At 45.3% G+C, this 128,641-nt stretch overlaps 1 protein-coding gene and 2 pseudogenes across 1 annotated transcript; 2 read left to right on the top strand and 1 right to left on the bottom strand.

Annotated features, from left to right (window-relative positions):
* Window positions 1-16,743: 16,743 nt before the first annotated feature.
* On the bottom strand, window positions 16,744-64,341 carry MYEF2 (myelin expression factor 2). The gene is made up of 18 exons (XM_068275429.1): window positions 64,116-64,341; window positions 53,721-53,917; window positions 52,680-52,732; window positions 51,921-51,928; window positions 51,738-51,831; window positions 49,297-49,488; window positions 37,297-37,450; window positions 32,858-32,907; window positions 32,712-32,772; window positions 30,726-30,830; window positions 28,371-28,412; window positions 28,199-28,267; window positions 27,875-27,979; window positions 27,696-27,794; window positions 23,167-23,238; window positions 22,898-23,091; window positions 22,761-22,812; window positions 16,744-17,134 (listed from the first exon to the last, which is right to left on the bottom strand). Exons 1-18 carry the CDS (start codon window positions 64,229-64,231, stop codon window positions 16,971-16,973), a joined length of 1,827 nt encoding a protein of 608 aa, XP_068131530.1. The 5' UTR covers window positions 64,232-64,341; the 3' UTR covers window positions 16,744-16,970.
* Window positions 64,342-72,121: 7,780 nt separating this feature from the next.
* Window positions 72,122-72,238, top strand: LOC137564531 (U2 spliceosomal RNA; annotated as a pseudogene).
* A 203-nt stretch (window positions 72,239-72,441) lies between these two features.
* On the top strand, window positions 72,442-73,863 carry LOC137562254 (zinc finger CCHC domain-containing protein 3-like; annotated as a pseudogene).
* Window positions 73,864-128,641: the final 54,778 nt, after the last annotated feature.

Raw genomic sequence — 128,641 nt, 5'->3', positions numbered from 1 at the left:
TTCTGATTTATGGATCTGCCTTGGACTTACTCTACTCATGAATAAAGAGGGCACAGATTGGAAACAACCCAGAGTCTGCTAATTGCATTAGAAGGCATATATCATTATTGTGCCTTAGCACAGATCTTTGCTTATTGAATGATCCTCCTTTCTCATTCAGGCAAACCAATTTCTTTGAAGTCTAATGCTGGGAATAGACGGTTCGTTTCTGGCGCTCGATTCTCCTCTCGATATTTTTTTTGCCGCTCGATTCTGCAGTGGATTCTGTTCTCTTCCACTAATTTTTCTTTTTTTTTTCCATTCACTTCTATCAGAAATCGAGCGGCGAAAGGATTTAAAGGGAGATCAAACATGTCGGCAATTATCTATCGAACCATCTAATCACCTCAAAAAGGAACCGTCTATTCCCAGCATAAAGCCTGGTACACACCATGCAATTTCCCATCAGATGGGTTGAATAGATAATTTCGGGCAGGTCTGATCTGATTTCCAATCGTTTTTCTGATTGATTTTGCATACAAGTGATCAGATAATCAATCAGAAAAACAACCGGAAATCTGATCGGATCTGTCGGAAATTATCTATCAACCCACCTATCTGATGGGAAATTGCATGTTGTGTACCAGGCATAAATCCTTGTACACAAGATGGATAATCCTTGGTCAAGACCATAGTTTTGGGCCATCTGTGGCTGGATAGTGTAATTGTTAAGGAGGAATGCCTCTGACACAGGAGACCTGGGTTCAAATCTCGGCTCTGCCTGTTCAGTAAGCCAGTACCTATTCAGTAAGGAGTTGTTGGGCAAGACTCTCTAACACTGCTACTACCTACTGAGTGCACTCTAGTGGCTGCCTCTCAAGCACTTTGCGTCTAACAGGAGAAAAGCGCCATACAAATGTTGTAATTATCTTAGCTGAGAATCAAGTGTTCCATAGCCAAATACCGTGTCTGTACAGTGCTCATTGCTAGAACTGTTGCCCTAATGATCAATTAACATTGAGGTTGTAATTTATTTTGTTTCAAAGTGCACTCCTCTTAGCAGGATCTACAATTATTAAAACAAGCTGAGAAAATCTTACATCAATAAAAAGTCAATGAAATTACATTAATCCACTTATGACTGGTTTGCTACACCCGCAAAAGAACCAACTTTACTAGAAAATTATAAAATACTAGGTGACCTATAAGCCTGTTTAAAAACGGCTCTAGGTCTGTGTCGAATCCCCATCCCCCCTCTCCTCCACTCCCCTCCCACCTCCCCTCTCCTCCCACTCTCAGCCACAGTGTCACCGCGCATGCGCGCACCCGCCGCCGCGCGTGCACCCGCTGCCGCACTCGCCGCACGCTTGGCTCCCTGGTCCCACGCTATCACTGTGTAGTGTTGTCCGTGCTGCGCAGTGCACACATGCGCACAACGGTTCTATATGGACAACGCTACACAGGGACAGCGCACGGACACAGGGGTGTTATTATAGAGGATATGTATTGTGTTAGCGCTCAAAAGTCAGTTAACCGCATCAAAATCATCAATATTATGACTTCCAGTACACTTAGTCAGGTTTGGTTACCAATGCACAGTTCAATAATATGTCCACAACTTCTATAACCTTCCACTCCGATACCTTCTTCTTGTCTCTCCCATCTAGACCTGAAACAGAGGCAGGCTAAAACTCCTAGTGCGCCATATCTGAATGCTGTCACCGTGCCTCCAATGCCTCTCCCTTCGTATGCAACGAGACGTGCAAATATGGGTTCACACACCGCCACCAGTACTCCTATAGGTGCAATGTCTGCTCACCAGATGACCCTGCAGAATGTATGACCGCTTCATGCGCTCATACATAAGATCCCTTTCAACTCTCATGTGGCTAAACAGGAATATCCTCCTCCAAGCAGGTCTACATAAACTTGGAATAGGACACAGTATGGCATAAAAGCTTTTATTACACCAATAACGCATACTACGGCACTTACGTAGTTATGTCTTTTTTCAACCCACATATTTCCATCGAGTTCAACCAGAACTTATGAAGTAAAAAAGCACTAGGGATAAAATGTTAATGTCTGTACGACAATGCCTTTCATGCTCTGCCCAACGTGTCTTATTAGGGACTCCTGTTGAGACGGAAGATGAAATACGTTCGGCAGAACTTGAGAAGCGGTGGCGTGGAGTCCTATAGGAATACTGGTGCCAGTGTGTGTTAACACATATTTGCATTGCACATTGCATGTGAAGGGAGAGGCATTGGAGGTAGGGTGACAGCATTTAGATATAAGGATAACGTGTTAGAGACCATATGCAAATCACTTTTTCTCCTAGGTGATATTTTAACACCTTATCAGAGTACATTTGAAATCGGCGCCGGTAGACTTGGGCGCAGGACACAGCGGTATATGGCTGATCCTGCTTCTGCACAAGTCCGGGCCGATTTAATTACTATTCCTCCTCCAGGCCGACATGGATAGTGGGGGAATGAAATAATTCGGCTTCCAGCGATTGCTGGAGGCCGAATTATTATGTTTTAAGCAACCTCGGCTCCGTCTTCTGACGGAGCCGACGTTACTCACTGAGCGCTTCAATAGGAATGATTCCTATTAAAGTCTATGGAGGCGCCGGCTGCGCCCAAATCTAGCAGCGCTGTAAAGCACTGCTCCGCCTTATCAATAAAATGCCTTTTAAGCTACCAGCAAGCAAGTACTTAGAATAATTTTGACAGTTCTTCCTCTACCTTTTAGTACTTTTTTTTTAATTGCAGAGTGCTAAAAAGTTGATTGAAACAAAAGATGAAAAAATATCTCCTAGGTCCCCGAGTATAGGTTAGTTGGTAGGTGCCTCCAGTATAGGCACAGCGGCAGGGGGAGCGGGTATACCGTAGTTACAACTCACCATCCACGATCCCCTGCAGCCTCTATCTCCTTCCTGTCCCAGGGGTTCGTTGCACTGGTAACCGCTCCCCCTGTGATGACATGGGGTCACGTCATCACAGGGAGGCGCTGTTAACGCGATGGACGCCTGGGAGAGGAAGAAGATAGGGGATGCATGTGTGCAGGGATCATGGCAGGTGAGTTTTAACTATGCTATGCCAGCTCCCCCCGCCGCTGTGACCACCCTCCTGCCGCTCAATCCGACGCCCCGGGTGATTGCACTATTTGCACGCCCATAGAAATGGGGCTGTTTATAGAACATAGTAGACATAGATAGTATTGAACTGTGTAGTGATAACAGAATGTGAATAGTGGACTGGAAGTCGCAATACTGATCATTTTGATGCAGGTACCTGACTGCGTGTAATACAATACATATATAACATTAAGGTTGAACATTATTGAAGGTGTGTGTGCAAGCCTTGAACACAAAATTGTACTTAAGGCAAACCTCGGGTCAAAAAAACAGATACTTACCTAAGAAGAGGGAAGCATCTGGATCCTGCAGACACTTCCCATGCTGTCCTCCAGGCCACCATTGACGTTCGTAGACCCCCAAAAGAAATCCAATGAGATTGACAGATTTCTAATCTCAACCATGCTCTTCATGCACTAGCACGCCTATAATGCACCTGCACGAGTACAGCCGCACCTGTGTAGTAAGCTGGATCCTCCAATGCACATGCAGCTCCATGCTACTGCCCAGACATGCATGTGTGAAGAGGAGGGAAATCTTCAGGAGGGTCCCAGGCAGCCCTGGTGGTAGGGAGGATGGTTTGAGAAGCCTCTGGATCCAGATGCTTCCCCCTTATTGAGTAAGGCCACATACACACATCAGACCATAGTCTTTTGAAAATGAAAGATCACAGACCAATCTTACCACCCTTCTAGTATGAGAGCCATACCTTCACAGTCTTTTCTATGGAGCTGAACTCCCCATCAGATAGAAATCTTTGCAAGATGCTGCACACACAGATGCTGTAAACATGCAAAAGATCTGTTCCTGCAAAAGATCTGTTCCTGCAAAAGATCCGTTCCTGCAAAATGCATTCATAGTCTATATCTGCAGATCATCATACACACCTTGTTTAACTGGCATTCATCTGCAGATCAGACAATCATCTGCAGATCTGAAAATCCATCCTGGTGGATCTGATCTGCAGATGAATGTCTGTTAAACAAGGTGTGTATGAGGATCTGCAGATATCATAGACTATGAATGCATTTTGCAGGAACAGATCTTTTGCAGATACTGATCTTTTGAATGTCTTCAGCATCTGTGTGTGCAGCATCTTGCAAAGATTTCTGTCTGATGGGGAGTTCAGCTCCATAGAATAGACTGTGCAGGTATAGCTCTCATACTACATGGAAGGGGGTCAAATTTGGTCTGTGATCTTTCATTTTCCAAAGACTATGGTCTGATGTGTGTATGAGCCTTAGAGACACTGAAGCGAAAAAAAAAATATGATATAGTGAATTGGTTGTGTACTATGAATAATTACTAGAAGATTAGCAGCAAAGAAAATATTCTCATACTTTTATTTTCAGGTATATAGTGTTTTTTCTAACATTGCATCATTCTATAATATGTGCACATTACACAACACTCAGCATTCAAAATGAGTCTTTCAGAGCAGTCTGTGAAGTAATGACCTCTCCTCTAGCAGAGAAAAAGTAAATAGTCCAGGAACAGTTGAGATAATAAAAGTCAGATAACAGCCCTCTCCACGACTAACTTAGTCGGAGAGCTTAATGGCTTGTTTGCATAGAGATAACAACTGGAGTTTCTCAACTCTTCCTGTACTGGAAACAATTACACTGATGTATCTGATCTTAATGTTTTATTTCTTAGCTGTGCTACACATACAAATCATAATATCACCATTTTATTTTCGCTTCAGTGTCTCTTTAAGTGTCTCTTGTTTGATCCTACATTTGCCTCACTTTAATTATGGAATGCAAATAACCCACCCCAGTTTCAGTTTCTCCTTCTTGTTCTTTAGGAACAGGATGTGAAAACTTTGTTTAATCACAGAAAGATTGATGGTTAGTGGAAGATCAGATCCTCCTCAATACTTTCTGATAAGGCACTTTGAAACATTGGCCTTCCTAAATCAATGAATGAGTTTTTATAAGTGTATTATACAGCTTCCTGCATTGTATGTTATTTTTATTGACTTATACTATATACTTTGGACTAGGTAATGCAAGCTTTTTTTGACAGATTTTTGTTTTGTGAATAGCAATGAGTATTTTCCTTTCTAAATTGATAATTGTGGCATTATTTCAGTGTAGGAGTGACTGATAGAAAATGTTGTCAAGCGGTCATATAAATGTTCTATACTTTTGGTATTTTGATGCAAATTATCAGCAATCAAAATTACAATTTTCCTAAAATGAATGTATAACTATAGTTATGGTAAGACAACCAAGAGAATCTAAAAAGTCCTCTGCTGATGCACTGTATTTGCTGCCTATTCTAACCTGACACTAAAGAGAAACCAAGGACTGAACTTCATTCCAGTCAGTAGCAATACTCCCTTCTCCCGGGGGTTCTCCCCAAGCTCTTTTAAAAGTTAAGTTAAAATCCACAAAATATTTAATTCTGTAGCAAGTTGCCAAGTTAGTTATGGAGAGGTTGAGACACACAATGTGTCCATACACCTGTCAATCTGCCACCAGATCAACCATCAGATATTCTTCTCAGATAGAATCTTATCAGAGTATTTTGCCTGTAGACAAATTTCTAAAATTGCATTGGAGGTACTGTCAGAAACATCTTGCTTCCTTATGAGGGTTGCCCTCTGATCCTCCCTAAAAGTACCACTTCTGCCATCTTAGAGGGGACAGGAAGGGTGGCAAGCCTCCTGCCCCCTCAAATACTAGGGGCACACCAACTACTTTACAAAACTGTGCCGGAATTGGGAAGTGAACTGAAAGTGGACAATCTGCAAAAGGCCCCTTTAATAGATCTCAGGCACATAGTCCTTTCACCATTCGAAATATTGGAGAGGAAAGGAAGAATGCTACTTGCCTAGAATGACTCCACACACCTTTCCAAACACCAATGGAATCAGGCAGAAGATAAGAGCAATATCACTATCTAAAAGCATATCTGGAAGCTCAGTGTGTACTCATCTGAATGCCATAGGGTCCAGACAAAACAGAATAGGGAGAGCCACAAGACCATATGAAGAGCTTGCAGCAGCACTGGTCTACCAAAGATTTATTATGTACTGTAAATCCAGAGGTAAGCCCAATCTACACGATACAATTCTTTGTCCGATTTGATTACGATTCTATTTACGATCCGATTAAATACGACATGTCCGATCGGTATTCGATTTGCAATGGCTAATCGAATTGAATCGAATCCCGATCGGACATGTCGGATTTAATCAGATCATAAATAGAATCATAATCGAATCGCACAAAGAATCGTATTGTGTAGATTGGGCTTAACACTGTTAATTGAACCTTTTTCCTTTTCAAGAGTATAGGAGACAATCTGAGTAACACCAGGCTCAGAAAGTAAGTGCAAAGGTCCTACTTTCCTGGGTGAGAGCAATGTAACTAAAGGGTCAGAAAGTGGAAGGTATCTTGAATGCTTTTCTGACGTGAGTTTCCTCTGAGGGGAAGCAGTGTTCTTTTTAAATTGCCACCCTGGAAGATATTGTACTTAAAGCGGACCCAAACCAAAAAAATTTTTTTTTATTCAAAATATTTAGTTGCACCACTCTGACACATACAAAGATAAATAAACACTCCTTTAAGGCTATGACCATTTCAGTGTATGCTTTTCACCACTAGGGTTATACAGGTGGCAGCCATTACTTCTGAGCTTAGGAGGTTTTAGATCATGGGTGTGTTTGTCATCAGCTACCCTCCCTCACATGGGCGTAGTCTATGAAATCTCACACAAGCTAAGATCACCTCCCCTGTGACATCATCAGTAGCAGCCTGTGTTTTGTTTTATCTCCTCCACCAGTTTGCTGGAAAAATCCCGGCAATTTGAAAGGAAGGAAGGGGTTTCTCCAATAAATGTAAAATATTTTATATTTGTCATCATGCAGCTGAAAAAAGGCTGCTATTTATCATAATTTAGAAAATAGATTTTATTTCTGAAATCTTGTATTTTTAATTTGGGTCCACTTTAAATGTTATAAAAAACAAAAACCTAATCAATAGTTCTCATTGGCACCATCTTCTGCAGCACTGTACAAACACATAGCTGCATGATACAAGACATAATAAACATGTCACAATAACTTTTAGTGTCTGACAAAACATACACCAATTACAATTAAGCAAGGCATAACTCTAGCAAGTTTACAATCTACGGACAGCTTTATATATATTCAACAGATCAGTATCTGCAAAATATTGTGTGTATATATTGAAGTGGGCTGGCCTCCTCTGGTGACTTATTTATTGTATTTATAAAGCGCCAACATGGTGATTTCCTCTCTTTGTGATTGATTGGAGGGGAGGTCTGGCCGACACAGCCATAAGTATTCTCTCCACTGTATTAAAATAAACCATGTGGGGTCGGGTTGAATTTAGCAATAGGCCAGCAACGTAGTCAAAGCAGTTTGAAACGCAAGTATTGTATGCGTAATATAGATAATAAAGTCAAACCAAGGTCGTATACAAAAAAAAGTTGAATACTTACCTAGGTGCATAGTTCAGAGGCTTCCCATTTCCTCCCTGACCACACCTTTGCCATGCACGGACCCTCTGAACATATCCGCTAAGAGCTTGTCAGATGTTTTCGTGGCAGTGCAGCCGTACTGTGCCTGAGCAGTAAGCCGAAGCCACTCATCCACAGGTACTACTGTGGAGGCGCAGGGGCAGCATGGTTGCGCTTGTGCATTGTGGGATTTGTAGCCAAATAAGAGAAATGAAAAGAGGCAGACAACACAGAATGTGGAACTAAGCTCATTACACAGTAGGGATGATCCATGAGATGCAAATGTATGCAGTTTAAAACTGATTGGGACTGAGAAACATCAGTGTTCTCCTAAATAAAAAAGTTATGACTTCATTCCCCCCCCCCCCCCCCAACAACTCAACCTCCAAGACCCTGTGAACACTGACTTTTGGTGCTTAGCCCTGTCCCTCAGATGAGAGTTGTGGCCCCCTTACAGACAAGTGCTGTATCAGATAGAAGCAGCACAACACATCTTATGAAGTGGATGGGGGTCTAAACACCATAGGTGGAAACATGAGGTCAGAGGGTGAGTAAAAAAAAAACAAACCCACAAACCTGTAAAGTCATATTAGTCTTTAAGAGAACACAGTACTTCTGTCAATTTTAGGCTGTAAACAAACCTACCATGGAGAATAGATAGTGGGACAGTCAGAGTTCCCAGAAAGGGTGGCACAGACCTTCAAAAGATCCTAGACATTCAGTATTAGGTAATGCAGTAAATGTATGCTTGCACAGTATTTTAAGTGGTTTTTTTTTGTTGTTTTTTTGAAGAGCTACATTGTAATATAAATGGCTTTGTTTACCTGACCAATTCGGGAATAGGAACGATCTTTTTACAAGACTTCTGCTTTCAGTCTACTGCAGAGATGAACAAAGGAATGTAATTACAGTAATAAGCCAACTCAGTTCACTTCCGCCATCCATTAATGAACTACCTTGCAGGGGATGGCAGATGCTGCCTTGTTTGATGCCTTCATCTTCACTTTGGAAATTGAGCAAAAGAAGCCCATCAACACCAATAGATCAAGATCTACTCCTTCCACTGATTGCCATTTCCTTGGCCGTTCTGTTCAGCATTTGATCATTTTAGTAAAATCAGGCAGATTTGGAACATGCATATACTCAGACAGTTTGACCTACACACTTATTACAGGTCACACTAAATGATGACTAATAAGAATTAAACAGGGCAGCAACAGAACACAATCGTAACCAATTTATTTCATGACACATTCACTTAAATAGCCCAATTAGAGGAGCAAAAGCCAGGGAAAAGGTCATTAAATAAGAGAAGTGTTTTAAATGCTTATTTGTGGATGTACACGCTCATTCAAAAGGTTGCGACACCTATAAGAAAAAAAAGTTAAGGAACCGCAGCAGGAAATGCAACAAATCAAAGTTTGTGGCCCATATTCAATCAACTTTTCTCCCAGCAGATACATTTTCATTTCAACTACACAATAACTTATCCAGCATTTGAAAAGGTACTAAAAGCACAGGTAACTCGATTGGATCGCCTTTATGCTGAAATAATGAAATAAGTATTCAGGTAGTCCAGACAGACTTGAGTCAGAGCAAATAATCTGCATATTTGTTCTGTCTATGGCTAAAACATATTAGTCACAGGATAAGGACAGCCAGGCAACTTGCATTGCCGTGCACCCCGCCACTCATGCAGCAACTAAATAGTGACCAACTGCTGCCATTCATAAAATGTGTGGGTTGGGGGGGGTTTCTAAAACTTCCTATATTTTTTTACCCCCTGTAGTGAATGAACTCCTAGCTGATTAACCCCTCTGTCATCTATAATTGACATGTGTATGTACAGTGCCCAGCACACAAATAACTATGCTGTGTACCGTTTTTTTCTTTCTCTGCCTGAAAGAGTTAATCAGGTATGTAAGGGGCAGTTCCTGTCCGAGTCAGGACTGGATCAGACTACAGTGTAGAAATTCCAACTATAACAAACACAGCAAACAAAAACCATATATTGCACTTTTCTCCTGGCGGACCCAAAGCGCCAGAGCTGCAGCCACTAGGGTGTTAGAGAGACTTGCCCAAGGTCTCCTACTGAATAGATGCTGGCTTACTGAACAGGCAGAGACAAGATTCATACCCAAGTCGTTTGTGTCAGAGGCAGAGCCCTAAACCATTACACTATCCAGCCTGTAAAACACTGTAAGGCCCAGTGCACACCAAAACCGCTAGCAGATCCTCAAAATGCCAGGTTTTTTGGAACAGATTTCAGAGCGATACTAGGCATGTTCAGACGTTTTCTAAACATGCCTAGCATTTTCTGGAGCATTTCTGTGTAGCAGATTTTATATTGTTACAGTAAAGCTGTTACTGAACAGCTTCTGTAACAAAAACGCCTGTAAAACCACTCTGATCTAGCGGGTTTTTTTTTAGAGCGGTTTGAGCTTTTCCTATTCTTTACATTGAGGCAGAAACGCTTCTGCAAACCACAAAAGTGCTGCAGGACCCACGTTTGCGGTTTGCTAAAAACTGCAAACCGCCGGTGTGCACCAGCCCATTGAAATACATTAGCCAAGCGTTTTCCAAGGCGGAAGCGGTTTGCAGATCACTTCAAAAACCACTCTGTGTGCACCAGGCCTAAAACAGTATAAAACGCTTTGCTAGCAGAAAATGGCTTCTGAAAGCAGGAAAGATTAAAAACTTAAAACAGATTGAAATATAAAATAAAAATGGAATGTCTTCATTCATTTTTAGGAGGAGGATAGATACAATTGTTTGTTTCAGTTTATCGTCACCTTGGGTGTCCTTTAAGATTCACAGACACCTGCAATAGCTGCAACACATAGGGATGGATGTGATTACTAGGATGACAGCTCAGGGACCCAACACTGTATAATTGCATTACTATGTTGCCTAGCAAAGGAAACATACAACACTGGGGTCTCCGGACTGCACCCTAGCGATCACATGTAATCGTAACAGATGCACAGGCTGGTGACAATGGCAAGCTAGTGGTGAAATATGGCATATGTATGGTATGGTTTTAACCAGGACAAGCCACAGTGTATTTTGAGGGGTTTTAAACTATAGCACTTATGTGAAAATGAAGGGTGAAACTCATACATGACACCATAGTAAGCATACAAAAACAGGAAAAAAAAATCCAAGCACCATCAGTGTCCACACCATATTCCAGGTTCGTCATGCTAACAGCAAGAAAAGTTAACAGAGGAGTGTGTGTCGGACAAGATGGTTTGGTAGAGTACATACTACATAGTCACCTCCTACATAGGCTTCTGTGAGGAGCTGTGCATCCCCAAAAAGACTTTCGAGGTCTACCCTAACAACAAGCCCTGGTTCAACGGCAAGCTACGCCGGCTCCGCAAAGCCAAGGAAGCAGCACACAAGTCCGGCACACCAGAGGAATTCAAGACAGCCAGATACACCCTTAAACGGGCACTCAGCGCCGCTAAAAAGGGACTACTCCAACAAGCTGCGTCTCAGTCTCAGGTCCAACAACTCACGAGAAGTCTGGAACGGCCTCAGGGCTGTCACAAATCTCAAACCGCCTCCCCAACACGCGCCCCCAAGCCTCGAACTAGCGGAAAAACTCAATGAGTTTTATTGCAGGTTTGAACACAAACCTAACCATCCTGGGGTACAGGCGTCCACTCCAGCCTGCCTCCCACACCCACCTCTAAATTGGTCCAGGGATTCTCAGTGCCAGTGGCAGCCCAAGAGGCTGATGTACTTAGGCAGCTCCAAAAGCTGAACCCCACGAAGGCCCCTGGCCCGGACGGAGTGTCTTCTACATGTTTGAGAACCTGTGCCAGTCAGCTGGCCCCTGTCCTCACCTCCATATTTCATAAATCCCTGACGGAGGGCAAAGTTCCCTCCTGCCTCAAGAGGTCTACCATCATACCAATCCCCAAAAAAACAGGCATCACAGACCTCAACAACTACAGACCTGTTGCCCTAACTTCAACTGTCATGAAGATCTTTGAAAAACTGGTCCTCACCCATCTGAAGGGTGCCACGGACGCTCTCCTAGATCTACTCCAATTTGCATACAGAGCCAACAGATCCACAGAGGATGCCATCAACATTAGCCTGTCCTCCATCATGAAACATCTAGACAGGCCGGACACCTACGCTAGAATCCTCTTCCTGGACTTTAGCTCTGCCTTCAATACTATCTGTCCAAAAATTCTGTATGACAACCTAGTGCAACTTGGAGTTAACCACACTCTGCACGTGGATCAAGGACTTCCTCACCAACAGGAAGCAACTAGTAAGGCTCGGCAGCTGTTCCTCCCAGGAGAAAACCACAAACACGGGCGCTCCCCAAGGATGTGTTCTGTCCCCGATTCTGTTCTCTCTGTACACAAACAGCTGCGTCTCAACCACAGGCTGCGTCAAGGTTATTAAATTTGCAGACGACACCATCATCCTTGGCCTCATCAGCGGTGGGGATGAACACACCTACCGGAGCAAGATTAAGCGTATCTGCAACTGGTGCAAGAGCAACAAGCTTGTCCTAAACACTGCAAAGACTGTTGAGATGATTGTAGACTTCAGGAAGCGCCCTCCACCTCTCAATCCTGTCCTCATCGAAGGCTCTGAAGTTGCCAAAGTATCTAGCATTCATTTTTTGGGCACAACTATCACCAACGACTTGAGATGGGGAGAAAACATCACCAAATGTCAAAAGAAAGCCCAGCAACAGCTGTTCTTCCTGAGACAACTGAAGAAGTTCGGCATGCCCCAGGAGCTGATGACAAGCTTCTACACGGCTACAGTCAAGTATATCCTCTGCTCCTCTATCATCGTATGGTATGCAGGCGCTACCGCAAGCGACAAGTACAAACTGCAAAGGGTGATCGAGGCTGCGGAGAGAATCATTGGGACACCCCTGCCACCCCTAGACCTCCACGCATCCAGGCTACGATCTAGGGCAAACAGGATTGCAGAAGACCCCCTCCACCCCGGTAGTCGCTTCTTCATCCGCATGTGCTCAGGCCGCCGCTACAGAACTATTCCCACCAAAACCTCCAGGCACAGGAACTCTTTCCCCCCAAGCGGTGCGCCTCCTAAACTAGTGCCCCTTACGCTGCAAGTCCACCCAGCATGGCCCCCCAGTCATCCTGCAGAACTGCCACTAGGCCCTTATATCCGCAGGTTATGTTTTGTTTTTATTCTGTCTGTTTTATGCACCTTTTGCACAATGCCAGTTATGTTCACTGTTGTAAACCTTAGTTTTGCACTAAGCCTTACGCCTGTGTACCACAAATAATTCTGAGTGTGGCCTCCGCCGCACCTGGCGAAATAAATCTAATTCTGATTGTTAGGTTGTAAAAAAACAAAAACCTCCATAAAGTCCAACCACAAAATAAAAATTAGAAACACCATCCTGAGCCTGCACATAATTGCAGTCGATACAAGAAAAATGTGAAAAACCTTCCAAGGCCTGGGCCAATTTAGCCTTAAAGGGAACCTTAACAGAATGATATGGACGTTTCCTTTTAAACCATACCAATTGCTCGTCAGTCCTCCTGATCTCTGGCTGCAGTAGTGGCTGAATCACACATCTGAAACAACCATGCAGCTAATCCAGTCTGACTTCAGTCAAGAGCACCTGATCTGCATGCTTGTTGAGGGGCCGTGGCTAAAAATATTAGACGCAGAATATGCAGGAAACTGGTATTATTTTAAAAGGAAAAAAATCAGATCTTTTTCAGTTTAGGTTCCCTTTAAAGCAGGTATGTCAAACCGGTCCTACGAGGGCCGAGATCCTCACACATTTTTGATACAGCTCAAATGAATTGAGTCTGAATCAGGAAAGGTGTGGTCCATCAGGTAGACCACATTCCTCTCTTTCTCAGTCCATCCTAAACACTGGCATGGATCTGGCCCTCCAGGCCTGGAGTTGGACACGTGCTTTAAAGCCCCATCTACACGATACGATTCTTTGTACGATTCAATTAAGATTCTATTTACGATCCGATTAAATCCAACATGTCCGATTGGGATTCGATTCAATTCGATTTGCCATTGTTTTGCAATGGCATATAGAATTGAATCGAATCCTGATCGGACATGTCGGATTTAATCGGATCGTAGATAGAATCGTAATTGAATCGTATTGTGTAGATTGGGCTTTAAGGGAATGTCCGGGTAAATGTAAACACACACCTTACCCGCGGCTTCCTCCAGCCCCTTGCAGCAAACATGTCCCACACCACAGCTCCACTCTCAGCCACCGGCCTGGGGTTCCTGCGGGTGCAGAGGACAACCTCACGAGGCCACTGGAAATCAAGTCCATGTTGTCCAGAGACTACTGTACAGGCGCAGAACTATTGCGCCTGCACAGTACACTCCGGACAACATGGACATGATTGACAGCGGCAGCCTCTGCAACGGAGGGGACTGGGAGCCAGCGGCTGAGAGCGTATGCAGGGTGGGACAGGTCGGCTGCAGAGGGCTGGAGGAAACCCCAGGATTTTTTGTTTACTTGGACAATCCCTTTAAAAATGCGAAACATTACTCCAAAACTCCAGATGGCAGTCAGATAAATCCCTGGATCAACTCTTCTGGGTATTACCCAATTATAGTCATGGATGCCCTTCAATGCAAGGAAAGAATCCAAGCCCTCTTTAAATGCAGATAGTTTGCCATAACTACTTCGAGGTAAGATATTACAGATTTCCACTCACTGTGAAGGTACCCTTTCTAAATAGATTGCAAAAAAAGCTTTTTTCCTCCACACGCAAATCATGTCCCCTTGTCCATTGTACAACCCTAGGAACAAAAAGCTCGTCTGCCAAGATTTTGTATTGCCCTCTGATGTATTTATAGATGTTAATCAGGCCACCCATCGTCCCCTTCCCCCCCCCCCCCCCCTAACTAAATAAGCCTAGTTTGTCCAACCTTTCTTTAGTACAGAACTCTTCCATTCCTGTGAGTAATTTAGTTGCCAGTCTTTGTACCTGTTCCAGGTCAATGTCCTTTCTATAGTGTGGTGCCCAAAACTGTATCCTATACACCAGATGTGGCCTTACAAGTGATTTATACAGAGGGAGTAGTATACTAGCATCTCAAGATATTACTATATTATTAGTATTATGATTGTTTCATGCCTGGCAGATACTTAATTGCGTGCAATCTGGGTACAGCGGCTAGTGACTGTGGGGCTGATGGCTTTACCATTTAGCTCTGGCCCTCACCAGCATTCATACCAGCACCAACCTTTTTGAGATGAGCACAATAAGCGCAGTACTCAATGGGTCAATTAAAACAAGAGAAGTAAATGCACATTTTTATGGTACTTTTATGCAAATATATGCAACCAACAAATGCCCCAGCAGCATTGTAATGGTCCACGTCCAAGTTGCATAAACTCTGCATCAACTCAGGATTATCTTTCAACTCATGGACCATTCCTCAACATTAGCAAGGCTGCTTATCGCCCTTTGTTTTCCTGTCCCTACCTTAGATCTGCTGAAAGGCAGTGATAACTAACTGTGCACCTGAAGATTTGGGTTTCTAATTTCCCTCTAGATGTAAGCAGTGAAGGCCCATTCACACCAGAAAGTAGCAAGCACTACTATCTTTACAGCGATTAGCACGGGGGAGGGGGCGGGGGGTTGGGGGAAATCACTGGACACCATCGAGATTCCCAACAATTGCAGTGTACCGTGATGGCTTGAGAAGCGCAGCAAAATGCTGCATGCAACGAGTTTGCCACCAATCACGAAACGCCAGTGATAGTCATCATTGCACTAGCGCTTTGGTCGATTAGCGGGAATCACCCGCTAATCGCCCTAGTATGAATGGGCCCTTACACCAAGATCAATATAAATGAAACTTCAGACAGAATAAAGATTTTTAGCTGAGAATGTTACAATGAGAATGTGTGCACTGTTGCTTAGGCTACAAGGAGCAGTGTTCTCCCCAGGCCCTTTTAGCCGGGTCCCCACCCGGCTAATTTTGGTGAGCACCCTGCTGTCATTAGCTTGCCTCCTCCTATACGGTAAACAGAGACGTACCATTCCTGTATTCTCCAGTGTCACCCATCCAGCTATTTTTTTCATGCCACTCGGCTGGAAAAAAAATTCTGGGGAGAACACTCAGGAGCCCAATTTGGATATTTTGGAATGCCTAGCAGATCATGGCTCACAACAGAATAAAAACGTAAACATTTCCTAAAAGTTACAAATGAAAAATAAAATAAAAATGGGAATTCAAGTGTAAAGCCAGCTCTTAAGAGACACTGAAGCGAAAAAAATATACGATATAAAGATTTGTATGTGTAGTACAGCTCAGAAATAAAACAGGAGCAGAGACAGAAGTCTAATATTGTTTCCAGTGCAGGAAGAGTGAAGAAACTACAGTCATCTATGCAGAAAAGCCATTGAGCTCCACGACTTTCAAAGTCTCAGAGAGAGCTCTGAGTTCTGAAGGGTGTTATCTGAGCTGTCAGGCAAGGATGTTCTTTCTCTGCCAGAGGACAGGTTAATAGTTCACAGACTGCTCTGTAAAAAACATTTAGAATTCTGAGTGTTGTGTAAACTGCACATATTAGAGAATGATGCAATGAAAACACTATATAAAACTGAAAATAAAATATGAAAAATTTGTATTTGCTGCTAAACTTCTAGTAATTATCCATACTACACAACCAATTCATTTTATAATAGTTTTCGCTTCAGTGTCTTTAAGCTTACTTAAAAAGTACCCCCGAACACTTTGTTTTAAAAAAATAGAACAAAATAATTTTAATAGTTATTTTTTGAGAGTAGGAGGATGGTGCTTTGACATAGGTCACAGCAATATCCTCCCTCCAGCATCCCCCCTCGATTATGGGTGGGGACAAAGTGTCAACAGTTCTTCCTCCTCTCTGCCTGTCCTTAGCCCTGCCTCCTCCACTCACCACTTATAGTTACAGATGTGTTACAGCACACAGTGCGCAGGAGAGCTGCGTTGTGTGTGGGCGTGTGAAATTGAGGTCGGACCGATATAGTGTACTAATGTATAAAATGTAGGTGAGAGCCACAAAGATAATTGTACCTGGAGACCAGCTGTAATACATTCTCACAACAATACAGCATTAACAACCCATCACAGAGTAAGACTAGCTGTGAGAAATTGGCTTTATTAAAAACAGTATGTCAATTCATTTAAACTGAATGACTAGACATGGTGTTTAAAAACCAAAATGATATACAACAAAAAACATTAAACACCACACTAATAAAGTCTTAAAACTAAAAAGAAAGCCTTTACAGCTCTATTGTTTCACCGTTACAATTTTACCAAAAGACTGCACAAATGTGGGAATGTCACTAAATAAAATAAGGAATTATGCATTGCGATCTAAGCGGACATCAATTTCTCTGCCATTGATTTTTATGCCGTTCATTAATCTGCACGCCTTCTCCGCCGTCTCCGGTGCATCAAATCGCACAGTTCCACAGCCTTTAGATTTTCCATTTTCTGTTTTTATCTCAGCAAACATTACTCGGCCTATAAGAAACAGAATGTCAATGGCAATACTAAAATGTCCTCTACAGTTAGCCATACAACTCAAACACTGACAGCACTGACTTCCACTATTTAGGGTAAGGCATGAGTTAATCTGTCACCATTAAAAACACTTACATAACGTTTGCCTGATCAAGTTTTCATAAGCCTCAGGGTCCTTTTACACTTAAAGGGGAACTGAAGAGAGAGGTATATGGAGGCTGTCATGTTTATTTCCTTATAGACAATACCAGTTGCCTGGCAGCCCTGCTGATCCTCTGCCTCTAATACTATTAGCCATAGCCCCTGAACAAGCATGCAGCAGATCAGGTGTTTCAGTGGTTCAGACTTATAAGTCTGATCTGACAAGACTAGCTGCATGCTTGTTTCTGGTTTTAATCAGATACTACTGCAGAGAAATAGATCAGCAGGGCCGCCAGGTAACTGGTATTGATTAAAAGGAAATAAACATGACAGCCTCCATATACCTCTCTCTTCAGTTCCCCTTTAATCAGTTGCTCTTAGTTATAACTGAAAGAAAACTGATTTTCAAAGTAATGCCCATGTTTTCCTATGGCCTCTTTTACACTTAAAGAGAACCAGAGCTAAAGAAAATAATTCTATACACACCTGGGGCTTCCTCCAGCCCCATACACGCTGATCGATCCCACGCCGCCATCCACCGCTGCCCGCATCTACGAGAACCGGCTCCCCGCTCTTCCGTCAGTCGGAACCAGTTTGTGCATCTCTGCAGATACGCACTTCTCCAGCGTAGCCAGGCTCCGATGACGCAAGTGACGGGAGCCGGTTCTCGTAGATGCGGGCAGCGGTGGATGGCGGCGTGGGATCGATCGGCGCTTATGGGGCTGGAGGAAGCCCCAGGTATGTATAGAATCTTTACTTTAGCTCTGGTTCCCTTTAACACGTTTTAACTGAAATCTTCTTCCCAATGCACTGCTATGGGAAAAACGCATACCAACGGATTACGTTTAAACGGGGCCTCAGGCCCCTTTTACACTTAATCAGTTGGTATGCGTTAGTACGCGTTTTTTTCCATAGCAGTGCATTGGGAAGAAGATTTCAGTTAAAACGCGTTGTGTGAAAGGTGCTATAGGAAAACATGGGACTTAGTTTGAAAATCAGTTTTCTTTCAGTTTTAACTGAGAGCAACTGATTAAGTGTAAAAGGAGCCTCAGGGTTTTCAGATTCCTGTACAATACTGAAACTTAGGGCCCGTTTCAACTAGGACCAAGTCTGCATTTCCCCGCAGGTGAGTTGCACGGGGAAACGCTGCCTATGCCTGCAACGGTTTTGCCGTCAGAGTCCCACTGCGGTGCAATTCTGGATGACCTGCTGCAGTTTTTTGCAGCACACACACGAATCTAAGTGATTTGGATGCGATCATCAACTTTGGATTTTAAAAGGCAGCCAAAATGTTAAACAATACAAAAAAAAAAAAAAAAAAAAGTGCCCCTTTCTTCCTGTACATCCATTGTGTAGAACCAATGTTTGAAATGAGTAGTTTGAGCACAGTGTGGATCACAGGTATTCACTTCACTGTAAACAGCAGGTAATTTTTTTTTTTTTTTTTTTTTTTAGTATTTATATAGCACAGGCATCTTCCACAGCACTGTACAGAGTGTACTGTACTGCCACTTAACTGTCCCTAGGAGGAGCTCAATCTAATCCCTACCATAATCATGTCTATATCGTGTATGTATCATAGTCTAGGGCCAATTTAGGGGGAAACCAATTCACTTCTGTGTTTTGGGGATGTGGGAGGAAACCGAACTGCCCTCTTTCACAAACTTCCCAATTCCCCCCCCCCCCCCACCCCACAAATCCCAGACTGGCAGTGACCTACTTCAGCTAATTTAAGGAGGCAAAGCTGACCTGCAACCCTACTGCAGCCACACCTACCAAGTGTCTGACAGCTGCCCACACCCCAATGACATGGAAGCCATCAACGCATGATCAGCAAGAAACCGGAACTGTTGGGGAGGATAGACAAATCAGGAAGACTCCAGGTTGCCTGTGTTGAAGAGCTTCACAAATGTAATGTATTGGTGTTTTCTTTGCACAATATCAGGATTTCCAGCGTGAAGCTGATACTTAAAGTGGACCCAAATTAAAAATACAAGATTTCAGAAATAAAATCTATTTTCTAAATTATAATAATAAATAGCAGCCTTTTTTCAGCTGCATGATGACAAATATAAAATATTTTACATTTATTGGAGGAACCCCTCCCTTCCTTTCAAATTGCCGGCATTTTTCCGGCAAACTGGTGGAGTAGATGGTGTCCGGCAATGGAGGAATTGCTAATGGCTGCCCCCAGTATAACCCTAGCTATGAAAAGAGAAGGGTGAAAAGCATGCACTGAAATGCTCATAGGTTTAAAGGAGTGTTTATTTATCTTTGTATGGAGTCAGAGTGGTGCAACTACCGTATTTTTCGGAATATAAGACGCACTTTTTCTTCCCCAAAACTAGGGGGAAAAAGTGGGTGCGTCTTATATTCTAAAGGTACGGTATTTGGGCCCCAAAACATACTTACCGGTTCCTGCAGCCGCGATCCTGTCCTCCTCCGTCTGACTGCCGCCATCCAAGGGTCATCCGAGGGTCCCAGCTGTGGTCATCTGAGGGTCCCAGCCATCCCATCCAGAATCCCGGCTCTTCAGTGTCCCAGTCGCCAGATCGTCTTCACTGCAGACAGCAGCCATGCGGTAATCACGCGCTGCTGCCTCGCCGACACCCTCCATGGTAACGGCGTCCTCTTCCTAGTTACGGTGCCCCCTTCTGTGTGACGAGCGGCGCATGTGCGCCGGGTCACGCATGACTTCAGGCGCACGTGCGCCGGGGTCACGCATGACGTCAGGCGCACATGCGCTGCTCGTCACACAGAAGGGGGCACCGTAACTAGGAAGAGGACGCCGTTACCATGGAGGATGTCGGCGAGGCAGCAGCGCGTGATTACCGCATGGCTGCTGTCTGCAGTGAAGACGATCTGGCGACTGGGACACTGAAGAGCCGGGATTCTGGATGGGATGGCTGGGACCCTCAGATGACCACAGTTGGGACCCTCAGATGACCCTTGGAAGTCGGCAGTCAGGCGGAGGAGGACAGGATCGCGGCAGCAGGATCAGGTGAGATGCTGCAGGGGCAAAGTGTAGTGTAGTTTGTGTTGGGTGCAGGATTTAGTTAGTGTAGTGTAGTAGTGTAGTGTAGTGTAGTTTGGGTTTCTACAGGGGTTACTTAGTGAAGTGTAGTGTAGTTTGGGTTGGCTGCAGGGGTTAGTTCGTGTAGTGTAGTTGGTGGGGGCAGCAGGGGTAAGTGAAGTGTAGTGTAGCAGGATTTAGTGTAGATGAGCAGTTCAGCTTAGATAGAGACAGTTTTGGGGGGTTTAAAGGTCCATAAGACACCCCTGCAACATAGACGCACCTAGGTTTAGTTTTTTTTTTTCCTGATTTTTGCCTTCTAAATCTAGGTGCGTCTTATATTCCACAAAATACGGTACATATTTTGAATAAAAAAATGTTTGGTTTGGGTCCGCTTTAAGAGAGGAACCTAGTGAATATTAAGTTTTGTTTTTTTAATTACCATCAGGGCTGGCTCACATGGGCTCCTGGTGGCATCTCATTAAATTTACTGCAAGCGTGCAGAAAAGCATTTATCATCATTTGTGGATTTCCACCCCCGCAGGGAGAGACAGACGCAGCAGTAAGTGATCCTGGAAGCAGTATGTTGCTTCTAGGGTCTGCTAAAACAATGGGAAAATTAGGATAAAAAGAGTGGGGTTTGCGCAAACGATGGCGATTCCCATTCACTTGAATACTGGAGCTAAAAATGTTATTTTGTTGTAATAAAATAAGGAATCCTTGTCCGTTTATCCTCAAGGGAGGCAAGTCCACCAAACTTCCCCCTTTTAAACTGTTTTTACCCTACATTGGCACCTTTGTTCAAAGCTTTTGTATCTAGTCTAGTCCACCCCAGGTGGGGGGTATAACCCCCATCTTTCCTATCTACAGAGAGCGACTTATGCTGGGGATACACGGTACGTTTCTGTACCGTGTATCGACCAGCTGATCCGATCGATCAAGCTGCTCGACTTCCGCCCGCTCGATCCCCGCTGGCGAACAATGGCAGGGAATCGAGCGCTGATAAGGAAGCGCAGGCAAGGACGAGCTGCAATCGATCCGCGTGGACGCGGCTGGGGTCGATCCGGCGGCTAATCGGCCGCCAGATCAACACGTGTATTTTAGGCATTATACATGAGTGGGGTCAGGTCATCATTCTCCCCACCTGCTGTTAAAGTGGTTACCTGGCTGGTAACCCATATTTGTGAGTATATACACTATCGTTTGATCCTTATTTGTTGATTACTAATCTACTACACTATATTGGGCTCTCGGTCTTCTTTACGAGCACTTAAAGAGGAACTGTAATAAAGAAAAGTGCTTATGGGGGTACTTACCTCAGGAGGGAGAAGCTTCCCCCTTTCTCCTGTGCAGCACTAATCCAGCGCTAGCTCCCCCGAGCTGGAGACGGCAAAATTCACGCGAAATCCAGCGCAGGTGTAGTACCATGTTCCCCCTCAGGCTCTGGTGGAAACAGCAAGCCGGATTGGGTCCGCTCCACTGCACAGGTGTCTTGCGAGTGATTGGGCTGGGTGTTTCCACTGGAGCCAGAGGGGGAAGTAGCTGGTACTACGCTGGATCTCCGAGGTAATTATCACTGTATGCTGCAGGCGCTATTGTGCCTGCACGCTCAGCGGATTTTCAGGGGGTGTAAGCGTTGGATCGGGGCTACACAGGACGACGGGGGAAGCCTCAGAATCCAGAGCCCACAGGGGCACTTTTTTTCCTTGCGTGTTCACTTTAAACAACATTCGCAGCAGCCAGCGGTAAACATTGTGTGAGTGCCTGTGTGAACAGGCCCTAAATGTGCACATCCTATGAATATCTATATTGCTTCCTGAACCAAGTCATGCAGCTTGGGATGTCCATTGCTGATCCACTTGTACACCTACTAACAGCCTTGGCTGTCAGTGATCTTTTGACTAAAAGGGTACCTAAGATGAATGAAAATAAGTTTATACATACCTGGGGCTTCCTCCGGCTGATCGGTCCCTCACAGTCGTCCTCCGCTATGGGTCCCAGTAATTCATCAGTCAGCACAGGTGCAGTCTTGGCCGAGTTCTATGCCTGCACAATACTACTACGCAGAACTAACCCGGCAGAACAACCGCAATAAGGGCGCGCACGCAGCCACGCATGTGCACTACGGCCCAACTTCCAAAATTACCGGGACCCATATCAAAGGATCAAGGAGGCAGAGGATGACGGCGAGAGACTGATCAGCCTAAAGGGGGCTGGTGGAAGCCCCAGGTATGTATACATTTTTCATTTTCATTCCTCTCAGGTTTACTGTAATAATTTCAGTCACTGGAAGAGACATGCAGACAAAAACAAACAACTGCTAATCTTCATTCTTATGTATGCCAGATGCCACAACAATTTTCTCCATACTGCTCTAACTAGAGGGCTCTGCTAATAGGAGCTATACAATTATTGCTGATTGCAGCGATGAATCTGCAATCTAGGAAGTCTAAATTCAAGTACGAAACTTACCACATTGACTGAATTTTTCTTTTAGTTTTTGCCAAGTCAAGTCAAAGGGGAGCTAAAAGTACAAACACAAAAAACACAATCAGAATAAAGACCGTAGCAAATCATTTTCTGAAAAATGTGAAAAGTGCAATTCTTACATTTCTAACAAATATCTGACATCCTTTGTTCCTTTGATCTCTCAAGTTGCCTCCTAATGGAGCGGAACCAAATCCTCCAAACCCTCTATCCATGTCTATTGGCCGGTCTAGGCCTCCAATACGGTCAAAGGTGGAGCTCATTCTGTCCATACCGAGGCCCATATTCATGCTATTCACAGCACTCATTCCAGCACCTAAGATAGAAATTAAAATAAAATATGCAAGCTTTGGCCAATGGACCAGAATGTATCAAAAATGCCACTACTTACTCATTCCAGATCCTAAAGGACCAAGTGAGGAGGAACCCATGCCACCAAAACTTCCAACCATGGCGGCACTGCCTATTTACAATTGGATAAAAGTGATTAACTGCACTATTCATCTTCAAGGTCTATTTAATACTGTACAGACTTTCAAAAGCCTAATGTTTTTTAAAGCAATCAGCTTACAAACAATAGCTTAACAAGAATCTAAAAAGTTTTAGAGTTTAACCACTTCAGGATTCTGCGTACGCTTAACTACGCCCCTGAATCCTGAAGTGGTTTCCATGGAAACGGCCGCTCATGTCAGTTCACGGAGGGTGTCTCCGTGAGCACCCTGCGAGCCGCCGATCGCAGCTCGCAGGGTAAATGTAAACACACGGGGAAGATCTTCACCGGTGTTTACATGTAAACGGCGCTGCTGCGCAGCAGCGCCGTGGCAGAGATCGGCGATCCCCGGCCTCTGATTGGCCGGGGACCGCCGGCACCTGATAGGCTGAAGCCTATCCTATCCGGCGCAGGACGGCTTTCCGTCCTGCGCCGCACACAGGGGACGGGAGAGGGAGGGAAGGAGGCAGAGGGAGGACTAGTGCTGCGGAGGGGGGCTTTGAGGAGCCCCCCCCCCGCTAGGCACAGCAGCGCGGCGGCGATCAGACCCCCCCAGCAGGACATCCCCCTAGTGGGGAAAAAAGGGGGGAGGTCTGATCGCCCTGCCTGATTTCTGATCTGTGCTGCGGGCTGAAGAGCCCCCGCAGCACAGATCAGCCAAACCACCCGGTATCCGGAAGTGGTTAATGCTAGGTACGCACACACCATACAATTTTCTGGTAGAGTAGCCTGCCAGATCGACTATTTCCAACATGTCCGATCTGAATTTTTCGATTTTTTTTTTTTAATGTTTTTTCTATTGCAAAATCAATCGAAATTCAGATCGATGGAAATAATCGATCTGGCAGGTAAATCTGCCAGAAAATTGTATGGTGAGTACTCAGCATAAAACCAAACTACACAAGATTTTCAAGCTCTGTCACTTGGTAAACATGGTCACATTTGATCTAAACTGAACTATTGTAATATTGTCTAATATAACATTGATTCAACTGTTTTATCAAATTGAAAATGCCAAACTGAAACTTGCATAGGCACCACAAGTCCGGGCAAGTAAGAAAAAATCTTTATGTACACTGAGGGGTCACTAATCTACTCACACACATTTCAATGGCCATACTGATTAGATAAGAGATTACTTTTTTTTTTTTTTTTTACAAATTCATGAAGGCAGTGATCAAAAAGATATAATCACCACTTTAAAAAAAGGGACCACACAATAAAGGTGGCCATACACTGGCCCGATTCGCGGCCGTTGCGACAGCAGATTTGATCCTGGGATCGAATCTGCTGCCAATCGTTCGCGGTAAACGCACCCGCCGATCCGATTTCCTCCCGAAATCGGATTGGTCCGTCGATCTACCCTCGATCGCCCGCGGGTAGGGAGCGCGTCGCTACATTACTCCGTGACCAGGAAGTTCAAATAGAGGGCGCTCTATTTGAACTTCTTGGTCACGGAGTGACACAGGAAGCGCCGGGATGGAGCCGGAACAGAGCCGTGCAGCGCGGAGAAGATGCCCGGGAGCCAGCATCAGGTAATGTATACAAGGGGACGGGACAGGCGGCAGGAGTAGCTCAACAGATTGTGATCGGTTTCAGGCTGAAATCGATTCACAATCTGTTTGCAGTAAAGGCAGCCATACGATCCCTCTCTGATCAGATTCGATCAGATAGGGATCTGTCAGCTGGTCGATCTAATGGCAAATCGACCAGTGTATGGCTACCTTAGGAATTTGCAATTCGCTATACTGAAGTAGCAATTAACATTGCCACCACTTTATAGACTGCTGAACCGCCTTTACCATCAGCTCAATAGCATGCTGGCAAGGTTGTTACCTTTAGGAGCGTACACACACACTACTAAATACAACAACGGGTCCACCGGACCCTCCCGCTGGGTGGTCTTTAGCAGACAGTATGTGCATGTGTACGCGCCGTCTGTGGACTGATAAGGCTGATTCTGAACGATCCACTCAGCGGGAGGGTCCGACGGACCAGTCGTTGCATTTAGTAGTGTGTGTGTACGCACCTTTGGATGTAGGATTTGAACCTTTGACCAGTGTTCAAATACCAGCTCAAGTCAGTACATATAAGCAGAAGGATTCTTTTGGCAGTAGTTCTGCCCCTGCGCAGTACACTGCGGACAACGTGGACTTGATTGACAGCGGCACAGGCGGGGACGACCTCAAGGTCGGCCCATGCACCGGCAGGGACTCTGGGACGGCGGCTGGGAGCAGAGCTGCGGCGTGGGACATGTTGGCTGCAAGAGGCAGGAGGAAGCCCCGGGTAAGTAGCTCATGGGGCGGAATTCACGCTCCTGCCTTTGGGAGCATCCTGCACTCAAGGTTTGGGTTAGTCTCCCTTTAATCCCCCACAAGCTATTATACCCTTACCACCATTTAACCTGCCAGCACTCTTCCCATTCATTTGGCCATAACGTTATCACTGCTTATCACACTTTAATTTTTTTTATTTATTTTAAACACAAATGACGACTTGTGACAAGCTCCCTGTACTGCCTGAAGTAGCAGGATATAACCTGTGAAACTCGTAGCAATATTTTGCAGGTTTTTGTTTAAACCAAAATTTTACAGTTAGGCATCTTTCACAGTGGGACGTTGCATTTGATGTGACGTTAAAGTTGCACAACATGCCCCTAACGCAGCGCATGTAGGTTATGAAATTGGACGTTATTTTGCACTGCGTTGTGTCTCTTGATGCGCCGTTTTCATCGCATACTGATGGAACGAAAACGACGCATGCGTTACATTTAAAACAAAAAAAAAAAAACATTGAGCACGCGCAACACACAATGCAGCAAATTTATTGCTAAACGCACAGCATGCAGCACTTTCTAAATATTGCTACACGTTACACACAACGCAACGTGTGCACTGTGAATGTCGCACAGACTTTGTATTGCTGTGCGTTAGTCAGCGTTATAAATTTTTATAACGTGCGATTTTAACGTCCCACTGTGAAAGAGGCCTTAAAATAGACTCAAGCCCATCTGTGCTTCCATCCCCTACACCCGTGTGCCGCAAGACCGCCTCTGGTATGTATCGCCGCCAGGGCTGTGGTGTAGGAGTCGGGAGGAATTTTGGGTACCCGAAGTTTGAGTCAGTGATTTCATAAACTGAGTCGTCGGATGATTTTTGTACAAAATCCACAGCCCTGGTAAGTATTAGACTAAGGAGTCAGTCATTTTGGGTACCCGGAGTTTTCATAAACGGAGGCGTGAGTTGGAAGATTTTTGTACAGACTCCACAGCCCTGGTCGCCGCCCGCTCTGTCTCCCTCCCACGCTGCTCTGCCTCCGCTCCATGCAGTTAAAGCAGGGCTACAAGAAAATGGCCACTGATGTCCACAAATGGAGTGGAGGCAGAGCAGCGAAGTCGAGGAAGCTGGTGGGTGACCTGCGGCTGCCACCTGCACATTGTACTGGGTGCACCTGGCTTCCTATCTATACTGGGTGAACCTATGCTTGGCTACCTACTAAGGGCACCTACATACCTATACTGAGGGCACCTACACCTACTTCCTACACTGGGGGGCGCCTATACTTGGCTAACCAACTACTTATACTGATTCCGAGGGGGGAGGTTTTGTTTACGGAGGGTGGACCACACAGGTGGGCACAATGCACTGGGGACACAAACTGGGGGGAAAACATCTACAAGACGCTCCTGGAATATGGATACCAGGTTTATTTTTTTCGTTTTTTGCCTTCTAAACCTGGGTGCGTCTTCTATTCGAGCGTCTTATATGGTGAAAAATATGTTATTTAGCTCAATTACATAAATTTACAGCATGTAAAAAAAAAAAAAAAAAAAAATTATAGCTCATGCTGTGTTTCAAAGTTAGTAACTAGTACACATAATAAAGCTCAGAAAGTGAACCAATAGTGGCAACAGATTGTTTTAGACATCTGTTTTCAGGGCAGGAGTGTAAGACTGATTTTTATGAAACTGCTGGTGCTTATAAAGAGTCCCGAATATGGTCTAAAAATTTGTGTGCCCAACCTGCGCCCGATCTGCTGAGTGGAGTGTCATAACACAACAGTGTGTTTGAAGACGTGCGTGCATGTCAATGCTACTGGACCTAATGTATAACTAATGACAGGGTCACCTACTGTGCTGCTTGAGAATGTAATCTGCACCCCTTAGTGTATACTGCTGTGAAACATGGCTTTGAGTAGAACAATAAAATAAAGAGACCATGGATTGTGCTTTAACTTTTAAGCGTTCACATCAATATGTCAAGAACAGATTCTTTGCTCCAAGCAAGGCCTCCAGATTGTTAAGAACTTCACTCAGATGAAAGTAATGTGCTGCTTAGAGAGCTGGTCATACCATCTACAGCTTTAAACCAACAAATCACATCTACTGAGTGGCAAATATTAGACTTAAGTTTTATTTACTGGCAACTTACTCATTCCTCCAAAAGAATCTCCAAAGCCACGACTTAATCCAAGCTCACTGCGACCAAATTCTCTTTCCATGCTACTTCCCATTCCTCCTCTATACATGTCTAAAGCAAAGGACAGGAGGCATTAGAGAACAGCACATTTGTTATAGTAGACCCATGCAATATGTCTCTTCCCAGCTTACCTCCCATGCTGCTTGCCATGCTTCCCATGCTCGCCATGCTGCTCGACATGCCTCCACTCATGCCAGAGCCTAAACTGCCTCTGAAGTCATCCACACCACCCATTCCTACACAAAAAGGAACATTGAGCAATATGAAAAAAAAAGAGCCAAGTATGAGGTTTATCCACACAGTGACAGGTAAATTGAGTGAGTGGAGTGAGTGAGTCATCAGCTAGAAACAAAATAATTTGTTTGCACACAAACATTAAAATGAAATTGCAAAATATACGGCTGAAAGGTAGCTCACTACAGCAGGTGTAAACAGTAAGACAGCAGTCATCATACCTGTCATTCGGCTCACTCCACTAAAGCCAGACATGCTACTTAGTCCATCCATGCCACCAAATCCACTTCCTGAAACAATACCAAGAAAAGAAAAAAAAAATTATATGATTGGCAAAATGTAGTTGCAGCCTTGATTCAGACAGAAGATTCCAGAACATAACAGCAACCTCACCTCCCATCCTGCTCATTCCACCAAAGCCAGGGCCATCCATGCCTTCAAATGAAAAGAAAACAAATTATCCAGCATTCGACTTAATGCAGTCTTCCTGAACTACAAATCAAAGTTGCAGGTCTTTTATTTGGCCCTCTCCACTATCAAACAACTCCTCCTCTGCTCTCAGCTCTTAGGCTTCCAGCACTCATCCATCAACCTTTTGCCACTGTTAATTTCAAGAGCCTACCTAACCCCCCCCCCCCCCCAATAGACAATTTGTCTGCCCAAGACCTTACCAACCAACCAAGTCAAAAAGAAAATGATCATCCGATAGGAAATCCGTCTTCATACTACCTCCTTGACCCCTCTCTACCCTCCCACCACTCCCATCTATCCTTTCCTCTCTTCCCGTTGCTCCACCACAGTAGATGAGGTTGCCAATTTCATCTTAGCCGGCCACTACCTCCCTGCCCAACCCCTGCCCCATCAGAAGCACACACCCCCCAGCACTAAACACACTGTTCAACCTCTCCACTGGAGTTTTCTACTGACTTCAAGCAACTATCATTCACCTATTACTATTATAAATTGTCACTTAACCATCTTAGCGGTATGGACGAGCTCAGCTGCTGGGCCGATTTTGCTCAAATAAAGAGCAGCACACGCAGCCGGCACTTTGCCAGCCGCGTGTGCTGCCCGATCGCCGCCGCGAGCAGCGGCGAAAGAGGGTCCCCCCAGCCGCCTGAGCCCTGCGCAGCCGGAACAAATAGTTCCGGCCAGCGCTAAGGGCTGGATCGGAGGCGGCTGACGTCAGGACGTCGGCTGACGTCCATGACGTCACTCCGCTCGTCGCCATGGCGACAGGAGAAGCCAAACACGGAAGGCTGCTCATTGCGGCCTTCCGTGTTACTTCTGGCCGCCAGAGGCGATCGGAAGAACGCCTCCGGAGCGCCATCTAGTGGGCTTTCATGCAGCCAACTTTCAGTTGGCTGCATGAAATAGTTTTTTTTTTTATTTAAAAAAAACCCTCCCGCAGCCGCCCTGGCGATCTTAATAGAACGCCAGGATGGTTAATACCCGGTTCACACTGCTAGAGCTTTTTAAGCACTGGTGATTTGAAAAGCTCTTGCAGTGCTATGGGTGATTTTTATAAAAAAATCACATCGCTCAAAAGAACACATAGCATTACATTAGCTTTTAAAATCACAAGTGCTTGGGAAAAGCTCTTGCAGTGTGAACCAGACCTTAATCAGTCCCTGTCACCCCATATTTCTTTCTTATGCATGACTGTGCAATTTTTGACTTAAGTACCTTATTCATGCCCATTCAGTATAGATTCTGCCCCGCCTACTCCCACAGAGATAGCATTCACTGAGGTCACCAATGACCTTATCTTAGCCAAATCAAACAACTATTCCATCCTTCTGCTGGACCTCTCCACTGCCTTCAACACAGTCAACCATTCCCTCCTGCTCCCAACCCTGGTATCCACAACTAAGCCCTGACCTGGTTCTCTTCCTACCTCTCTAGCTGCTCCTTTCAGACCTCCTTTAACAGATCCTCCTCATTCTCCACCCAGCTCACTATTGATGTCCCCCAGGGCTTGGTCTTCAACTCCCTACACTTCCTCCCTGGGCAAATTCAACTGGTTTCAACTACCTCTATGCGCCCATACCAAAATCTACCTCCAGAATACTGATAGCAATCTCTCCTTCCCCTGCATTTTGGATAAAATCTCCACTAGTCTAATCTCTACCTGGATGTCCAGTTTTTGAAACCTGAAAAAAAAAAAAATTGAACATGATCTTTCCACCCAGTATAAGTCTCCTCAACATCTATGAACACCATGTCATCGGCTCTGGCCCTCAAACTCGCAGCCTCCTGGTCCATGCTCTGGGTCTGCTCCAGTCTAGACCACTGTAATGCTATACTTTAACTTCAAGACCATACTCCCCAGTCCCTGCAATCTTATGAAGGCAGCTGCCAGGCTGACTCTACCCACAACTCTTCAGCTGCCACTCTTCACTGGCTCCCTCCCCTTCAGGATTAAATGAAACTGCTCTGCCTGGCATACAAAATCCATGCACCATACCCCCACCCTTCATACATCTCTGATCTCATCCACCTACTACCCGTACCTGCTCTCTCCACCCCTCGCATCAGCAGCTCATCACTCACAAGGCTCCAGAACTCCTCCAGAGCAGCCTCTACTCTATGGACCTCCCATTGTTGAACGCTATAATGCCTATGTGTAACATTGTTTATTGTAATATCTCCCCTATCTATTGTACAGCCCTGCGTAATATGTTTGCACTTTATAAATTAAGTTTAATTAGAAAAACAATTAGTAGACAAACACGTGCTTCTACTTGCCTGATGGACCTATGTTGCCCATACCACCACCACCCATTCCAATTTGAGTTGCATTAATTGGCTGTCCTCCCGGTCCAAGACCCATTCCAATTCCTCCTAGTCCACCTGGTTTTAAAAAAAGAAAATAGGTTAAAAATAAAATATATTGTGCATAATACTTGCCAGCTTGCCTAATGATTCTGTACTGCACAGCACTCAAATTCTCCTTGTGTCATAAGAAATGAGAATGGATAGACTTGTGCCTATTAATGCTTCCGTCCAGATCTACTCGAACATTAGACGAGCAAAGTTTAGTCCCATCCACTACAAAAGCAGGTTACTCTTTAAACTTTACTAGAACAAGTAATATGAATTAATTTAATTTTCTCCAGTAATGTGCCAGTAGATATGCCAAGAGTAAAACAGTCTACAGTATATTAACTGGTTATTTCTCTAAAATAGTTCAGGTGACGGCTTTGGGCTACATAGTAAATTAAGGATTGAAAAGTGATCATGAACAATCCACTTATCCCCCCACAATTACACTGTTTTGCACCAACTATTTTAAACACCAACATAGTAAACGGCATTAGGGCATTTTCAGATGCAATCAGCATGCGCGATGACACTTCTCGGCGTGAAAAAGGGGGTGGGGGGCACGACAGGAATTCCACTAGATATGGGAAATTGCATCGCAAATCTCATAGTACTGGTTTTCGTATGTGATTTGTATGTACTCCTACTGACATGACAAAAAGTTTTATATTTTACATTAAAACAGGCTCTGTATAAAAAAAAAAAAAAAAAAAAAAAAAAAGGGTTGAATGCAAAATTTGTGTAATCCTCTATGAACAAAGGACCATGTGCATCTCAGTGATCATCCCTATTCTTATTAGTACATTGCACTGCCTAGTTCTTCAGCTCCAGCACAACACAAGCAAATTACACAGTGAACAAGATAGTGACCTAAATAGAGCATTTATCCTATATAATAAAACCCCTTTGTCCCTGCGTCATCCTCCTGTCCCTGTGTGTTCTAGCTACTGTGCATGTGCAGCCGTTGGGAATGGAGGAAGGGGTGGGGCAGACATGCACATTGGTGTGTTCAAAAACATGTGGTGGTCATAGGAAGGGGGGGGGGGGGGCATGGTTGTGAAGGACAAGAGCCCGTTATATTAACAAGCTTGGTCCTACTAGTAAAGTCCCTCCACACAAAGTAAATTTTTTTATTGGCCAAAACCTTTGTTATACCCACTTATTTTAAAAGTGCATATTGTGGCAGCACTGCTTCAGTTGGGCGCCGATATAAGTAAAATATTGGCTTACATGGCACCTTACTCTGATTAAGATGCCTAATCTTAACCGCTCCGAGGTACCTAACCCTAAAGCGGACCTGAACTCAGAACTTCCTCTCTGCTCTAAAAGATACGCAACAGCATAACCTTTAAAGAAAAACATTTTTTGTTACTGCCGATACAAATTCTAAAATAAATCGGCAGTGTTTCTACTTCATGTTTTCATGGAAGCAGACATACTAACATCCTGTGCTTTCAAATTAGTTTACCTGCTGTGACAGTCAGCTGACAGGGAAGAAACCAAATTACAATTTGAGATAAGACACAGATGAGGGGGAATTAGACAGGCTAAACTCTCTAAATTACACACACGGTGCATTTTCTCTCTTTTCCTTCTGTCCTGTGCAAGAGTTCAGGCCCACTTTAAAATCCCTAACTAATTCAAACCTTAGGGTCCCAACCCTAATTACTTTCAAGTGCGTAAATTACCGATAGTAGTAGCTGATAGTTTAGGATCATCTACCACAATTAAATTCTATGTAGTAGCCTACCAGCTACTACTCGCATCGGATAATTGCTGATAATATTGGCGTCTATGAGATGGCCTGTCGGTAGTGGAGCCCAAAACACCTGATCCACATTTTACGTTACTAGAATATTTTTTTCCTATAGGACAATCTGTTAATACAACACTTGAGTTCATGTTACTTACGGGGTAACTGAGGTGGTTTTTCAATTGGAAGAAAATCATCTGGAGGTAGAGATTTGTCATCCTGCAACAGCAAAAATGATGTAAGCATAATGCTTGCCAACTGGTAAGAGCTATGAAGTCTTAAGGTCAAAATAAAGTTTACTTACCATTTTCACATGCATCGGTCTATCAAACAAGAACTGCCCATTGAACATTGCTGGAAGAAAACGCTGTTAAGGAATATCAAGTTTATAAGTGGCATTTTCTTGTATTTACTCAGGAAGGTAGTTATCCAGCACCTCAAAAGAACAGACCATGGCTTCAATTCATCAAGCATTACCGCATTCGGTAATGCTGAAAACCGCTGACTTAACGAAGCACTTTAGAAAATGTTAATTCATCAAAGCTGTTACCGAATGAGAAGCTGAAATGACACAGCAATGAGATAAATTACCGACATGTGCTCAACAAATGTTAATTCATCAAGGTTCCCACATTCGCTAACACATTCGGTGTTTATCTCAAGCTCTCCCCTGTCATTACAGGCTTCGAAAGCCTTCTGTGTGAATGTTTTCATGATTAGCAGGAGCAGGCAGCCAATAGAAACAGCCCCTGTTCTCCTGCAAGTGCCGCTGATAGGTCACACAGGCTTCTCCACACAAGCTTTCAGACCCCCCAAGCAGTGAGCAGAGAGAACGGGTCAAAATATATCCCCAGATTCCCTTCGGTGGTGTAACCCTTTCAGGCCCTGTTTGATAATGCAAAGATGCTGGTGGTGAAATCACCAAGCATGGCATTTGTAATGTCTCCAGGAAGTTCATCTACGTTGTGGCAAATAAATAAAATGTTAAGAAAGACTGATCGACAGATTCAGAGCAGCAGAGGCAGTATAAATAACAGTAACTATAACACCTTTACATGTAAAGGGATGTCTGGATGCCTTCTATTGTTATCAGCTTGTAACAACACACGGACATTCCAAGCTGCTCTGCACCACTCTGCTGTTATCGAACAGCCTTTGATGAATTGAAGCCTAGTAGTTCGGTAACTTAACGAACCTCTACCACACATGGGAAAATATTGATGAATTAGCACAGTGAAGTGTAAAATACCGAATGCGGTATTTTAAGGACTGGGGTTTTGTTATCGAACACCCTTTGATGAATTGAAGCCCATGCCAGCTTTGTACTGGATGTATTAAAGACAAAACGTGCAAGAAAGGCAAACGTGCAATAAATGAAATACTTACCTAGCCTCTGGATCCTCCACAGGCTTCTCATGCGGTACTCTGCCCAAGACCTTCCTTAAAGAGAGCCTGAGATGAGAGGGATATGGAGGCTGAAATGTTTGTATCATTTTAATTAATGCACATTGCCTGGCTGTCCTGCTGATCCTCTGCCTTTAAGCCATAGACCTTGAACCAGCATGCAGATCAGAGGTCAATGACAAATCTGACAAATTAGTTACATGCTTGTTTTAGGTGTGCGATTTAGACCCCACTGACCAGAAAGATCAGCAGCATTGCCAAGCAACTGGTATGGTTTAAAAATAAATATGGCAGCATCCATATGGCTCTCACCTCTGGTTCCTTTTAACATTGGGTTACGCTCCTCTTCTAGCACAACCATGGGCATGCTGCATCCGCGCCTGCACAATAGCAAAGTGAAGCTCATGCACGATTAGCTCTGGCATAATGCGCAGGTACAGCTGTACTAGCTCAGTACAGACCCACTAGTGCCTGAAGAGGAGCAAAGCCCTGAGGTTCCTACCAACAAGCCTTTGTTATCTTTGAAGGTACAGGCTAAGCAATGTGGGACCGTGTAGGAAGCCTCTATAGGACCCAGAGGTCTTTTTTGTACCAAAATGTTCGCTAAATACACTTTAAAGAGGTACACTGATTTCATTACAGCAGTCTGGCCTCCCACAGTGCAACAAACATGCAACCATTTCTCAGATGGAATGACCTAGACCAGGGGTGCCCATTAGGTAGAACGCGAAGGACTTCATGGTAGATCCTGACCACACTACATTTTGCATTCTGTATACACAATTGTGCTTCTAATATTGTACATAGGTAGATCATTTTGACTTGCTAATTGTTAAAGTAGCTCATAAGCGAAAAAGTGTGGGCACTTCAGACCTGGACAAACAAGCTATCAGCAGGTTATTTATTGCAGAAAAACAAACTGTTAATAACCCGTAATTTTGTGTGAATACTTTCCAATCAAGTTTTATGCTTTCAAATACCGGCAAGTGTCAGGATTTCCGAGGAAATGATGTAACCACGTCACATAAATCCCGACAATCAGGATCAGTGTGAAGCCTCAGGGCAGTGCACACAGCTAGTAACAGACGGAGGGAGCATGGACACTAGTAACAACTCAACATTTCTCCGCAAGCACAACTCTGCGCAGGGACTTGGCAAGCAGCAGCATCTGGCTGAAGGGACAACTAAAGTAAGAGGTATATGGAGGCTGCCATATTTATTACCTTTTAAACAATACCAGCTGCCTGGCAGCCCTGCTGGTCTATTTGGCTGCAATAGTGACTGAATCACACCAGAAACAAGCATGCAGATAATCTTGTCAGATCTGACAATGTCAGAAACACCTGATCCTCTGCATGCATGTTCAGGGTCTATGGCTAGAAGTATTAGAAGCAAAGGATCGACAGGGCTGCCAGGCAACTGGTATTGCTTAAAAGGAAATAAATATGTCAGCCTTCATATACAGTTGTGTTCAAAATTATTCAACCCCCACTCAAATTTAGTGTTTAGGCCAGTTTGACATTGCTTTTTATCATTTCAGTCATCTTGTTTACAATTAAATCAAATCAGTCACATTCTTAGGCTTGTGCGCTGCAACTCCTTTAAATCCCACCAGAGGGTCTCAAGCTTCAGCGTGTGCAAGGTACCATGAATGCTCTTCAGTACCAGGAAATGTGATGCAGTCCATCACAAACCTGAGGCTTGGGAGACGTTGGACCTTTTAACAGGACAATGATCCGAAGCATACCTCCAAGTCCACTAGAGCATGGTTGCAGATTAAAGGCTGGAACATTTAGGAGTGGCCATTGCAGTCACCAGACTTAAATCCAATTGAGAACCTCTGGTGGGACTTAAAGGGATACTGTAGGGGGGGGGGGGGGGGGGGGGGTTCGGGGGAAAATGAGTTGAAGTTACCCGGGGCTTCTAAAGGTCCCCCGCAGACATCCTGTGCCCGCGCAGCCACTCACCGATGCTCCGGCCCCGCCTCCAGTTCACTTCTGGAATTTCTGACTTTAAAGTCAGAAAACCACTGCGCCTGCATTGCCGTGTCCTCGCTCCCGCTGATGTCACCAGGAGTGTATTGCACAAGTCCAGTATGGTCTTTGGTCTGCGCAGTATGCTCCTGGTGCCATCAGCGGGAGCGAGGACACGGCAATGCAGGCGCAGTGGTTTTTTGACTTTAAAGTCAGAAATTCCAGAAGTGAACTGGAGGCGGGGCCGGAGCATCGGTGAGTGGCTGCGCGGGCACAGGATGTCTGCGGGGGACCATTAGAAGCCCCGGGTAACTTCAACTCATTTTCCCCCGACCCCCCTACAGTATCCCTTTAAAGCAGTTGCAGCGCGCAAGCCTAAGAATGTGACTGAACTGGAGGCTTTTGCCCATGAAGAATGGGCTAAGATACCCGTAGATCGCTGCAAGACACTTGTGTCAAGCTATGCTTCACGTTTAAAAGATGGTATAACTGGAAAAAGTTGTTGTACGAAGTACTAAGAATGAACGTCACTTGGGGTTGAAGAAAAAAAAAAAAAAAAAAAAAAAATGATAATGACGTGAGCACAGAAAATACATTTGTGGTCATTTCATTATAAAATGTTATATTTGTCTGACTTACAAGTGCCTCTAATTTAATTGTAAACAAGATGACTGAAATGATCAAAATCAATGTCAAACTGGCAAAAACACTCAATTTCAGAAATATGTTGCATGTACAACCCAGCCAAGACAACCTGACGAGATCACTATATGCCTGCTAATTTGAGGACAAATTACATTTTTAATAATATGATCAAGTCAGGGGACAGCGTTAGAACTACTTAATTTTAAAACAATTGAAAGGAGCAACTGTCCTATTTAAAATACAAAGTAGGACAGGAAGCAGCATGGCAGCTGGTAATGTGGAGCGATCTGGATGGAGCCCTTCATTTGGCTGATACCGAAACTTGTTACACCAAATGTACCGCTTTGCCATGGACAAGAATGATTTCCACAGAAATCTTCTAGTGAACTTTGGACTATTTGGCATTGGCGTTTGGGTGGTTAGAAACATGATTGACATTGACTTAACGCCTCAGCCAGGTGTATAGAGAATGTGAGTCCTGATGAGGTATGAACTTGCATTATCCACTGCCACATGTGCTGTTACAAATGCTGGACAGAGAATGGACAAATCCTGGAGCTGGCAAAGTGGGACTTAGCTGAAGACTTACCACATAATTAACTGAACTCAATTTCCATAAATACACTTTACACACACACACACACAAAAAAAAAAAAAAAAAAAAAGGAGTACACACAAAACACAAATGCAACATTTTAAATGCAGAATTTTAAAAGGATACAAATTGCTTGTACTGCTTCTATAGCCTGTTCAAAGGTAACCGTTCCCATTCCACGGCTTTTTCCATCTTTATCTTCTTTAATGTCTGCCCTCTTTACAATTCCAGCAATGCTGAACACTTCTTTTAGCTTCTTCCACCCAACTTTAAAATCAAGCTAGAAAAATATAAAAAAATGACAAAGTCAATACAAAAAAGTAAAAATATAATAGTCAATTTTATCAACAACCTTTGTCACCAAGCTCCACTTGTAAATGAAATTTTGATATAAAATGAAAACAAAATACAGATTGTTTCAACTGCCTGTGTCACCAGACAAATAAAAATGCAGCCATGGTAGATTTTAGGGCTTGCTCTAACAGGTTACTAACCTAAAAAACAAACTTCCAAATAAAAAAAACTTCTGGCAAGATAGTCAGGCGGCCAGGCTGAGCAACCTGGGAAAAAAGATAAAAATTCCTTAACGTGTACAAGGAAGTGTGCTTAAAGGGACTCCGAGCAGTGCAGTAACTATGGAAAGATGCATACCATTTTGAAGCTCTCGTGGCTGCCGCAATTTCGATCACAAAAATAACGAAAACTAAAAGGCGTAGGACGGCGGTTTAAATATCATTGGAAAATGGTATGCATCTTTCCGTAGTTACTTGTATTACGCAGGACGACACTTTCCCCAGTGTCCGCGGCTCCATTCAGCCCAATGCAATGAAATACAAGGAACCCAGGGGGATATAATTACAAACATCATGCTGGTAGGTGTGAGGATATAATTAATCAGTTGTGGGTTTGCTTAAAGGCATACCCACAGGCACTGCTCGGAGTCCCTTTAACAGTGTGACATACTATATTGGTTACACAAGTCTACCCACGAAGACTGCACAAGACGGACAAGGCTATTCTGATATACCTGACAAGTAGATGCAAGTGCAAATCCACAGGTACACTACACTTTCAGGAGTCACCTGACTGTCATACTCAGGCTATTACTTGGACATATCCACTCAGAAAAATCCATAAACATTGATCTACCTACATGACTTGAATTGTTCCCTAAATAGTGTAATACCGTATTTGTCGGACCACAAGACGCACCTAGGTTTAGAGGACAAAAAAAAATAAAAATAGAAAAAAAAATATACTAAACCTTGTGCATCCATGGTGCAAGTGCATCTTATAGACCCCGCCCCCCCTAAATTTATTATGCATCTCTTGTATCCCTCTGTACATTTTGTGTCCTCCTTTGTCATGCGAGGGCTCGTCAAGGAGTGACCCATGATTGGCATTGGTGGAGGGTAGCAGTGTACTGCCAATTAACCAATAAAATGTTGAGTGCCGAACATGCACCTTTGATTAGAAAAGTCAGGTTGAGCCATGGGTGGAGTTAAGACATCTGACACACACACACACACACACACTACATGCTGCATATGAATGGGACAGAACATTTAAGGACACATCAGTGTCCACACACTATGTACATACATCACACACAGGGAGATACCATGTGATATCTTTGACACCGCAATCATAGATAAACCCAGAGCGATTGTGGACATAGCACATAAGTAAAACTTGCTGCTGGCCGCGTCAATCAAACTCAGTTCCCTCCACAATTGGCTGAGGTGCTGTACAGGGAGAGAGTCTTAGCAGGTGATTGGTTGACCAGTGAAAGTGCTGCTGCAGCCTGCTTTAGAAGTGCCTGCTTTTTCCTGCTCTTAGCTCCGCTAGCTTATGTCCATCCACGAAACGAGTCTCTCTCCTCGCCACCTCTGTCATATCTTGCCGCTTTATGTGCCTGCTGGGTGCTATTGTGCATTAAAGTCCTTGGAGCCCGATTGCAGCTGTGATGGGGATAGATTACATTCAGGGCAGCATCGATAGCAGCATTGCAGTGACGGCAGCTAGATTGGCCCTCTCTTCCACGCCGATTATAATCCGCATGGCAGATAGATCGTCCCTCTTCTCCACGCTGAATTAAATCCACGTGCTGCTGGTTTGCTCGTTGATCGGAAGTGCTGGCCCCAGAGGCGGGACCATGGCTCGTCATTGTGGGCAATCACAGCATGCCTTTTGCTCAGGAAGTGCTGGGATTGGCCGCAATGTGGTCCCGCCTCCGGGGCCAGCGCTTCCAATCAACGAGCAGACCAGCAGCACGTGTATTTAATTCAGTGTGGAGAAGAGGGACGACAATATAGCTGCCGCCACCACAATGCTGCTGCTATTGATGCTGCCCTGAATGTAAATCTATCCCCATCCCAGCTCCAATCTCCATGGACTTTCATACACAATAGCACCCAGCAGGCACATAAAGCGGCAAGACATGACAGGTGGCGAGGGGAGAGAGACGCTCGTTGCGTGGATGGACACAAGATAGCAAAGGTAAAAGCAGGAAAAAGCAAGCACTTCTAAAGCAGGCTGCAGCAGCGCTGTCACCAGTTTACCTGACAAGAATCTATTGGCGCTGGTCTGATTAAAGCTATTGCCGCTGGTCAAAATTTTAGTATTCGTACCATAAGACACATTGACTTTCTCCCCACTTTTGGGGGAGAAAAAGTGTGTCTTATGGTCCGAAAAATACGGTATACTTTACCATGTCAACTTTTTGGTTTATGCCAAGCTATATTTAGGTTTGTCATGTTTAACCACTTCAGCCTTCAATTGTTTTCACTTTATGCATCCGAGCAATGTTCACCTCCCATTCATTAGACTATAACTTTATCACTGCTTATCACAATGAACTGATCTATATCTTGTTTTTTCCGCCACCAATTAGGCTGCATTTCCACTTGTGCGGTGCGAATCGTCGCGGTAAAAATTTGCATGCGGATGCGAATTTCGCATGCGGATGCGAATTTCGCATGCGGGTCTATGCAAATTTCCATGCGAATTTGCATGGATGACGATGTTTGCGAATTTAACCATGGCAGTGCTGGTGTGCTTTTCCATTGTTTCTATGCGAATTTGCATGCAAATTCGCATACCCAAACCTCATGCGAATTTCCAATTAAAAGAGACACTGAAGCGGAAAAAAAAAATATATGATATAATGAATTGGTTGTGTACTATGAATAATTACTAGAAGATTAGCAGCAAAGAAAATATTCCCATATTTTTATTTTCAGGTATATAGTGTGTTTTCTAACATTGCATCATTCTCTAATATGTGCAGATTACACAACACTCAGCATTCAAAATGATTTCTTCAGAGCAGTCTGAACTAATGACCTCTCCTCTGGCAGATAAAAAGAAAACTGTTCACTTACAGTTGAGATAATAAAAGTCAGAAGACCGCCCTCTCCACGGCTTTGAAAGTCGTGGAGATTAATGGCTTTTTTGCATAGAGATAACTGGAGTTTAACTCTTCCTGTACTGGAAACAATTATACTGATGTATCTGATCTTAATGTTTTATTTCTTAGCTGTGCTACACATACAAATCATATCATAATTTCTTTTCGCTTTAGTGTCTCTTTATATACATTGTATGCGATTCGCATAGCGGTATGCGATATGCGAATTCTGATGGCTCTGCCATGCGAATTTTTTCTGCACAGAAAAACGCAAAGGAATCCTGACAAGTGGAAACAGTCCCATTCGCTTGTATTGCTATGCGAATCATGCGAAAAACGCATGCCAATTCGCGATAGTGGAAATGGGCCCTAAGGCTTTCTTTGGGTGCTACATTTTGCTAAGAGCTACTTTACTGTAAATGCATTTTAACAGTAAGAATAAGAAAAATTTTTTTGTTATTTCTCAGTTTTTATGCCATTATAGTTTTAAAATACCACATGCCTCCATAATTAAAACCCACTTATTGTATTTGTCTAATAGTCCCAGGTATTACACAGTTTAAATTATGTCCCTATCACAATGTAGGGCGACAATATTTGGAAATAAAAAAGTGCATTTTTTTTCCATTTTGCATCCATTGCTATTTACAAGCTTATAATAAATAAAAATATTTCATCTTTACATGAATATTTAAAAAGTTTAGACCCTTAGGTAAATATTTACGCGTTTTTGTTTTTTTATTGTAATGTTTTTCTTTTGTTTGTACTATTAAACATTGTATTTGGGTATTTTTGGGAGGGTGGTATGTAAATAGTATTTTTTTATGTAAATGTGTTCATTGTTTTACATGTGGATGTAGTTTTACTTTGAGTTTGTTTACATGATGTCACTCTAAGCGTAACAAGTACGCTTAGAGAGACGTAGGGGAACGTAAGAGGCAGAAAAAGTAAGGCTTCAGAGAGAAGCGGTCGCTTTTTCTGCCGGAGAAAGGAATCCTTGATCGGGCACCACGTCCCGATTCATTGATTCCTGGGCTAACAATCCACGGCCGGGAGCTCACATGGCCTTCTGGACGTAGCCTTTACGTCCAGAAGGCTTAAATGGTTAAAGGGGAAGCCCAACAGAATAAGGTAACAAAAAAATCATATATTGATTGCTCAGGGGAACGGAAAAAAAAATACCCAGTTAGGCCTAGTGCACACCGAGCGGTTTTTGGAGCGATCCGCCGGCCGCATCCACCTGGAAAAACGCTTGTCTAATGTATTGCAATGGGATAGTGCACACCGGCGGTTTGAGGTTTTTGCCAAGCCGCAAACGCGCCTCCTGCTGTGCGTTTGCGGATTTCAGAAGGGTTTCGTCCTCAAAGTATAGGAAAAACGCAAACCGCTCTGAAAAACGCTACTTCAGAGCGGTTTGCCAGGCATTTGTTACAGAAGCTGTTCAGTAACAGCTTTTACTGTAACAATATGTGTAATCTGCTACACAAAAAACGCACCCAAAACCGCTAGGTATGTTTAGAAAACGTCTCTAAACATACCTAGAATCGCTCTGAAATCAGCTCCCAAAAACGCTAGCGTATTGCGGATCTGCTAGCGGTTTTGGTGTGCACTGGGCCTAACTGCATTAGTGAAGATAAATGACGAGGGCATTTTACGCATATATTTAAATAAAAACAAAAAAAAAAAAACTGGGGTAAATTTGGAAGTCAGGTAAAGCGGCTAATAGATTATCAGTGCTAATAGAATATTGGCAATACTACTGAAGACCCACCAACAGAACATGTTTTTCAGGAAACCACACACATTCACAGGCGAAGTAATTCGTGTCTCAGCAGAGCTGATTAGCTACCCCTGTGGATTTCCCAAAAACCATGTACTGTTGGGCCTTGAAGACAGGGGTTGGTTGAACACTTCCCCTACGCTTAAAGAAACTCTGTAACAAAATTTTCAGCCTTAGTTCTTCTATCCTATAAGTTCCTTTGCCTGTTCTAATGTGCTCTGGCTTACTGCAGCCTTTCCTAACTGCACAGTGGCTGTGTTATCTCTGTTATATGATCTAATCTGTTTGGCTCTGTTGGGCTAAGGCTGGAATGTGCAGGGCTGCTTGTGATTGGATAGAAGTGATACACACCCTCTGCAGGCCCCCTGCAGGCTCTGTATGACTCACACACTCTGCTTATGTGAGCCTATCACAAGCTGGTTAGTTTGTAAACACTGCCTAAAACTGTTAATTACAAGTCAGGATTGCAGCAGAGAGTGGCAGAAACAGCACAGAGGGGCCCAGGAGAATATAATGAATAGAATGGTATGCTTTTTGCTGTAAAAATTTTAGAGTACAGATTATCTTTAACACTACCTGTCCTTGCAATGTAATTTGGGCTGTGGCTAGATCAGACGTCCAAATTATACATATGGTGGCGGCGAAAATCCCCCCCCCCCCCCCGATACGGCAGCGATGTAAATATTTACCTCCTCGACTCCAGCGCAGGCGGAGGGGCGAAAGTAGCCGATCTCCATCGCGCCGCTCTACTGCACAGACGCAAGTCTCCTGCGCAGTAGAGCGGACCCGACGGAGATCGGCTATTTTCGCCTATCTCCGTGCAGAGCGCCGCAAAAGTGCCCCACGCTGGAGCCACGAGAGGTAAATAAGCGCTTATCAAGCTTGCCAAGGGAGGATTCCGGGACTCTTCGGGGGAGCCAGCGCTGGACTGCCTGCAGCTACAAGAGTGGGGGAAACCTCATTGGGACCATGAGGCCTCCCCCTCCTTAGGTGAGTACTCCTGAGGGAAACTTTTTGTTACAGGGTCTCTAAGTAAAATAGAGGTGCTAAAGGCATGGCCCAGCTGTAATATTAATTAACCCTTTGCACACCTGCAAATACTCACTGCAGACCAACCAACCAGGAACCACCGCTATCCCTACATCCAAGTTAAAAAGCAGAGGCCGTTACTCTCAGCCTTCAAGTCGCGGCGGGAACCGCTCCTTCTAGACGGGAAGAAAATAATGATCTTCAATGATTATTCTGCCGACGTTACCAAGCGCCGCCAAGCTTTTAATGAGGTCTGCTCCGAACTGGTGAAAAAGAAAGTCAAATTTGCACTGATGTACCCAGCAACCTTGAAAGTAACGGCCAAAGATGGGGAGGTTTACATCTTCAAAAAGCCCTCAGACGCCAAAAAGTTCCTCTCACATCCATCTGCGTTTAAAAGCCCGGCCAAAGAATCTGCCCACCAACCTACGGAGGATCCGGGACCAAACAATTAAGAAGAGACTGTCCGGGCGGCTGTAAGTTTGGTAATGATCCTTAGCTGGGGACTGCCATTATTCCTTTTGTTTTTTTTTCTTTAACAATAACTGCATGGCTGCCCATATACATTAAGCGATAGTTTTAATGGAGACCAGCGAAGTCGGGGGAACAGGAGAGAAGATTCACTGAGGGATAGAGATGGTGGAAGTGACATGCGGGGAAGAAGTGAAGTCCGATACAGGAGGGGAGAAGAGTTGGAAATTGAGCTCAAGGGGAAAGTTTGATATCTGTTCACGGAACACAGGGTTAAGGGGTATAGTATGGGGGGGGAGGGTTTTCTGCTTGGTCACTCCTGGCTTCAAGTTATCATATGTGGATGCTGTGTGTTTGTTTAACTATCAAAGGAAACTCTGATCGCCGAGCCCATCGTCCTCGCACGGGGCGCCTAATACACGACCGATATCTAGATGACACTTAAGGTTGTGTCATGGAATGTGAAGGGCCTGCGATCCCCATCAAAGAGATCGCAGGTCCTGCGCCATCTAAAGAAACTGCACGCGGATGTGGCGATATTGCAGGAAACACCTCAAACTGGGGGAGGTAAAACTAATGCGGAAAAGCTGGGTAGCTGAGGCGTACGAATCTCCGGCACCGAACCGCAAAGCAGGAGTCTTGACTCTTATTAGTAAGACGGCTCGAGCGAAATCAGAGTTTCTTTGGTCAGATGAAGAGGGGAGATGTTTAGGAATAAAGCTTTCCATGCCAGGAGACACGGTTACAATCTTTAATATATACGGCCCAAATTTAGGCACGAGCCAGTTCTTGCAGGGCCTACAATGGCAGTTAACAAAAGCGATGCCCAACAATCTCATAATAGGAGGGGACTGGAACACAGTAATGCATACAGATGAGGATAGATCAGGAGGAAACCATGCTAGACACCACCCAGGGTATAGAGTAACCCCTCTAGCCAAATTCCAAACCACAATGCAGCTGACTGACACGTGGAGATATACACATCCATATGATCGGGAATACTCATTCCACTCGGCAGTGCATGGGACCTTCTCCCGTCTAGATTATGTCTTTGTGAACGAGCGCCTAATAAATAGAATAAAGGAGGCTGAAATTGGGGATATAGTGATCTCTGATCACGCCCCGGCAATCTTGGACATACAGGAAATGACCCAGAAGGGCACTGACATAATCTGGAGGCTTCCATCCTTCCTTCACGGCGATGAAGGATTCCATGCGCTGCTTAAGGGATGGTGGTTCGAATACAGCGAAGACAACAAAGATCATAAGGCAACCCCCCTTCTCTTTTGGGACACTGCTAAGGCAGTCCTAAGAGGCCGCATAATGGCATATGTGAGTGCAAAAAAAAAGGAAACATCTAAGAAATACATGGAGGCAACTCTGCGGGTCAGAGAGGCCTTTAGGAAATACAAGCTATCCCCAAATACACAGACAAAAACTGACTGGCTTTCGGCTAAAGCAAACTCAGACAAATGGTTTAAGGACAAAGAAGCGATGTCCAGATCATACACAGAGTTGAAATATCATAAACATGGCAGTAAGGCAGGGCGCATTCTAGCTTTTATGGCGCGGGGTCATTATGCACCTACAGAAATACATGCCATCAGGGACGAGGGAGGAAGCCTGATATACTATCCGAAACAAGTAAACGAGCGATTCAGACGATTTTATGAGGCACTATATGCTGACGCTGGGGAAGTAGACGCTGAGGGCATTCAAAATATCTTGGGGAGGATAAAATTACCTAAACTTACTCAGGAAGAGGTAGAAGGCCTTAATGCAGATATCACTGAGGGGGAAATTAAAGCAACCATAAAGAACTTAGCCAACCATAAAGCACCAGGCCCAGATGGGCTCCCAGGGGAGTTCTACAAAATTATGCGCGACGAGATATCCCCAATACTTCAAAGGGTATACAGCACGACACTAAAGGGCAAAGGTTTCCTGGGAACAGGAAACGAAGCCTACATTAAATTACTTCTCAAGGCGGGGAAGGATCCACAAAACCCAGGATCCTACCGCCCAGTTTCCTTAATCAATCAGGACACAAAGTTGCTCTCTAAAATAATGGCTGACAGGTTAGCAGAAATCATGCCTAAACTAATTAGTGGGGAGCAAGTAGGCTTTATCAGAGGGAGAGCAGCAGTCACCAACATTAGAAAAGTACTTCTAGTACTTGAACAAGTTAAAGCATACCCTAAAATGCACAAAAATTGTGCCCTGGTAACTTTCGACGCAGAAAAAGCGTTTGACGCTGTTAGATGGAGCTGGATTGAGGCAGTCCTCCTTAAAATGGGATTTCAGGGGTCATTCCTCACTATGTTTCAATCCATGTACAAATCTCCTCAAGCTCGGATATTCACGCAGGGCTTCCTCTCTCGCCCCCTCTTACTGCACAGAGGCACTAGACAGGGGTGCCCCTTGTCACCCCTTCTGTTCAATATCTCCCTGGAACCCATGGCTAGGCTCTTACATAACAACCTGGATGGCATACGCTTAGGTGATAGGAGAGTAGTGCAGGCCCTATTTGCAGATGACCTCCTACTCTTCCTTTCAGATCCAATTCAGCAATTACCAAGAGCTTTAGAAATTATGGAGGAAGTAGGTCGCCACTCAGGATTTAAAATTAATGCAGCCAAATCCGAACTGCTAATGCTCTCCAAATTCGCAGACCATGAATCTGTTAAAGGGCTAGGACTGCAAGTTGCAAAAGAAAAAATTAAGTACCTAGGGATAGACATAGGCAGAGACCCGAATTCCCTGTACACACGTAACTTCTCCCCGCTTATTAAATCCATAATTGACCAAATCCAAGGCTGGAAGGAAATCCCATTAGGGGTTACTGGAAGAGCAGCGCTAATTAAAATGATTAGCTTTGGGAGATTGCTATACCCTATGCAGGTCATTCCTCTCCTGCTAAAGCACAAAGATATCAGAGCCTTAAACACTACATTCACTAAATTCCTGTGGAGGGGTAAACGCACTCGCATATGCCTGACAAGACTACAACTCCCGAAAGAGATGGGGGGCATGAGCTTTCCAAACATCAGAAAATATAATTTAGCATGCATGTTCCGCCATGTCAGAGACTGGATTGCCAATACAGGCCACTTTTCAAACATAGAGTTAGAAAGCCAGGTAGCGGAACCGTGGGAGCTTACCGGCCTATTGCACACAGGATGGTCCTCCCTACCACTCCGTCTTAAGTATAATGTGATTTATAGAGACACCCTTCTAACTTGGAGGGAAATACGTAAGCTATTTCATCTCCCCTGGAAGATTTCGAAATATATGCCCCTTGGAGGAAATCCGGGCTTTAAACCGGGCTCCCTTCATGAACATTATACAGTTTGGGCAGAAAAAGGGGTCACCAAATTGGGCAACCTACTGGATCTCCGGGAGCATAGGCTCTTGACCCTGAGAGAGTTATCCCAAAACTATGGTATACCAAAATCAGATTTTCTTATTTACAACCAAATCCGGTCATACGTTAGGGCTAACTTGCAAAGCATAGCCTCAATAGCAGAAATTCTACCATTTGATCTTTTCCTAAAGCCAAGGGGAGAGAGGCTATCCCTCTCGGAGATCCAAAAATCTATTGCAGCAATAGGGATGGAAGAGAAGGCAGTTCATAACATGAGCAGCTGGACAAGAACATTCCAGATCCCAAACTTAGAAAAAATTATACTGGAGGGCAATAACTTGGTGAGAAAAGTAATAGTAAGCGAAAAATGGAGGGAATCCCACCTGTTACTGATCAACAAGGCTAAATACGCCTTTAATATAATCTATAAGACACCGAGACCAGGGTATCTGAACCATTGCCCCAAGTGTGGCCACCCCCAAGCCAATATGGTCCATTGCATATGGGACTGCCCCTCAATCCAAGCTTTCTGGGACACAGTATGTACATTTGCAGGCAAAATGGGTAAAAGTACCATAATTAAGGAACCGATGCTCCTCCTATTCAATGCTACTCCTGTGGAGAACGGATCAGCTCAACCTGCGAAGCTGCAGGACATTATACATATAACAATGTTGGCAGCAAGGAAAACGATCTTTAATAGGTGGATATATCCTACACCTCCCACACTTTGGGACGTTACTGAGGAACTAAGGCATCTAATGCTTATGGAAAAACTGGACGCAACAATGAACTTGGATAAAGGAACAAAAAAATTCTTCAACAGATGGAAGCCCTTCTTGTTGCATACAATGTCAGACCCAGACCTACATCATCTAATGCAACCCTTCAGATATACCTCATGGTATGCTAAAGCAGACCTATTGGGCTCTCTAGGCAGACTAAAAGTTCGGGCTTGAGGCACCTTCAACGTACTTGACCATGAAAGACCTTATTAGCAGATACTAGGACTTACGCAATTAGACTTTAAACATATCAAGCAGGAGTGACCAAGGGGTGGGCAGAGGGGGGGAGGGGTGGGGGGAGGAGGGATGGTTTCCAGATGTAACACCTACATGTCTCATATGATACCTTCATTTGGAAAGGTCGTTTCAGCTGTTATGGTTTATTGGAAAATGTAATAAAACACTTGTGAAAAAAAAAAAAAAAAGCAGAGGCCTCCGTAAGAAAAGGGGAAAAAAATTGCATGATTTTGCAGCCCTCTATGCCACGCAGAGGCTTCCCTGGGTTTGTATATGTCCAAATCCCGACCCTATAACATTCAACTATACAGTGCATCAAAATATTAGAAGCACATAATGTTAATCTGTCACTTTTTTTTTCTGAAAAACTGAAAAGCCACAACCCCACCGCACAAATTTTTTGAATACATCTCAGGGCTCGTTTCCACTATTGCAGGCGAATTCTGCAGCTCTTGAGTTTTTTCACCGCTGAAAAAAAAAAAACGCATCTCAACAACGCTACAGTGGAAACAGGCCCATCCACTTGCATTACATGTGCGAATCTGCATGCGTCCGATTCGCAATAGTGGAAACGAGCCCGTAACCTTTTGAGGACCACAGGCTTACACCCCCCCACCTTGTGACCAGGCCATTACCGTACCTTGTGGCCAGGCAATCACCTCTCATAGGCATCAGCCTATTAGTGGGATTAGGCTGTGTGCCACTCCTGGGGACAGCTGGGTGAAAACTGTCCACTGTACAGCATTGCGCTAGATCGCAGATGCACAAATAACAATACAGTTGTTTCTTAACAGCTTGTCAGCTCTGATCTCAGCTGCCAGGCTGTTCACTGATGTCACTGCAGGAAATGCACACGTTCCCTGCTAATCTATGCCTCCAGGACGTGACGCTATCTGGCGTTAGGCGGTGCTCCCACCAGCATTAGGCGTCTGGCAGTGGGTTAAAGTGAGTGAGTGAGTGAGTGAGTGTGTGAGTGTGTGAGTGAGTGTGTGGAGAAGGGGGCGGCAGACAAAAAAAAACAAACAAAAAACCATTTAAAGCAACTTACATTTGCAACAAAAACTGTTGTTCCAAGTCTGCCACCTCTAAGAGCACTGATTATCTCTGGTGGTATATTGGGATTATTAACAATTGAAGGTGGAAGGTTTAATATAGCAGGCCCCATGTCAGGGTTATGACCCCCAGGAAACTGCCCTCCTGTACGCTGCAGAACTCTTCGAGCATGTTCTCCCTCTGGATCCTGTCAAAGACATACAAATATGTTAATCATGAACATATACATACATACCCTTGTACTGCTGCAATGTCAAAGAAGAACTATAACATCAGTACTCCTCTACCTAGCAGGAGGTAAGCAAGAGTGTTCAATTTGCAGTTTAATCCTACTTTTGGATGCAACTTTGCAAACCTGTGTAAGGAGGTCCACTCGTGGGAAGATTGGCAACTGTCTTAAGCAGGGGTCCCCAAACAATTTGGGTCGAAGGGCGAGTCAACGTACTTCAGACTGCTGGGGGGGCTGGAGTATACATAAAACAATGTAGAAGTCTTTGCGGACCAGACAGTGAAGCATACCCAGGTCCACTGATGTGGAATTTGATTGTAAACCAGTGAATGACTGCTTTCTGGCTTCCATGTGGATGGGTGGTGCCAGCGCTGCTATTTTATATGCGGACCACCAATATTTCAACATGTAGCTGACCGCATCTATAGGTAATGCAATTTGTGTGTGTGTGGGGGGGAGGGGGGGGGGGGCGGTAAAAAAGCCTCAGGGGGCCACAATCGGCCCGCGGTCCTTAGTTTGAGGACCACTGGTCTTAAAAAGAGAACCCGAGCTGGGTTTGAAGAATGTGATCTGAATACAGAGGCTGGATCTGCCTATACAGCCCAGCCTCTGTTGGTATTCCAAACCCCCCTAATGTCCCCCTGCACTCTGAAATCAGACAGATCACAGCCGCGCTGTGTGGCTGTGTTTACATCTGTAGTGTCAGTCTCGGCTGCTCCCCCACCTCCTGCAGAGCTCCGGTCCCTGCCCCCCTCCTTTCCCTCTAATCAGCGAGGAGGGAAGGGAGGCAGGCGGGGACCGGAGTTCTGCAAGAGGTGGGGAGAGCAGCAGACTGACACTATAGAGAAAAAACACAGCTGCTGTGACACGCTGTGTGTCGACAGCACGGCTGTGATTTATCAGGGATTGCAGAGTGCAGGGGGACCTTAGGGGGGTTTGGAATACCAACAGAAGCCGGGCTGTATAGGCAGATCCAGGCTCACTATGCAGATCACATTGTTCAAACCCAGCTCGGGTTCTCTTTAGGTGTTCTTAAACTTGTGAACAATCTTTATTACATTAAACCCATACCAGACAGATGCGCAGCAACAGTTACTTCTTTAAGATCACTGCCGATGTCTTTCCTCCTTACCATTGACATTAACACATCTGAATGCTCCAGACCAGCAAAATACCAAACTGCCTGCTTTTATTGAGGTGGTCCCACTTGCGGTTGATAAATCAAGTGCATTTGACAGCAGCATCTAGCATAAGTACCCTTTTACTTCCAATGGAAATGGTGAAGGAGCATTTTATTTTTCACACATTACTTCTTTATTGGAAACATACTTAAATAATGACGGTGGAAGACCTGCTGAAGACCAGATTATGTATAATGTCTTGGTACGCATCCCTAGAGGTTGCCATTTCTTCACTGGGGATTGTAAAGATAAACACAAATTTTGCTGACTCCAGCAATTGCCAGTGGTTCCCCTATCTGCTCTGTATTCCATCCAGTTCCCAATCAGGTTGTTCACCATGGTAAAGCTTCCCTTCAGTGCAGATTGACTGGATCACTAACCTAAGCTTTCCATGTTGGTCTCTACTGGTTTGCACTTTCATCCTGTCTTACTTGAAAACACTGTTTACAGCACTTTTTTATAGATCTCGGGGTGTTTTTGTTTTTTTTGTTTTTTTGCAGTTGCACCTTTTTCAATCCCTACTGAGCATTACTTAAAACTCATCTTACCACATCAATTGGTTTCCAATTAACCTTTACACTGTTTGCATTTACTGTATATAAAATACCTGTCTTTTTCAATCAATATCTGACTGCTTCATCTTGGTTTTATGGAATCAATACATGTAACTTTAATGAATTAAGCATTCCTCATTAGCAACTTCAGTATTTTTGGAACCCCCATATTTTAATTCCATTTGGCAGGACAAAGCTGGTCCGTTATAAACAGACGGATGTGAACGGATCGGGTAAACTGAACTTTTTTTTTTAAGACAGAGTGAACAGAGCCTAATTTTTTATTTTGTGTTTAATGTATATCAGTTTACAATATTGTGGCACCTTGTGTGTAAATCCTGTTTGGTATGGATTCTTATGCACTGAGCTGTTTTTTCCCCCTCTTCCCCTGTATATTATTTTGGTTAATCTTTTACAGGACTAGCGTCCAGCTCTGGATCCCTAACTGAAGTAGCACGCAGTCAATACTTACCGCTTTGATGTTAAGGGGTCGTCCATTTAGGTCATGCTTGTTCATAACTTCCAAGGCCTTCTGCACAAACTCATTGTCTTTAAATTCCACCACACTGCAATAGAAAAGGCCAAAATAAGATATTGACTACACTAAGCACGTACCAGTGTAAAAACTGAATGGACGATATGAAGAAACACTTACCCACAGCCCTATAAGCCACATCACCACATGGGGAGAAAATTCAAAAAAATAAAATTGAAAAAACAAATTAGTATGAACCTACAACAAATTACTGGATAGCTCAGACAAATTCACAATGAAATATTTAGCAATCAAAAAAGGAAAGCATCCTAAAAGTCAGATTAGAAAATGGAATATTCTACTGTCTAAAATGGCCAGCCATACAGTAAAAGGACAACTTTTTCGCCCAAAAAAGGCATTTTTATATATTAAGTTCCATAAAACAAAACCATGATGCAAATTAGACTTCCATCACCATGTCCAATAACTCATTTGTCTCATCAGAAAAATAATGGAAGCCTTAACAAGATAATTCATTTTCAAGTAATGGGTCTAATTCAATGATTCAAAACGTTTACAGCACTGACAGTGGAGCAGCCCTGCAAGCCACAACAGGCATTTCAAAAAATATATTCGAGACAAATTCAGTACAATCCAAGGAACACTGTCAGATGTGCCAGTGAAGTGTATTCAAAACCTGACTGACGTCTGCATTGAGCTTTTAGCAGCAAACTTACAAGAATTGAGCAAGCAAACGTTTGGAAATGCAGTTAAGTCACTTTCAACCTCATAATTTGGATGAATAATATAGTGTGACCTTTAGAGCATTCAGACTGCAGTGTAAGAAAATGAAACTTACTTTTCAAATACTTGTACAGTAATACAGAAAACCACTGAGGCACTTTACACCTCTAGCAGATGGTAGCCCACGGCACTTACCCTTGATTTTCCTTCAGCATCCTTAAAGAGCTCCACGTATGTAACCTCACCAACTACATAAGACATACAAAGGGAAAATACCAAGAGACAAAGCATTTAACACCAGTATCTTTTACTGTGCCCTGTGCACAGGTCTACAAAACAAAATGACCTATAATTCACCAACAATCAAACACAGAACCAACATAGCGCCTTTCATTGACTACATCATTTTGCTCATTTTCAGGACTGTGAAGCAGCCACGTTGTCAAGAGCAATACCCTATACCATTTGCACCTTAATGCCAGATGTAGCATTTGGATAGGATATAGTTGAACACATTCAGATATGGAACTAGTACCTTGATCAACTAGTTCAAAATTAAACATAGCAATAAAAAAAGTGACCATCCAGCTCACAACAACTGTTTTAAGGTGACTTTCTACCTGAATGTCTTCAAGAGTAAAATTGTCTTAAGATCCAAATGAACAAGTCAATGGATTTCACAATTGACTACAATCAAAGAAATGCAGTGAATAAAACCAAATAGTCATGTCACCTTACAACAGAGGCACCAAGGAAAATTACTGATATTACAGTGTTAAAACACACTACCATGAAGCCAAGTTGTGTATTTTAGAGACTTTAGCTATTTCCAAAAGAAAACCTTGTAGGTTCCCAGCCCAATTTTTGTATCATTGGATGTTAAGCCAATTTCACAAATACAACAGGCACTATACAAAAACTGCAAGACAGTCTTTGCCATTGAACAAGTCACCAACATTATCTCCTGCAATATTAATCTGTTGTGCAAACAAGCACTCACTGCTTTGAAACAGCAGTTTTAGGACCATACATCTCAGAGCTGGCTATTAGCCTGTAATACAACACAGTACAGCTGCACTAAACAGCATGCAGACACTTCCCTGATTATCAGACAAAATGATAATGTACAGGATTTTACCTGAGACAACCCATGTGTCTGTAGTAAAATGAATTTCAAAATGGTTGGGGGATACTAAATAAGTTCTCTTCTGGGAAACTACAGCAGCCTACACTTACCTTTCTCCCTCATGAGGTCTTTGATAGCTTGCCACTTCATATCATATGGAATGTTGCTGATAAACACCCTATTTCGGCTTTGGCCCTTCTTTTCCCCGGGTCCTTTCTCTTTTCCGTAAGGATGGAATCTGCTTGCCTTTCTGTTTCCAGACTTCTCTTTGAGTGAGGATTTGTCTTCTTTTGATTCATCATGGTCCCTGTGCAACAGATACATTGGTATACAACTTTCACACAGGTCCAAAGTATACTAGTATAAGAAATGCAGTGAAAACATGCAAAAATGGAGGACGAGGCAACAGGGAAAGCAAGACCACAAATGGGGGTATGTGGATCCAGCATGCAGGGCTGTGGAGTCGGTACAAAAATTTTCCGACTCCGACGTTTATGAAACCACGACTCAGACTTCAACTCCAACTCCGGGTACTCAATATGGCTCTGACTCCTTAGTCTAATACTTAACAGGGCTGTGGATTTTGTACAAAAATCATCCGACTCCGGTTGATGAAATCAACGACTCCGACTCCCGGTGCCCAAAATTGCCCCGACTCAGACTCCTCGATTCCAACTCCACAGCCCTGCCAGCATGAACATGGTAGCTTTGCCTTGGGGTGTGATTTAATCATTGATAAATTGCCCACGCCTTCTCATAAATTTTGGAGTTAATTGTCTAATTACTTTTGCTCCCTTTAAACCAAAAGGTAGTACATTTTGAAGCGCTGTTATTCCTAAATCCTTCCATAGTTGGTTATAGGTACCCTCAAAGCAAGGCTATGTTCACATTTGACAGTGCAGCAAACCGGCACAATTTCTCCCATGTGATTATTTTTGGACATTATGGACAATACGCAATACACTTTCTCATAAGTTTTCTCCTAGGAGATTATTTTTCAACTTCTCTTTGAAACAACTTTTCAGCATTTTACAATTGAAAAGTGAATATTTTCTCAAAAAAACATTTATTGATGTGTGTGAAAACCTCACCTTAGAGAAAACTCAGGAGAAAAAAAGTTAAAGCATACCAGAGTTGAACAGTTTACTAAAAATGGGGAGCAGGCAGGTATATTAGGTGCAGTCCACATGCCCACGGCTTCCATATGCTCTAATTCCTCCGTGGCAGCTGAGCCCAGGTCGCCGAAGTCAGGCTGTATTGTGCACAGCCGGGAGCACTCTGTGCATGCACATGATGGCATAGCTAGTATAGTTTAGGGCAGGGGTCCCCAACCACCGCGCCGCGGCCCACTGCCGGTCCCTCATCCCAACCCCCCCCCCCCCCCCTCCTGTTATCTTAAAGGATACCCGAACTGTCATGTGACATGATGAGATAGAGGTGTATGTACAGTGCCTAGCACACAAATAACTATGCCGTGTTCCTTTTTTTATTTCTCTGCCTGAAAGAGTTAAATATAAGGTATGCAAGTGGCTGACTCAGTCAGGAAGTGACTACAGTGTGACCCTCACTGATAAGAAATTCGAACTATAAAACACTTTCCTAGCAGAAAATGGCTTCTGAGAGCATGAAAGAGGTTAAAAAAAAGGGAATTTCTTATCAGTGAGGGTCACACTGTAGTCACTTCCTGTCTGAGTCAGGACTGCGTCAGCCACTTACATACCTGATATTTAACTCTTTCAGGCAGAGAAAGAAAAAAAAAGGAACACAGCATAGTTATTTGTGTGCTAGGCACTGTACATACACGTCTATCTCATTATGTCACATGTCACCTCGGGTATCCTTTAAGAGCGGGCGGCCGCTTGTTCTCAGATTTCCCCGTGGCAGCATCTCGTATTACAGCAGCGAGTCTTGCGGCTGCTGTAAGGAGGGAAGGAAGCAGGGCAGCAGTTCCCATGGTAACGGCGATATATCGCCGCTACAGGAGGCCTCCCCTCCTTACAACCGCCACGCTGTTGTAATACGAGATGCTGCTAAGAGGAGAGATGCTACGGGGGAATCCAAGAGAACAAGCGGCCGCCGCCCCTATACTGGGGCAACTATGCTAGCTATGCCACCGCAACCCAACCCCCCCCCCCTTCCCCGGTAACCGGCTGCGCACGACACTGTCCACTAGGGAAAATTTGGTCAGAAAGTGGTCCCCGGTCCGGAAAAGGTTGGGGACCCCTGGTTTAGGGGATCCAGTGGAAAACTTCATAGAGAAAAGTTCTCCAATCACAGCACCATCTAGAGCACAAAGCGATGTGGGCGTAGTTTACTACTACCCATCTTAAATCTAGGAGTACAAGAGGGTGCCATCCTCCCAACCATATTAGCTGAATTTCCCTACAAGGTTTCCTGCCAGGTCCCCTAAAGTAAACTAGCACCAAAGGGAGAGAGGCTGTAAAGATGAAGAGGGCCCCGGCCGGGTCATAGAGGATCGGGGAAATCTCCAAAGCATGGAGCGTATACCTACTGACTTATTTCAAAGTTCAATTCTTTTTTCCCCCTACAGTAGTCCATTAACCTCCTTGGCGGTATGGACGAGTTCAGCTTGTTCATAACCGCCGCAGGGCACCACTCAGGCCCTGGTGGGCCGATTTTCTTAAATTTTTTTTTTTGAACACGCAGCTAGCACTTTGCTAGCTGTGTGTTGGGGACGATCGCTGCCGATGCGCCGCGTAACAGGGCCCCGAGACCCCGTGCGCAGCCTGGCCAATCAGTGCCAGGCAGCGCTGAGGGGTGGTTCGGGACTCCGTGACGTCACTCCGTTCGTCGCCACGGCGACGGGGGAATCCCTAAAGGAAATCCTGTTCAGAACGGGATTTCCTGGTGGGTTTGATTGCCGGCGGCGATCGTAAGGGTGGGAGGGATTCTGCAGGGAGGGGGGAATCATGTAGCTAGCACTAGGCTAGCTACATGATATAAAAAGAAGAAAAAAAATCAAATACTGCTGTGCAGCCACCCTGGCAATCTTAATAGAACGCCAGGGTGGTTAAAGGGATACTTAAGCCATTGATAAAAAAAAAAAAAAAAAAAAAAAAAAAAAAAAAAAAAAAAAAAAAAAAATTATATATAATATATAGTTTCGTTTCGTCGACAGGCTTACTGCACAGGCCTGGCCACACGTCTCCTTCACGGTCCCTTCCCCAATAGCGCCCTGCACAGGATGCTATCGCAGACGGGAATGCAAAAAAGGCTACGTGTGGCCAAGCCTGTCTGCGGAACGAAACTAGCTGGCGGCGGGGGGCCAGAGGATCCGTGAGTGACTGTGAGGGCACGGGATGGGTGCAGGGGGCTGGTAGAAGCCCCAGGTGAGTAAACATGTTTTTTTTATCAATGGCTTAAGTATCTCTTTAAATGAATGGGAATGTTTTACACACACACACACACACACACACACACACACACACACACACACACACACACACACACACACACACACACACACACACACACACACACACACACACACACACACACACACACACTTACAATTCTATTCTGATAATTTTGCAAAGCATGATCAGTTTTCATACGGTTTAAATCAGTGGTCCTCAAACTAAGGCCCACGGGACGAATACGGCCGAGGCTTTTTCACTGGCCCCCCAAACATCAAATGTATAACCAGGGGCATAACTAGAGATCCCCAGGCCCCCCTGCAAAAAAAATCCGGCCCCCCCAGGGCCCGCTCGGACTTTTGGGGGGTAGGAGGGGGTCGCAGCATAAGAGGAGAGCGTGGCCGCAGATCGGTGGGGAGGGGGGGGGGGGACATTCCCCCCCCCCCTCACCTTGGGCTCTCCTCTCAACGCTCCCCTCCTGCAATCTTTAGTGACAGCGGGCAGCAGCAGCGGCGACGGCGGCAAGATAACACATTCCTCCTTCGCCCCGGAGGTCTCCAATCAAGTAAGTGCTTCATGTCACTTCCTGTGTAAACAGGAAGTGACATGAAGCTCTTAGACATCGGAGACCTCCGGGGCGAAGGAGGTGTGTGTTATCCTGCCGCCGCTGTCACTAAAGATTGACGGAGGGGAGCGCTGAGAAGAGAGAGAGCCCCAAGGTGAGGGGGGGGGGGGGGGAATGCCACCGATCTGCGGCCACGCTCTCCTATGCTGCGACCCCTCCTGCCCAGCAAAATGGCCCCAAGCGGGCCCCTTCCCCCCCTCCCCGGGGGCAGGGGTCGCATCCCCTATTGTTACGCTGGTGTGTATAACTTATAGATGTGGCCCACTGCACCTTTAAATATCAGTGGTCCGCATATAGAATAGTAGTGCTGGCACCACCCATCCACATACTGTAGAAGCCAGCGAGCAGTAATTCACTGGCTTCCATTCAGGTTCATCAGGTGACACTGCAGTCCAATTGAACAGCAGGTTGTCACCTGGGTATGCTTTACGGAGGTGCTCATACCTGGTCTGGATCTTTACAAGTGTGTTTTACTCCATTTGCCTGATGAAGCAGGAGTGTTACCTGCGAAATGCGTTGCAACCTGTAATTACTCATTAAATGTACTTTTTGACATGTCCAAGTTCAAGTCTTTGTGTCGGTTTACCTCGAGGGAGATGAGTCCACCCATATGTCCCCCATTTAGATGGTTTTTAGATGCTTTTATCCTACTTTGGCGCCTCTGTTCAAATTGTGTCTACTATTTGAATCCACCCTGGGTGGAGGGGTTGGTCCCCCTTTTCCTATTTACAGAGAGCGACTTCTTAAACTTGAGTGAGGTCAGGTGCTAATGGCCCCCACCTGTCTATTCAGTGGTGTTTGTATTTGTGTATATATATATATACATATATATATATACACACATATATACATATACCGTATTTTTCGGACTATAAGACGCTCCGGACTATAAGACGCACCTAGATTTAGAGGGCAAAAACCAGGAAAAAATTAAAAAATACTAAATCTAGGTGCCTCCATGGTCCAGGAGTCTCCTATAGACCTTTAACCTCCCCCTAAGATGTTTCTAAGTTATACTGCCCAGCTACACTAACCACTTCTGCCCCACCAACTACACTAACAACTGATACCTCACCCCCAGCTACACTATACTTCACTAACCACTGATGTATCCCCCCACCCAGCTACACTATACTTCACTAACCACTGATGTATCCCCCCACCCAGCTACACTATACTTCACTAACCACTAATGTATATCCCCCCCACCCAGCTACACTATACTTCACTAACCACTGATGTATCCCCCCACCCAGCTAAACTATACTTCACTAACCACTGATGCATCCCCCCCACCCAGCTACAGTATACTACACTTCACAAAGCCCTGTCACCTCCCCCCCCCCCGAACCTAGCTACACTAATTGACCATTACTATTAAACTAAAAGCTCACCCATAATGAGGAGGTTCGTGGCAGCAGAGTTATCCGGAGGTGTTCCAGCATAGCAGCTGCTGCTGCAATCTGTATGCCGGTGTCCATCGTCTTGTCGCCCGAGTGGCGGCAGTGGGATCAGCTGTACATCTCCCTGGGTGGCATAGCAGCAGCCGCTGCAATCATCTGCAATGCCTATGTGTATCTGCGGCTTGTCCCCCGAGCGGCTCCAGCAGCAGCGTAATCCGCGATAACTCCCCGGGTGGCATGGCTGTAGGTGCTAAGATTGCTTATGCATGCGTCTCTTCTGCCCCGCATCAGCCGCGTGTCATTGTAATACAGGCACAGCGGGACATCTTCAGCCACGTTACTATCAGCGTCCGGCAGAGACCTCTGAACTGCTTCCTTATTGGTGCCCTCTGATGACCTGCGTCGCACGTGCGCCGGGGTCATGTGGCGAACCAATAAGGAAGCAGTTCAGAGGTCTCTGCCGGACGCTGATAGTAACGTGGCTGAAGATGTCCCGCTGTGCCTGTATTACAATGACACGCGGCTGATGCGGGGCAGAAGAGACGCATGCATAAGCAATCTTAGCACCTGCAGCCATGCCACCCGGGGAGTTATCGCGGATTACGCTGCTGCTGGAGCCGCTCGGGGGACAAGCCGCAGATACACATAGGCATTGCAGATGATTGCAGCGGCTGCTGCTATGCCACCCAGGGAGATGTACAGCTGATCCCACTGCCGCCACTCGGGCGACAAGACGATGGACACCGGCATACAGATTGCAGCAGCTGCTGCTATGCTGGAACACCTCCGGATAACTCTGCTGCTGCTGACACAGTGCCCGCCCAGACAGGTAAATTGTTACATTTGGACTATAAGACGCAGTAACTTTTCCCCCCCACTTTTGGGGGAGAAAAAGTGCGTCTTATAGTCCGAAAAATACGGTACATATATACATATACATATATACATATATACATATACATATATATATACACATATACATATATACATACATACAAAACATTTTTTCTGTTGGATCCTAACGGGGGGGGAGGAATTAATACGTAGATTCAATGTAATGTTTTTCAACATCATTTTATGTATGTTCCGGCCCCTCCGCAAAAGTTTGGGGACCCCTGGTTTAAAGTGTACCTAAAGTAAAGGGAAAAAATGAGATTTACTCACCTGGGGCTTCCCTCAGCCCCCTGCAGCCGATCGGTGCCCTCGCAACTCCGCTCCGATGGTCCAGGACCCGCCGGCGAACACTTCCGGTTTTTATTCTTCGCATTCCCAGCCTGTATATCGCCCCCTATGCTGCTATTGCGGCCAGAAACAAAAACCTCATGATATAATGAATTGTATGTGTAGTACAGATAATTCATAGAACATTAGTAGCAAAGGAAATAGTATTATTTTCAGTTTTATAGCTTTTTATCTTTTAATAACCTTGCATAAGTCTGTCATTTACAGTTTACAAGCCAGACTATTTTAAACTATGAAAACAGAGCACAGCTAATGACCCTTTGAACTTTCCTGCAGTGAAACCTTATCTAAAGCTGTCTCTGTTTCTTTGATGTATTAGTGCTTCAGAAAATAGGACTGTTTGGGTCGGAAAGCTCAGAGAAGCTATTTTGCATAGATAATTGAAGTTTCTTAAAGGACTTCCGAGGCCAAAATCCGGCCCCCAAATGTAAAAAAAGTTATCTACCTGTATGACTTTCTAAGGCACGGAGGACGCCGTCCGCGCCCTCCGTGCCGTTCCGCCAGGTCCCCGCCTCTCAATACGACCCCGAATGGCTCCCGACCCCACGGCCAGGCTCTGCTGCCTGTATAAAGATGGCCGCCGACCCTGGCCGCGGCTGCGCACTCCGCATGGCCGCTACTGCGGCTGCGCAGCACTAGGGCCAACCCCCCGATCCACGCTACAGGAAACAGCCTGTTGCGTGGATCGGGGGGTTGGCCCTAGTGCTGCGCAGCCGCGGCCAGGGTCGGCGGCCATCTTTATACAGGCAGCAGAGCCCGACCCTGGCCGTGGGGTCGGGAGCCATTCGGGGTCGTATTGAGAGGCGGGGACCCGGCGGAACGGCACGGAGGGCGCGGACGGCGTCCTCCGTGCCTTAGAAAGTCATACAGGTAGATAACTTTTTTTACATTTGGGGGCCGGATTTTGGCCTCGCAAGTCCTTTAAAGCCCCATCTACATGGTATAATTTTCCGTCAGATCGACCAGTGATCTGATAAGAAATTACACCATGTGTAGAAGTCCAAATTGTTTCTGATCAATTTTGCATTGACAAGTACCCAAAAATCGACCATCCGATCAAATCAATTGGAAATTATCTAATAGATCCATTGATCTGATGGAAAATTGTACCGTGTAGATGGGACTCAACTCTTCTGGAAACAATATGGGACTCATATCTGTTCTACTAATGTTTTATGTCTTAGCTGTACAAATCATCAGTTTATTTTCACTTCAGATTCCCTTTAACTATTAAGAAAAAGCACTTGTTTTTATACAGCACTACAAACCGCTGTAAACCACTTCTTAGTAATTCACAAGAGTCCAAAGATAGGCTGCTGACTGGACATCACAAAGCAACTTAGAAAATTCATACAAACTACAAAATCCACACAGATCACATGCTGCTATGTCAAGTTTTTTTTTTTTATTTAACCATTTTCTATAACACAAATTGTGTCCTCAAGCGAAGAGCAACACTATAGTAAAAATAGGACAAAATCATAAGAGCTAGTTTACAATAGCTGGATGCTTTCTGTATCCGGCTTTTCCATATTGCAGACAGCCGCGGGTGTCTTCTGTCTTCACACCAGAGCCCATTTGCTGCGTTTTAAACACAAAGTCGAAATTCGTCGTTAACCAAGGTAAAATGAAAGTCCATAGACTTTCATTTTACCTTTCACCCCCAACGCTGCGTTTCAATGCGGCGCGGAACAACGCACCCAGGAGCTTTTAATCGTCGGGAGCCGCGTTTTCTCGTCGAGTTAATTACTACCGCCGCTGATTGCGTCACACCGCAGCATCCTGACGACACAGCAGGCTATGCAACGTGCGCAGGAGAATGGCTCCTGCACGTGTTAGATGTAAAAGAGCCCTTACTGCTGCGTGGAAATCAGATGCATACCCCCCCCCCCCCGTGCATCGTATCCGCACCACAATGGCACAACCGCATTCAATGGCAATTATTCCAGTGACATGCATTGGTTGCAGAAAACCACGATACGGTTTCACGAATAGTGGAAACAGGCCCTAAAAAGACTAGAAAAACAAAAGTTTGCTTTCCTAAAACAGAAAGCATTTGCGATAATTCAGGTTAGAGTGAGCTCGAGATGTCTCCCAGGCACCACTGCTGAATATATGCAAATTAACCATTGTACCCTTAGAAGCTAAACACACCTCCAGAACCGCTGGAATGCAATGATGTGTCAGCTTGTGAATATGTACAGAGCCATAATAATCCAACATGCATACAGACTGTTTCGGATTGTTTGATCCTCATCAGTGCATGGCATGGATTAATTTGGCTCTATGGAGTAGGGCTTGTAAATCCGAGAGGCACAGACTAACCAGCAAGCTCATGGTGACCCAGAACTCATTGGGGTGTGTAAGGGACTACAAAGGTCCTAAAAGCCCCCTTACTAAGATGTTAAGAAAAACAAAAGTTTGCTTTCCTAAAACAGAAAGAATTTGCGATAATTCAGGTTGGAGTGAGCTCGAGATGTCTCCCAGGCACCACTGCTGAATATATGCAAATTAACCATTATTACGGCTCTGTACATATTCACAAGCTGACACATCATTGCATTCCAGCGGTTCTGGAGGTGTGTTTAGCTTCTAAGGGTACAATGGTTAATTTGCATATATTCAGCAGTGGTGCCTGGGAGACATCTCGAGCTCACTCCAACCTGAATTATCGCAAATTCTTTCTGTTTTAGGAAAGCAAACTTGTTTTTCTTAACATCTTAGTAAGGGGGCTTTTAGGACCATTGTAGTCCCTTACACACCCCAATGAGTTCTGGGTCACCATGAGCTTGCTGGTTAGTATGTGCCTCTAAAAAGACTAGAATAAGTGTGTAGAGCAGGAATAGTTAAACAATGTGGATTACACTGGCTCCCCCTCCCTCCCACAAAAACCAGACAAAGTGCATGCACAGAAGACCCCCAACTGACTGAGCCAGTTACCAGGGTGATTGCAGCTGAACAACAAGGGACCCAGACGTGCTTTAGGAAGCTCAGGGTAAGTATCAAATCTTTAATAATACATCTCTGGTCCCTATGGCAGAGTTTCCCGTGCAATTTGCCTGCAGGGAAACTGCAGATTCGGCACAGAAACGGGCCCTAAGCCTTAGTACAATTTTCCATCAGCCGACCGATAATCTGACAAGAAATTGCATCGTGTGTAGACGTCCAAATTGTTTCAGATCAATTTAGTGTTAATAAGTACCAAAAAACTGATTGCAAAATCAATCAGAAACTAATAGATCTGACGGTGAATTGTACCTTGGGTACCCAGCCCACACAAACCTTGATTTTCCCATTCAATGACCTGCAGATTTGATAACTTCAAATCTTCAATTTAGGCCAAAAATCAAAAGTATCAGACAAGGAAGATAATTTAGGTCGATTGGGGGTAGGGTTGGCAGATGATTGATAGGCCATAGCGTGGCACTGAATCCAACAGTGCAATGTTACAGATAAAGCAATATACAATAGGATTACCTGGCAGTATCTATTTAAAAAAAAATATCAATGAGCTCTGTGTGGTAGGAATCAATTCCTCCTGAATAGATTCCTTTCTGGAATTTTGGAACATTGGGTGAAAATCTATAAGTGTGTGGCCCGATTGATACACAGAAATAAGAATTGAACGGATTTGCACTCCTGGCCATGGGAGAGGCGCCAGGCCGCAGTATGGGCGGGAGAATCTTCCCATGCAGCTGCTGCGCCTCACCCCGCTAGCTATGAATGAATGGCGAGGGAGATACTGACACCCGCCACCAGTCAGTCACAAGCCAAACAGGCAGTGGCCTCGCCACCCGTCCACGTCTCCCTCCTCCCCCCTCCCCGGCCGCCATTTCACGCCTCGCTCCCTTCACCTACTTCTTCATGCCGTTGGAATGGCTCTCCTCCGCCATGCTGGCATCGCACTGGTCGTCGCACTCGCTGTTGTTGTCGCTGCCGTTGTTGAGGGCGTCACGTTGATCGATGTCCGCCATTGTTCGCAGTAGATGCCTTCGTCACACCACGAGCGTCCTGCAAGAAAGAGTCCGAAAGGCCACAACTCTTCCTCTGAGCCTAGTGCGTAATCCGCCGGCACTCTCGCGAGAACACATACACCGCCCACCGCTCTTCTTTCAACACAACTTTATTGCCTACGGAATGCGTGTACACGGTCATGAACAATAGATGCAAATCACATCCTGTTTCCATTGCAAACACGTTGTACCTGACTTTTCAATGGAAATCAGCTATTCAACCGATCTTGTTTCTGCTTTCGCATTGTGGTCAATTGATAAACAGGACAAAATGTGCAGCATAGGAGAAGGCAAAATATCCAAAGCGTAGTGACTTGTTACAGTATAGATAAGGCAAAATATAACTGCCTGAGTATTTATTCACATGTATAATAACTGCCTGAGTGGTCATATGGTCCATTATATTATTATTTAAAATTATTATTTAGTACTTTATAGCGCCATCTTACTCAGCACTGTACAGAGTATATTGTCTTGTCACTTAACTATCTTTCAGGGGCTCACAATCCATAATCATATGTCTATGTATGTATAGTGTAGTGCAGAGTTCCCCAACTCTGTCAGCAAGGCCCACCAACAGTACATGTTTTGCAGGAAACCACAAACATGCACAGGTGAGGTAATTAGTGTCTCAGTAGAGATGATTAAAGAGACACTGAAGCGAGACTAAATCTCGCTTCAGCTCTCATATATAGCAGGGGCATGTGTGCCCCTGCTAAAACGCCGCTATCCCGCGGCTGCACGAGGGTCCCTGACCCCCCAACCCACCCCCCGCAAACCTTGGTCGCAAGTTGGTCATAGATTTTTGCTTCCTGGAGGCAAGGGCTAACGGCTGCAGCCCTGCCTCCCAACGCGTCTATCAGACGCGCATCGCCGCCTCTCCCCCGCCCCTCTCAGTGAAGGAAGACTGAGAGGGGCGGGGGAAAGGCGGAGATACGCGCTGACAGACGCGCATGAGGCAGGGCTGCGGCGGTTAGCCCTGCCCCAATGTGGAAGCGCTCCCCCGCATTACGGAGGGGATTTGGGGGGACAGGGACCCCCGTTAAGCCGCGGGATAGCGGCGTTTTAGCAGGGGCACACGTGCCCCTGCTATATATGAGGTCTGAAGCGAGATCTATTCTCGCTTCAGACTCTCTTTAACTACCTCTGTGGATTTCCACAAGACATGCACTGTTGGTGGGCCTTGAGGACTGGGTTGGGGAAAACTACTAGTGTAGTCCATACCAAGAAGCACATGACTCATACCAGGCTCCGGAAGTCAGGTGATGCAGAGACTGTGGGACAGCATCACAGGACAAGGCTTCTCGGGTAAATATAACTTTCTTTTTATTGCAGGCTGCTGGATTTTTGTATTTACTCTGGAGGTCCTTTTTTTAAAGAACAAGCGACACCCATGCTAACCTAGAAATAAAAAACTCATATATAAGTAGTTAAATACTACTTCTACTTACATAACAGATGTATTGTGCTATCCACTTAATGATTCCTGTGAATTTTACAAAGGAAAAGCAGAAAATCCTATTGTTAAGCTTGGAGGTGTAATCTCCACCGTCAGCATGCAACACATAAGCTGACGTGAAGGAGGTACACACACCAGCACAAGGAATCAGGATATCCCCAGTTTAGTGGAGGAGAGGACTGACTCCAATAGGAGATTGTGGTGCACAGAGCCGGTGCAGATCCGAACAGCCACAAACAACACTTTCGTAATAACGTCTCAGCGCAAGTAGTGCTGAGACGCATAAACCAGGACTGAGGAGATCAGGACAGGTAGACAGAATGAACGCTTGCTTAACTAGTCACTACTTAGTGACAGCAAGCGTCCACAATAAAACAGACTGGAATGAGGTAGCCAATGCGTTTGCAGCGATGGCGTGCCTCACCAAGACAGGACAGGATAGTCAGGAAATAGCAGGATCAAGATAGATGAACGTAACACAGATAAATATACAATAAGTATGATTTCCTAGCGTATTACAATTACAGCTATCAATGAAACTATTTGTAACGTCTGACTAACATATGTATATATCGGCAATGAACCGATATATGACATAAGCAGGAACTCTGACTAAGATTGGAGTAATACAGGGAACAGGACTCAGAAGGATTCGCTATCTCTTCGCAGAGATGAACGCAATCCACAAACAGGACCAGGAACAGGATAACTAGCTCAGCGTGCTGGAACGCTGACTAACGGAACACAGGATATAAACAGTTCGTGTACGTATATATCAGCGACACTGATGTATCAACGTAACACGAATACAAGGAAAATAATAAACGTGCAAGTATGCGTATATATTGGCGATGAACCAATATATGACACAAGACAAGCAAAGTAACAACTTCTAGAAACAAGAGAAGAACTAGGAGGACTCGCTGACCCCTTCGCAGGAGTCAGCGCAGTCCACACGGACTAGGAACGAGGTGGGGCATGGGCAGAGTAACAGACAGGATCTGAGACTATGGTAGCCCATGAGGCATTGCAGGAAGCAGTTCTTTATACTGAGGTCATCCAATGGGAGCAGACCTGCAGATTCCCACACAAGTGAATGGTAATTAATCACAGGCTGATAGCAGGAAAAGGCAGACAATGATATGCAGCCTGCAGGAAAGGGATTGCCCCTCCATTGCAGCAGACAATGTTTGTTTACACAAAAGCATATTAAACTGTCATTAACTTCAGAGCGACTGCAGATGGAATCAGCAACTAGTTTAAGTGCAAACCAAACTATGCAAGCAAATGCATGTAATGACATTAGAACTGCTTGGTTTGCAATACCACTGCAGTCAGCAGTAAACGCTGCAGAAGCGATCATAACCGTACCCCCTCCCTTAAACGCGGCCTCTGGACGCCTATGAAAACTGACATATTTCTCCTGAACCACCCAAACCAAAAAATCAGAAGTGGGAAATCCAGCAAACTGAGCTGACTGAAAATTCATGAAGGTCGGATCAGCCCGACAAAACCAAATTCCCGAATCAGTCTCACCAAAACTAGACCAATTGGAACCAGAACCTACCGAACCATGCCCGTCAGCACTACAAGCCTCAGTGTGACACCCATCAGAACCACGACTTCCAGAAAACAACCCCAAGAAACTCTCTGAGCAATACCCACCGCCTTCCAAGGACTGTCCAAAAACGCCAAAGCCTTTGCAATGCCCACCGGAACTGTCCTTACCAACACAAAACCCACTGTTGAACCAGTCCAAGGTACCAGGACAAGTTTCCTCAGAGATCTCCCAGAACACTTGGAAGCTCCAAAGAGATCCCCACAGGTCAGAACGCCCCTTAGGCTCACATGGAGAACTATCAAGAACCCCTATGGAACCCAGGGCAACTCCAGAGTCAGGGTCGCAAGGACAAACATCAAGATCAGGGCTTTTAGGGACCAGAACCATCTCCGGGCATGCAGACCAACCGGCAACATCAGAACATGTCTCCACTAGGGAAGCACGTGAGCACGCTAACACAGACACATCTGGGCACTCTGGCATACGAAGCACATCTGGGCACACCGGCACAAGAGAAACCTCTGGGCATGTCAAGGAACTGCGAACCTCAAAGTCAGTCAAGACAGGACCGAAACCAGAACTGGGCAAAAAAAATTCATCATGATTAGACTTCACAGTTACTGGATTCTCACTAAAAACTGCAGGATCAGACTTAGATGTCGCTGATTCCAGCAGGGTTATTAACAAATCATGTTCAGGGGCATTTACAAGACAGGGCAAATCTTCTGATGTATGCACTGAACTAGACAGGGTTCCCATAGCTTCTTCTGGACTAGACAGAGACTCATCAAATACACTGGACTGGAGCTCATGAAGGGCTGCAAAACAAGTCAATATTGCAGCAATCCCCACTGAACTAGGCAAAACTGAGAAACTCACTGGACAGGAAGGGGACTCTGGAACTACTGCCACACCGGGCAGAAAACCAGAATTTTCCAGGATACAGGGCTGGGTTTCAGAAACACTCATTAACCCGGACTGAAATTCTGAGATTTCTACTATTTTTTCCAGCGAGTCAGAATTATCCATGTTACAGGGCAAGACTTCTGAAACATTCAGAGGACAGGGCTGGAGTTCCTCGGCTGTTACAACACTGGAGAGGGACTCAACAATATTGGTTAAATCAGACTGTGTACAGGGCAAGGTATCTAACACACTTGCTGACGAGGACAATATTTCAATGGCTTCTGCTTTGCTGGGCAGAAATTCATCAAGTTTTATTAGAGCAGACTGTAATTCCAAAACAGCTGCTAGACAAGTGAATATTACTGCAACACCAACTGAGGTAAGCAGTGCCTCAGACTCCTCTGCTAGAGGGTTTGAAGTATCCAAAGTACTGGGTGAAGCATAAGACTCTGCGACCACAGCTTCACTGGACAGGATCACTGAACAGTCCATATTGCAGGGCAAAACCATGGAAGCACCTGCTGGACAGCATAATGATTCTGTGACCTGAGTTTCATTGGAGAAATCTACTGCACAATTCATGGTACAGGGCAAATTCACTGGAACATTTTCTGAACAAGGTAATAATTCTACGATTTCAGGTTCACATAGCAGATGCTCTGAGCTATTCACGAAACTAGAGCGAGGTGTAGAGACAGGAAGATCAAGACACAAAGTTTGTGCATCTGAAGCACTATTCAATTGGAAAATTGGAAAATTCAGATGCTGGGGTTCTGAGGTTTCTAGACAGGATTGCTGGGACTCAGAAACTAATGTAGTGCATCTATTGGCATCTGCTGGATCAGACAGGAGTTGAACTTTATTAACACAGGTAAATTCTACAGAAGTGTTTGCAGAGGCAGGCAAAGATTTTCTAATGTCTGTTTCACTGAACAAAGACTCATGAGTACTGGCTAGGCTGGACTCAGAAGTCAGCAGGACCTCTGGATTCTCTGCTGAGAAATTTGTGCAGGGCAAAGTTAAGAAAGTATCAGTGGCTTCTGTTTTACTGGGAAGTAACACTGAGTTATCATGGTACAGGGTGGAGTTACAGGAACATTCACAAGACATGGCAGGGACTCAGTAACTGGAGAAGTGGGACAGTCTCCAATTGACAGTGTGTCTTCCCTGGTATCAACTGATTGAATCGCATAAAAATCGTCCAAAATCATCTTCCACACATCGATCAATGGAGCCACAAAGTCATACCCACACACACCAGTTTTTATTAGGTTATAGGCAGACTTAATGCATGCATTCAATACTAATTCACTTTTTGCACTGTAAAACTGACAAAATGAACTTGCATCTTTCTTCCATTCATAGACCAGGGCTTCCATCTCTCCTTTCTCAAATGGAGGATCCCATGCATATTTAACAGCTGAGCATTCCGGCTGATCAGAGTTTGCAAATGTGTTAGTGGCAGAAACATACATTGGGTTATTTAGCAGGTGATTGGCCGATTTCTTATTCCTAAGGATCTCCAATACCTGTAGCAAGTGTTGAACTGTAGTGTATGCAAATTTCCCTTGCTGCACGAATAAATTGATCTGTTCAATACTCTGTAATATATCTTCATAATCATATTCAGATAATTCATTTAAACAAGAACTTTTATTTTCCCTGGCTAGCAATGAAAGTTCATTAGTAGTTTCATAGGTCCATTTGACTCCCCTGAATGGTGACTGAATTTCATTATCTGCTACTGGCGGAGTCTCATTACAGATCTGATGCGCAGTCGCCAAGGGCAACGACTCCGCTGATTGTAACGCTTTTCTTTTGGAGCGTTTACGTTTGGCTTTAGACCCTGCTGCCTTAGCAGAAGAAAAGTTATCAGAACAATTATCTGCTTGCTGATTATTTTTGTAGGCAGTAGAAGGAGCAGCTGATTGACAAGCTGCCAGGAGCTTATCAAAAGGGCTAGGCAAATCGGTTTTGCGCAGCCAGTTATGGATCACAAACGCTAGAAATTCCAGTGGTCTCTCTTTTAAATTGGTATGATCCAAGACATCGTAGGCCCACTGAAACAATCTTCCCTTAAATAAAACATAAACTAGCTGGGGTGCCCACGTTGAAACAGGAGTAGCCTGGAGCTCGGGATTGGCCAGGAACCTGGTACATTTAGAAAAAAACTCATTTTCTGTTTCAGAATTGAGTTTCTCAAATTTCTTAAAGGAACAGGAACCATAACAAACAGTGTCATTTTTGCTGGGAACCCCCCCCCCCCCCCCCCCCCACAATGGGGATTGGTAATGGGGCTACCATAATGTTAAGCTTGGAGGTGTAATCTCCACCGTCAGCATGCAACACATAAGCTGACGTGAAGGAGGTACACACACCAGCACAAGGAATCAGGATATCCCCAGTTTAGTGGAGGAGAGGACTGACTCCAATAGGAGATTGTGGTGCACAGAGCCGGTGCAGATCCGAACAGCCACAAACAACACTTTCGTAATAACGTCTCAGCGCAAGTAGTGCTGAGACGCATAAACCAGGACTGAGGAGATCAGGACAGGTAGACAGAATGAACGCTTGCTTAACTAGTCACTACTTAGTGACAGCAAGCGTCCACAATAAAACAGACTGGAATGAGGTAGCCAATGCGTTTGCAGCGATGGCGTGCCTCACCAAGACAGGACAGGATAGTCAGGAAATAGCAGGATCAAGATAGATGAACGTAACACAGATAAATATACAATAAGTATGATTTCCTAGCGTATTACAATTACAGCTATCAATGAAACTATTTGTAACGTCTGACTAACATATGTATATATCGGCAATGAACCGATATATGACATAAGCAGGAACTCTGACTAAGACTGGAGTAATACAGGGAACAGGACTCAGAAGGATTCGCTATCTCTTCGCAGAGATGAACGCAATCCACAAACAGGACCAGGAACAGGATAACTAGCTCAGCGTGCTGGAACGCTGACTAACGGAACACAGGATATAAACAGTTTGTGTACGTATATATCAGCGACACTGATGTATCAACGTAACACGAATACAAGGAAAATAATAAACGTGCAAGTATGCGTATATATTAGCGATGAACCAATATTTGACACAAGACAAGCAAAGTAACAACTTCTAGAAACAAGAGCAGAACTAGGAGGACTCGCTGACCCCTTCGCAGGAGTCAGCGCAGTCCACACGGACTAGGAACGAGGTGGGGCACGGGCAGAGTAACAGACAGGATCTGAGACTATGGTAGCCCATGAGGCATTGCAGGAAGCAGTTCTTTATACTGAGGTCATCCAATGGGAGCAGACCTGCAGATTCCCACACAAGTGAATGGTAATTAATCACAGGCTGATAGCAGGAAAAGGCAGACAATGATATGCAGCCTGCAGGAAAGGGATTGCCCCTCCATTGCAGCAGACAATGTTTGTTTACACAAAAGCATATTAAACTGTCATTAACTTCAGAGCGACTGCAGATGGAATCAGCAACTAGTTTAAGTGCAAACCAAACTATGCAAGCAAATGCATGTAATGACATTAGAACTGCTTGGTTTGCAATACCACTGCAGTCAGCAGTAAAAGCTGCAGAAGCGATCATAACACCTATTCTAGGCAGTGGCCATTTTGCCAAGCTAATGCTGACATCATATCCTCCCTGACTCTAGTTTCCCCCCTCCCTTCTCTTGCTCATTGTGTATTCATTAGCTGCCCTCCTCCCAGAGTCTTTTGTTATTTACACATCCAATCACGTAGTCACCTCAGCCTTGCTTGTAAACAGAAGTGATCAGCTAGGCAGGGAAATAAATGGAAGAGGAGGAATATATTATAGATAAAAAGAACTCCCAGCATTCAAAAGAACTTCCAGCATTCAACTTTTTGGCACTAGGGCCAGTGCACCTAAAGTATGTGATAACTCCAAACGTTCTCGGCCTTTTGGCTAAGATCAAGTGTAGTATCTGTTCTTATCAGTGCTGCAGCTTGGGCCCACAGTTCCCCTGGTGAAAGAGCTAAATGTCCTTTTAAGGGCACATCCCAGGTGGAAAGGGCGGAAGACTCTGAGATCGCCGAGGAAGACGTCGGACTGAGGACGCCGAGACCAAGCTGAACCCCTGCGAATTCCTAGCAGAGGATCTTCCAAGGCTTCGAGCAAGTTGGGGAGCAGCAGTCCCGACGAGACCTCTACGACCTCAACATCGGCAGACCTCCGGAGACCCGCCCACGAAGACGAGAAGTAAAGATGACAAAGAAGAGGATGCCACAGAAGAAGGGAGAAGCCATGGAGGCTCCCGGAACAGGACCGTCGGCTGGACCTCGGGAGGAAGTGGCCGCCTCGACCTCCACCACCCCGGCGGAGGCAACCCCGGAGCCTCAGGCCAGGCCCAGGCAGAACCCCTCAGGGGCGCCTGCACTGGAGCCCTGAATGAGGACAACGGTGGCGCTGAAGCTGACGAAGGTGGATGGTCGAGTGCCGGACATGACCCCTGAAGTGTTCGGCAAGAAGATGGTCCTCGACCAGGGATTCTCCAAGGCGGAGACCCTGTCGATTCAGAACTTCCTGGAGGGGGTCTTCTACATCACTTTCATCTCGATGCAGGTCTGTAGGAGGTACTGGGAGGCCTTCTCCACAGCAGGCCCAGACTCGCCCTTCAAGAAGTTTGACGGAAACTCCCCAATCCAGAGAGAGGAGAGACGAATCATGGTTGCGATGAGGAACCCCCACATACCAGCAGCGGACATCGCCACCTACTTGAGACGCTTCTGCCAGGTGCTGAAGGGTCCCACCCAGATCCTCAATTCCAACGGATTCTGGTCGGGTAGGTGGAGTGTCATCTGCAGGCTGCGGAAGGACTCCAGCAAGCCAGGAGGCTTTCAGCACCTGATCCCAAACTTCAACCTGGGGAACTCACCGGGCATCATCCGTTATGAGGACATCCCCCAGCCCTGTATGAAGTGTGGAAAGCTGGGCCACATCGCAAGAAACTGCAAGGAGCACGCCTGCAGGACCTGCCAGGTGACTGGCCATGAGGCGAAGGACTGCCCCCGAGTGCGGTGCTATAACCTCTGTGGACTACCAGGCCACCTGTACACAGCCTGCCCGCAACGTGCCAAGAGCTACGCCGGAAGGGTTGCCATGGGCGCTGTGAAACCTTCACAGCCAGCCGCAAAACCACCACCCCAAAAGGCAGCCCCGAAGGAGAAGAAAAGGGATAAAGGAAAAGGGAAGGCACAGGAGGGTAAGATACCGCCACCCCCGACCCTTCCCACACCTCCGCACCCACCCCCTCCCTCCCCAACCCTGCCCATCCTACCTCTCCCACCCCAGCCCAGACCCCTACCCCAATCCCTGTGGTCACCCAAACCCCACTCACCCAGACCACACCCGCCCCCACCTCCCTCCCCCCCTAACCCCCCACCTCCCCTCCAGGAGGCTTCTCCCCTTGTCTCTCCCGCAGAGGTAGTCACCAAGGGGAAAAGGAAACAAGCGGAAGACTCATCACCCCCTGAAGATATGGCCAAGAAAAAGGCCATTGAACTGGAGGCAGATGGGGAAACCGAAGAGGCCATTGTAATCGAAGGAGAGGATGTGCTCGAGGAGCTCAACCAGTACATCGACGACTACAGGAACGCTACAGCCGAAGGTATTATCAAGGAGTTCTAGGATTTCTCACCTACCAACGGCTCGGCATCGGAGAGGGATCCACCCGTCAGGACAGGTAACTAAGGGACCCCGTCCCGCCTACCTAACGGTATCTCTCTTTTTCCCAAATGTTTTACATGATGGCAGGAATTAACATTTTTTCCATCAATGTGAGAAGTATTAAGGACAAGTTGAGGAGACAGACGACCCTGAGCTTCCTGTCTGGGCTGCAAGGTAATGTATTCTTCCTTCAGGAATGTGCATTGCCCCCTGCTGGCACATTCAGGCACCTCTCCTCCGAGTGGACTCACAGCCCTTCATTCTGGTCAGGGGGTGGCGACTGCAGATCCTCGGGGGTCGCCGTTCTGATTAGGGGAAGGCAGTTCACGGTTGACACTGTGCAGGAGCTCGTCTGTGGCCGACTTCTGGTCATAGATGGCTCATGGGCAGGAGAGCCGATTAGGCTCATCAACGTGTACGCCTCCCCTGGGAAGAAACTTTTCCAGACCCTGAGACCTCATCTCGCCACCTCCAGGTCGGTAGTGTTGGCCGGTGACTTCAATTGCCCGGTGGAAGAGGAGGGCCGCAGCTCTGGCTCAGCAGCCAAGCTGGACATTACATCCCGGCTGCTTAGGGAGATGGTGACGGAGGCCTCTCTGAGAGACGCGGTGGGCAGCATCGGTCCGGGGGCTGTGAATTATTCATGGTCCCGTCCAGATGGCTCAGTGCGCTCAAGGATTGACTTTATCTTCACCTCCCAGGCAGTGAGGCATAGCAACCACTCAATGGTCCCCTGTTTCTCTTCTCTGACCACAGAGCGGTGAACTTACAGGCAGCCCTGGGTGACGGGTTCCCTCCCAGCCCGGGCTCCTGGAAGCTGAACTGCACTCTGCTGGAAAACGAGCAGATAATGGGGGAGCTGAGAGAGGCCTATGTCTCCTGGCGGGATAAAAAGGACAGTTTTGACAACGTGGGACAATGGTGGGAGTTCACCAAGGTGAGGTTCCGCTTTTTCTTCCAGGAGAAGGGCCTAAAACAGGAAGGTGAGCGTAGGAGGGAACTCAGAAGGTGGCAGCGAGAGCTGCAGTCTCTGCAGGACCTCTTCCATTGTGGTTGGGATGTTAGGCAGGAGCTGGAGGAAACCAAGAAATGCCTGAAAAGACATTTCGAGGAGGAATCCAGGCATATCGTCTTCCGTTCCAAGGTGGAGAATCTGGAGAAAGGTGAGAAATGTAACTCATTCTGTTTCAGGAAACTTCACTCAGGCCACACACCCCTGGTCGAGCTGAGAGACGAGTCCGGGGCTTTGAAGAAGGGGAAGGAGGCTGTGATGAAAGTGGTCACCGACTACTACTCCAGCCTCTACTCCCCGAAAACCACGGACAGCGAGGCTACCGAGAGATTCCTGTCGGGAATCACTAGAACAGTAGACGAGGAAGGTAAGTCTTCAGTCAACGCACCCCTGATATTGGAGGAGCTTCACTCCGCAGCCAGATCTTTCAGCTCAGGCAAGACCCCAGGCAGCGACGGCCTCCCCGCGGAGTTCTATGTGGCAATGTGGGACCTGGTAGGCCCGGACCTGTTGGAGCTATACGAAGAGACGGCGGCGGAAGATAAGTTACCCCCTTCTCTCAGGGAAGGAATGGTCACGATCCTGTATAAGCAGAAGGGAGAGAGGTGTGACCTCAAAAATTGGAGGCCCATCTCCCTCCTTAATGTGGACTACAAGATCCTGACCAAGGTGCTGGCCAACCGGCTAAAGAGGGTCATCGGTCAGATCATCAACCCGGACCAGACTTGCGGAATCCCCGGCCGCAGGATCGCGGACAGTCTGGCTCTCGTCAGAGACACGATCCATTACGTCCGTGCAGCCCTGGTGAGTATTGACCAGGAGAAGGCGTTCGACCGGGTATCCCACGAGTTCCTCCGCAAGGTGCTCAACAGGTTTGGTTTGGGAGAAATGTTCTGTTCCTATGTTAACCTTCTTTACACAGGTATCGAGAGTACGGTGCTGGTGAACGGCTGGAAGACTGACCCATTTCCGGTTCTCTCCGGGGTCAGACAAGGCTGCTCTCTGTCCCCTCTTTTTTTTGTTTGTTGTATAGAGCTCTTCGCCGAATGCATCAGACGGAACCCAGAGATCAGAGGGATCACCGCACCAGGACCAGAGAGACGGGTGGTCAAGTGCTCACTCTACATGGATGATGTGACGGTGTTCTGCGCAGATCAGCAGTCCATCGCATCGCTAGTCCAGACGTGTGAGGACTTTGGCCGGGCTTCGGGAGCAAAGGTCAACTGCGGTAAGTCGGAGGCCCTCCTCTTCGGAGAGTGGCATCTGTCTACATCTGCACCTGTCCCCTTTAGCATCAAGACGGATTTCATCAAGATTCTTGGAGTCTGGTTCGGAGCAGAAGGCGCTGCCCAGAAGTCATCGGAAGAGAGACTCGCAAAGATGAGGCAGAAGTTTGGACTCTGGAGCCTCAGGAAGCTTACCATCGAGGGGAAAACCCTGGTCCTGCGGAACGGAATCCTTCCGGTACTGCAGTACCTAGCCCAAGCATGGCCACCAAGGGCGGACACATGCAAGACCATCACAAGGGCAGTTTTCTACTTCATCTGGGGATCCAAGATGGACAGAGTCAAGCGGGCAGTCATGTACAAGGAGCCCGGCAAGGGAGGTAAGGGCGTGCCCGACATCTCCACCATGCTCCGGGTCTTCTTCGCATGCAACTGCACCCGCAGAACGATTACAGACTACGCACAGGGCTTGGCAGGAAACTCCATGTCCCGTTTCTTCCTTCTTCCCCTCTGGAGATCCTTAGGGTGGGACAAATGGGACAGCTCCATCCCCTACAACTGGGACACCCCTTGGTTCTACTTGGAAGCTTTCAAGTTCATCAAGGAGCTGCAGCTTGAGAGAGTTAACCCGGACCTGTGGAAGCCGAAGGTGATCTACAAGATTATCAGAGACAGAGACGATGTTGAGTCCGCCCCAGGCCTGCCAGACAGCGCTGCCAGGTATGTATGGAAGAATGTGGCATTACCAACAAGCATAAAGACCTGTCCTGGATGGCCATCCAAGGGGGGCTGCCCCTGAGGTCCTTCATGCATGCCAGGAACCTGTGCAAACACAGCCACTGCCCCTTGTGCAACCGCGGCAAGGAAACATCTTGGCACCTTTTCTGGGACTGCCAGTACGCACAGGAGCTGCTGGACGAACTGAGGCCGGAACTTTCAGGACTAATGCCGAGGAGAGCGATTACCCACTGTGCGGTGATGTATGGTTTCTTCCACGGCAACCATTCAGAAGAGAGAATACTGGACACTTGGCGCCTTATGTGTTGCTTTAAGGACGCTGTGTGGTGTGCCAGGGAAAGAATGATACACCGGAGGGAAAGGATGTCCATGGAGGACTGCCGCAGACTTATCCACAGCCTGCTTCGGGACTACAACACCATGGACTCCCTGGAGGAGTCAGAAGACGATGACGACTGATCAGCTCAGGTTTGTCTAGTCCTCCCTCCTCCCCTCCCTAACTGTTTGTTGTCCTTCAATAAAGCCGCAGGTTTGTCTTCCCCTACCACTACCCTCCTCCCTCACCTCCCCCCCCACCCTGTTGCTTTGTTGAATGGTAAGTATGGTTTAAACTGTGGTACTTTGGAGGATGTGCGGATCATGGCATTGGCTGTGCACCGCACGTCGGACAAAGAGCCACAGAGAGATTGAAGTGGAGCTCTTTGAGACTTGGGCCCAGAGGTTCTCCTCGGGGCCAGATCCAAAAGACCCACAGTTAAAAGCCGGCAGGGACACGCACATTGTGAGGCCAGAGGTTCTTACCTTGGGCTGCACCTTGGGCGCCTCCCTCCCGGAAGACTTAGTTACATGAACCCAGTTGGCAACAACTGGGGCAGGGGGTCCTCTCGTGCCTTTGGGCAGGAGAGGGCCCAAGCCCCCCCCGAGCCTCTGGCAAGGGGAGAAGGGCTCTCCAACCCTCTGAGCTCTTGCTCAGAGGGGGGAGAAGCCAAAGGGGTCCTTCCCTTTGCGAAGGTCCCAGAGGGCGCTGCATGCCCGGTTTTGTGGCGGTGTACAATGCATCGCCATTTTTCCCGGGCATGCGGCCTTAAGCCCAGAGTTCAGGCCCCCTGCTGTCTTACAAGGGTCAGGAAAGCAAAAAAAAAAAATGTGATAACTCCAAACCATAACAGCAGAAAAAGTTTGGAATGCAGGATTAGCATCTTTATGACTTAATACACTCAGACCAGTTGCTGTTAAAATTGTTGAAAGACTACTGGTACGCAAGAGGACCCGAGCTTCAGAAACACATACCTAAGGAGAGAGAAGCCTGTGGATCCACCAGAGGCTTCCCACGCTGTTCTCTGGTCATCTGCCACTGCACGGGACCCTCAAGCAGATCGGGCCACGTTCCTCTTCTGGCATGAGCGTGAGCACAGCCGCGCCCATACTCGCACAGGTGCAGTACAACCGTGCTTGCGCCACAATATGAGTGCAGCCTTGATCAGATTACTGACAAGCCTTTGTCGGTAATCTTTCAAGAGTTCATGAACGGCAGAGGATTGGAGGACACCTTAGGAAGAGGCTTCCCTCTTCTTAGGTAAGTATGTGATTTTGAACCTGAGCTTCGTCTCGAGTACACTAGCTGAAGCAAAATGCTGTGTGGGATTGGAAACTACAGAGATATAGGAACGTGTGTGCAGAGCTTTTACCATGCTTTCTTTTGCCTCCCGAGAGGCTCCGTTTTGCCCTGAATTGTCCCGGTAGCAGTTGCAACTTTGAGCAATTCACAGCGAAATGGAGCCTCCCGGGAGACATCAGGAAGTGTGGTAAGGCTCTGCACACACGTTCCTACATCTCTGTAGCCTCTAATCCCACACAGCAGTTTGCCTGAAGTATCCTTTCAAGGCGCAAGTGTTTTGCCTATCGCAAGGGCACCAAGATTAACAGTAATTGCGGTATCCGGTACACAGTAGCGCAATTTGCTTTGCAACCAATCGCAAATGTAGAACCTGCTGCATTAGGGTTTTGGTATAATGAATGGGGCAGTATGCAAATCACATAGCAAACGTGGTGCTATATGATTTGTTTTGAAATCTACCATTTGAAAAAAAAAATCCCGTGGCTTATTTTTTCTCATCGGGAATCGTAATCACACCTTCTGATCCCACCCATAATGGCAGCAAAACGCGTGCTTGTAAACTAGTGAAGATCGCATCACAATTTTCAGTTTAGAAAGGGCAACTAAGCCAGCCTTTGTCAACCTTATAAATCTTCAAATAATGCTTAGATCTCAGGGAACCCCTGCATAAAAGATATACATTACCAGAGAGCATTTATTTTGCAGGAGGTATGGGGGTTGTTAGAGGAACTTGCAGTAATATTGCAGTGCAAAGATATCACTAGGCAATATTGTACTTACTACCAGCACTGTGTACTGGGAGTTACGCTATTAGCGTGACCCGCAGTACTTGACTAGCGTGACCGTTGCTGTGGTAATGCGCACTACTAACGGTAATGCTCACTAGTAACGCATGTTACCCTAGCATTGGTTGCGCTAGTCGAGTACTGCTGGTCGTGCCAATAGCATAACTCGCAGTACACTCTGCCAATAGTACGGATAATATTACAGTGTAATCTCTGTGCACAGCAATATTGCCGCAAGTTCGAGCATCAGGGCTATGATCTTTGTTTGCCCCATTCCATGTTAGGGGCCACTTTCACAGTATGACGGCTGGAACGCGATGGATTGGGACAGCAGCGCTTCACATTATCTGCGCTTTGGGTCTGGTACAGTGCAGCACAGTCAATGATAAGTATGCTTCACTTCTACTCAATAGGCGCGCATTTAGCGGTAACATACTGCATGTAGTGCCTTACAATAATGCAATCTGTTATACCGCAAAGCACCCTCCACACTGTGAACATCGCATGGGTGGTGCATTGCAGTGTGGCAGGCTGCGTTACAAAGCAGTAGTTACACTGCACCGCATTGCCGCACTGTGAATGTTGCCTTAGCTTTACAGTGGTCCCTTCTATTGTGACCCGCATTATAATATTTCTTATGGTAGGTCTCACAATAATAATACTACGCTCTGCATTATACTGTACAATCCCAAATCATGGTATCCATCATTATACAGTCCTTATTCTATTGCTTCCTCCAGCCCCATAAACATGTGTAAGTCCCTCGCCATCCTCCCGTGGTCTGCCTTTCAGCGGCAATCAGCCCTGGTAACTGGCTCAGTTGGGTCCAGTCTGGATGTTCTGCGCATGCACAGACACAGGATGGCGAGAGACTCGCAAGTGTTTATGGGGCTGGAGGAAGCCCCGGGTAAGTATTGATTGTTTGTATTTAATGATCTGTAGTTTACTATAAGCTGATTTCCATTAGGAACCCTGACTTATCCTCTAGCTAGTGGAACACAGCCAGTGGAGACATTTCAGGAATTAGTGAAACAGGATCTGGTGGAGCTTCAGAGCACTCCTTGGACCTCTCCAAGTCCAACTTATCCTGCTAGGAATTACAGGCCCTCTGTGATCATCTTAACCTCCTTGCCGGTTATCCCGAGCTCAGCTCGGGGTAACCTGCGCAGGAGGATTTCTCAGGCCCCGCTGGGCCGATTTGCATAATTTTTTTTTTGTTACATGCAGCTAGCACTTTGCTAGCTGCTTGTAACATTCGATCGCCGCCGCTCGTCGCCGATCCGCCGCTACCCGACAATTGGGTGACACTTCCTGTTTTTAAGTTTTAGAGTCGACCTATCTAGACTCTTTCAGGCGTAACTCCTTGAGCTCTTGTCCTTTGGCAGGAGTTTGAGGGTTATGGACCAGAGGCTTGTAGATTATCTGGTGGTGAAACACCCAGTCATGCTTAAACTAGACATTTCCCCAGAAGAAGGCCTATTGTGGGTGGTATTGGATTCCTGGGGGAACACCTTAGCGACTGGGTTGATTCCATGCTACAGCCTCTGGTCAGGCACCTCCCTTTTGTCTAGTCTAGAAGGTTTCACCAGTAGGGAACATTATGTATGGGTGACTATTGATGGTAGGGCTATATACTCATGCATACCTCACGGTGTGGGTTTGAGAGACATGGAGTTTCATATTAATAGATATTCTGTGTACAAGGTCGGACTGGGACACTAAGGGCCCACCAAGAAAGTTTCAGCCTGGTCCCCCCCATCCCCTCTCCTCCTCCCCCCCCCCTGATCCCCTTTCTTCCTCCCCCCCCCCCCCATTTTGGGCTCACATACACATGTACTCTAGAAATTTTGCATGATTATGGTAGGGAATAGATTGTGAGCACTTCTGAGGACAGTCTCCAATAGGGATATGTCCACATGTGGCGCGCTCAGCGCGCCGCAGCAATAATAAATGAGTGTCACCACGCATTGGAACATGGGCATGGTCAAGATGGGTCACGGGCAGATTTAAAAAAAAAAAACACAAAATAAGTGGCGGTGTTATTCACAGAGATTAGGTCCGACCAGATACATTTTAGATAAAATAATCAAGTAGTTACATGCCTCATGATAATTCATCAAGTAGTCAGATGGCAGCAGATTTTCCAACAAAATGCAATTAGATTGGCAGCAGATATCCCCACAAAATGCAATCAGATTGGCAGCAGATATCCCCACAAAATGCATTGAGATTGGCAGCAGATATCCCCACAAAATGCAATCAGATTGGCAGCAGATATCCCCACAAAATGCAATCAGATTGGCGGCAGCCGGCAGATTTCCCAGTTTAGGTAGGCAGGTATATAAGTGTCCCGAGTATAGAAATACCCAGGTCTATAGGTGTCCCCAGTTTAAGTAGGCAGGTCACCAGTTAGTGGGAGCTCCCATGCTGGAAGGGGGGGCAGTGGGCACAGAGCGGCGGGGAGGGGGGGAAGCCTCTCCCTCCCTCACCTAGGGCCCCTCTTAAGCGCTCCCCCTTCCAAAATTGCAGCCAGCAGCGGCAGCGAGCAGGAATCACTTACTGAGAGAATCAGAGAGCTCTGCGTGCCGCTGCTGGTCTGTTTTCCTGCACTGCACTGTCCAATCACGCTCTCACAGGAAGTACTGCGAGAGCGTGATTGGACAGTGTCAGTGCAGAAGACCAGACCAGCGGCACACAGAGCTATCGCTCTCGGTAAGCTGTTCCGTTGGCTGGCTGGCTGCAATTCTGGAGGGGGAGCGTGGAAGGGGAGGCCCTAGGTGAGAGAGGGGGGAGGCTTCCTCGCCGCTCTGTGCCCACTTCCTCCCCATCCTGCAGTGTGCCCCCCTCCTTTTCAGCACTGGGGCCCCCCGATGGAAAAATCGGTACTTCGGCAGCTTAGTCCTGAGAATCTCCAGAAATGTATCTGTTTAACATGTATAACGGCTATGCTACTGTCTCGTCCCAGGTTTTCTGTCTGTCTGTTTGATCTCTCATGTAAGACCTCTGGCTTGTCCCTACTTTGAGTTTGTCTGATCCCTAGATTTGGCCTATATTCTGGACTCGAGTTACTGGTATTTCATTGGTTTCCATCTGCCTCAGAATGTATATCTTAAGTACATAGGGCTTGGGGCAACTAAAGTCGGATAGATGTGTTCAGTCTCCTGTTCAAGCAGGGGGTTGGTCTATAGGTGAAGATCATGGTGGAGATTGGTATATAAGATCTGAAGGGAAAACGGTGATTGCCTGGAGGCCTACAGGGTGCAATGCATGCATAAATAAGTGCAATGCATGCATAAATAAGGTGAATTCTAATGCAGCTAGGAGCGATGAGGCTGAACTCATGCATACAAAAGTGAGCCTGATCTTGGGTTTTACAGTCCTCAGGGATGGCAACTCACCTCCTATGGCTTGTGTAGCAGAGTAAAGTATGGTGATGTGGCCAAATCACAGATTTTAGATTTACAGTGTTTTTGAGGTACTGGAAGTAAGTTTCCTGCATCCTAAAAGCAGACTGTGCGTAAACAACGGTTGATGTAAGACATCATTTGTAGCCTGCAGTTCCACACTTTATGTAAAAAAAAAGCAAATCATGAATTAACAGAGTTGAGATGGAGCACTGCTGTAATGCTTTTTCTTGTGTGGGTTCGATATTTTCAATAGTATTTCAGAAACAAACTTGTTTTTTCTTATATTTAGATTAGAAGCTCAGACTCCAGGAACGCCGTAAATCTATTTTCTGGCTGTAAAAAAAACATTTTGGTTGTAATGTTCTTTTCAGGATAAAAGCATTGTTTTCCCATCTCTGAACTCTGCATTACAATGGCGCAAAAAAAAAAAAAAAAAAAAAATTATTTGCTGGCTTTATGCGCAGAGCATTTTAATGCGAAAAGGCACAGCTTTACAAAATATATTGACTTTTTATTTACCTCGGCAATGTACGTTTGGTTGCCTTCATTTTGTTTTCTGTTTAAAACGGAGCCAAAACAGCCACACTGAATTCTGCAATATTTCTTTGCTGAATCCTCCCTGTTGCAAGTTACAAATTGATATTGTTTTTGTGAACCAAGTTATAGGGGCAGAAAAAAAATCTTATTGGCAAATCAATAATGAATTAGTTCCTCTGCATGAGCCTTTTCTGCAAGAAGCCCTAGAGCTGAATTAATTTCTTAACAGCACAAGTTATGGAGATGAAAAAGGAATCCGCACAATGTACATATTGAAGCAAAACTAATTTGGAATTGGCTGAAAGATGTCTGTTGTTCCAGCATACTTTTCAGTGTTACAAGGGAATGCTGTGCAGGAAGAATAGTTTTCGACTTTAAAAATCATTAAATAGAAATTAGATCCCTTCTTATTATGCAGTAAGTCTGTACTACTTAAAGACGTGCTAATCTATAAAATTTGGGGACGATTCCATTAAGTCTAAGTAAATAGCTAATAGCATCACAGGTAATCTTTTTTAAAGAGTCAGGAATCACATAAATAATGTGGGGAGGGAAAGGTATAAAGAGTGTATCAGAATACCCAGGAGGGGATTGTGTTCTTGTACAACGAGAAATGGCGAAGCTTGAAGGACGGAGATATACAAGAGATAACGAGATTCATTTGCATCCAGGCGCATTCGGTGTGTCGATGGAAAATGCAGGCTGGGCTGCTGTGAAGCAGTTAATTTGGGTGCCTGCCATGGTAGCTGCAGAATAGAACGCAATGTAAATAGCACGGTGCTGAGGCTGTGAGTTGGGCGTCCAATACTAGCTGATGGGCTATTAGTAGCCAAATGGCTATCACACTGCTTATATTAAATACTAGCCAATCGGCTGTTAGTAGCCGAATGGCTAGTAGCTGGGCGTCGGGTTATAGTGTTAGATTTTTCAGGTGGGGGCTAGTGTTAGGCATCAGGAGGGGTAGGATAGTGTTAGGCATCAGGAGGGGTGGATAGTGTTAGGCATCAGGAGGGGTAGGATAGTGTTAGGCATCAGGAGGGGTGGATAGTCTTAGGCATGAGGAGGGGTGGATAGTGTTAGGCATGAGGAGGGGTGGGATAGTGTTAGGCATTAGGATGAAGTGTTAGTGTTAAGCATTAAGAGGGGTGGCATACAGGTATTAGGAGGGAGGGTTAGTGTTAAGCATAAGGAGGGGAGTTAGTGCTAGGCATTAAGGAGGGGTGGGATGGTGTTAGGCATTAGGAGGGAGGGTTAGCATTAGGCATTAAGAGGGGTGGGATAGTATTGGGCATTACCTACCTCCACCCATAAGGTCAGCCCCCTCCTTCAACATCTTCAAGAAGGCCCTCAAAACTCACCTTTTCACTCTGGCCTACCACCCCACCCCTCACAAGTGCTCTAAACCCACAGCTGGACTCTGGGCCCCTACCTTTCGTGTCCCTACCTCTCCCTCTAGATTGTAAGCCTTTGGGCAGGGTCCTCCTCCTTTTGTGTCCCACCTGATCATGCATCTCCATTACTGTGAACCCATGCTATGCATTTGAGTGAACCTAACTTGCCTAAATCGCCATGCTCCCATTCAGCGACTGACTAAGCATTACCTTGTACTCATACTGTGCTGTGTGATCTGGTTTTTCTTGTATTCCTGTATTGTTATATTGCTGTTTGTCACCCCTAAATATTGTATGTAACCTAAACTAATGTCCAGCGCTGCATAATATGTTGGCGCTTTATAAATATAATAAATAAATTAGGAGGGAGGGTTAGTATTAAGCATTAGGAGGAGTGGGATACTGTTAGGTATTAGGAAGGACGGTTAATGTTAAGCATAAGGAGGAGAGTTAGTGTTAGGCATTAAGAGGGGTGGGATAGTATTTGGCATTAGGAGGGAGGGAGGGTTAGTGTTAAAGAGGAGCTATTAGCCATACTCTGCCAGAAAAACAAAACAAAACACATATGTAAGTAGATAACTACTTGCTCTACTTACATAACAGATGTATTGCACTGTCCATGTTTTGATTTCAGTGAAGTCTATATAGTACAATTAAGAGAATCCTGTTCCTGGCAGGGGCCATCTTGAAACCCTCAGGCCGAAGCCAATCCTGGTGTCATTTCCTCCCTTATTCCCCACAGCATTACAGATCGATGCGGGTAGGTATAAAGGCAGCTCACACTAACTTACCTACTCATGGTTCCAGGCACTGGTGTTCCCGTCTATACTCTCTGCACTACCACTGCACTGTAAGGCGGTAGTGCAGAGAGTATATATAGACGGGAACTCCAGCGCCTGGAACCAGGAGTAGTTGAGTTACTGTATGCTGCCTTTATTCCTCCCCGCATCGACCTGTAATGTTGTGGGGAGGAGGGGGATGCTGCGGTGCAACAGTGAATGCGGTGGGAATCCCAAAAGATGTAATAGCAGTGCAGGGGGGTGCCAACGGCAGTGCAGGGGTGCCCACAGATGTGACAGGGTGCCCACAGATGCGGCTGCAATGTGGGGAGTGGGCGGACGTTGGCACACTAAGAGGCGGCCAATTAGAGAGTAGCAGGCGTGGGAGTGATAGAGGCTTCAGCCAATCAGGCTGAATAAGCTGCGACTGAGGAGAAGGGGAGGAAAGTAAAGGGGAAAAAAGCCCCCCAGCATGCATTACAACTTCTCTTTTGCGGCTGATGAACGGAATTAGAGCAGGGGACCTGGGGACTGATTATTCTTCAGGAAAAGAAAAGTAAGATTGATTCTGAAATTTCGTGTTGCCTGTTTAGCATCATTTTTACTTATTTAAACCATAGAAATAGAGAAATGTTTTTGGATTTTATGCCTATCAGTTACAGCATTAGGAGGGAGGTTAGTGTTGGGCATTAGGAGGGGGGTTTGTGTTAGGCATTAGGAGGGGTGGTTAGTATTAAGCATCAGGAGGGAGGGTTAGTGTTAGGTATTTAGAAGGGGGGTTAGTGTTAGGCATTAGGAGAGATGGTTAGTATGAGAATGGGTGCAGGGTTAGTCAAAAGGAAAATATCTGTAAGAACAGAATACTGATATTTTCTCATCTCTGTGCCCAGCACCCTCTGTCTGGCTCCCTCTAAATCCAGTATGACCAAAAAATCTTTATAGCGCCATCTGCTTCGCAATACTTCTGTTGCCTGCCTGTGCCTGATAATGCTGTTGGGATGTTATTGTAGTGCTGACTTGTCCTCTCTGCTTCAAAGCTTACTGATGTTTTCACTAGAGGCATCATTCTGCATCCAACTCACCAGGTGGCGCCACTGTACATTCTCAGGCTGTTGTTTAGCTCTTTACTTTAGCAGGTCAGGACAAAACAGGGCACCACATTGCTGTTCTACTTGAAGGATGCCAACAGTGGTAATTGAGTGGGCAGGAGCTGAGGGGGTTTGATGTGGGGATTTGATAGTATTATTGGAAAAAAATCTTGTGATAATTGTACAGTGTATGGTTATCACACACTATACCAGTGATGGCTAACCTTGGCACTCCAGCTGTGGTGGAACTACAGGTCCTATGAGGCATTGCCATACTCCGACAGCTCTAAGCATAAATCGGGGAGGCAGAGACATGATGAGATTTGTAGTTTTGTCACAGCTGGAGTGCCAAGGTTAGCCATCACTGCACTATACAATTATCACAAGATTTTTTTTTCCGATCAATATTGCGGTCAATATAATGTGCGACCCCTGCCATCGCAGGGTGGCCTAGAGGCTTTGGGGATCCCTCCTCTTCCCTCTCCCCAACCGCAAGTGCAGCCAATTAGCAAGAAAAAAAATCCCAGTTTGTTTACAAAAAGCGTCCCTGCCACCTCCTCCCGCCATGCAGAGTAGCAAGTAGCAGAAGCGTCTGAAATGTTTTTCTGCTTCCAGACACTGCTTTACAGCACTCTTTGCTGCCATTCGCTGGCTCCCTATCACGTGACCTGCGTGGGGTTTGGGGACTAAGGAGCCCCATGCTATCATTTTTGCAGGGTAACCCTATTAAGTCTAGTTACGCCACTGGCTGTATGCATCTTCTGTGGGGCAGAGATAGTGCTAAAGGACACCTGAAGTGAGAGCAGGGCCGGTTCTAAAATTTTTGCTGCCTGAGGCAAATTTGTGAGGATGTGCGCCCCCCTCCGAATTGGAATGATTGCACAGCACCTGACAATTTGCACCACATGTTATAGCTGCGGTGAGCCTCCCAAAAAACACTCAGTATAGGTAGGTAGCCAGGTATAGGTGCCCCCAGTATTGGTAGCTAGGTACAGTTGCCCTCAGTATAGGTTAGCCAGGTACAGCTGCCCCAGTATAGGTTGGCCAGTAGAGTTGGGCCGAACGGTTCGCCTGCGAACGGTTCCATGCGAACTTCAGTGGTTCGCGTTCGCGTCCCGCAGGCGAACCTTTGCGGAAGTTCGGTTCGCCCCATAATGCACATGGAGGGTCAACTTTGACCCTCTACATCACAGTCAGCAGGCCCAGTGTAGCCAATTAGGCTACACTAGCCCCTGGAGCCCCACCCCCCCTTATATAAGGCAGGCAGCGGCGGCCATTACGGTCACTCGTGTGCTGCCTGCGTTAGTGAGAGTAGGGCGAGCTGCTGCAGACTGTCTCTCAGGGAAAGATTAGTTAGGCTTAACTTGTTCCTGTCTGGCTGCATACCTGTTCTGTGAACCCACCACTGCATACCTGTGCTGTGAACCCACCACTGCATACCTGTGCTGTGAACCCACCACTGCATACCTGTGCTGTGAACCCACCACTGCATACCTGTTCTGTGAACCCACCACTGCATACCTGTGCTGTGAACCCACCACTGCATACCTGTTCAGTGAACCCACCACTGCATACCTGTGCTGTGAACCCACCACTGCATACCTGTTCAGTGAACCTGCCACTGCATACCTGTTCTGTGAACCCACCACTGCATACCTGTTCTGTGAACCCACCACTGCATACCTGTTCTGTTCAGTGGACCCGCCACTGTATACCTGTTTAGTGACCCTGCCACTGCATACCTGTTGTGTTCAGTGAACCTGCCACTGCATACCTGTTCTGTGAACCTGCCACTGTATACCTGTTCTGTTCAGTGAACCCGCCACTGCATACCTGTTCTGTTCAGTGGACCCGCCACTGTATACCTGTTCAGTGAACCCACCACTGCATACCTGTGCTGTGAACCCACCACTGCATACCTGTTCTGTGAACCCACCACTGCATACCTGTTCAGTGAACCCACCACTGCATACCTGTTGTGTTCAGTGAACCCACCACTGCATACCTGTTCTGTTCAGTGGACCCGCCACTGTATACCTGTTTAGTGACCCCGCCACTGCATACCTGTTGTGTTCAGTGAACCTGCCACTGTATACCTGTACTGTTCAGTGAACCCGCCACTGCATACCTGTTCTGTGAACCCACCACTGCATACCTGTTCAGTGAACCCACCACTGCATACCTGTTCTGTTCAGTGAACCCGCCACTGTATACCTGTTCAGTGAACCCGCCACTGCATACCTGTTGTGTTCAGTGAACCCGCCACTGTATACCTGTACTGTTTAGTGAACCCGCCACTGCATACCTGTTCTGTTCAGTGAACCCGCCACTGCATACCTGTTCTGTTCAGTGGACCCGCCACTGTATACCTGTTTAGTGAACCCGCCACTGCATACCTGTTGTGTTCAGTGAACCCGCCACTGTATACCTGTACTGTTCAGTAAACCCGCCACTGCATACCTGTTGTGTTCAGTGAACCCGCCACTGTATACCTGTACTGTTCAGTGAACCCGCCACTGCATACCTGTTCTGTGAACCCACCACTGCATACCTGTTCAGTGAACCCACCACTGCATACCTGTTCTGTTCAGTGAACCCGCCACTGCATACCTGTTGTGTTCAGTGAACCCGCCACTGTATACCTGTACTGTTTAGTGAACCCGCCACTGCATACCTGTTGTGTTCAGTGTACCTGCCACTGCATACCTGTTCTGTGAACCCGCCACTGCATACCTGTTGTGTTCAGTGAACCCGCCACTGCATACCTGTTCTGTTCAGTGGACCCGCCACTGTATACCTGTTTAGTGAACCCGCCACTGCATACCTGTTGTGTTCAGTGAACCTGCCACTGCATACCTGTTCTGTGAACCCGCCACTGTATACCTGTTCTGTTCAGTGAACCCGCCACTGCATACCTGTTCTGTTCAGTGGACCCGCCACTGTATACCTGTTTAGTGACCCCACCACTGCATACCTGTTGTGTTCAGTGAACCTGCCACTGTATACCTGTACTGTTCAGTGAACCCGCCACTGCATACCTGTTCTGTGAACCCACCACTGCATACCTGTTCAGTGAACCCACCACTGCATACCTGTTCTGTTCAGTGAACCCACCACTGTATACCTGTTCAGTGAACCCGCCACTGCATACCTGTTGTGTTCAGTGAACCCGCCACTGTATACCTGTACTGTTTAGTGAACCCGCCACTGCATACCTGTTCTGTTCAGTGAACCCGCCACTGCATACCTGTTCTGTTCAGTGGACCCGCCACTGTATACCTGTTTAGTGAACCCGCCACTGCATACCTGTTGTGTTCAGTGAACCCGCCACTGTATACCTGTACTGTTCAGTGAACCCACCGCATCAGTGCGCATACCTGTGCAGTTAAGTGAACCCACCTACCTACGTGAGTGCATGCAGTGTGATATACCACTCCGTGCATACCCGATATGGACAAAACAGGTAGAGGAAGAGGTAGTGCCAGAGCCAGAGGAAGGCCACCCGGCAGGTCTGCGCGAGGTCGTGTAAATGTAATTTCGTGTGGACCTGGCCCACAGTACAGTGCTCGGAAGAAGGCACGTCCCATCACGTCCCAAGATTGTCAGGACGTGGTTGAGTATTTAGCGACACAGAACACCTCATCTTGCTCAGCCACCAGCGCTACTACTAGCACCACTTCCGCTGCATTTGACACTTCGCAAGAATTATTTAGTGGTGAAATCACTGATGCACAGCCATTGCTGTTACAGCCAGATGAATTTTCACCAGCTCATATGTCTGCGTTACGCGGCAACACTATGGATGTAACGTGTAAGGAGGATGAAGGACCTACTGATGGTGCATGTTTGGATTTTTCTGAGTCAAGCGAAGCTGGGCAGGATGACTACGATGATGACGATGATAGGGATCCTCTGTATGTTCCCAATAGAGGAGATGAAGAGGGGGACAGTTCAGAGGGGGAGTCAGAGAGTAGTAGGAGGAGAGAAGTTGCTGAAAGAAGCTGGGGCAGCTCTTCATCAGAAACAGCTGGTGGCAGAGTCCGGCACCATGTATCGCCACCTATGTACAGCCAGCCAACTTGCCCTTCAGCATCAGCTGCTGAGGTCCCCATAGTGCCCACATCCCAGGGTGGCTCAGCGGTGTGGAAATTTTTTAATGTGTGTGCCTCAGATCGGACCAAAGCCATCTGTTCGCTCTGCCAACAAAAATTGAGCCGTGGAAAGGCCAACACTCACGTAGGGACAAGTGCCTTACGAAGGCACCTGGAGAAAAGGCACAAACAGCAATGGGATGGCCACCTGAGCAAAAGCAGCAGCAGCACACAAAAGCAAAGCCACCCTCCTTCTCCTCTTCCTCCTCCATCAGGTGCATTATCTGCTTCTGCCGCTTTCTCCCTTCCACCTTCACAGGCACCCTCCTCCACTCCGCCTCTGCCCTTGAGCGGTTCCTGCTCCTCTGCCCACAGCAGCAGTCAGGTGTCCGTGAAGGAAATGTTTGAGCGGAAGAAGCCAATTTCGGCCAGTCACCCCCTTGCCCGGCGTCTGACAGCTGGCGTGGCGGAACTGTTAGCTCGGCAATTGTTACCATACCATACCGGCTGGTGGACTCTGAGGCCTTCCGTAAATTTGTGGCCATCGGAACACCGCAGTGGAAGATGCCAGGCTGCACTTATTTTTCGAGAAAGGCCATACCCCAACTGCACCGTGAAGTTGAGAGGCAAGTGGTGTCATCTCTTGCGAAGAGCGTTGGGTCAAGGGTACACCTGACCACGGATGCCTGGTCTGCCAAGCACGGGCAGGGCCGCTACATTACGTACACAGCCCATTGGGTGAACCTGGTGGTGAACGATGGCAAGCAGGGCGCAGCGGACCAAATTGTGACACCTCCACGGCTTGCAGGCAGGCCTCCTGCCACCTCCTCTCCTCCTGCTACATGCTCTTCGCTGTCCTCCTCCTCCTTGGCTGAGTGGCAGTTCTCCTCTCCAGCTACACAGCCCCAGCTCCGCAGGGCCTATGCTGCATGCCAGGTAAGACGGTGTCACGCCATCTTAGACATGTCTTGTCTCAAAGCGGAGAGTCACACTGGAGCAGCTCTCCTGGCTGCTCTTAAGAAACAGGTGGATGAGTGGCTGACCCCGCACCACCTGGAGATAGGCAACGTGGTGTGCGACAACGGCAGCAATCTGCTTGCCGCTTTGCATATGGGGAAGCTGACACACATACCCTGCATGGCACATGTCATGAATCTAGTGGTTCAAAGATTTGTGGCAAAGTACCCTGGCTTAGCGAATGTCCTGAAGCAGGCCAGGAAGTTCTGTTGGCATTTGAGGCGGTCTTACACAGCCATGGCACGCTTTGCGGAAATTCAGCGCAAAAACAACATGCCGGTGAGACGCCTCATTTGCGATAGCCCGACTCGCTGGAACTCGACCCTGCTCATGTTCTCCCGCCTGCTAGAACAGAAGAAAGCCGTGACCCACTACCTCTACAACTACAGTAGAATGAAACAGTCTGGGAAGATAGGGATGTTTTGGCCCGACAACTGGACACTGATGAAAAATGCATGCAGGCTCATGCGGCCGTTTGAGGAGGTGACCAACCTGGTGAGCCGCAGTGAGGGCACCATCAGCGACTTAATTCCCTACGCTTACTTCTTGGAGCGTGCTGTGCGTAGAGTGGCGGATGAAGCTGTGAATGAGCGTGACCAGGAACCGTTACGGCAGGAACAGGTATGGGACCAATGTTCATCAGACCCAGCTGTTTCCTCAACACCTGCGGCAGCACAGAGGGGGGAGGAGGAGGAAAAAGAGAAGTCGTGTGCGGAAGACGAGTCAGACTCAGAGGATGATGAGCAAGGTGTTTCTTTGGGGGAGGAGGAGGAGGGGACAGCGGCAGGAGAACAACCGCAGCAGGCGTCGCAAGGGGCTTGTGCTGCTCAACCTTCCCGTGGTATTGTTCGCGGCTGGGGGGAGGAGGTTGACTTACCTGACGTCACTGAGGAAGAGCAAGAGGAGATGGAGGGTACTGGATCCGACTTTGTGCAGATGTCGTCTTTTATGCTGTCCTGCCTGTTGAGGGACCCCCGTATAAAAAACCTCAAGGGGAATGAGCTGTACTGGGTGGCCACACTACTAGACCCTCGGTACAGGCACAAAGTGGCGGACCTGTTACCAACTCACCGGAAGGTGGAAAGGATGCAGCACATGCAGAACCAGCTGTCAACTATGCTTTACAATGCCTTTAAGGGTGATGTGACAGCACAACGCCAGCAAGGTACCACTGCCACTAATCCTCCTCCCGTGTCCACGCAGTCAAAGACAGGACGCTCCAGCGATCTCATGGTGATGTCGGACATGCGGACGTTCTTTAGTCCAACGCCTCGCCGTAGCCCTTCCGGATCCACCCTCCACCAACGCCTGGAACGGCAGGTAGCCGACTACCTGGCCTTAAGTGTGGATGTAGACACTGCTGTGAACAGCGATGAGGAACCCTTGAACTACTGGGTGCGCAGGCTTGACCTGTGGCCAGAGCTGTCCCAATTTGCCATCCAACTTCTCTCCTGCCCTGCCGCAAGCGTCCTGTCAGAAAGGACCTTCAGCGCAGCTGGAGGCATTGTCACAGAGAAGAGAAGTCGCCTAAGTCACAAAAGTGTTAAGTACCTCACCTTTATCAAAATGAATGGGGCATGGATCCCGGAGGGCTGCTGCCCGCCCCAAGACTAAGTCAGTCCCCGCACACACAGCATCTCTGCCTGCACGCCGTGTGACTGGCTGCCTGGCCTGCCCCAAGAAGACTAAGTCGCTCCCAGTCCCTCCACACAGCATGTCTGCCTGCAGGCCGCTTGACTACCTTCTCCGCCACCACCAACAGGGTCCGGGACTCCAGGCGGATTGCTGAATTTTTTAGGCCGCTGCTAGCAGCGGCCGCTGTAATAATTTTTCTGGTGCGTGTACATGACTGCCTAATTTTTCTGGCTGCACTGCGGGCAGCTGCAACAACAAAAGAAAAGGCATGTACATGCGCCCATTCCCCTTCGTGATCATTACCTTGCCGTGGTGAAGGGGCTTGCGTATCACAATGAAGCAATGACCGGCGCCTAGATGAGTGTCTCGGGGGGCACACAAAAGATAATAAGGTCATTGCTTCATTGTGGTCAGACCAAATTTGATCAGCTGGACAGTCACTGTTCTGTCATTCAGCTACATCAGCCAGGCGACCATATGGGCTGTAAAGCCACCAAAACCTGCACTCTCGCCATGGTGCGCACCAGTCCAGCAGGGCCGTCACTACACAAACAGCTGTTTGCGGTGCGTTACACGGTGAGTTTGGTGTGTCAGTGTGAAGCAGTACCTTAATTACACTACCTGATTGATGTATACACATGCAAGATGTTTTAAAGCACTTTAGGCCTGTCATTTAGCATTCAATGTGATTTCTGCCCTTAAAACGCTGCTTTGCGTCAAATCCAGATTTTTCCCGGGGACTTTTGGCATGTATCCCACTCCGCCATGCCCCCCTCCAGGTGTTAGACCCCTTGAAACATCTTTTCCATCACTTTTGTGGCCAGCATAATTATTTTTATTTTCAAAGTTCGCATCCCCATTGAAGTCTATTGCGGTTCGCGAACTTTAACGCGAACCGAACCTTCCGCGGAAGTTCGCGAACCAGGTTCGCGAACCTAAAATCGGAGGTTCGGCCCAACCCTATTGGCCAGGCAAATTCTTTACTTTATATAACATTTATATGATATGAGCATTGTTAAATGTTAATCTTTCTTTCCTCAACTTTCACCCTTCACTTCTTCCTCCTTTTCTTTTTCTCCCTATTTCTCAACGGGCTGAAAAGTCTGATGTTGCCGCCCGTGCCTTATTCTATTTCCTCATTAATCTATTAACCTTGGTTGTAATTCCTCTTTTATGATAAAATGAGTGAACTATACAATGAATGCAAATGTACTATATTTTATTTGAAATTTCACTCAATAAAAAGAGTTAAAAACAAACAAACTCTTCACTTCCTGTTTTTGCCTGGTGCTGTCCTCAGACTTCTGCTGCCTGAGGAAGTCTCCTCACTTGGCATCATGGGTGGACCGGGCCTGCGTGAGAGGTATATGGAGGCTGCCATATTTATTTCCTTTTAAACAATGCCAGTTGTCGGGCATTCCTGCTGACCTCTCTGACATCTCTCTCCTGACTGAATCACACTCCTGAAGCAAGCATGCAGCTAATCCAGGTAGACTGCAGTCAGAAACATCTGATCGGCATGCTTGTTCAGGGTCTATGGCTAAAAGTATTGGAGACAGAGGATCATTAGGACAGCCAGGCAACTTGCATAGTTTAAAAGTAAATAAATATCTCAACCTCCATATACCTCTCACTTCAGGTGTGCTTAAAGTAAACTTTAGATATTTGAAACTGAAAAATACTTACCTTGGGAGAGGGAAGCTTCTGGTTCCTACAGGGGCTTCCCTGTCCCCCTCTGTCCCTCCTTTCCAGTGCTGGGACCCCTGAGGTTCCAGAAGCTGACCCGCACTGCGCAAGCACTGAGGGCTTGTGCCTACACAATAGCATGGAGCTGCTGCTTATGCTCAGCAGACAAAGGCTAGCCCACTCAGGTCTGTGCCAGTGCGCAGGCATGAGATGTCTGCGCCTCCGCAGTGCGGGCAAGCTTCGCTGACAAGCCCTTGTCAATAGGCTTTCGGGGGTCTCAGCGCTGAAACAGCGAGTAGGAGGGCAACGAGAGACGTCTCTGGAGGATCTAGAGGCTTCCCTCTCTAGAGGTAAGTACACAAATTAGGTTTTTATTTCCCTTCAGCTATATTTTAAGTAAAAGTTTAATAATAGTAATACACTAATTATTATTATTATTATTTATATAGCAATACATCTACGGTATGTCATGTCACTGACTGTCCCAATAATTAATAGCATTTGACACTACAGAAATGTTGTTAGTACATACAGCACAAATGCTTTATTTATTATTTATTTATTGTATTTATAAAGCGCCAACATATTACACAGCACTGGATATTAGTTAAAGAGAACCCGAGGCGGATATATTAAAGAGGAACTGTAACGTCAAAACGTCCCCTGGGGGGTACTCACCTCGGGTGGGGGAAGCCTCCGGATCCTAATGAGGCTTCCCACGCCGTCCTCCGTCCCTCAGGGGTCTCGCTGCAGCCCTCCGTGCAGCGGTGACGTCAATATTTACCTTTCCGGCTCCTGCGGAGGCGCTCTGACGGCTGTCGGCTCCGAAGTAGGCGGAAATTCCCGATCGCCGTCGGGTCTGCTCTACTGCGCAGGCGCAAGTTTCCAGCGCCTGCGCAGTAGAGCGGACCCGACGGAGATCGGGTATTTCCGTCTATTTCCGAGCCGAAAGCAGCCACAGCTCCCCTGCTGGAGCCAGCAAAGGTAAATATTGAATCTACAGCCGGGTCTGTCGCCGGCTGTTCGGAGGGCTGCAGCGAGACCCCCGTGGGACAGAGGACGGCGTGGGAAGCCTCATTAGGATCCGGAGGCTTCCCCCACCCGAGGTGAGTACCCCCCAGGGGAGGTTTTTGATGTTACAGAGTCTCTTTAAATCTTAATAGGACACAGAGGCAAGTTCTGTGCACAATGACATGCTTCTGTGCCCTTGTATTGCTGCTGCCAGCAACACCAAAAATGATCCAAATGTACAGCACACATTTTAGGACTAAATGAATAATGAATTACTCATACTTACTATTTATCAATTATATTTATGACTTCTTCATGCTGACTTTAATCTGCTCTACTGCTATATGAATGATTTTGACAAATATGAATATTTTCAGTGACAAAAACATTCTCAGTTTTCAAGCATAGTTTGTATACATCAGGATAATATATATTTGATCCAGAGATTACAATACACATGCAGTCTGTCTTTAACTTGCTGGAAGTTAGATGATGAATTTGATGTACATAAGTATTAGGTCTCCGGCTGCGCTACATAACTAAGGAGGAAAGATGTTTTTATATATTGAGCTCATGAAAACTTAAGAAAGCCTTAGGGTATCACTAAAACATCTGATGCAGAAGAGTTTGGGAAGTTATAAAATATGTATATAATATAAAATAAAAATGATCAGCCTACATTATTGGAACAATTTATAGTTCATGTCTATTCATGTGAATTATTATGCCTATTTCAAACAAAGAAATGGCAACAATGTTCATTTTATAAACTTGGACACAATTTGGTGTCTATAAACTGTGGTAATGGTTGTTGTAGAATTGCATTTGTTGACTTTTCCTATGAACATTATACTTGATGTCACTAGGATTAAAGGTCACAGGGAGTTCAGTTAAAGGTGCACAATCTCCCGAACGATCCACCGGCCGATACGATAATTGCGATTGGCCTTAAATGATCATTCGTGCCCTCAGAGAAATCTAACCAATTGGATCCAAAACAATGGAATTGATCAGAAAAATGGATTGTTCGTTATCACTTGTGACCACCAACGGTATTCAATCAATTGGGCAATTGAATGGGAGATTGTATAGTTAATGGGCACCTTAAAGAGAATCTGTACTCTAATATTCTTACAATAAAAAGCATACCATTCTATTCATTATTTTCTCCTGTGCCCCTCTGTGCTGTTTCTGCCACTCTCTGCTGCAATCCTGGCTTGTAATTAACAGTTTTAGGCAGTGTTTACAAACAAACTAACCAGCTTCTAATAGGCTCAGCTAAGCATAGTGTATGAGTCATTCAGAGTATGCAGGGGGCCTGCAGAGGGTGTGTATCGCTTCTACCAATCACAAGCAGCCCTGCACATTTCACACAATCAAGCTTTAGCCCGACAAACAGGACAGATGAAAGATACATTGATTTATTACAGAGACAGTGCAGTTAGGAAAGACTGCAGTAAGCCAGAGCAGATTAGAACAGGCATAGGAACTTATAGGATAGAAAAACTAAGGCTGAAAAATTTGTTACAGAGTCTCTTTAAGAGATCCAACTGCTCTGTCTGCTTTAGCTATGCCTTCCAACTAACTGACAGCCTAGCAGAAGAATGGCTTTAAGTAAGCCTAGCAATCCGATCAGCCTGCAAGACATGGTCTGTGTCACCGCAGCTCATGTGAATTAAGTGAGGGGGAGTTTGGCAGCTTGGAATTGGAGGGGGAGTGTCAGGATCGTGCAGACATATTGCTTAATATCTTCATAGATAAGCAGATAACCACATTTGCAGTGATATACAGTTTTATGGAGATGAAGATTTCATTTTTCAGCACGACCTGGCACCTGCTCACAGTGCCAAAACCACTGGTAAATGGTTTACTGACCATGGTATTACTGTGCTCAATTGGCCTGCCAACTCTCCTGACCTGAACCCCATAGAGAATCTGTGGGATATTGTAATGAGAAAGTTGAGAGATGCAAGACCCAACACTCTGGATGAGCTTAAGGCCGCTATCGAAGCATGCTGGGCCTCCATAACACCTGAGCAGTGCCACAGACTGATTCCTCCATGCCACGCCGCATTGAAGCAGTCATTTCTGCAAAAGGATTCCCGACCAAGTATTGAGTGCATAACTGAACATAATTTTTTGAAGGTTTACTTTTTTTGTTTTAAAAACACTTTTCTTTTATTGGTCGGATGAAATATGCTAATTTTTTGAGATTGGAAATTTGGGTTTTCATGAGCTGTATGCCAAAATCATCAATATTAAAACAATAAAAGGCTTGAACTACTTCAGTTGTGTGTAATGAATGTAAAATCAGTACATTACAGAAAATAATGAACTTTATCACAATATGCTATTTTTTTGAGAAGATCCTGTATATATAGAGAACTGTTTGGAGGTGAAGAAAGTTTATTTGTAGGCGTGCTATATTCAACTATGTACAACTGAGATCACAGCAAGTACACAGTGGACTATTAAACCCAGAATGCCCATCACCAAGATCGTATCTGTCTATAAGTCGAACGACGGCTGAGAGCATTGTTCTCCCCACTTACCCTGCTCCCACGTGACGTCACACCTGCACGCTCCATCAACCCTCCACCTTGCACATAGCAAAAGAACACATCGCTAGCCTGCAAGCTACTGACACATGACATTATCTGCTTATGAACAGTGGACATCCACAATAGCTCAGACATATGCTGCCACCAGCAGGAGAACTGAAGCAATGTCTGTGACAGGGAGTGAACACACTCTATTTAGCCACCAATGTGGAGATGGACACCTGTGAATCAGTGAATACAATAAATAAAATAAATAAATAAATCAGTACAGCTGGAATTTATAATTTCAGCTTGAAATCATAACTGAAAAATGTGATAAAATGACCAAAAGCCACAAGGTTGAGAGAGCTAGTTTTAGCATCCATGGCTGGGTCTGCTGCCCGGATTTTATCATTCCTATTGTTCAGACTGGACAAGGGCAAGTACAGACTACAGCGTACACAGTTTCAATAACCTCCATTCATAGGAATCAGAACCCAGTTCCTAATAGTTCCATGCACAAGCACATACAGACATGTCTTTCAGCTGCAGCTGTATTATTATTATTATTATTCCCTTATTTTTGCTATTATGATTATAACTACTATTTTCATTGCTTTTATTATGGTCATGAAGGTTATTCTTACCTTGTTTTATGATGGTGGTTATTGTTATGAGTTTTATTGTTATTATTATTTTCTGTTTGATTCATTTAAGTTATTAATTTTGTCTTGGGTTTAAAACTTGAATACCATTCATATGTCAAAATGTCAAAATCCCTTGCAATTTCCACTATGACCACTAGATGGAGAGCATACAATCAGAGAAACGTACTTTTATATGCACTTCTCATGCACACAAGAGCGCTCAATTCTGCCCATGCGTACTCAGGAACTATTGCATGTGCACAATGATCATATGAGCATGCCTTGCACCAGACCTGACCTAGACACTCTCTCTGGGCAGGAAAGTACTTGAGCATTTTGGATATTTAAAGAAGCCATGTATTACAGAAAGACACACAGAAGAACTCATGCTTGTTGTAAGACAAACGGTGATTGGACAAGAAGATTTTTATTTTTCCAAACTATTACCATATCACAGATTTTGTTTTTAAAGTTTTATTGTAAACCTGTTTATGTGATTGTTTGTGTGTATATTTTTGAATACAGTATGTATATTTTCATGTTTGAGGGCATGGTGCCATTATTGTTGGCACTGTACCTTATGCAGTAGGCATAATGCTGCAGAATGCATTGTCTATTGTGCCAAGAAAATGATGTATACATTACCTTACCAGCTGCCCATTACAGCAGATAGGTAGATACACTTTTTAAAATGTTTTATTAATTTAATGCCCACTATACATGGCTGACATGTTTGCAAAGGTCTTTGCCATTTCTCCTACTTGTAGGCAATACCATTAAAACTGTGCAGTTTGCACTAGAACAGGACTAATATTTATAGCCTTGTCCCAATGAACAGAAAGGGTTAAACTGCTGGTATCGTTTGTTGGTCATGTTGTTTGGTTACGTTTCCAACATGGTGAAATCTGTCATTTTTCTGATGCTTTTAAAGACTTTAGTTGACGCGTGTACAAGCCTTTAGACATTACTTATAGTGTAACAAAGCAAGTAATGTGGCAACGACTTCAGAAAGTCCATTTAAACTTATGGTAGACAGTATTTTCAAGAGCACAGATGCTCCTTCCAACAAGATTTCAAGTGATAAATTATATTAAAGTTCGGTTACAATCAATGATATATGTAAAAGGATATTTTATTTAGCATATTGTGCTTTAAAAATCAAAAAACCTCAACCAACTTTATTAATAATTAACAACTAGCATTTAATCCAAGCTAAAACTTGCTAAAATGTGTCTGAATCAGCCCCGTTTCTATGGGCGTGCGATACGTGCAATCGCCCGGGGCGCTTAATTGTGCGGCAGGAGGGGGAGGCGCCGGAGCGGTGGAACGGACATAATAGTTATAACTCGCCGTCTTCATCCGTTCCCCCGCAGTTTCAATGTCTTTCCTTTCCCGGCGTCCGTCGCCTGGTAACAGCGCCCCCTGTGATGACGTACCGCATGTCATCACAGGAAGCGCTGTTACTAATGAGATGGATGCTGGGAAAGGAAGGACATTGAAGCTGCGCGGGTTCGGCGGAAGCAGGTGAGTTATTACTATTATATCCGCTCCCCCGCTCCTGCGCCCAACTGATGCCGCCCATACCTAACTAACCTAAACTGCGGGAACCTACCTAACACCTATATTGCGGGGCACCTACCTAACTAACCTAAACTGTGGGAACCTACTTATTTAACCTAAACTGCAGGAACCTACCTATTTAACCTAAACTGCGGGACACTACCTATTTAACCTAAACTGCAGGAACCTACCTAACACCTAAATTGCGGGGCATCTACCTAACTAACCTAAACTGCGGGAACCTACCTGAGTGGGAACTCAATGGTGGATGACCAAGGTAAGGCAGAGTTATTAAATGCTTTCTTTGCTTCTGTCTTCACAAAGGAAACAGCACTGTTGCAAATTACAGGGGCAGAAGAGTCTCAATCTTCTAACTGTAATATTAAATACTTTAAAGCACCTGGCCCGTATGGCATGCATCCTCAAGTCCTAAGGGAATTAAGTTCAGTTATAGATAAACCCCTTTATCTTATCTTTTGTGACTCTCTTTCAACTGGCAGAGTCCCAGTGGATTGGCGTACAGCCCACGTTTTCCCATTATTTAAGAAGGGCAAAAAATCAGATCCAGGAAACTATAGACCTGTAACCTTAACATCAGTTGTATGCAAACTATTTGAGGGGTTACTAAGAGATACTATACATGACTTCATAGTAGAAAATAATATTATTTCTCAGCATCAACATGGGTTTACTAAAGACAGGTCCTGTTTGACTAACATGCTCAGCTTTTATGAGGTAGTGAATGCTAATATGGATATTGGGAATGCTGTAGATGTGATATACTTGGACTTTGCAAAGGCCTTCGACACTGTTCCCCACAAAAGTCTGGTGCAAAAGATGAGGATGCAAGGACTGGGGAAGAGTCTGTGTGCATGGATAGGGAACTGGCTAATGGACAGAAAACAAAGAGTTGTGGTCAATGGATAGTACTCAAAATGGGAGACTGTTAGCAGTGGGGTCCCACAGGGGTCTGTACTGGGTCCAGTGCTCTTCAATTTATTTATTAATGACCTAGTAGATGCAGTAGTGAGCAATGTTGCTATTTTTGCAGATGATACAAAATTGTGCAGAATCATCAACTCACAGGAAGATAGTGTCATATTGCAACAGGATCTGGATAGGATGGCTATATGGGCACATAAATGGCAGATAAAATTCAATGTTGAAAAATGTAAAGTCATGCATTTTGGTCGTACCAATGGTCTAGCACCATACAAAATAAATGGGATACAGTTGGGGACATCAAACTTGGAGAAAGACTAAGGAGTACTCATCGACAACAAGTTAAATAATTGTACTCAATGTCAAGCCGCTGCAGCTAAAGCTAACAAAATTTTGGGATGCATTAAAAGTGAAATAAAAACTCAAGATGCTAGCATAATATTGCCCCTGTTTAACTCTCTAGTAAGGCCACATCTGGAATATGGAATTCAGTTCTGGGCACCACATTACAAAAAAGATATTGCAGTTTTAGAGCAGGTGCAGAGACGAGCAACAAAATTGATACGTGGGATGGAAGGTCTCGCTTACCAAGAAAGGTTAGATAAACTGGGTTTATTTAGTGTAGAGAAAAGACGCCTTAGAGGAAATCTAATTAACATGTATAAATACATCAGAGGGCAATATAATAGCTTGGCGGATGAGCTTTTTGTCCCTAGGCCTTCTCAAAGGACTAGAGGACATGATCTGCGCTTGGAGGAAAAACGTTTTAGCCATTTATTTAGGAAAGGGTTCTTTACAGTAAGAGTGATTAAGATGTGGAATGCATTGCCACAGGAAGTCGTTATGGCAAACTCTATACTTGCATTTAAAGGGGGCTTAGATGCTTTCCTTGCGTTGAAAGACATCCATGGCTACAATTACTAGGTAATGCCTAATGATGTTGATCCAGGGATTTTTATCTGATTGCCATCTGGAGTCGGGAAGGAATTTTTCCCTTTTGGGGCTAATTGGACCATGCCTTGTAAGGGTTTTTTCACCTTCCTCTGGATCAACAGGGATATGTGAGGGAGCAGGCTGGAGTTGTACTTTGTACTGGTTGAACTCGATGGACATATGTCTTTTTTCAACCATAATAGCTATGTAACTATGTAACCTAAACGGCGGGAACCTACCTATGTAACCTAAACTGCAGGAACCTACCTATTTAGCCTGAACTGCGGGAACCTATCTATTTAACCTAAACTGCGGGAACCTACCTATTTAACCTAAACTGCAGGAACCTACCTAACACCTATATTGCGGGGCACCTACCTTACTAACCTAAACTGCGGGAACCTGCCTAACTAACCTAAACTGCGGGAACCTACCTATTTAACCTAAACTGCGGGAACCTACCTATTTAACCTAAACTGCAGGAACCTACCTAACTAACCTATACTACGGGAACATACCTAACTAACCTATACTGCAGGAACCTACCTAACTAACCTATACTGCGGGAACCTACCCAACGAACCTATACTGTGGGAACCTACCTAACTAACCTATACTGCGGGAACCTACCTAGCCAAGCTATACTGCGGGAACTGACCTATATAACCTAAACTGCAGGAACCTACCTATCTAACCCATACTGGGGAATCTACCTATCTAACCCATACTGGGGAACCTACCTATCTAACCCATACTGGGGGAACCTACCTATCTAACCCATACTGGGGGAACCTACCTATCTAACCCATACTGGGGGAACCTACCTATCTAACCCATACAGGGGGAACCTACCTATCTAACCTATACTGGGGGAACCTACCTATCTAACCCATAGTGGGGGAACCTACCTATCGAACCTATACTGCAGGAACCTACCTATCTAAACTATACTGGGGCACCTACCTATCTAACCCATGCTGTAGGAACCTACTTATCGAACCTATACTGCGGGAACCTTCCTATCTAAACTATACTGGGGGCACCTACCTATCTAAACTATACTGGGGGCACCTACCTATCTAACCCTGGTGGCAACTATACAGGCTACCCTATACTGGAGGCACCTACGTAGATAACCTATAAAGCAGGCACCTACCTATCTAACCTACACTGGGGGCAACTACCTATCTAATCTATACTGGGGGCAACTATACAGGCTACCCTATACTGAGGCACCTGCAGGCGCTAACCTGTACTGCGGGCATCTATGCCTGGCTCCATGGGGGGGCGATTTTTACACCCTCGCCCTGGGTGAAATTTAGCCTAAAACCTGCCCTGGTCTGAATCATTTATTTTGAGCAATTAACTTTTCTTGGCTAACTGTAAAAAATATATTTACTTGAACTGAAGTGAACTAGAACTGTAACCACCACAAATGCAGCCAGTTTCCTTTATAGTAGTAGATAAATAGAATATGAAGCATAGCTTGTTCTGGACTTGTGTTTTAATGAGTTATGCGGCTCATACAGTGAAATATTTATAGGTGTTAACAAGCTGTACCTACACTCAGTAGGGGACGATGTTTAAGCTGTGAACAGACCATGAATTCCCACTTTGCAAAGCTCACTTTTAATCACTGCCACTGGTTAAGGTTGGAATAACAGAATGAAATAATAGGATAATGCCTGTTTCTACTCGAGGATGACAGTAACTAAAGTCATCATCACAACACATTATAGAATCATGCTATGTGGGCCATGAAACATAAATATATAATCATGTTTTATCATTCATGAACCATCAACACAACAACCAACAACCATATTGTTGGAAATGTACAGTTCCTGTGCATAATATTTCGGGAACAGATTTACATTAGAATTATTATGGACTGCAGATACCAGACTTGTCTGAGTTTATGAAGTCATTCATGTGAGGGTATAAAGAGTGGCGGTATTGTTAATGCAATCCACGCTGAGTTGTGCTGTGGCATAAGCAACATCCTGCATCACTTACAGGACTGCATTAGCATTGTGCCCTTCTTTGTTGAGCTAAGTTGAAATCACTGTTCATCTGAGTAGAGAGCTGTGTGTAAGTAATTATTGAGACCTTACCCTCCCAGTAGATAAGTACAGTATTAATACTAATTCAGCAGGTCATGGAGGCCAAGGAAGGTTGGAGGGTTATACAAGACATACATCCTGGTTGTGGCAGGTGCTCACTACTTCATGCGCTTCAGTCCCCCCATGGTGATTGGCAGGCTGCATGGCACTTGCAAACTGAACAGGAAGTGGAGAGGACTTCCGCTAGGCAGGAAGTACGTCACTAATTTTAGGTCATCTGCGCATGTGCGCCACACTGCTACTGCAACAATCTAAATAGATTGTTGCAGTGCCATTGATTCATGTGCAATCACGTGCTGAGCTTACCACTCATGCTGCTTGGCAATGCACTGCAGAGTCTGCATCGCCTCTTCCATTGCATCGCCTCACACCGCAGATAGGATGGCCAGCTTTAGAGAGAATAATGTTCCCGGGGGGAGCACGGCGAGGGAGAGTGATGAAATGCCCCAGTGTAAAAGTGGCCTTAAGGTTTCTGGGACAAGTCAGGATTTTTCAGCAAGTTTTAGTGGACACTGGTGTGGGCACCATATTTTCTGACATACAATAAATGGCCATAGCTCACCTGTTTACAAAAACATTCATATTTCAACAGGGCCAGATTTACCATAAGGCACTGTAGGCAGTTTCCTACAGGCGCCTGATGATGGAAAGGTGGCTCACCCCCCTTCCCAAGTGCCTCCCTCTCTCCTTCCCTATACAGAGTCCTGATGAGAGTGTAAATGCGAGGTTACTCACCCTGTTCTTAGCATTTCACTGATGAGATCTCCCTTCAGACAGGGGTACTGAGATTCCTCTAATACTTGGTGGCTACTTAATATTGCCTAAATATTGAGGGTTCTTCTGGCTACCTAATACTAAGAGGCACCTGTAGCTACCTATGACGGGCAAGCAAAGAATGGAGAAGTAACAGCTGGGACAGCCAACACAGTTGTGGTGCAGTTTGGTGGGGGTTTATAGGACCATAGAGGGTGAAGTCTAAGTTGCCAGGACATTTGTGCCTATAGGCTCCTGTGAGATAAATCTGGGCCTGTGTTTCAAGTTCTATAAGTGATAACTGAAAAATCTATTCAAACAAATGCGGATATGCATAATTGTTTCTCCTAGAAATGTCAGCTGCTTTTGTACTTTCTATGTTTGGTCCCCTAATGTTCTCTTTTCTTAAATAGTTACCACGGAGCTAACCCTCTTATTTCGAGTTCTGGATTATTATTATAATCTTGTCAGATTCCATAAGGCTTTTTGTTTGCAAGTTAGCTTTTTCTTTTGCAAGTTTCCAGATAAAATTAGTAGGCAGGAGAAGCTTTGCTTCCTCTCAGTGAATCTGACAGCTATGTCAATTAAGGCTGACAGACATAAACTCAGCGGTGCAGGTAGACTAATGCTCGCTCTAATCCTATGGACGGTCCCCTATCCCCACTGCTTGAGCTGAAAGTTTTGTCTGCTTCCAGCAGTCTAACCAATCATCACCAGCTGTTGCCAGGTAGCAACTTATTCCATAGAACAAAAGAATTAACAGTGTAAATCAGAGGTTCACAGCTTTGGCGGGCACTATACTATACCAGAACAGCTTTTAAAATGAGCAGCGATAGCTTTTTGGCGCTGGATAAATTGCGGCTATGGGGGGCGCTGGAGTTCCGCTATACAATAGAGGCACTCCTACTGTGAAAATTAATGGCAACAACAGCGCGATCTAGTGGTGGGGAGACAGGATGGCAGCAAAGGTTAGGTGTAGGTGGGGAGAGGTTAGTGTTAGGCATAGGTAGGGGAGGTTAGTGTTAGGCATTGGTAGGGAAGGGGTAATGTGAGAGTTAGGTTAGGGTAGAATAGTAGTATAATAGTAGGGTAGAATAGTAGAATATCAGTAAAGTTACTACTGTTCTGCTAATGGTAAAAGGAGATAATATAATATTAGTAAAGTTACCCATATTCTGCTATGTGGTAAATCTGTGCCTATTTAACTAAATGTACCCCCTGAAATTTCTGTGTGGTCTCTTCATCTTTACTCCCCACGTGGCAACTTGGGATCTGTAACAGGTGGCTTTATCTAGTTTGAATCCCAGGTCAGGCAAAGAGACCTACACATTACTAGTATCAGTTAGGAGAGTTTGGGCCAAATGCCGTTCAGATGCATTGCTACCCTAGAGGCTAGTAGCAACACATTACAGAAATAGTCAAGCAATTCCCGCTGCACCAGATGGTAGGGTAAAGTAGAAAATCTATATTCTTCAATCCATTTCAGTGTTACAGATAAAAGCTCACGCGTATCGGAGCAGTGAATGGCTCCTTAATCATAGCTTACAAATCCATATGTTACACAGATTATATAGTGTGTGGCCACACCCCTAAGGGTGTGTATCTTGGCCTTAAAGTTACATACATCAGACTCTAAAAATGGTGTGAACCACTACAATACATATAGAGATAGATTTAAAAAACACATAAAAAACTACACCAGATTATCGCAACCCATTTATCATAAGAAGCTTAATTAATGCTCATAGCGGCTTACGATACCAATAAGCAAGGTAGAGAAGGGGAGGCAAGAAGGAAAAAAGGCAGGCCAAAACCAAGAGAAAAGGACAGACAAAACTAGATGTTTGATCCATGAGGGTAAGAGCAGAAAACGAGGGAAAATTCCCTGTAGGACTATAAGATGAGGACAGTAGAAATTAGGTCTATAATATACTTCCAAACAAAAGGACCACATTTTATGTATTATTTATCATAGAAAGTATTAAGGTCCAGTCTGGAATTCAGTCCCAGAGGGGAACGAGTCCCCAATTTCCAGTTCCAAAAGGCCTCTCGTTTCAGTAGCCTCTTATATAGATTCCCTCCTCTTATATAGTGTGTTACTCTCTCTATGCCCTGGAACCTAAATCCTGACATATTCCCTGAATGGACATAGAAAAAATGTTTTGAAACACTGGAAGCACTGGTGATAGAAGCAACATTCTTAAGACATCTACCGGCACCATTATAGTGCTCAGAGATTCGCTGGAGAAGGGGGCAGGTAGTACAGCCCACGTATTGTGATCAAATAAACAACATTACAAGTTTGGCAGTTAATATATTGTCTCATGTCATGACTATTATGTCTGGAGAGCGAGATCACTTCACGTGTTTGGCTATGGACCCTACAGTACCTACATGTGTTATAACCACACCCTTGTGTGTTAACCAGGTGGCCTGGGGCCTGTCCACACTTTGAAACAAACTAGGAGATAAACTCGTGCCCAAAGTGGGTGCACATCTTGAGGAAAAGCCGCAGCCCCCTGCCAAGACAGCATGCAATTTTGGATCTGAGTGCAGGACAGGCAAATACTTTTTAATGATATTTATGATTTTATTATATTCCAAGCTGTATGAGGTGACACAATTTATACCTTTATTGTGTTGTCTGTTCCTGCGGCCGGATCCAGGAGTGAGTAAGTCTGTTCTTGTTTTATACAGTACCCGATCCCTTGCTTTTAGAATTTGGTCTGCCCGATAGCCTCTGTCAAGAAGTCTCGATTGTACCACATCTAACTCCTGTTGTAGTTTGGAGGGTTCGGAAGCAGTTTCTTGCTGCTCTAATCATTTCTCCATATGGAATGGATTATAATGTGTGTTTAGGGTGACAACTCGTTGCTAGAAGCAACGAGTTGCCTGCACATTCTTTTCTAAAAGTTCTAGTGTGTATCCTCCGTGATGTGACCTGGCCACTCAGAGTGAGATCTAAATAATTGATTTCTGTGGTACTATGGGACATCGTAAAGGATAAGTTCAAGTCGTTGTCATTGCAATATGTCAAAAACCTAGATAGTTCTTCCTCAGGACCTCTCCACACTAGCAGCAAATCATCTATGTATCTAGCATACCAAAACAACAAATCTGAAAAGGGGTTGCACTCTTCAAAGATGCGGAGCTCCTCCCACCATCCCATGTACAGATTTGCCAGGGATGGGGTTTTGGTATGCTAGATACAGGGGCGTAGGGCCTGTGGTCGCAACGGTCGCCACGGCGACCGGGCCCGGCTCCTGAAGAAGCGGGGGAGGGGCCCGGGGGGGGAACCATGTCTTTTTGTAGTGCCCGTGCGCGCTATTGGGAGGGGGGAGCCGCAGCCGCGGGGAGGGCAGCCCGACCTCTCCCTCCCTTCCTCTCCCCGGGGCCCCCCCCCCCCTTCAGATGCAGAGTGCGCGGCGCACGGAAGCGCTGTAGGCTGAACTCACCTCCGTCCCTGCGTTCCAAGCGCCGCTGATCTCCTCCCGCTGTATAGATGCTGATACACACTGCTTCCGGCTAAACTGGAAGCAGTGTGTAACAACATCTATACAGAGCGGGAGGAGATCAGCGGCGCAGGGACGGAGGTGAGTTCTGCCTACTACAGCGCTTCCGTGCGCCGCGCACTCTGCATTTGAAGGGGGGGGGGCCCGGGGAGAGGAAGGGAGGGAGAGGTCGGGCTGCCCTCCCCGCAGCTGCGGCTCACCCCTTCATTATGGGGGGGCACCTACCTACCTACCTAATACTGGGGGGCAGCTACCCACCTAACCTATCCTGGGGGGGCAGCTACCTAATTTAACCTATCCTGGGGGGCAGCTACCTAATCTAATCTATCCTGGGGGGGCAGCTACCTACCTAACCTATCCTGGGGGGGCAGCTACCTACCTAATCTATCCTGGGGGGGGCAGCTACCTACCTAACCTATCCTGGGGGGGCAGCTACCTACCTAACCTATCCTGGGGGGGCAGCTACCTACCTAACCTATCCTGGGGGGGCAGCTACCTACCTAACCTATCCTGGGGGGCAGCTACCTACCTAATCTATCCTGGGGGGGCAGCTACCTACCTAACCTATCCTGGGGGGCAGCTACCTACCTAACCTATCCTGGGGGGGGGGGCAGCTACCTAATCTAACCTATCCTGGGGGGCAGCTACCTAATCTAACCTATCCTGGGGGGCAGCTACCTAATCTATCCTGGGGGGCAGCTACCTAATCTATCCTGGGGGGCAGCTACCTAATCTATCCTGGGGGGCAGCTACCTACTCTAAGCTATCCTGGGGGGCAGCTACCTACTCTAACCTATCCTGGGGGGCAGCTACCTACTCTAACCTATCCTGGGGGGCAGCTACCTACTCTAACCTATCCCGGGGGGCAGCTACCTACTCTAACCTATTCTGGGGGGCAGCTACCTACTCTAACCTATCCTGGGGGCAGCTACCTAATCTAACCTATCCTGAACTCACCTCCGTCCCTGCGTTCCAAGCGCCGCTGATCTCTTCCCGCTGTATAGATGCTGATACACACTGCTTCCGGCTAAACTGGAAGCAGTGTGTAACAACATCTATACAGAGCGGGAGGAGATCAGCGGCGCAGGGACGGAGGTGAGTTCTGCCTACTACAGCGCTTCCGTGCGCCGCGCACTCTGCATTTGAAGGGGGGGGGGGGGGCCCGGGGAGAGGAAGGGAGGGAGAGGTCGGGCTGCCCTCCCCGCAGCTGCGGCTCACCCCTTCATTATGGGGGGGCACCTACCTACCTACCTAATACTGGGGGGCAGCTACCCACCTAACCTATCCTGGGGGGGCAGCTACCTAATTTAACCTATCCTGGGGGGCAGCTACCTAATCTAATCTATCCTGGGGGGGCAGCTACCTACCTAACCTATCCTGGGGGGGCAGCTACCTACCTAATCTATCCTGGGGGGGCAGCTACCTACCTAACCTATCCTGGGGGGGCAGCTACCTACCTAACCTATCCTGGGGGGGCAGCTACCTACCTAACCTATCCTGGGGGGGCAGCTACCTACCTAACCTATCCTGGGGGGCAGCTACCTACCTAATCTATCCTGGGGGGGCAGCTACCTACCTAACCTATCCTGGGGGGCAGCTACCTACCTAACCTATCCTGGGGGGGGGGGCCAGCTACCTAATCTAACCTATCCTGGGGGGCAGCTACCTAATCTAACCTATCCTGGGGGGCAGCTACCTAATCTATCCTGGGGGGCAGCTACCTAATCTATCCTGGGGGGCAGCTACCTACTCTAAGCTATCCTGGGGGGCAGCTACCTACTCTAACCTATCCTGGGGGGCAGCTACCTACTCTAACCTATCCCGGGGGGCAGCTACCTACTCTAACCTATTCTGGGGGGCAGCTACCTACTCTAACCTATCCTGGGGGCAGCTACCTAATCTAACCTATCCTGGGGGAAAGCTACCTAATCTATCCTGGGGGGCAGCTACCTAACCTATACTGGGGGGCACCTACCTCATCTAACATATACTGGGGGGCAGCTACCTAATCTAACCTATACTGGGGGGCACCTACCTATCTAACCTGGGGGCACTTACTTGTCTAACCTGTATTCGGGGCACCTAGCTAGCCTATACAGGTGGCAACTATACTGGCTACCTATATTGGAGGCACCTACCTAACTAACCTATACTGGGGGCACCTACCTATCTAACCTATGCTGGGGGCAACTATTCTGGCTACCTATATTAGAGGCACCCACCTAGCTAACCTGTACTGGGGGCACCTATCTATCTAACCTATACCGGCGGCGCCTGCCTATCTAACCTATACTGGGGGCAACTATACTGGCTACCTATGCTGGAGGCACCTACCTGGCTAACCTATACCGGGGGCAACTATACTGGCTTACCTATGCCTGGCTACCTATACTGGGGGGACCTATAGCTGGCTATAGGGATTTGGATATGTGTGTGCGTCGGGTGTTGCCGGGGAGGGGGGCTGTTGTTGCCGTGGGGGGGGGGGGGAGGGGCACATCCAGATTCCGCATCAGGGCCCAGAAGTTTGTAGCTACGCCACTGGCTAGATACATATATCTAGCATACCATGTTTGTTTCAAAATGAAAGTAAACAAATACATTCACTAATTTACCTGCTACTGTTTGGGAATAAGCGTGGAGCCATCTTGTGACCAAAAAGTAAAAATACACCCTATTACACTATTATACACTATTAAATAGAAACATTAAATAAATGTTTATTATTTTTTTAACCCCTTCCACCACTAATTACAAAAATTACATAATTTAAAGGAAAAAAAACATAAATAGTTACCCTAGGGAATTTTTAATATGCATGTCATATTATTTTTGTAAATAAATTCTTGTAAGTATTGTTATAGTAGAAAAAAATACACTAAATGGAAAAAATACACCTTTATTTCCAAATAAAATATTATTGCCATACATTGTACCAGGGACATTATTTATATGTTGTAATAACCACACAAATGGGCAAATAAAATGTGTGGGTTTTATCTACAATAACATTTTATTTTTAATCTATAATGGCTGAAAGCTGAGAAATTATGAATTTCTTTTTCATGTTCCCTGTAAAATGCATACAAAATAATACTGTCAAAAGAAAGCCTAGTTTGTTCTGCAAAAAAATAATATATAGATCATTTCAGTATGATAAGTAGCGATAAAGTTATTTGCAAATGACTGGGAGGAGCGTGATGTGAAAATTGCTCTGGTTTTGAAGGGGAAAAAAACCTGTGAAGTGGTTAATACAGGACTCAAATTACAATTTCAACTTACAATTTATTTATTTTTTTTATTTATATAGCGATAACATTTTCCGCTGCACTGTACAATGTACAAAAACATACAATAATGGGGAGCATAGATACATGAGCAGTTCAACATACTATACAATCAGGACAACTAGTGATACAAGTACAGATGCATACAACTGATGTGTAGTTTGAAAAACAGCACCAATACTGATGGATTTTCATTTGATGAAATGCACAGAAACAGGAAACAAAAGGAGAGGTCCCTGCCCTAGCAAGCTTACAATTTAGAGCAGGGGTCTCAAACTCGCGGCCCGCGGGCCATTTGCGGCCCTCGATGCAATATTTTGTGGCCCTTGCCGGCAAAAGCTTCCTTATAGTTCGCTTCAGTGCTCCCAAGTAATCCGCCGCATCCCCACCGCTAAACGAGGGCTGCAGAGCCCCCAAATCGCCCGGGGGGCAATCCGCCGGCATTTCCTGGAAGGGGCAGAGCTTTCAGCTTCAGCTCTGCCCCTCCTGACGTCAATCGCCGCACGGATCGCTGCCTCTCCCCGCCCCTCTCTGTGAAGGAAGAGTGAGAGGGGCGAGCAGAGGCGGCGATGCGCCGCGAATGTGAAATTCCTTATGCGGCCCAGCCTCATCCTGACTTTGCCTCCTGCGGCCCGCCAGGTAAATTGAGTTTGAGACCCCTGATTTAGAGCGTAGTGGGGTGGAGACATGGGGGAGTAGACGATGGGGTTAGCAGATGAGGCAGTGAGCTTTAAATTATAGCTATAGCAAATTATAGGCTTGTTTGAACAGATGTGTCTTGAGGGTACGTTTAAAGAGTACTATGCTTGTAGCAATACAGACAGGCTGTGGGAGAGAGTTCCAAAGGAGAGGTGGCACTCGTGAGAAGTCCTGGATGCAGGAGTGAGAGTAGGTAACCAAGCTGGATGACAAGAGGGTCTCTTGGGAGGAGCGTACAGAACCTTTTTGTAAGTTGGGGACCACTTGTATAAGAAAACAAAGGACAGTAAATCTTGCTGTGTCCCAGATATAAACTATACATATTAAAAGCTTCTATAATAATTTTCAGCATTAAAGAGTTGTGGGCCATAGTTTTCTCTTGGTTAAATCAATACATCTTTTTCCTGAAGTATTCATTATCCAGACTGCTCATCATAAGCTGCATTTTGGCTACTGGTGAGTTCAGTTAATGGTCACCCATGAAAATAAAACTTTTTAAAAAACTTTTACCCTGATCACAGCTTCCGAATGAAAGGACTCACTTATTATTCACAGTCACTTCCTTAAGCTCTTGCTAAATGTAACAGATCATTAGCAAGTCAAGCCATTCTCTAGCCTGGGGAGACATCAGATGCTTTTCTTTTAAATGTATTCAACAGAATTAATATCACTGCTTAAAGACAGCATGACTTTCATGACATGCTGTTGAACTTGAAGTCACCTTTTGTTTGTAAAATATATCATACTCCTTTCTTACATTACTACAGTAATAATGGTGCAATTCAACTACATAATTATCATCAATAAAATAACCAGTCTAGTAAGGTAAAACAGCCAATCAGTAATGGACAGACTGCTATAACACGCTTACACAAGATTGGTTGCCTTTGACTACTTCATTGGCCATTGCTGTTCACTGTTTAGTATTCATAAATTGAACTTGTTGGAAGAGGTTTTTACAGCAATTAAAGCGGACCTGAACTCAGATAGTCCTCTCTGCTCTAAAAGATACACAACAGCATAATAACCTTTAAAGTGGTCTGAAAGTCCAAAGAATCCTCACAGCTTGAAAGCTACTATCCCAGAATTTTTGTTTCGCAGAACATCCCTGAAATGGTTAAACAAAAGCACTTTTTCCTGCTACAGCTTCAATCTGCATCCAAACTGTAGATAACAGTATCTTTGTTTACATTCCAATCTTGTTACATTGTGTGTAAACACAGTCTAACAAGTGAAAAGGAGCTTTCTGTGCTTCAGACACACACACAGTTCGAGAAAAGCTCATTAGAAGATATTAATATACAGTATAATAAAATGCAGTTTGAATAAAATGCAATGACAGCTTTCAGGGTACAATAAACTACACTTTGGAAACTTGTAATTTGTAAACAGACAATATTACTTGTGCACAAAAGCAAATATAATAACTGTATGAGTAATAAAAAGTAGGAAAACACATTTTCATGTCGGAGTTTCAGACTACTTTAAACAAAAAATATTTCTTTGTTACAGCTAATACAAATCTTAAAATAAATCTGAACTGTTTCTACTTCCTAATTCATGGAAGCAGACATATTGTTAAAGAGTACCCGAGGCAGGGGAGGGGGGCAGATGGGACACAGAGGCATGTTCCCTGCTGCAGGACAAGCCTTTGTGCCCCCCCCACGCCGCTCTCTGATACCCCCGGCCCCGTGCTATAACCCCCTGAAATTAGTGACATGCAATTGTCGTTATTCCGGAGGGTAAGGGAGGAGAAGTATTGCCCCATCTCGGGTTCTCTTTAACATCCTGTGCTTTCAAATGAGCTTATCTGCCATCTCTGCTATGGCAGTCATGGGACACATTGGGAGAGATCAAATTACAACTTGTGATTAGACACAGATAAGGGGAAAGTAGACAGGCTAAACTCTCTAAATACATACAGGGTGTATTTCTCTATGATTTCCTTCTGTCTTGTGCAAGAGTTCAGGTCCACTTTAAAGGGAATCCTAAATGACATGTAATATGATGAGATAGTCATTTGTATGCACAGTATCAAACACACAAATAAATATGCTGTGTTGCTTTTCTTTTTTATTCAGCCATGGAACTGACAGTTTTTCTCCTGGGACCCAATTGGGCTATAGCCTCCTTCACTGATAAAGAATTAAGGGGCCCATACACTGGTCGATTTAAGCCATCGATCGACGGCCGATTTGACCGCTTTGATCGAATTGACTAGAAATCAATGCAGCAGGAATCATGATCGATCGATTTCCGACTGATTTCGATTGCTTTACTTGATCGGTCTGGATGGAATCTAGGTTGATCGACTGCTGGCAGGAGATCGATGGCCCATTGAGTTGCATTGGATCGAATGGTGCAATAATGTATTTCGATCGATTTTCGATCGATATCTGTTCCTAGTATGTGGCACACATCAGATAGAATCCTGTCAGATTCAACCTGACTGGAATCTATCTGATGATCAAATCTGCTACAAATTTATCAGTGTATGGCCACCTGTACAGCTTTCCTGGCAGAGAACGGAGCTTCTGAGAGTAGGGGCTAGAGAAAAAGGTCAATAGTTCATATATTTTAGCACTCAGAGATAAGGGACAGGCTGTTTCATTGAGCTGAGACAAAACAATAAATCTACTTTTTTAAGTTTTTAAACATAACATAAAACTGTGGGATATCTAAAAGTCATTTTTAGAAGTAGGAGGATAGGTACAATTATTTATCTCATCAGTTTATTTTCACTTAAGGTTCACTTTACGCCTAAATTGCCGTAAAACCTCTTTCAAGCCAAAATTCATCGACATGCAATTTTCATTTAACCATTGGCAAAGTGTATTTACCAAGCTTGCAAAATTATGAAAATTATTCTACGGGGTTTTTTTTTGAGAATTGTCTTCATTTTGGAATAAATAAAGTTTATACTATTTCTTGGACGGTAATAGAGCTTTGTGGCTTCTTAATAGTTTGTTGTCTTTAAATTTAAGAAATGTTGAAGTGGACTACGCTGAAAGACTTTCTACGCTGGTAGATTTTCTCCCAACTACACACGAAGATACACATTATGACTTCAGCAGGCAAACTAAAGTTGCTAATAGACATTCTGCTTTGCAAGGCCAAATCCTCTGTTAACCAGTACCACTGAGCAACAACCTCACGTTCAGCCTCTCTGACACCCAACAAATGATCTATTTGGACACAAGCATTGGGACTCCATGGAGACGTTACCCAGCAGTCCATGGGCTTTCTCCATTCACCACTGCATCCCTGCAGCATTATCTAACATTCACTTGAGGCTTGTGTGCTCAAACCAGGCCTAATGAATTTTCTCTGCAATGTTTATGGCTAGTATGTGGATTATAGGTCAGCCAAAGTGCCTGCCAGCCTGCCATCTGCAGGATGGTGAGAGAGACTGCAGGAACCACCGTGGTAGGAAATCCGCAAATAGGTTTTGTCATAAAAAGTTCCTCATCTATACATAAGAAGTCAGTGGGTGATCAGTGGGTTAGCATTGCTTCAGTCTTTGCATATCTAAGCAATACTTATATAGCATATAATTATTGCAGCTGTGCTCATTTATTAGGCGTATGCTTTTTTCAAACACTGACGTATAATGCATAAGACAGCAACATTAAACTATAGAATCAATACTGTCGTTCATAAACTGCAAACTCATATTTTAGCAGATGAAGGCTGTCATTCAGCGCTCCACATGTTACAGACCACTTTGCACATTGGAAATTGCTGTGCACTCCTAAATCTTTTCCCCTTTATATCTCTTTGCTAATTAAAGACTCAAATCCCTGCAAGGAAGCCATTTTTCCTGCACACATTAATGCTTGCCTTAATACAATTCCTGCGGTGCAGATGGGAGCACTTGTGCTAATCTCTGTTGCAGATGCTGATACACATTAGGGGACCAGACGAAAATATCTTTTAAATTTGCACCTGAGAAAGCAGAGCTCAGAATTTCTCTTTCCCCGAGATTGCCAACAGAGAATGTGACAACCGCCAGCTGATAGCAATTATGGAGGCTCAGGGGGGTGGAGAAATGTGGGTTACCTGATCAGCAGTACATAAGTTACATAGGATATTCTCTAATACAAAGAAATACATGATTTCTGAGAAAGATATCAGCTCAGGAAGACCAAGGAACATGATATGTGGTCAGACAAACTGCCAATGTACTGTTTTGTGGAATAGTTTGCCATGCTGGGAATAGGAAGTGATTGAAAACAAGTTACCTGTTGCCTGTGATGGAAAACGAAAGAAAAACCCAAGAAGCAAACAATAAGTGAAATCATTAAAATCACATATACTAGGTATTAAACCAATTTCTATAAGTAGTCAATCCTCTAATACTGTAAATTAGTCAATTCTAATTAAACAAAAGGTTATCAGTATAATAGTATAATATGCCTTCCATGCTAACTCCAGTTGGTAGACAGAGGACCTACTGTATTTGTGAACAGGCCCGGTGCTTCCATAGAGGAAAAGGGGCCAATTGCCTCAGGACCCCAGAGCCTATAGGGGCCCCCAAGGTGTGTGTCCCCTGCCCTCCTGCTATGGTGGCCCCATACATGCCTGCAGGGGATGAAGAAGAGAAGCGCCATGGGGAGAAGTCCAGAGTGTAGAGCATGGTGCTGCCTCCTGTGCCCTGCCTGGATAAGTTAAGACTGCAATGTGTGTACACTCACCCAATGTGTGGATTTATAAGGGAAAGGGGGAGGGGAATAATCGGGTTCCCAACAATGCTTTTAGGGACATATGATGGACACCTAATGATTTTGTGTGTCTGGGAGTGAGATGGGATGGGACTTGGGAGTCGGCTTGAATGCTGCAGGAAGAGGGCATTTCTAGCCCCCCCACCCCCCCAAGTTACTTTTGCCTCAAGGCCCTATTGTAGCTACAACTGGTCCTGTTTTTTTTTGCAAGCACAACCGACAGTAGCAGTCCACTCTTGATTTTATTGAACATAAAAAATACCAATTTATGTGCAGTCTATGTTATGTAAGCCCATGACTTATTCACTTTATGGTGAGACTTGTTTGCCTGATTGCTGCAGTCTTTCACCATGCAGCTTAATAAAAGTCTAGAGTGTCCTCCAGTGCAGCTCACCAGGAAGGGATTTTCGATACAAGAGGCTGGAGAACAGGTGAAGCTCCTAGTGTAATACCCTTTTATGCAATCAGAAATTGCGTCTTATAAAAACATGCATACAAAATTAAAGATTAAATACAGCATATATCACTAGACCAAGTGACCCTTTAAACAACGACACTGCCAAAGCTGACCGTGGGTAATGCAGTCAGTGCTTGTGGGGCTGAGGAGGATTCCCTGTGAAATGTTACAATCAATCAGAAAAATTAATTGTAATTCTAAAATTGAAAATAAATTTTAAAAATTGTTTGCGTTTGACTGCCTTAACATTAACCTACTGCTATGTAAACCTAACAGTAACCGTCCCCTACTTACTCCTAACACTAACAGCCCCCCCCCCCAACTCCCACACACACACACACTTCCACAGCTTAATACTTGTACTTGGTAACTTGCTCCCGCTATCTACGCCACAATCTTCACCGCTTTTGGCCCCTCCGCTGCTTCTGGTCCCTCTGCTGCCCTGGCACTTCAGCTATACTCGTCAGCTCCTGTGCCCAAATTGTCCACTGGGCATCACTATAGCCCCAATTAGTGCTGCGGGTCTATGCGGTGCCCAAGTTTCCTAGCAGCCACGGACACCTACATTTCCTACATCGGCCTAGAAACACCTTGACCGAATCCAATCAATAAATATTTGCTTCTGCTATTCAGCAATGTGCTCCGGGGTTTTCACCTGAGTACAAGTTCACAAGGCCATCAGTAAAACATTACTCCTCTAGTAATCACTTACAAAGTATGAAGAATACAAAACATGAGTATCTAATCAAGAAACTCAGATGAGCCTGTTTGATAGCAGCGTGCAGATAATAATGTCTGTTTGCAAGGAAAACTAACCCATGGTGATCTAACAGGTTTCAGTTTGCTGCAGTCAGTAAAGAGATAATTAGTTCATTAAATTAATCAGCAGTGGCTGGTAAAAAGATAAGGAGCTATGGTCTGGAAATGGGGTCCTTAATCTACGGACAAACACCTGTCACCCAAAAGACCGTTTGAGATAATTTTAACAGATTGATGTCTATAGAGGCTGACCTTTTTTTGCACTGACCATGATTGCAGGGGTTGGGATGAGACCTGTGTGAGATCTGTAATCAAAGTGAGATATTTTTTTAAAGATTAAAATAATTACCAGATAATATGACTAAATAGAGTTGTGTCATTAATTTCCTACACAAAGTATATACCACCATTATTAACACTTTATACTGTATATTGACCGCGTCACTCACTTCTTGCCCTGAAATAGCATATAGTCTAGTGTCACATCACAGCCATTCTGTAGCACACATTGACACACTCTAGAGCAGGGGGGCCAATCTAAAACACAATCTAAGCTGAGGGACAAATAAACAATTATGATTTAACAGGGATGATTCTGGGGGGAACCCTAAAACGTGAACTGCAAAACCTGAATGTGGCCACTGCGCTGGTGCGCTCCTCTAGACGGGAAGGCAATGTGCTGCTACCATCTGCTGTAAAAAAAGAAAAAAAAAGTACTGTATTCTTATTCCACGACTGTGCTCACAGCAAACTGGATGTTTCATTTGTATTGTAGGTTGCCCAGGCAGGTTGATGATATGGGGGGCAGCTCCAAACAGTAAACAGCTGTTTCCCATAAAAAGAACTCTTGCTTGCAGCTTTCACATGTATGGATTGGAAGGGAAATTATGCCATGCTGTTAAACATACAAACTGGGGAAAAAAGTACAGGGAGCCCCATATGGCGTAGTAAATCTATCAAATGTGAGAGTAAAATGAGTAGTAAATGTGGTACTCACAAACCTGGGTTATGGAATGGCAACGCAACCACGATAACTTTGAGTGTGGTGGGTCCAACCACCCTCTGGAATACTTGAATCTCTTCTGATTCGGTTGCTCTATTCTAGAGTATGGTCCAGGATGATCTCTTTGATAAAAGAGGACCGACAACTGTCCAGACCAAAAACACTCATGGGGGGGGTCCTGGTGAACTAAACTGGGAGCTGGCATCCCAAAATAATAAAACAATTAAATATGACTTGAAGCGGTCTGAGACAGACACTCTAATGGCCCATGCTCACGGGCTACAATTGTCGGCGCAACACGCGGCGCGCGCGTGTTGCGGCGACAGGTCGCCCGTGAGTATGGGCCGTCGCACGAGCGCGCACCCTGAACTGTCGCCCGCCGCTGATGTCGCCAGGCGATTGAAAGTTTCAATCGCCTAGCGACAGTCGCCGCCGCACTTCCGCCGCAACTGTCGCTAGTCGGCGTGAGTACGCGGACTAGCGTCAGCAACCTCCATTGAGAATGCGGAGCTTCCGGTGGGCGGAGCAGGAACGTCGGCGACAGCTTCCGTCGCGCCGCTGGTCCCTCTTCCGCGTGTGTAAGCGGAGGGACCTGGCGAGGCGCTGTCGCCGGCCTGTCGCCCACACGCTCACGTGTGCTGGCGACAGGCAACTTTTGCTGCCCGTGAGTATGGGCCATAAGTCATACACTTTTTAAACTTTTGCAGCTAGATATGCTGTGTAAACTATCTAAACTTTAGATAAGATATATAGACAAGTTACTTGTTATAGTTAGTGTTTCATCTCGGGTCCGCTTTAACTCTAGTAGCATCTTTGTTTAAGCCCTAATAGGGTATACTAATTCATTAAATGTTTAAAAAATTTCCGTGCACACAAATTTCACCGGATGTTACACAATCTGCGTGTGTGTTACGGAGTTTGAATAACATCCTGCAAAATTTACGTGCTACATACGCACATATATTTCACCTTTTTTAGGGAATATACTCCAATGCTCTACTTCACTTGTATAAGTTCAACATGATTTTAACCTATCTGAGTGTGGGATGCATGATTGTCGGGTTTGAAAATATCAAAACGGAGCATTTCTAAAAAAGCTTAAACAGCCCTGCAATCATATCAAAGCTCTTAAACATTCACTCAGTGTGTAACAGGTGAATATATTTGAGAAGTGGTTTTACCCAGAATTCAAATTCTTACAATTTCTCAAACCCAGCTAGCTTGTGATTATACCACTGAGGAGAATCCTAGTTCACAATGTAAAGTGTTTAGCGTTTGATATTTTGCAGTGCAATTTTCAGACTGATTTTTAAAAGGAATGTGCATTTTTGCACAGTTCTTCAAGCTGAATTGATCAGAAAAATGCTGCATACAATTTGTTCTATTGCTGCTAGCATATTATGGATAATCAGGGCTGAATTTCTGGAAAGGCCACAAAGGCCCGTGCTTTGGGCGGCAGCAGTCCGGAAGGGGCACTTGGACATGGAAAACTTGGAGGTTAAAAATGGGGAACAAAACATGAAAAAGGGAAACTGATGCTCAAGGGAGCTGTCCAGGAAAGAGAGGGACCACTGTACATGGATATTACACATGGGAGAGGGGGCTGCACATGGAATGGGTGGGGTGCTACTGCACAAGAAAGGAATGACAAAGCATACTTGGCCTAGGGGCACAAAAAATATAAATCTGGACTTGTGGGTAATATACTGAGAATTATTCTGCTACAGCTACACCCCAAAATACCCAACAGCCACTTCTTTTACATGTGATTTTGGGGTTACTGTTTTGTAACAACCTGAACACTCACATCAACTGAACATTCACATCCAACTGAACACTCACATCCAACTGAACATTCATATCCAACTGAACACTCACATCCAACTGAACACTCACATCCAACTGAACACTCACATCCAATTTAAAAAATGTAGAAAACTTTTATTGCGGTATTGCTCGATATTCAAAAGGCAGCTCCATCTAGGAGGCAATTAAGGTTTTCTACATTTTTCTGAGGGATGTGACACTCAGCGTTTTTTGAAATTCTAATTCTTGCTTCATAGTGTATATAATGTGGTCACTTTTTGAGCCTGATGCTTACAGGTGTACAGGTGCCTATTAGGACTAAAGTAATTATTTAAAGCGTTGAGATACTTGCTATCCTGCTCCTTTTAGTAAATGTAAATATTTGGGGGAGATATTAATTTACTGACCAGAGAGGTAAACAAAGGATTTATTAAAAAAAAAAAAAAAAACATCTGCAGGGAAGGGCCTGGAACATTTTGATAGATTTAGAACATAATCTACATATAATCTACATATGGGATAAACATTCCTCAATGGAGTCTGTCCTTAAACCCTTAATCCCAGCTGAATTACGGATAAGGGTAGCTGTAGGTTCCAGGCCATTAGCAAACAGTAAAGGCCTGTACACACGCCTCACTTAAGTTGGCTGAGATGGCCGATAACGAGGCATGTGTACAGAGGCGTCCGATCCCTGAGCGATGATCGTCTCACCTCCAGGAGCGGCAACTTCATTGTTCCCTTTCCCCTCTGAAGACTAGGCCATTTTTTACAAAATAGGCCACTGCAGCTTCAAGGGCTCGCTGCAGGGCCGCGCACAACTCAGCACACAATTGATTCCCCCCCCCCTTTTCTGCCCACGAACAGAGCTTTCTGTTGGTGGGCTATGGTTGCTCCCAGGATGTTTGTTTGTTTTTTTAACAAATATTTATATGTTTATTTTCGTTATAAAATCTTGTATTTTTTTTGTTTTGTATAGGCTGAGCCTGCCATGAGGACAGCCGTGTCACGCAGCTGTCCCCAGTACAGTGCTGCCTTAGATTGCAGTGCTGCACTGTGTTAATAGACAACGATCGCCGCTGGGAGACTAGCGGATATGTGTGCGCATATCTCCTGCAAAACACGCCCCCAGGCAGTCCTGGGGCTGCTGCCGCGGCCACGCCCAGTGGCGTGACGCAATCGGCAAAAGGTTAACTGCTTGCCGACCGCTCCACACCCATTGGTGTGAACATGGCAGCAGCCCCAGGACCACTCCACACCAATTGCCGTGAATGGCCTTTTATGGGGCTAGCAGGAGAGCGCGCGTGCCGATGCACGCGCATCTCCACTTGGAAGGCAGAGCTCGGAGACTGTTAGAAGGCGAAACTGCCGTCTAATATACCTGTACAGCGCTTCAATCTTAGGCTGTGCTGTACTGGGGACAGCCGTGTGACACGGCAGTCCCCCTGGGGGACACAGAAGCGATCGGGGGAGGGAGGGAGGGTGGAGAAAATAATCACAAAAAATAAGCATTTTTATTAAAAAAAAAACAAATAAGAAAATTATTTGTAAAAAAAACAAATAAATAAACATTGGGGGAGCGATCAGACCCAATCAAGTTTATTTCCTAAAACAAATCAAGTTTATTTCCAAAAACATAAACATGCTCACAATCATTGGCAAACAACATCTGGATCCTTATCAGAGCATGAAGGGTTAGAAATTACAGACAGGGATTTTCTAAGAAATGTGTGGTCCATTTGCTGTTCTATTATGCCAGGAAATGTATCATTAGGGAACTTGAATTGAGAGGAATATGGAGGGAGCAACAATGCCAGTTGCCTGACTTTTGTGATGATGCTCTGTCTGCCTCAAACACATTAAAGACTGGTACACACCATACAATAATACTTCAGATTCTATATCCGTTCAAGAAAAAGATATAGCCTACTGACTAGAAAAAGACCAATCCAAAGCTCAAAATCGCTCCCTTTCTCGATTGGAAGCAGATTGGACATGCTGGAAATTATCAATCAAAATACTGGCTCAAAATCAAACAAAATATCATTCTGTCTGTACGTTCTTTCAATCCAGTTTCAATTCAATCAAAAAAATGATCAGAAATCTGATGGAAACTTCGATATCAGATCAATGTCAGATCTGAATATCAATCTGATCACTCGCTCGAATCGGATCAGAAGTAAAAATTTGATGGTTTATACCAACCTTGAGGGCCCATTTCCACTAGTGCGGTGCGATTACTTTGCGGAAAACGCATTAACGAATTTGCATGCGGATGCAAATTCGTATGCGTTTGTATGCAAATTTTCATGCAAATTTTCATGCGTTTTCGTGTATTTTTGTAATTATGTGATTTGTAACCATGTCAGTGCCTGTGTGCTTTTACATTGATTTTACACGAAAACCATGCAAATTCGCATGGAAAATTCACATAGCAAAAACGCATGCGAATTTCCTATTAAATACATTACATGCGAATCGCACACTAGCCTTGCAGGGTGCGAATTCTGTTGGTCTTGCCTCGCAGATTTTTCTGCACAGTCCACTGCACAGATATCCTGACAAGTGGAAACAGGCCTATTGACTATTATTGGCTATGCAAATCTGCATGCAGAAAACGCATGCAGATTCGCTCTAGTGGAAACGGGCCCTCAGGCTACATTCACATCATGAAACGCGGATGGCCGCAAAACGTCCGAACGCATGCCATCTGCGTTTCTATGCGTTGCGTGGCTGATCCCATTCACTGAAAATGAATGGGTCAGCCGCGCGTTTTGCGAAAAAATGCGTGCAGCATGCGTTCCCAGAGCAGACTGGTCCGTAACGCATGCAGTGTGAACATCAGTCTATGCACTGTCTGATGTCGTGTGTGTTGGCCTCCTGCACGCGTTGCCAATGCCAAAATCCGGAGGGCAACGCGTGCAGTGTGAACGGGGTCTTAGCCACTGGCCCTGAATGGGCATGCAAATCAGATTCTTTGACTCTGGTCTGACTCCATTGACTGCCTGCTTGAAGCAGGTGTGTGAACCAAAAACAAAATAAAGTCAAAAGCACAGCATGACAGCCAGGCAACTGACATGCTGCAATGGCACCGACACTATCTCACTAACCTTTAAACAATCCTCACTATGTTCTGATAGAACCCAGACAAGTATTTGAAACATCTACCACAAATATCAGACAAATGGGAACTTCAGTGGACCTCTATTCCACATAAAAGTGGTAAGATTAAACCAAGTCATACCATCCAGATTGCATGGTGTATAGGGAGCTCTGTTCCGACTCACGTAATGGACAATGTTGGCAACAAGAACAAAGTCTTGTAGTGTAATCAATATGAAATGTGATCCTATTTTGAGTTTACCTAACAAAAAGGCATCTTTATGCTGATGAACTCCCATCTTCTATTAATAAAGCCCCATACAGGCTTTATTTCGGGCCACCAAGTGACAAGTGTGACGAGCATGTATAGCATGCATGAGTTGGGTGCACCAAAATATTAGTATTTTAAATTACAGATATTTTACTATAGTCACTTGAACCCTCCCCCCACTGCCTAAAAGGACCCCCCCACTCACATACTTTATTCCTAAACCTAATCCCCCTCCTAGTGCCTAAAATGAACCCCACCTAATGCCTAAAGGTGATACCAACTTCTAGTGCCTAAAATGAACCCCCCTATCTAATGCCTTATCCTAATCCCCCTCCTATTGCCTAAAATGAACATCTCCGCGTAATGCCTAAACCTAATACCCCCTTCTAATGCCTGAGATGAAACCCCTACCTAATGTCTAAACCTAATCCCGTTTCTTCGTGCCTAACCCCCCCCCCCCCCCCCCCCCCCCCACACACACACACACAACTGCCAAAATACCTACAATTATTTTCCCCTTCCAATGCCTAAATCTACTGTACTACAAACCTATATAGTATCCGGCAGGCTACTTACGATATGTAGCCAATCGGTTACTAATGCCGCATTGGGTGCCCAACTCACTGCCTAGGCGCCCGATTACCAGCATTCAGTATTGGTGTCAATTAGATGCCTGCCAAGCCATGTGCCCAAATGACTTACTTTGTGAGAAGTGACACCCTCCATGAACTGTCATAACCATGTAAATAAGGGGCTTCTGAAATATGATTACTATTTTATCCCTGCAATCTAGCATTAGGAGAGACATTAGACAATGGTCCCATTACTGCCATGGCCTTGAAGTCTGTCGCTGGAAACTGTGGCCTGTGTTACCTTTTCACACATTAGAGCCTGCTGAGTGTTTATAAGAAACGTGCAGCCCTTCTGAAAGATGTGCAGTATCATGTACAGCCCAAGTCCCTAACATCAGAATTGCTGTTTCCCATTTACCATTATACTTTTTATTAGGTTATACATCATCGTTTTCAAACTGACCTCTGTTTGACCACTGTACATTATTATTATAATATTAGTCTTATTTAACGTACATTTCCCATAACGATGATTAGATCAGGCTTCATAGTCAGAAAGCCTTGTTCATTTTTACATAACCTTTTATAATTTGACCTTCTTCACTTTTAAACTTGCCTATCACAAGTGCAGAAGCCTAATAAATTATGTTTTATGATTAAAGTCATTATGTCATTTTACATTGGCCATAAATCCACTTAGGTTTTTTCCAGATTGAGAGCTTGGTAAATATGTTTTCCGGAATGTAAGAGCGTCCTTTCTAGTTTTCTTCCAAGTACAATGGAATTAGTTTATATATTTGTATTGAAGTTGATGTTTAACAGCTGGATTGAGTGAGTAAGCCATTAATGAGGTCCTTTCCAAATAGTGCTACTGGGCTTGTGACTGGTGCAGATGCCTCTGGTATTAAACAGCCAATCAGGCTGCTCTCTGAGGGGTGATGGGCAGGCTAGATTTAGGGCAGAATGATATAAAAGCTTTTGTTTGATTGGGTAATTTATGCAGTTCACATTCAGAGAGCTTGTACCATTCTGAAGACTGAAAGGTTAGTGTCACCAGCAAAGGTGTTGTATTTATGAAAACAAAAGATGTTTATACCCATTTCCATCGAAAATCTGATAATTACATGTTTTTTTTTTACACTTATTTTGATATATTTTAAAGGGAACCTGAAGTGACATGTTTATGGAGGCTGCCATACAATACCAGTTGCCTGGCAGCCCTGCTGATCCTCCAACTTTAATACTTTATAGCCATAAGCCCTGAACAAGCACGTAGCAGATCAGATGTTTCTGACACAAATCTGACAAGATTAGCTGCATGCTTGTTTCGGGTAGGTGATTCAGGAGGACTACTGAAACCAAAGAGATCAGCAAGACTGCCAGGCAACTGGTATTGTTAAAAGAGAAATAAATATGGCATCCTCCATATCCCTCACTTCAGGTTCCCTTTAACCGAGGGTCACAGTTTTCAACAGCCTTACTTTTCAAATAGTTTTAGGAAGTTCATGGTGAACCAGAACTCATTGGAGTGTGTGAGGGGCTACAATGGTCCTAAAAGCCCCCTTACTAAAATACTAAGGAAAACAAAAGTTTGCTCACTCCAACCTGAATTATCGCAAATTTTTTCTGTTTTAAGAAAGCAAACTTTTGTTTTCTGATTAATGGTCAAAGGGAAATCATGCTGCCATGTGTTTATACAACACTAAGAACTTTTAAAGGGCATCCTACTGTATCAGTAATGCATTGTATACTGTGTATATTGTTTTACAGATCAAGGCCCCATTTTAAGTCATTCTATGCACACTAAGGGCAGAAACACACTGCAGAGAGCTTTTTGATCTGTTCTCATTTCTTTAAAAAAAACTCCCGTTGACGTGCATGAAAATCACAGTAAAATATGCATGATTGCAATTTTTAGAAAAATTACTATCACTGCAATTTTAAGCCAAGATTTTGCCACAATCTTAATGCAAGTAAATGGGAGTGGTTTAAAAAAACGAAAATGGATCGAAAATCACTGTGGTCCTTAAAGGGAACCTGAAGTGAGAGGATGACAGAGACTGCCATCTTCATTATCACATCAGCAGCACACTTTGCCTGACTTTTGTGCAGATGCTCTACCAGCCTCTAAATACTGTAAGTCACTGGCCCACCCATAATGAGCATGCAGATTGGATGCTTTCACACTGCTCTGACTCCTCTGGCTGCACGTTTGTTACAAGTGTGTGACTCAAATACAGCTACAGCCAAAAGCTCAGCATGACAGCCAGGCAACTGGCACTGCACATAAAGGAATGACGATGACAGCTTCCGTATTCCTCTCACTTTAGGTTCCCTTTAAGTATAAGCACAACACTTGAAACAAAAAGGGGGATGTTACATTCTTGGAGGGCTGTTTAGTGTTAGGGTGATGGCAGGAGTCACAGCCATTACTATATTGGCCACACACAACAATCTTCAGGAAATCTCACTCTAACACTGTTGAATAATGTCAACTGGATTAAGTATAATTTGAGTACATGTATTTGTCTTGGCTGTCAGCAAGATTGCACAATAATTGCACAGATTGCTGCATTTGTCACACTGGATATTTGCCGGGTTAACTAGACTCATTTCAGCATACCTTCATTGTTGTCAGCATTGCTGTGCCAAAATCATAGTCGAGAAATGCACATCTAAAGCTAACTCACCATAATTTGTTGCTTGCATTGCTCTAATCAGAGCTTAATCCTAAGCATCGAACTGGCTATACACCCTACTATCTTGATTGTACAATCTTAATACAGTCTTTTTCTTGAGGTTTAAGTAAATACAGACATTACGGAGATGTTATAGGACTGGGCAAGATTGTGCATTTCAGATTGTATGGTGTATGGCCATGACTTTTCTCACCTAAAATTAAAATATTGTCTGGTCCTAAGAAAGTATTATTTTCACAGCTCAGTAGTGCATTTACCATTGCTAGATGTAGAAAAAGTATCATAATTATAACAACATGTACAGACTGCACACAGCAAATGGTAAGTGGGCTGCTCAA

This window comes from Hyperolius riggenbachi, chromosome 3 (genome assembly GCF_040937935.1).
Source record: "Hyperolius riggenbachi isolate aHypRig1 chromosome 3, aHypRig1.pri, whole genome shotgun sequence".
NCBI lineage: Eukaryota > Metazoa > Chordata > Amphibia > Anura > Hyperoliidae > Hyperolius > Hyperolius riggenbachi.
Note: the sequence above shows the minus strand (reverse complement) of the source record. Positions and strands in the feature narration are given on the sequence as shown.

Bases quoted from the DNA above. Each gene is read 5' to 3' on its own strand.
- MYEF2 (XM_068275429.1), bottom strand. From the start codon at position 64,231: ATGGCGGACATCGATCAACGTGACGCCCTCAACAACGGCAGCGACAAC. The intron at 27,980-28,198 runs GTATGATGACTG...CTTTTTGTGTAG, and splicing joins TGGAGTGAGCCGAATGACAG to GAATGGGTGGTGTGGATGAC. The intron at 23,092-23,166 runs GTAAGTAGTGGC...TTTCTATCTTAG, and splicing joins TCCTTTAGGATCTGGAATGA to GTGCTGGAATGAGTGCTGTG.